The 144,179-nt window shown below is 37.5% G+C and overlaps 3 protein-coding genes and 3 pseudogenes across 3 annotated transcripts; 4 read left to right on the forward strand and 2 right to left on the reverse strand.

The window, feature by feature from the left end:
- Positions 1–7,409: 7,409 nt before the first annotated feature.
- LOC102138788 (ankyrin repeat domain-containing protein 33B-like) lies at positions 7,410–11,785 on the reverse strand (annotated as a pseudogene).
- A 1,531-nt stretch (positions 11,786–13,316) lies between these two features.
- On the reverse strand, positions 13,317–19,033 carry LOC102139163 (tripartite motif-containing protein 64C). The gene is made up of 6 exons (XM_015436011.3): positions 18,626–19,033; positions 17,991–18,086; positions 17,059–17,289; positions 16,261–16,283; positions 14,903–15,000; positions 13,317–13,810 (listed from the first exon to the last, which is right to left on the reverse strand). The coding sequence occupies exons 1-6, from the start codon at positions 19,031–19,033 to the stop codon at positions 13,317–13,319; spliced, it is 1,350 nt and encodes a 449-aa protein (XP_015291497.3).
- A 20,786-nt stretch (positions 19,034–39,819) lies between these two features.
- Positions 39,820–42,487, forward strand: LOC107127476 (tripartite motif-containing protein 43-like; annotated as a pseudogene).
- Positions 42,488–49,641: 7,154 nt separating this feature from the next.
- UBTFL1 (upstream binding transcription factor like 1) lies at positions 49,642–51,767 on the forward strand. The gene is made up of 2 exons (XM_005579336.4): positions 49,642–49,648; positions 50,479–51,767. The coding sequence occupies exons 1-2, from the start codon at positions 49,642–49,644 to the stop codon at positions 51,672–51,674; spliced, it is 1,203 nt and encodes a 400-aa protein (XP_005579393.3). The 3' UTR covers positions 51,675–51,767.
- Positions 51,768–67,067: 15,300 nt separating this feature from the next.
- LOC102116544 (tripartite motif-containing protein 49D) lies at positions 67,068–73,657 on the forward strand. The gene is made up of 6 exons (XM_015436044.4): positions 67,068–67,482; positions 67,768–67,863; positions 69,564–69,794; positions 70,501–70,523; positions 71,385–71,482; positions 72,921–73,657. Exons 1-6 carry the CDS (start codon positions 67,072–67,074, stop codon positions 73,415–73,417), a joined length of 1,356 nt encoding a protein of 451 aa, XP_015291530.3. The 5' UTR covers positions 67,068–67,071; the 3' UTR covers positions 73,418–73,657.
- Positions 73,658–97,652: 23,995 nt separating this feature from the next.
- Positions 97,653–104,190, forward strand: LOC123568638 (tripartite motif-containing protein 51-like; annotated as a pseudogene).
- The last annotated feature ends 39,989 nt before the right edge of the window (positions 104,191–144,179 follow it).

Here is a 144,179-nt window from a genome sequence, read left to right on the forward strand (position 1 = left end):
TGGCCTCCCAAAGTGCTGGGATTACAGGCATGAGCCTCTGCTTCTGGCCTTATTTACATTAACATATCTTTACAAATAAGAAAGAAAACAAAGTGCTTTGAGGAATAGTCTGTCTTCGTATTTCTGTTTATAGCTCTGATACTTTAAGTTTTTCTTTTAAATTTATGAATTTTTGACTTTAATAGTCTCAGAAAAATCAAGGTTGTAGTAAACCTCTGATTTATCAAAATTATTTGCACCTATATTGTTTACTCAATTTTCAGTTTCCAAACTGGGAAAATAGGACTCAAAACATTAATAAATTTTGGTTATTAACCACAAGAAAGGATTTTCCCATCTTTCTTTTGCAGCCATTCTTTGCGCAAGGAAGGGTTTGTGAATCTTGTCTGACCTAAATAAAATTTAAAGATTCCTTAAAGAAATAGGCAGAAGCTACTACGATTAGAGTGTATAAAACCACATAGCTGCTGCTGTATTTTCCTTTTGTCATAAGGATCATTGGCATGGATCCACAATAATCTTGGATTTTGCTCTTCGGAATCTGCAGGTTGGTTAAGTCATTAATGCTTTCAAAAAAATTTATTTTTAATAAAAGTCTCCGCGACAATCGTCTTTCAAAAGTTACGGCTTCAAAATAATTTTAAAATAAGTTTCCTTCAATGTCTGAAAAATGACTAAGTGGAGCTGGAGGTGGCTACATAAGTCAACAGCTGCAGTGCAAGGATGAAGGCCCCAGTAGAGCTGGGGTAGCATGGGGACCCGGAAGATGTCTGCACATGCTCCTTGTGCTGCTTCTTGCGTGTGGAACCTTAGAGGTGATGCGTGCGTAGCTGTGGTCGGTCCCTATATATCCTGGTCCCCAGATCCCAAAAGCCCTGTCATCCACTGTTTTATTTAGGTGGAAAAGTGAAATCGATCAGAATTGATTTTTCAAGATTTTTCCAGATTGGCATAGAATAAACTTGGATGGCAGAGTCAATGATGAGATTAGCTGTGGAAATGGGAAACCGTTTTTTTGGAGGACAGTAATAATGATGTGAAATTTTGAAAACAACCAAGTATTCAGTAGCAACTAAACTGTGTCTCCATAACATTATTTTGCAGATGTGTATCTGAAATCTGAAATTTGGGAGAACATTCTACTAGTGTTCTCTAGTGAAAAAACACAGCTGGAAGGAAGAAGGGAAGGAAGATGAAGGAGAGAGAAACAATGAATTTGAGAGAAAATGCTACGTAGACTAAAATAGAATGCTGCAGATACCAAGATAAAGTGGTTAAGGTGTGTGTTATGGAGCAGAAATGGCAGAAAATACCACAGTAAAGAAATTTACAGTTGGATTCTTAGGTCTGTCTTTTACTCTGTCAATGTTGTGGCTTCTAAACACATCAGTGCTCTCCTTTGATCCAGGTGCTAATTAACAGCCAACACTCTGCCCCCTCTCCCCAATTCTTTCATCATTTTTAACCCAATCTATTTCTAATCCAGCTAGTCACTGTAACAAATGTAATCATCCAAGAATTTTAAACATATTTTTGATGAACTAGTGAATATACCTCATTCTCCACAAAAATAGTGTTTGAGAGGAAAATTCGATGGTATTTATAATCATGTAAGTGCATCCACACATGCAGATATATACATATGTAATATATGTGTGTGTGTGTGTGTGTGTATATATATGTACCTGAGTTAATTGCATTAATTAGGGTGGCTACCTGAATTAGGATTACACTGGGCTTTGCTGATGAAAGAATTCGGAATGTTGTTTGGTTACCCTGTAATACCTGTATGAATATATTAACTCTGTAATGTTATTACTGCAGAAACTCCCTTAGATGTAATCAAGGATGATTGCATAGGGATGTATAGTGTTGCACTCTTTCCAATCATGAAAGAGAGAAAAATATATATATTGTAAAGTAGAAATCGTTTAGAAAATTGGAATGCCTTTTACTAAACCCTGTAAAAACAAACACCATCTATATGTATTAATATATCGATACTAACAGATTTTCTTTTACCTCTTATGTGATTATAGTTCCTATTTTTCACTAGTATTTTTATTATGGACATAGTATTTTATTATGGATGGACATAGAAACAAAGATAATTCTCTCTACAGAGGGTATAAAATTAATATATAATTTTATATATAATGTATAAAATATAATGTATAAATATTTATAGATTTATATTTTAAATAATCTATATTTCTATATAATATAAAATATATATATATGTATAATATAGGGACTCAATTAGTTTCTGCTAGTGTGGAGACGAGTCATATCATCAAGAGGGGCCATGATGGTAGGAACAGTCAGAGGAATTCTTGTGTTGTGATGAGTGCATGTAAGTTAAATGAGTCTCTTATCAGTAGAATTGATAGCAGGATAATGGCTAGGGTTACTTCCTGTGAACTTGTTTGGCCTACAACTTGTAATGTGCCAATTTGAATTTGAATGCTCATCCTGATTACAGAATAGAGTTGATGGCTAGGCTTGATATGGTTAGTAAAAATAGGAGGCCTATATTCAAATTAATTAGAGGATCCGGTATAGGGAGGGGAGTTCACAATAGGAGAGAGATAGAAAAGGCCAGGCTTGGAGCAATAATGTAAAGGGTAGTAGTAGATATTGAGGGCCATAGGGGTTCTTTGGTGAAAAGTTTTATTGCATCAGCGAATGGTTGAAGCAGTCCATTAGGGCTTACAATGTTAGGCTCTTTGGCTAGTTGTATGTAGCCTGAGTTTTCGCTCATTGAGTGTAAGGAATGCTATGGTGATTAGAGTGGGAATAATAAGTAGGAGAAGATTAATTATGCGCATATTGTTAAGAAGAGGAGTTGAACTTCTGATTATAAAGTTTTAAGTTTTATGCAATCCCCAGGTTCTGTCATCTTTACAAACCCTGTTCTTGGGTAAGGTATATAATGATTTGTTAAATTGAGATAACGTCATTTATGAGGCAAGGGTACTTTTTGAGTGGGCCCTATTTCTCTTGTCCTTTCATTCTGGGAGAAATCTTAAATAGACAGAAACAGACTTGGATTGCTCTGATCTGAACTCAGATCACCTAGGACTGTAATCGTTGAACAAACGAACTCTTAATAGCAGCAGCTGCATGATTAGGATGTCCTGATCAAACATCAAGGTCATAAACTCTATTGTTGTTATGGAAATCTAGAATAGGATTGCACTGTTATCCCTAGGGTAAATTATTCCATTGATCAAATTACTGGATCAATATATATTGATTCCTTTAGAATAGCACAGTCTTAGTTAGGTCGAGTCATGCTCCGAGGTCACCCCAACCAAAATTTTTAATGCAGGGATACTGGCTAGGGCCTGTAGGCTTTTTGAGTTTTTATTTGCATTAATAAAATTAAGCTCCATAGGGTCTTCTCGTTTTATTTATCTATATCCGCTTCTTCCCAGATAGGTCAATTTCACTGATGAAAAGTAAGAGACAGCTGAACCCTCACGTGGCTATTCATACAAGTCCCAATTTGGGGAACAAGGGATTATGCTACCTTTGCACAGTCAGGATACTGAGGCCATTCCTGCATGAAAGTGCATTAAAAGCTTACCCACATGCATATAAACACGTATTAGAAATCCCTCCATCAACCTACTAATATTAACAGTACAATACAAATTTTATCCAATTAGTATTATAAATCCTTAATATTACATAGTACATATATTCGTTCATTGGCCACAGCAAGTCCCAGTCAAGAAATTTCTCATCAATATGGATATTCCCCACCAAATTTTGGTCTCTTAACCTGCAACCTCTGAGAAATCATCATCCTGCTCACGAGTGCTACCCTCCTCGCTCTGGGCCCATTACACTTGGGGGAGACTATATTGAAACTATACCCGGCATCTGGTTCTTACCTCAGGGCCATAAAATTAAGATCGCCCACACTTCCCCCTTATATAAGACATCTCTATGGACTAATGACTATCACGCTATTAACCAGTCATGGGAGCACTGCCATGCATTTGGTATTTTTAACTTTGGGGGTGCTATCACTCACCATCACAGAAGACCTGGTCCCCTCTAAATAAGCTGTCAATGAACTTGGATTTTATTTCTGCCAAATCAATTGTAGAAGCTGAACTTATATTGAATATTCTGAACTGGCATTCCAATCATGAGGTGCTTAGTAATTCATGCTTGATGGACATAATAATTAATCAATAGGTGCGTACGACCACTCATGTACACTCACTTCCAAGAACTACTTCCGATTAAATTGGCAAACCCTCCATCCCCTCATCTCGGAACTTATCACCAACCCAGGTCAATGTGCCCTTGCCAAACCCCAAAAACAAAAGACTAAATGCAACCCAGTCAGAGCCCAAAAACCACATTTTAACCATGAATATCCCAACAGCTACCTTTCAATTGATGTAATTTTCCTAAAATATTCTTAAGACGCTCCTACTAAATTAAGGTTCCATTTCATATAATAAATATAATAACTAAACTTTCACCCTAATACTAGTATAATACGTTGAACATACCCCTCTGAAAGTGACATCCCACATATTATACCCTAAATCAGTTATACCCTAATTAGAAATATTCTCTCAGTCAAGCCTCTGTCAATTCAACTTTAAAGACTAAATTTTCAGAACTGAAAATTACTATTCTTACTTACTTTTTCCCTTCACATTTTAATCTTACACTTAAGTATTTTTGCAGCTAATGTTGCTTAATTATTAAAATCAGGACACTGAAAATGTCTAGATGGGTCTTCACAACCCCATAAACAAATAGGTTCAGTCCTGGCCTTTCTATTAACTCTTAGTAAGATTACACATGCAAGCATCCCCACCCCAGTGGAAATGCCCTCTAGATCCCCCAGATCAAAAGGAGCAGATACCAAGCACACACAAAGATAACTCAAAACAGTTTGCTCAATCACACCCCCACGGGAAAGAGGAGTGATAAATCTTTAGTAATAAGCAAAAGGTTAACTATGGTCTACTGATGTCGAGGGTTGGTCAATTTCGTGCCAGCCACCGCGGCCATACTCAGCCCTAGCTAACCTAATAGCACTCGGCGTAAAGAGTGTTTAAGGTCCCTAAATAAAGCTAAACTCTAAGTCATTAGAAAAAAAATGAACTCCAGATAAAAGAAAATATACTATGAAAGTGGCTTTAATAGCCTAAAGACACAATAGCTAAGACCCAAACTGGGATTAGATACCCCACTCTTCTTAGCCCTAAGCTCTAATAGTTACATTAACAAAACGATTCCCCAGAATACTACAAGAAATAGCTTAAAACTCGAAGGACTTGGAGGTGCTTTATATCTCTCTAAAGGAACCTGTTTTATAATCAACAAACCCCGATATACCTCACCACCTCTTGCCCCCAGCCTATATACCACCATCTTCAGCAAACCCTAAAAAGGTTATGGAGTAAGCACACGTATTTTCATTAAAATGTTATGTCAAGGTGTAGCTCATGAGGTGACAAAAAATGGGCTACATTTTCTGTATCCAGAAAAACTTACAACAACCTTTAGGAAATTTAAAGGTCCAAGGAGGATTTAGTAGGAAACCAAGAGCAGAGTGCTTAGTTGAATACGGCCATGAAGCATGGACACACTGCTCATCATCATCCTCAAATATTGCTCTAGAAACTATTATCACTAAAAACTCTCTATGCACATATAGAGGAGCTAAGTCAGAACATGGTAAGGATACTGGAAGCTGCACTTGGACAAAACAAAGTGTAGCTTAAATCAAAGCATCCACTTACATCCAGAAGATTTCATCACTACCTGATCACATTGAGCCAACTCAAGCCCCAAACCTCACTAAAGTGCATAGTGTGGGACCTGGGGAAATCGCCAGTTGTTTGCTGTCCTGCCATGGCTGTTCTACACATCCCTGGAGACTATGAGCATGGGTTGTGGTGCAGTAGTGGCTGGGCAGGACCAGAAGTGTCCATTTCTGACTTGGAAGCAGAAGGAACCCAAGGCTTAGGGCAGAAAGGGGGCTCCAGCTCCATACCATTCCCAGTGCCAACTTCCCATGGCAGAAACAGGAAGGAATGTCTGGCAACCCACCAAGGGTCAGACTCCATGTCAGCCCTAGCAGAAGCTGCCTAACCCTGGCTGTTCCAATGACAATTAGACACTCTTGGGAAGGTGGAGCCCTTTGTGGGAGCTCAGGATGGGTGTCCTGGAAGTGCCACTTAAAGACCACTGAGGCCTCTCAAAATCCCTGTGTTAGAGCTGCAGCTCTCCATGTGGGCTGCAGTACAGTCACCTATGGAGCTTTAGGACAAGCCCAGGGCTCAGCTGCCCAGACCAGTGCCTTGAGAACTTTCGCAGCAGGGACAGCTGGCTTGGAGAAGCATGCCTGGGAGATCACGTGGCACTGCCTGGGTGGGTCCTCGGCTGACAGAGGTGAGGGTAGGGCTCATGGGGACTTGATAATGCTGTGAATTATGTGTGTGTGGCAGGAAGGTGCCACAATGCCAAGGCTCCACGTCTTGGAAATTCCATGAGGTCCGCATGAGGATAAACTAAACACCAAGTGCAGTCCTCAAAGGAGTAACAAAAGAAATACCCACACAAGGAACTCTTTGAAACTGAGTCTGGAAGAAGGGCTTGCCTGTTGCACTTCAGGAGAATTTGCTGAAAATAACTTTGCTTCCCATTTCATTCTCTTCGCTTGTTCTAAACATCACCTCCTCCCCATTCCTGTAATTTCATCATTCTGGGCTCCTTACTCTTGTTGCATCTGTTTTTACATTTTATGGATACCTGGATTTGATTTACTTAAGAGCACATATGGCTTAATTTTGTATTTGTGGTAGTCATTTATTACATTTGCCCCCATTTTATCAAATGACAGTTTTTTTCTCGTATTTATTTTTAATATGTTAAAGATTTTGTATCCAGTTTATCTAAAACTCCTTGCTTAAAATGAGTTTAATTCTAGTAATACATACATATTTATCTCTGGATTGTTTTATACTTCGATGTTAAATGTTTTTCTCCAATATGTGACTGCATGGATAAGACTTTTTAAAAGATACAATAAAATCTGATCTCTCTGTCTCACTTGATCATGTGGCTAAACGAGTCAATCCTTCCATCAAATAGAAATATCCGGTATCACTTAATCTGATTAATAAGAACATCCAGTGTGCACATGCACCCAAGATGAGAAGACCAAAAAAAAAGCCAAAAAAGAGAGAATCCCATGATTTCTGTGTAAACTCTTACAGATACTATAAATATTTTTTGCTAGAAAGAGTATTTTAAACAAAAGGTCTTCAGGCAAGTGTATTAAAATTGCCTTGGGTACGAGGGGCCCTATCACTTGCAAAACTTGGCAAATTGGATAAATAGTGATTAAAAATACAAATTACACAGAAAACTCTTTTAATAAATTGTTTTAATTAAATTAAGTAAGTAAGTAATTTGAGATGTAGTTTCATTTTTGTTGCCCATGCCGGAGTGCAATGGCATGATCTTGGCTCACCACGACCTCCGCCTCTGGGGTTCAAGCGATTCTCCTGCATCAGCCCCCGAATAGATGGGATTACAAGCATGTGCCACCAGGCCCTGCTACTTTTGCATTTTTAGTAGAGAAGGGTTTCTCCACGTTGGTCAGGCTGGTCTCAAACTCCCGACCCCAGGTAATCCACCCGCCTCGTGCTCTCAAAGTGCTGAGATTACAGGCGTGAGCCAGAGCGCCCAGCGGAATAAATTGATCTTTTAAAAAAATCTTAATTGAGGTTCTCTAAGGGAGCCTTTTAGGCAACATGCCCGCTAGGTGTACTGATTGGTAGAGGAGCTAGAGTCAGGCGAATCGATGTGGCTCCTCCATCCCCCCTGCTGGGAGTATCCTAGAGAGACAGCCTGGAACCCCGCGAGGCCCCCAGGTCCAGGGAGCAGCCATGGCGTTCAGTCCCTCGGTCCTACCCTGACCTCGAAGCCCGCGCCGGGCACTCGCGGGCCCTCACTTGCTCTTCTTCCAGGGCGGCAGGATCCTCTCCTGCGCCTTGACGTGGCGCTTCTCCTTGGCCTCCTTGTACCTCCACTTGGGGGAGCCGCAGGTGGCCGCTGTCCTTGGTGCTGCCCTTCCGCGCCGGCCGCGGGTACTAGAAGGTGGGCGCGGGCGCCTTGCTGTCGCCGAACCCGGGCACTACCACGCCAGGCCACACGCTCCTCTGTTGCATGCGCTGCAGGATCAGGAAGCTGGCATTCCGCGAGGCGGGCGCGGCGGGGCCCCAGGACCCCGGCAGCACTGCAGGTCGGAGTCCTGCTATCAGGGAGCCCTCCCGCTAGCCCACCGACGCCCGGACGAGCCTCCTACGCTGTCCTTGGCCCTCCCCCTCGCCCGCCTCCTGCACCTGCATCCCCTCTCCCCGAGCCGCCAGGATTTCCTGCACCGCCAGCCGCCTCTTCCCCACGCACGGAGTGCTCTCGGGGCACACGGTCTGGCACGCTATGGCCACCGCAGAGCTGTTAGAGGCTCGTGGTCATCCTGACCATGTGATCCAGGGCGCCCCGGTCCTCCGGACCCCGCACGGAGCGCGGCGTCAGCGCGGACAACTCCAGTACCTGAGCATCTGGAGGCGATTCTTGGAGCCCTAGGGCTTCTGCGCCCTCTCTGGGAGCGGAGGCAGCTCAAGCTGGTACTTTTCCCTGAACCGCTCCCAGTAGGGGCGCTCCAGGAGCCACTGCATGAAGCGGACATGTAAGTGCTCACTCCTGTGGCAGCATCCCATGGCGGGGGCCCTCTCATGAACACCCGCCCCTGCTAGCTAAGGGGTTGGATGCGATCCGTTCGACCCTCCCTGGCCCCTTTCATCAGGGCGGTGAACGCGAACGCGTCTTTCCTTTCCAGGTCAAGACCCGGGACATAAGTTCAACAAGTAGTTGGTGATGATAGTGTGCCCTGATAGGGACCGAACGGCCTCTTTAGTAAAACAGCGCGGGGAAGTCCTGAACAGATGCTCAGCAGCTTTCCTCATTTTCTTTTTAATTCCGTGATGCCTCTGTGTCAGTCTGACAACATCTCTCCTGGGGTCTGTGACTCTGCTGGTCTTCAGTGCCTACTGAGAGGGGTCGCTGACCGTCATCAGACATGAAAACTTCAAAGTCCTCCATCCTCAGTGTGGGGGCCCTGGGCCAGCTGCATCAGCCTCACCAGGAAACCTGTTGATCTGCTCATTCTTGGGCCCCACCCCAGGCCTATTCAAAGAAAGACTCCAGGCGCAGGACCTGGTAGTCTGTTTCCACCACATCTGGGCTAAAACTGAGATGAACCAGCCCAGGTGTTGCTGATGCAGGAAGCGCCAGGCTGAGAGCTGTGCCCATGGGGCCAAGGACAGCCGCTGCCTGTGCAGCTGTGATTAGGGCTGTGTTCCCCTCCCTGTCCTACCAGTTGATGTCAATGTGGGGGCACTCAGCTAAGGCCACCAGGGTATATCCACAAAGCTATGGTAGCAGGCGGCAATACCGCCGATCCAGCCATTGTGGTCAGTCTCCTGCGCTTCCTTGACGTTCAGCCCCCGACGCACCAGCGTCCCCAGCAGCCCCACGCCTCCGGGACGCTCTCCTCGCCCTCGAGGCCGTGCTCCTCCTTCTCCTCTAAAGGGTAGAAAGAGTTGTCCGAGGCGATGCTGCGTGTATTAGGAGGACTCAAGAAGTCCTGGAACTCTTCATAATAAGCGCGGTCCTCCTGGACCTGCGATCCCCGGGGTGGGGACGACGGTGGCGGGATCATGCAGCGCGCCCCGCCGCCCTCCCTCCCAGTCCCAGTCAGAAGCACCCTGCTGGCGAGTGGAGGCGCGGGCAGGGGGCCCGGGGGGCGGCCAAGGGAGTGAGGCGTGGGGCAAGTGCCAAGGTCCCTACTTCTCGTTTCTGCGTCCCCAGAGAAGCCAAAGCTCCCGCGCTCCACCCCGGCAGAAAACTGCCTTCTTTTACATTATTAAGTTTGTTTTCATTTTAATTTTTTTGGACATTGATAAAATCACTTTCTGATTTTTGAATAATTTTCAAATTTACCCTTTTAAAATGTTTTTTACAATTTATTTTAATGTTTTTATTCTTTTGTGAATTATAATTATTGTAATTTATATCTTCAATTATTATGGAAGAATTTTATAAAAGTCTTTTTCACATAATAAAGTCTAATATATGAACTATTATTTATTCTCTCTATCTCAAAAATGAAATTTAATTAAAGTTTTAGAACACTTTATGTTTTGAGACTTTTGTTACTTATGTGACGTTATAACTATTATTCTTCACTCTTCTAGTGAATTTTTAATGTCATTCAAAGGGTATATCTTGATTTACTAATAATTAAACATGTTTCTCAAAACTATTCTTATAAGATATTTAGAATTTCACCTTCCACTGGCATGTTAAGTATGTTCTCCTTCCCTTTTAATGCATATTTTCCCTCCAAGGCCCCGTGTTATACTCCTTATTCACCCTCCTTTCAAGATGTGAGGATTTTTTATTATTTATCTTTTGAGTCAGAGTCTCACTAAGTCTGTCACCCACGCTAGACTGCAGTGGCATGATTTTGGCTCACTGCAATCTTTGCCTCCCGGATTCAAGTGATTCTCCTGCTTCAGCCTCCTGAGTAGCTGGGATTGTAAGTGTGCGCCACCATACCCCACTAATTTTTGTATTTTAAGTAGAGACAAAGTTTTTCCATGTTGGCCAGGCCAGTCTTGAATTCCTGACCTCAAGTGATCTGTCTGCCTAGGCCTCCGAAAATGCTTGGTTTACAAAAACAGCAATTAAATGCTGGAATAATGACTGGGAACTTGTCTAGAGTCTCCAATGATTATTCTCCCTATAATAAGGCAGAAAGCCTTCCTCAGAATTATCTGGACTGACATCACTCATTGTCCAGACCTGTTAACAGACTCCTGCAACCCAGTGCTATGAGTTTCAAATGTGCCCCTCCAATAATGCAGTAGAAGGCCTGAGTTTCCCCATAATAGTATCCTTGAATGCCTGGAGGCTTTTAAGGCACACGAATGTATTGATCCTATGAACTTTATGTTTTGTAAAAATCTCAGACTAGGTGAGGTGTTCGGACAAATTAAGATTCAGGGTGATATCCACCATTGAGACAGAAAATCAGTCTAAAAAATTATAACCTCAAAGTCCAGAATGAGAAAAAAAGCTTTCCTTAGACCCTCCTTATAATTGTCTTTTTATATATAGATGTAACTACTAAAAGACAAGCTCTGCCTGATGTAGCTGGCCTAGATATATACAGATTTATTAATCGTAGAAGAAACAATTATAATTTTCAGGTAAAATGGCTACATAAAATATTTACTTGCTGTTTTTGAGACAAGTTCTCACTCTGTCACCCAGGCCCAGTGCGATGGCACAATGGGAGCTCACCGAAGTCTCAAAATTCTGGATTCAAGCAATCCTCCCAACTCAGCCTCCTGAGTAGCAGGGACAACAGGTGCACACCACCACTCAAGGCTAATTTTCTTTTTATTTGTGGTAGAGATGTTGCCCAGGCTGATCTCAAACTCCTGACCTCAAGTGATTTTTCTGCCTTGGCCTCCCAAAGCCCTGGGATTATAAGTGTGGCCACTATAACCAGCCTTAGATCAATTTTTTTTAATACAGATAGCTTCCCAACTAAAAATATTTTATTAGAATTCTCTTAATTCAGCAAAGCAATGTTATTACTGACCCAGTCTTCACTTATTTTCAGCTTATATGCAAGAACAGTCTCATTATTCTAAGCCTTGTACCTCTTCATCATGATTTTACATAGGAATCTTCCTCTTTCAATGGTTTATATTAAAAAACCCAAGGCAACTGAAATCAATCCCATAAAAATTATGCTACAATTATTTTAAACCATAACATTATAGTATTATCTTTGATATGAATCTGAAAATCGATTTGTTTCTTATCTGTTGATAGATATTCATTAGTATATTCTATCCTATTTTATTACATTGTGGAAAAGTATTTTAATGTTAGAATAATATTTGTACATATTAACTCCTCTACTTATCCATTTATTCATCTTATTTATGGTGTACTGTATTCTAAAAATTGCACTGGATAATGGTAATATCTTAACAAAGAAGACAAATACTGCCTTTGCCCCCTTGGAATTTTTAAACTGGTAGAAATACATATAAGAGTTTTCTGAATATTATAATCTGATATAATATACTCAGAGAGAATGTAATAACAGAGCAATGCAGCACTGAAAAACTTGCACGAGCTGAAATGTGATTAATAACTAGGACGTTGAGAAATAATAAAGTCTGTGAGGTCAACTTAACTTGGTCAGACTTAAAAAGAAAATAAGCACTCGTCTTTATTCTTTGTAAAGATAAGATATCCACCACTTCATTTTTCTACCCCAGCCTGTTCAAATATACAAGTAAGACAAATGGTTTACAGTGTGTACAAACTCTGAAAACATACTCTCAGAAAAATAAATCAGATTAAAAAAATTTATATTGTATGATTTTATTTACCTAAATGCATAAACATAAAAAGTAGATTAAGTGTTGTGAAGGAATGGGGAAGGTGAATGGAGAATAAATGTTAATGGGCACTGGGATTCTTCTGGAAGTGATAAAAGTGCCCGAGCAGTAAAGAGTTCTGATGGCTGCACAAGTGTGATATACTAACCATCTCTGAATTAAATACATTAGAACATGACTTTCACAGTAAGTGAATGAATCTCAACAAACCTTGTACCATAAAAAAAAATAAATAAATAAATAAAAAATAAAAAGAATCATTATCTATATTCTAGTGAAGATTCCAGGCCGGGCGCGGTGGCTCAAGCCTGTAATCCCAGTACTTTGGGAGGCCGAGACGGGCGGATCACGAGGTCAGGAGATCGAGACCATCCTGGCTAACACAATGAAACCCCGTCTCTACTAAAAATACAAAAAAATTAGCCGGGCGAGGTGGCGGGTGCCTGTAGTCCCAGCTACTCGGGAGGCTGAGGCAGGAGAATGGCGTAAACCCGGGAGGCGGAGCTTGCAGTGAGCCGAGATAGCGCCACTGCACTCCAGCCTGGGCGACAGAGCGAGACTCCGTCTCAAAAAAAAAAAAAAAAAAAAAGATTCCACAATAATTTATTAATTAAAATAACTTAATTAACAAATATACACATTCAAGGTGGTTATCCCATGTATAACCATAAAGTAATTACATTCCATGAAGTTACAAGGAGCTCACAGGCTCTCACATATTGGGTCTCAGAACACTATTTGTCTCATATATGGGAGGTCACAATAAATCATCATGAAACCAAATTTTCATTTACAACCAAAGCAAAAGAAAGGCCTCAGAGGGGAAGAGAAGGAAGAAGGAGGAAAATCATAGATAAGAGAACTTTTAGAAACATCAAAAAAACTCACAGATCCATTTTCATAATCCAGAAACACCCCAACCCGACCCAGAGGCCTTTGCACATGCTGAATTAAAGGTGGAGAGATGGTGGAGAGACTATAGTGATTGTTCCTCTTTGAGGAAATTAACAAAAATGTTTCATCAGAATCAATAACAATATTGGTATCGGCTGTCCTGGAATCTCTACAGACTCCCAGAATCCAGGTGGAGGAGTGGGTCACATCCACTTCCCAGTAATGCCTGCCAGAAGTGAAGGCTTGCGCTCCCCACACAGCAAAGCTCTCCACTCCCTGGGGATCCATGGGCGCACTGCGAAGGTCATCTCCAAATATCACACGTCTCACATCCTCAGAAAGGCTTATATAGCAAGGAGTCATTTCCGTGCTCAGAGCATTATCCACTGACAAGGAAAAAATACTATATTAGTGAGAGCTATGAGGGACAGAGGCTCTGTGGCCCAATTATTCACTTCATTTGCCCTTCTTCCAAGAAAATACAGAAAAAAGGAAGCCAAGAGAGTTCAGTGCCATGCATCCATGAAGATGAAATGTCATTACAACTCTACAGCACATACAATTATATATTGTTCCTTAAATAATAGAGAAAAAAGTGACCATATCCCTGGGCAAAGTAATGATTTAATGTCTACCTCTGCACAGTTTGTTTCAGGACATATCAACAATTTTTTTCTTTAATAGAAAAACTTTCTCATATTATTTGTCTTTAAGATCATCAATAGGTAGACATCACCTTGCTGTGATGTATTTATTGGAATGTAAGTTATGCCTGTTACAGTCTCAAACATCAAAACTTTGGTAGAAATTAACACATGTAAAGTTTATAAGTTTCTGAAAGCATACTCTGGCTTTAAACTATCTGTTTAGCCCCCGATTCAATCTGCTGTGGGTTCCTGCCCTCTGCTACCTAGACCTGCTCTCTAGAATGAGCCTAACATGGTTAGGCCGTGTTCACAGATCCCTCAGCTTTCAGTTGTTACGAGATGTATCTGATGGCATTAGAATTATCCTGATTATGGACATTTTAGTCATTTTCTTTGTTGATCAAAAAGTTCTGAATTTATAAATAGTAAAGTTTACTTGTAAAATGAATGTAAATGCACATAGAATAGAACCAATTAAAAACCATTATGCCAAATCTAAGCCTTCAAAATTGAATTAAATTGAATACACACAAAATACTGATGCCACCATGAGAATTAGTGTCTTCATAACTACATGACATGAATATTCTTTGTCCTCTTATTCTGAAGATAAAGTATGTATCTTGCTTCACATTTTCATCAAACTCTAACTCAGGAAATTGAGTTTTGATCATTGTAGTATTACTATGCAGGTAGAGAAGATGCACATGTTTTGGAAAACTATGTATTACCTACATGTCAAAAATAATAAAACTTAATGGGAAAAGCCTCGACCAATGGACCAAATAAAGAAATGATTTGAGGCTGGACTGCCAAGCAGCTGGCTCTTACCTCTGAAGTTGTTGAGCATGTCTAGGACTCCAGTTATGCGCCATGAAGTGAGCTCTGGGTTCACTGGCTGGGGCTTTTGCATCTCTGCCAAATCAGCCCTGCAAAAAAATGGTCTCAGTTATATTTCCAGGTCCAAAGCTAATCACACAGTCATACAAAGATATCATATTTTCATATAAGATGTTTCCTCAGAATTCTGTCAGTTTTGGTTAACTGCATGTGCATTTTATTCCACACTCTATGGGCCATACAAATGTTACTTTTTCTGAATTTTATTGTATAAAAACCCAATTTCGCCAGATATGCTGTTTTCAGATATTACACAACTTCTAAACTCATTAAAAGTCATTACCTCCCTCTGCCCATCACACCTCCTGAGGGAATTAAGAAATCCTGGAGGCCGGGCGCGGTGGCTCAAGCCTGTAATCCCAGCACTTTGGGAGGCCGAGGCGGGCGGATCACAAGGTCAGGAGATCGAGACCACAGTGAAACCCCGTCTCTACTAAAAATACAAAAAATTAGCCGGGCGCGGTGGCGGGCGCCTGTAGTCCCAGCTACTCAGGAGGCTGAGGCAGGAGAATGGCGGGAACCCGGGAGGCGGAGCTTGCAGTGAGCCGAGATCGCGCCACTGCACTCCAGCCTGGGCAACAGCGTGAGACTCAGTCTCAAAAAAAAAAAAAAAAAAAAAAAAAAAAAAAGAAATCCTGGAAATATTTCAGAGAGCAGAAAACTCAGACAAAAGCATTTGGGACCACAGCCTGCAGTTGTCACTAATGTTAGTCAGTGTCTAACAGAGAATGTTCACTGACAAAAAAGGCTTTAATCTTTTGAGCAAAACAAAGGAGTCTAATTCCAGCCTGAGAACCCTGCTGCTGAGGGTCCTGAGGCAACCATTTTCCTGAGGTCTTTCCTAGAAATGGATGTATTGTGATGGAGCAGGTCCTGGTCATTGATGCTTTTAGGAACAAAACCTTCCTCCTCAGCCCACCCAGAGGGAATCTCTCTCCTCCCTCTGTCTTTTTTTTTTTTTCAAACCTTCCACCCCTCTAGAGTAGAATCCAACACTATGATTCCTCAGAGAAATTTTGTATTAAGATCTGTGGGGTAGGGCTGGACAGGATGGATGGACTGGAAAGAACAAACTTCAGAATGGCAAATTGTTTTTACGTATATATGAATTCATACAAATTTTCAGATGAAAACTTTCCAGACCAAAGAGAAGAAGACCTCAGGCCCTCTTTTGAAACAAAAATGGAAATAGCCACTCAGAATGATATTAGTACCTCAAAATGTGTACACCCCGTTCATTCACAAGAGAATGAACTTTTCAGAAATAGCATTTTTTAGTGTAAACTCACCTTGCCGATACATTTCTCACATCCTGCAAAAAATAAAAGATAACGTTAATTGTGAGAGATTTTTCCTTCTGTATCTTTTCTCATACTCTTGTTTCTTTCTGTTTTAGTGTTTTTAAAATGTGTATCTTTCTATTCCCCTCTAGGGAATCATTCAAGGCTACGTTAATAACAGAACCTCAACTAAATAATGAATAGCTTCATCAGTGGGCATGAAGAAGAAAGGAGCTCAGCAAGAGATGGTGGAGCAAAGCAAAGATGTCTAGGTTTCCAGTGTCATTAATTTCCTACTCTTATTTCCAAGGAAAGGTCTGACCACTCATGACAACTATTAAAACAAAACAGAACCATTTGAGAAACAGAGTACACGGAGATTGATGAGCAACTTTCATAAACCTCGCCCCAGAAAGGGGAAAACCCTCAATGTCTTCAGCAAATCACTGTTGTGTGGGACATCAGAGAGTGAGGAGGAACTAGGGCATATAAATGGAGTATTACTAGCCTTCCCCTAGCCTCAAGTTCTAATGATTTTAGATTATCTCTATGTGTGGATAGTACTCTAAATTAGATTGAAGAGAATTTTGTTATATGTGATCTGCTAAAATGATAAAAATTTCCCAAAGATTGGTATACCGAAGTATGCAGTAATAAGTGACTGGACAAATGTAATGTAATGGTGGGAGTCAGACAGCATGTGTCACTTAGCTTAGAGCAGTGACATATGCAGGTGACATGTGCATGTCCTGGCAGCAATGTCCAGCAAGGGTTTCCTGTCTCTGAAGATGGACCCTCCCTCCTCACCTGGAGCAGCTCCACGGCAGGCATGTGGCACGTCTCCCACAGCACTCTGTACATGTCTTTCATCCTTTCTAAATGTTGGGTCATTCTCACTTGACTGTCTTGTAGTTGTTGGAAAAGCTCTTCTGCTTCTCTTTCCAGTGCCTGCAGATGCAGCTGCTCTTCCTCATGGAGAAGTAGATGCATCTTTTGATATTGAATAGTGATTATCACCTTCCTTAATGAGACATAGTCCTGCAGAGATGTTTGGTTAAAAGAATTACATGTTCTCATTCTCAATAGAAAAGTTCAAATAATTATATGCTGGGTGTAATCAAGCAATTTTTAAACTTTCTGCCTTGCTCTTGCAAAGAGTCTTGAATATTTGGTGTTTTTTTTCTGTCCATCTTTTTCAATATTCTTATTCTCTCTCCCCTTTTAAATCAAAACCTATATAAAGACTTCTGGTTTCTGTCACTGTGATGCTTCTTTACAGTTCTTACTGAGTCCATTATTTCCTCTATTATTCTCTCTTTTAGGATTTTTCCATGTCTAATTCACCTAAATGTTAAAGAACATTTAGCCATACATCATATTATGTGTGTTTTCTTTTACTTTTACTATATTTTTACTCTATATAGTATTCTATTTCTTTCCTCTTCCTCACACCCAGTCTTAGTGAAATGTTGTCTCATCTGCAGTGTCTGAAAAATTGTATACCAACCTTCAAATTTGAACTAGAATACATAACATGCCATTTATCCAATATACTAGAATTCATTTGGCTAGCTTGTGTGGGCTTCTCTATTTGCGATTCCTATTATATCAATTGAAATCACTATATTTTCTTGGGATGAAATCACTATCTTTTAACTGGTAGTTTGAATTTAGCTAAAAAGTGTAAACCAACATTGTGTTTATTTGAGTAAAAATAAAGGAAATATTTTCATTCTTACCGCTAACGAACGAAATTTGCTAGTTTCCTGGTTTAGATTATTTTGTGTCTCTTGATTGATCTTCCACAAATAGTTCATTTTCTTTATAAGTTTCTCCTGAAAAAGAAGCAAGAAGCTTAGCAATAATGAAGACAGTATACTAGATTTCATCCCCTTATCAATTAAATAAAAAGTCTGTAATTGAAAGAAACATAAATTCAAGTTAGAGTGGAGTGGTCAGATTTTACCATGTTAAACAAATTTGGTCCTAATAATTTGGATGTGAGAAATGATAGAAATATAATAGAGAGTTTTAAGGGACCCTTTGGATAATATCATCAATTTTCGGAGGAACCGGCTTTTATATAAAATGACTTTGAAAAGTGTTCTTGGTGCTGGTCACCTGTTCCACAGCTCCATTCTACACGTTCGAACAATGTTTCTAAGGAAACCTCCTTTAGTGAAGTCTCAATGCAGCTATGATTAGAGTGCCAAATTAGTCAGCAACATTGAAAGGACACATTTATGTGTTATGATTGACATGGAATAATCACCACCTCCACCAACTGCATTCTCATCACCATCATTGTCATAGGCCCTCATCATTCTTATTTGGGATTATATACATATCAAACTGCCTTAGAGGCATCACATACCCTGCATTCCTCAGCAGCCCATCCCATTGGACTGTGGCTGTGAGCCATGTGCTCTGGTGACTCAGTGCAGGGCCCACAGAGCAATCTCTTGTCAGCCTCACAGAAGAGCTCCTTAGTTTCCTTATGGAGCACACAGATATTGTGTGAGTTGTTGATGTTCTGAGGTCTGGTCTGTCTGGCTAGGGAAGCCAGCTTTTTGAGTGCCGCATTGGTGTTGAAGTCGGACTTCGCTGAGATTTTTCTGCACACAGGGCAGCGCATTGGTGCTCTGCCTTCTTCCCAGCAGAGGCAGAGGCAGGGCTTGCAAAAGCTGTGCCCACAGTCAATGGTGACCGGGTCTATGAAGTAGTTCATGCAAATGGAGCAAATGAGCTCATTCTGGAAGGCTTGCACGCTGTCTGAATCCATATCTCTGAAAATGAAGAAAAAGGTGAGAATTTCTTTTTCTTATTTTTATTTGCCTTGATGCAAAGGAAAAAAGGGCCAGTGGACAATTTTCCTTGTCTACTTGAGGTCTGTCCAATATGTCTAATAAGTTAGCTCCAGTACAAACTGAGACATAGTAAATGCAAACGTGCTGGATTTATAAAGTTTCCCCTCAATAGCCATTGAAGATTGGGTCCAGGACTCCCTGAGATACCAAGATCCTAAGATGTTCCAGGCTCTTATTAGTAAATGGTGTGGGATTTGCATGTAACCTAAACCTATCCTCCTGAATACTTTATGTCTAGATTACTTTGAATGCCTAATACAATGTAAATGCTGTATCAATACTTGTAATGCCATACTGTTTAGGAACAGAAAGAAGATTATTAAAAATATGTACATGTTTGGCAGGGTGCGGTTGCTCACGCCTGTAATCCCAGCGCTTCGGAAGGCTGAGGTGGGAAGATCACGAGGTCAGGAGACCGAGACCATCCTGGCTAACATGGTGAAACCCAGTTTCTATTAAAAATACAAAAAATTAGCCGGGCGTGGTGGCACGTGCCTGTAGTCCCAGCTATTCAGGAGGCTGAGGCAGGAGAATCGCCTGAACCCAGGAGGTGGAGGTTGTAGTGAGCCGAGATGATGCCACTGCACTCCAGCATGGGTAATAGAGTGAGACTCTGTCTCACAAAAAAAAAAAAAAAAAAAAAAAAAAGAAAAGGACATGTTCAGTACAGCTGCTTTTTTCTTCCTGTAAATATTTTTTTCTGAGTTTAGTTGAATCCACGGGTATGAAACTTATGGATATGAACAACCAACTGTGATTCAAATGAGAAAATTAGACGAGAGTCCTCATGGTATTTTTGTTAAACAGGCCGTGCTCTCAATCATTCCCAGTTACTTAGCAAGCTTAAAGCCTGGGCAGAGGGTAAAAGCTGAGATGATTTCTCAGTCACTTATATAAGCTGATTCTTAATTCTTAATCTCGTTCTTAAGCACATTCTTAATCTCGTTCTGTCTCTATCATTCTCTCTCAATGATTCCATGATGATAATATATGAAAGACACTTAGTATCTATGTTATTATTCCATACTCCCTGCCTCCAAACTCACCTATGAAGTTTGCTCACACAATTTTGAAGTAGGTTTTATCTAAGATTGATTAATCAGAGTGGACTATCAACTCCTAAAATTATCAGTCATTAAATTTATCCTTTTAATTTTAATATCAAAACTCTTCCTTTCACTACATTAATTGTAAATAATATCTATTATTTTTAATTTAGAAAATTTTTTTCCCATAGTCAATTCAGATGATTAGAGATAACACTTTCACATTCTGAAATAGTGAATATTTAAAATATAATAATTTATAAGAATTAATCAACAATTAATTATCTTCTAAAATAACAATAAAAGTGAAGTTACGTATTAGGTTTTCCACTCTACACTATGAAATCCAGAAATGCAGTTAATGGAAGCATGGCCACCAATTCACCATTCCTCTTAGTAAATTGGGAGTTTCTGCCACTTGGAAGCCCTTGTCAGAGGGTTACATCTGCTTGCTTTCTCTTTCTTTCTTTACCTTTTTGTTGTTGTTGTTGTTGTTGAGACGCAGTCTCACTCTGTCACCCGGGCTGGAGTGCAGTGGCACTTACTGCAAACTCCACCTCCCAGGTTCAAGCAATTCTCCGGCCACAGCCTCCCGAGTAGCTGGTATTACAGACACCTGCCACCACGCTAGGATAATTTTTTTATGTTTTAAGTAAAAACGTGGTTTCACCATGTTTGCCAGGCTGGTTTCTAACTCTAGACCTCAAGCGATCTGCCTGCCTTGGCCTCTCAAAGTGCTAGGCTGCAAACATGAGCCATCTAAACATGGCCAATTAAAACTATTTTCAACAGCTTTCAAATCTAGTCTGCAAACTGCAAATTTTGAAGAGACAGCAAATAAGACCTTTGCAACAAGAATTTTCAAAGTAATTCAACTTTTTTTAACATTGACTTTGGTGTACATTATAACCATTACTACATGCCCACATTCTAGTGAACATTTTATCTATTTTATGGGTTCTATCATTGCATGAAACTATGGAAATATATCTTTTCACACTTAAAATTATATAACAATACAGAAAATAGTCACATAAGACGAATCAAATAGCAAGGGAACACAAACCATATGTTACAAATTGAAGATACTTTATATTGATTTTCTGTAAAATCACGAAGACAGTTACTTGTTTGCTTAGAAAAGACCCAAGTGTGCTGTCAGGTAAATTTAAAGTATTTTTAAGAGAAAAAGTGAGCATGCTGGGTTAACTGCAAATTTTATACTCACAAGGCTACTATGAATGCTCTCAGTCTAGAAGTTCTGTAGATATCCAGATTACAAGTAACCTCTGGTGCTCCAAAGCCCAGCAGCCACAAATCTGGTGGGTCCTCACTGAAGGAGAGAGAAGTCTCTGGACAAGCATCCTTTTAAAGGGTATGGGCCCATGAAAGACCACACCTACTTCCTGAGGTTGATTAGATCGCACAGAAAGGGGTAAATTGGCTGATTAGGTTTATAAAGTATGGAAAACCACACTTGGGGGCTCAAAGCTCAACAGACAAGTTTGGAATGAGATGTAAGAAAGCTGACTTAACACAGGTTATTGAAAGAAATATTTTAAGTATAAGAATTATTTCATTAAATATCACATGCTAATTTTTGTTTTTGTTTTTGTTTTTGTTTTTGAGACGGTATCTCACTTTGTCGTCCAGGCTGCAGTGCAATGGCTTGGTCTTGGCTCACTGCAACCTCTGCCTCTCGAGTTCAAGCAATTCTCCTGCCTCAGCCTCCCGAGTAGCTTGGATTACAGGCACCCACCACTAAGCCTAGCTAATTTTTGTGCTTTTAGTAGAGACGGAGTTTCACCATGATGCTCAGATTGATCTTGAACTCCTGACCTCAGGTGATCTGCCCACCTTGGCCTCCCAAAGTGCTGGGATTACAAGCGTGAGCCACTGCACCGGGCCACATGCTAATTTTAAAATTTTCTCACTCTGTTTTAAAATAATAATTGCTCAAGTGCCCAGCAGTTATGTAACTGAATATGTTCAAAGATAAAACATTAACTGGGATTACCAACACATCTGTACTGTGTAACTCTCTTGTTTAAAAAAGTACAAGGAACTCAATTGTGTTTCACATAATTGTATATATGATGGTTGATCGAATTAGTTGTAGCAACCTGTTTTTCTTATATTTACTATTTTGACTATTTCCTAATGATTGTTTTGACTATTTCCTAATGGATTTACTGCAGATTTTATACTCACAAGGCTACTATGAATGGTCTCAGTCTAGAAGCTCTGTAGATATCCAGACTACAAGTAACTCCTGGTGCTCCAAAGCCCAGCAGCCACAAATCCGATGGGTCCTCCCTGAAGGAGAGAGAAATCTCTGGACAAGTGTCCTTTTAAACTGTATGGGACCATGAAAGGCCACACGCACTTCCTGAGATTGATTAGATTGCACAGAAAGGGGTAAATTGACTGATTAGGTTTATAAAGTATTAAAAACCACACTTGGGTGCCCAAAGCTCAACAGACAAGTCTAGAATGAGATGCAAGAAAGTTGACTTAACACAGGTTATTGAAAGAAATATTTTAACTATAACAATTATTTCATTAAATATTATCACATGCTAATTATGATTTTTTTTGTTTTTTGTTTTTTGTTTTGTTTTGTTTTGTTTGTTTTTTTTTGTTGTTGTTGAGACGGAGTCTCGCTCTGTCGCCCAGGCTGGAGTGGAATGACTCGGTCTTGGCTCACTGCAACCTCTGCCTCTCGAGTTCAAGTGATTCTCCTGCCTCAGCCTCCCAAGTAGCTGGGATTACAGGCACCCACCACTACGTCCACCTAATTTTTGTATTTTTAGTAGAGACAGAGGGTTTCACCATGTTGCTCAGGCTGATCTTGAACTCCTGACCTCAGGTGATCTGCCCACCTCTGCCTCACAAAGTGCTGGGATTACAAGCGTGAGTCACTGTACCAGGCCACATGCTAACTTTAAAATTTTGTTTCTCACTCTTTTTTAAAGTTATAATTGCTTAAGTGCCTAACCATTATTTATCTGAATATGTTCAAAGATAAAACATTAACTGGAGTTACCAACACATCTGTACTGTGTAACCCTCTTGTTTAAAAAAGTACAGCAAGGAATTCAATTGTGTTTCACATAATTGTATATATGATGGTTGATAGAATTAGTTGTATCAGCCTGTTTTTCTTATTTTTACTATTTTATAACTATTTCATAATGATTGTGTTATATGAAAATAAAATTTGTTTTTTTATTCATCCACCTTTTTCAATAATTTTAAAACTGATACTTTACATATATATGTACATAACTATCTATATCAATGTTATGTATTCATATTTTTAAAATTATATAATAATTATTTACACAATAATAATAATTATTATTTCTTTTTTTTGAGACGCAGTCTCCTTCTGTCACCCAGGCTGGAGTGCAATGGCATGATCTTGGCTCACTGCAACCTCTGTCTCCCAGGTCCAAGTGATTCTCCTGCCTCACCCTCCCGAGTAGCTGGGGTTATAGGTATCTGCCACCATGGCCGGCTAATTTGGGTATTTTTAGTCGAGATAAGGTTTCACCAAGTTGGCCAGGCTGGTCTCCAACTCCTGACCTCAGGTGATCCGCCCATCTCAGCCTCCCAAATTGCTGGTATTACAGGCATGAGCCATGGCACCTGGCTGCTATTTTCACAACAATTATGTGCATAATTATGTTTAATAGTGCATGAAAGTTATTTTTAACACAGTTGCCATACTAATAGATTTTGTTGTCGTTCACCATGATTTAATAAATCACCAATGTTTACACATAGTTGTATTCATAAATTATCTAATGTTTGGGGATTTTGTTCATTTCTATAAACTTAAAATTAACAAAACCTTGCTAGAAGTTGAAAAAGTAAAAATCTATATAAAAGTCACCATTTATATATTAATAGACATTTCAAAAATTATAAAATTTATAAAAGTCAGCATATCCTAGGAAAAGATGAAGTGGCTGTTTTTTTAATCGGTCCATGGCATTGCAAATTAGTGGGTTTTTTGAAGTGTCATTTGATCAGCATTATGCTTCAAAAAAATATCCAACAAAGTTAAGAAAAGGTAATCATAGATACTTATATGCAGACTTTCCCAGAAATGCTGTTCTTTGAAAACTGCTTCAAACAATTCTTAAAACGTTGCATATTATCTACCTAACTGTAGAGAAGAAAGACTTTCTAGTATTCTCACTTCTCAGGAAAAATTCATTTCTATATTTTGTAGACTGCCCTGTATTAGACAGAAATAAATAATAAGCAACTTATGAGATGTATATAAAAGAATTTTAAAAAGTTGAAAATTATAGGGTTAGTAGCTGAAAAAGTTATTATCTATTTTACTACAACCGCGTTACCATGCAGGATAGGTAAGAGAGACAAAGTAGTATTTCCTTACCTAACTAAAAAATACTCTCAATCAAGTGAAAATGTCAAACATTTATTGATTACCAACTCTGCGCTAAAAACTGTTCTAAGTGCTTCACATGTTCTAGCTTACTTAATTCCTACAACCACCCATGGAATAAATAATATTTAATACTGATTTAAAGATTAAGAAATGTAAGAATAGGAAACTTTAATAATTTGCCCATACGCATACTGTAATGAAGGAGGAGAACTAGGGTTTGAAACCAGGGAGTCTGTCTCTGAAAACTGTTTTCCTTTCAGTGACGTTAAATATGATGTCAAAGTATGTTCCTAAGCCACCAAATTACATACAATATATTGGGGGATGCTTCTTGCATGCTGGCAGAATTGATTGAAAGTTGACAAAGCTTTCAAGTATTGTGCAGGTTTTGGTCCATTTTTTTGAATACTAATATGCACACTGTCTTACATCTACTATACTGTCCAACTCTCTATCAATGACATGACAAAAATCCTGTGAGCATGCTCAGCTAAACCCCATAACAAAGGCATTGTGGAAATCCCAGTGGGCGGTGCAGCTCTTCTTTTCAAAGCACAGAATGTCTCAGAGGGTCTCATTTACTCACAAAATGAGTGTCTACTATGGACTCTCCTTACTGGTAGAGATTGGAGCCAAAATAGTAACAAATCTGCATGTTCTGCACATGTATCCTGAACATTAAAGTAAAATTTATAAAAACAGTGTGAAAAAAAAAAAAAAGCAAGACTAAGTCTTTAAGGAGCTCATGGTTTAGTAGTAGATACAAAGGAAGGGACAGTGATCCTAAAAGTCTTCCTAAAAGAAACGACACATGAGCTAAAACCCAAAGGATGAAGGTAGCCTTGTCTTTTCTGATAGTAAAGTCTATGTGACAGCAGTTGTCATGAGAAAAGATTTCGGGACCTGGCATAGTGGCTCATGCCTGTAATCCCAGCACTTTGGGAGGCCTAGATGGCTTGACTGGTCAAGCTGAGAAGTTCAAGACAAGCCTAGGCAACATGGTGAAACTCCATCTCCACAAAAAATAGAAAAATTACACAGGCATGATGGTGTACACCTGTAATCTCAACTGCTTGGGAGTCTTAGGCTGGATGATTGTCTGAGCCCAGGAGGCAGAGTTTGCATTGAGCTGGGATTGTACCACTGACTCTAGCCTGGGGGACAGAGTGAGATCCTGTCTTACACACTCAAAAAAACATTAGTTCTGTTCTCTTGCTGGGTTGATGTCCTTCTATTACATCTAGGCCAGAATGCTTTCTGAAATGCAAATGTGCCTATATTCCTACCTGCTTAACCTTATTATGGGATTTTGACAAACTACAACAAAGTAGTTACACTCCTCTCGATGTCTTCCAAAACGTACTTGATGTATTTGATGCTCAATGTATGAATTTTTCTTCCCACAAATGCCTTGGATTCTAGTAAGGGTGAGTTCTTTGTATTTCTTTAGCTTGCCGCAATCATCCATACTTCTGTTATTTTGTATAACATGATTACCTTGTCAGTGGAAATATAAATAAATAAAATTACTTTGAATCGCTCTGGCATTGCCCAGTAGAACTGAAGATCCACAAATTTTATAACCCAGATATTCCACCTATCAGAAGATACTGTCAGGAATGAGAATCTATTGAGTGTTTGCATTAGGAGCTATGTTCACAAAAATCAAAATATGAAAATCATTCCAAATATACAACAGCAGAAAATGAATAAATATATTTTGTGATGCACCATTTATCCAACGTTGGGTTATCCACTACAAACTCACTCTTGATTGTTTACATAAATAGATCTGGATCCTTTAAATACTTTTCCTTTGCCACATGTTATGATGTCAATCTTTGTGAGTAGAAAGCTTTGGAGAGAAATTCCAAAAAAGCGCTTCCAATCTGCTTTGGAAATGACACCTCCAGTGTCTGGCCCGGAGGGCATACAGGGATACACCAATGCCCAGATTGTGTAGTTCAGGCTGCTGCTGTAGCACCCACTTCCTGAAGTTCACTGGGGCCCATGAGAACTCAGCAGCCACGAGCTTCTCCTGATACTGCCCTTTTCCATATTTGCAGTGGAGCCCGTCTGGCATGACATTTCTTCATAAACAGCTTCACCAGTGGCCCAGAAGGCAAGTCTCTGGGGAACTCTGAAGTGTGTATTTAAAGCAAGTTTTTCAAGCACAACAGTACCACGACGTCTAAACATTCAGTGAGGTCAAGGGGTGAGGGGACTCTCCAATGGCTACTCCAACTTCCCCCTGGAAACAATGGCAATTCCTTATATGTGCTCATCACGTATTATTTAGACTTCTTCTTACCTTCTTCTAGACAATATTTCCTTGCCCAAATGCTGTTATAATTAATCATTCTTTATATTAACTTTCCCTATTCACATTATTATATGTTTTCTCTTTCTTGATGGACCATGAATCTTACTTTCATTTACATAAATGCTATCCATCTATCTACTTACCTATCTATCTGAACACTTGAGGATCAGTGGAAAAAAAAATCCAGTACCATAAAACTATACAGTGTATGATTTTATTTAAAAAATTCCAAAACTACCTAAAGCCAAACCTTAAAATATGTAAATAATATAGCCATGTGTGATAAAATTACAAAGAATAACAGAAGAAATAAAGATAAAAATAAAATTCAAGAAAGTGATCAAGCACAACTGTCATAGTGCATGGGGAACCCAAAGATATTGGAAATGTTATTTTCTTACTATGGCTAGTAGGTTCACAAGTTCACTTCATTACTATTTTTCTCTATACTTGTGTGTTATAGTCTTTTATATAAATAAAATATTTTAATAAAAAATAAAGATTTCTTATGCTATAGAGGTATTACATTTACTAAAAGTGTAATTCAATCACTGTCCCAAGGAGTGTGTTGAGATAGTGATCCTCTCAGTCTTGGGAGGCCAGGCAAGGCGTGAGACCTCTGAAAACTTAACTTTTTATTTTTAATCAATAAAAAGAAAATAAAAGAAAAAATATATACACAGACAAATATATGTACACTCACCTAACTGTATATAATATCCATCTTTATTTCTAATATACTAATTTTAAAATTCATCAATTTACCCATCATGATTCTTTCTGAGTGACATACCACACAAATTCATTATCGCTTCTCTAAGGAATCCTCTTAGGCTACTTGTTTCAAAGCCTCTGAAGCTGCCTGCACTGTGAAGGCTGCAACAGAAATCTTTCTCTTCACTTCTCCCCTAGCCTTGCAAGGGTCCACTTTCCTTTCAGTATCAAACAGAGCATTAGAAATGCCTGGAAATGACTCCCCTGAATACTTGCTGTGGCTGGTTGGAGCATAGATGACATGCTTGTTGATAAAATAGTATGCTGTTTACTAGTTACCCAAATGATATGGAAGAGAAGCACAAGAGCACTCTACAATTCTAACACTGAATATTTCTAATTTAACAATTTGAATCAGTCACTTGTCAACTGAACTCCCACATTCGATCAACTCTAAAGACTAGTTTGGCCGGGCGCGGTGGCTCAAGCCTGCTACCCCAGCATTTTGGTAGGCCAGGGTTTGTGGATCACGAGGTTAGGAATTCGAGACTAGCCTGGAAAGCATGGGGAAACACGGTCTCTACTAAAAATACAAAAATTAGCCGGGCATGGTGGCACGTGCCTTTTGTCCCAGGTACTCAGGAGACTGAGGCAGGAGAACTTCTTGAACCCAGCAAGCAGAGGTCACAGTGAGCCGAGATCATGCCACACCACTGCAATCCAGGCTGGGCTACAAAGCGAGGCTCCATCTATTAATAAATAAATAAATAAATAAGACTAGTTTATGAAATGTGTATTAATTAATAATATTTGACTTCAAACAAATAACTTAAAGTGGTAAGTGGTTCAATGCTACAACAGTAACAACGATAAAGTAATCACAGCAATCATGCTTGGTGATAAAGTATTTACTTACAAGTTTTCTAATTCTTCAAATTAAACTACACAGAGTTGATATTAGTATTTTCCAGAGGAGGAAACTGAGGTCTGAGAAATCAAGTTACTAAATGATTTGCCTTAAGGCACATTACAAGTAAGTGCTGATTTTTTTAATATATCATAATAAATTATAGCACAATTGAGATCATTAAAGTCTTGTTTGTGATTAGCCAACCTATTGTGTTTTTTTGTCCTTTTTAAAAAAGCTACACTACCATGTTAGAATACTTAACATAAAGCATGAGGAAACATCAAAAACAATTTTGTAATGTTTCATATGACCACGACAGACGAATGTTTTATAGAATGGGCAAAGACAGTTCATGTCATAGACCTAGAAAGGAAGGACAAACTCTGAAGAGACAAATAAGGCCAGGATTGGTAGCTCATGGTGATAATCCCATAAATTTGAGAGGCTTAAGTGGGAGAATTGCTTGAGGCCAAGAGTTTGAGACCATCCTGGGCCACATAGGGACACCCTGTCTCGACAAGTAAAAGTACAAATATTAGCTGGCCATTGTGGCACATGACTGTAGTCCTAGCGATTTTGGACACTGAGGTGGAAAGACTGATTAAGCCCAGGAGTTTGAGGCTGCAGTGAGCTAAGATTGCACACTGAACTCCAGCTTGGGAGACAGTGTGAGAACCTGCCTCTTAAGAACGACAACAAAATAAGCTGGGGCAATGGGTAAGTTAAAAATATGCTGCCATTGACCAACCAATCAAACTGTTTAAAGCATGCTCTTTCTCCCAAGCCAGACACTTTGATAATCCCTGGACAGAAAGACGGAGCCACTTCTGGTTGTCCAATGACTTAACCCCTTCTGCAATACATATAAGATCAACCTGGGGATGGTCAATGTTTGGCAAAAAAAAAATTACAATAGTCAAGATTTAGGAAGAAAAAACCTCTAAATATCAAAAATATGAAAAGGACAAATAAATATGTGTTTATTATATACCTTACATATAGAGAGATTTACTGGGTTTTATGTATGCATAAACAAAAATATATTTAAAATAGGAAACAGGCTAGAATTATATACACAAGAATATAATCATGATTTTATATTTTTCTGATGGAATTAGGAAGATATTTATTTTCTGCTGTGTCTTTCTTGATCTTTACAGTTTCTAAAATAAACATTATTTTAAAATAAGAAACAAAAAGATACTGAAAATAAAGACATGCAAAAATTATATTACATTGTATGAGAAAATATTATATTGATCATTTACTACATATATTTTGAAATTTTCTATTGACTTACAAGAAATCAACTATGATATATTTCCACAGTATAAAAAAAAAAGAAAAAGTGATATTATAATAGGGAGTCATTTTTTCTTTTCCTACCTATAGACACTTCTATCTGGTAACCCTGAGGATCAATAAATGCTCATTACAGAAACCTTGGTTGATTATTCATAATTTTCAATAGTATTGGAATGAGAAATAAAATGAATATAGTTATAACTTCATGAAAATGTATTTCTACACACAAAGTAAAAAATTCAGAACAAAACTGAACTTAGTCATCTCTGGGAATTGGTTCCAGGACACTGATAGACATCAAAATTTGTGCATACTTAAGTGCTGAAGAAAAGACACATATATATGAAAAGTAGGCCCTCCTCTTCTGTGGAATTAACAAGCTGAATGTGAACAAACCACTAAACAAATCAAATTGATTTATCAGAATAATAATCCAGATTTTAGTATAAATTATTTAATATTTCATCTGTTCAAGTGATTTTCTAAGTAAGTACAGCATTCTCAGAGTCTGAAAAGACTTTCTGGATTGCCTTGCTCTGCCTCAGTGAGGAAAGGTAGCTGTGTATGTGGGATCTGAAGCCACATCTGACCTCCCTTGGGTTAACTGGTCGTAATATAACTCTCACCACATGCGTAATGCCCTTTGACATCCTGGTCTTCATATTGTTAAGACAGTGAAGTAGGCAATAATATAAAACAAAATATTTGTGAAATACATGGCTAAAAGTCCAAATGGGATGTAACAGTTTTGTTTTATTTAGTTTTGTTTTCTAGAAAAACTTTCATAATTTTCTTACTTTACATTTTTCATTAGTTCTTTATTAGCCACATCTGAGGTTCTCAGATTCAAGCTCATGTAATGAGCGTCATTCTGTGAAAAAAGCTCTAACATATCAAAGGCAAAGGAAAAATAATCATTGAAGTTTGTTCCATAGAAATAAATTTACTCACTTAAAAGCCTTTTTTCTGGATTTATGTCCTTCCTACTTGGTGATATTTTTAACAAAATCATTTTCTGTATACAAAACTAATATTTAAAAAGATAAATTTGAAAAAAATAATTTGGCAAAATAAAGTTTACCATCTTTAAAAATAAAAAGCTGGCCCTCCATATACGTGGGGATCTTTCCTTCAATACTGTATTTTATTTTGTTTTCTTAAGACATGGAATTTCACTCTTTTGCCAGGCTGGAGTGCAGTGGCTTGATCATACCTCACCACAGCCTCAAACTCCTGGGCTCAAGAAGCAATTCTCCTTTCTCAGTTTCCTAAGTACTTGGGATTACAGTGAACAATACTGTATTTTCTACCCATCTTTGCTTGTTGATGTGAAATCTGCAGATAGAAAGGGCTGACCTTTTTTTTTTTTTTAAATTGTGCTTAAGTAGACCTGTGCAATTCAATTCAGTGTTCTTCAAGTATGAAATGCATATTTTAAATTCCTATAATATGCAAATTAAGAACAATAAAATACATAGCTACCATATTTTTAAATCTTATAAAATACGATTCTGTTAAGGCTTATGAAAGCACATAAACAGCTGCATGTGCCAATGGGAAAAATGTTTACATTGATAACAACTCACTGATAAACCCTGGTATACAAATATAGGCAAGACTTTCTTCACCTTAGGTCTCCTAGTAATCTACTCACAGAAGTAATATCAACATTAAAATAAGATAATCTACTAAAGTTTAGTAAGATGCCTGGCAAATTATAAATATTTGCCAAGTGATAACTAACAATATTCTTATTTTTAAAGCTAAACCTATTAGGAAAACAAAACATGGTGTTTATTTCAGTCTTTCTACAATATCTGATTGCCTGCTATGTATCAGACACTCCTGGCTTTAACAGAACTTACATTCCAAAAGGAGTGATGGGGCTGCTATTGCAATAAGAATGATTTAATCTAATTGAAAGTGTATCAACAAGCTCTGGGTAGAAGAACAATGAGTCACTGAATTCAATATACTAATTCTGTCACACTGTACTTAACTAATGAGAACCATCATTACATTAAGAAAGCAATATTATATTCATTAATTTATCTCTTATTTTTTATCATTTTGCTTTACTCACAGCATTTAGAAATGGCTGATCACCTCCTATGAGCCAATTACTGTTTTGAATGTTTACACAATACATGATTTTTAATCTTCAGAGCAATTCTACAAGTTGGGTAGGGTAGTAGCCTCATTTCATCGATGAAATAATAAAGGATCAGGAGTTAAATAATTTTCCTGAACTCACATTAGACAGTTTTAGAATGAAATCAGAAGTCTATATTGTTTTTTCAACTGCACCCTGTTGACAAAGGAAAAATAGGAATAACTACAACCCCCATAATTTGGATTTCAGCTCTATTCAACATTCATAAATTTAGCATCATGAACTCAGATTTTGTAATAGTATATGGTAAATGAAACACAGACTGTTAGTAGCTCCTGTAAACAGATGAGACAATCAAACCAAGCACAATTCCAATAAAATGCTATGGGTTTCTGAATCAAATTTAGAAGTCATTGCTACAAATACAAAAACTGATGTGGCTAAACACATGTAAATGCACGCGCGCGTCCGCGCGCACACACACACACACACACACATTCTCTTTCTCTGTATCCTGTGTTAACACCCTGTGTCCTTTGATACAGGGGAGAGAAATCATACAAGAAAAGCAGGATGAAGACATGTCTCTTCCTTAGATTTCAAAGTTTTGGTTGAGAAATTCAACATTCAGCTTAATTTACTTAGTGAGAAACTACTATTACTATGTGCAATGCACTGCTCAGGTGTTTCAGGAATTGCAAACATCATGTAGAGACATAGACTGAATCTTTACTATCATTTGGAGACAATGAAACAAATATAGATATACTCCAGGAAGAAAAATCTGTGCGTCCTTAACAAACCATAATTCAAATGATGAGGCATTTTTGTCAGGGAGAGAAAACATCATTTTTCTTTTAAAGATAGAAAATCAGCTTCATGGAATCTGTTTAAATTTTCATTCTCATTGTTGACTTTTTACCCACATTAAAAAAACTGGAAAGAATTGTTAACAATAAGGAACAATTCTCCCAATATTCCTCTGAAGATAATGCAATGCTTATACTAACTGATTAACTCCCTTTAAGTTTTACCTATATTTGTTGAATAAAATTAATCAAATTATATTTACAACTTTATATTCTTTCTGCTTACTTCATATTTTGTTTAAAATGTCTTCTTATATTGTGTCTGTAATAACTTTTTTTTTTTTTTTTTGACGGAAACTTGCTATGTCGTCCAGGCTGGCCACCTCCCGGGCTCAAACGATTCTCCTGCCTCAGTCTCCTGAGTAGCTGGGATTACAAGTGCCTGCCACAGCGCCTGGCTAGTTGTTTTCATTTGTTTTTTGTTTTTTTTTTTTCTGGTTGTTGTTGTTTAGTAGAGATGGAATTTCACCATGTTATCCGGGCCGGTTTCAAACTCCTGACCTCAGGAGTTTTGCCTCACTCACCCAAAGGGCTGGAATTACAGGCATGAGTCACCACACCAGGCCTCTAATCACCAATTCTAATGATTATAAAATGTTCAAGTTGGTGAATATCGACTTCTTTAGTAATTTCTCTTCTCTTAGGCAAGAGGTTATTTTGAAATACTTGCTATTACCATTTTAGAACTCAAGTCTTTTTCAAAGCAATCTTTCTTTTCCAAGTTTGAGACTTTTTCTTAAGAAATAATACAAGAAATGAAAATACTATGACAAAATATAAAACTTTGTAACAGTTCTTGGACACTTTAACAATATATAGCTATTACTTTCAAAAATATTAATGTAATTCACAATATTATCAGAAGTCCATGGAGAGTATATGCTTCAGTGTACCAGATAGAACAATGAGCACAACCGAGATGTAAATTGCTACGCTACTGTGAGCAGCAGAACAACAGCAAAAGGGTTCCATCTAATCATTTCAACAAGGGAGCAAACTTTTCATTAGGATTTCTTGCTAATATGAAAATATTCAGCTAAAAATATTTGTTTCCTGGGGAATGATATAAAGTATCAATAAGCATGATAAAATACACTATCACTATGAAATATAATAATTGCTGCATGAGATGAACACAGAGTTTCACAGAAAGATAAAGTATTTGAATGTTCACAAGGAGATTCTCAGATTTTTTGAATGATATTTAATAAACTTAGAGTTGAGCCTTGAACACTGTGGTGGTTGGGGTGACGAAAACCCACGTAGTCAGAAATCAGCATATAACGTTTGACTTCCTCAAAACTTAGTTATCAATAGCCTATTGTTGACTAGAAGCAGTGATGATAATATTCACAGTTGATTAATGCATATTATATATGTTATATGTATACTGTATTTTTACAATAAAGTTAGCTAAAGGAAAGAAAATATTATTAAGAAAATTAAAAGAAAAATATATTTAATATTCATTAATGGAATACTAAATATAATTAGTGGAAGTGGATCATATTAGGGTTTTCATCCTCTTCATCTTCATGTTGAGTAATCAGAGAAGGAGGAGAAAGAGCAGGGGTTAGTGTTGCTGTCTCAGGAGTGGCAGAAGTGGAAGAAACTCCAATTGTAAGTGACTCACATAGTTGCAACCAGTGTTATTCAAGGGTCAATAGTATATATAGGTCAAAAGCTTTAAAACTGTATTCTCCAATTTTCTAAGTAAATTAAACTACATTACATTAAAAAATTTAATAGGAAATTTCTGGGAATGCGCGGGTGCTGGAAACTATATACTAGATAAACCATTGTACTATCGGATTTCCACATAGTGCACATATGTGATTAACATATATATCATGAGAGAGGCAGTGCCTAGAGATGTAGCAGAAAAGGTAACATAGGGTAGTTCAAGATGGGGCCTAGATGCATGGCTGAAGAATCTGTATTGATCATTTACTGATTTAAACATAAAATGAATATTGTGAAGAGAAGAGATGAAATGAAATTACATACCCATTCCGAAAGAAGTAAAGATTTCCTGATGGAAAAGTAAAAACAAATAATGTTAAAGACACACTAAGAAAGAAATTGGCTCTGTGTGAAAGAGAGAGAGATCATCAGCTTAATTATTTATATTATAAGTCATCTTGATACTTTAAAGGTGATATCCTTAAGGATATAACTTACAATACTTTTTTCTTCAAAATATAAAGTGCCTACTGTGTCTTAATAAGCATTCTAAGCCAAAACGGAAATGAAAAAAAGAGACAGATTTTCTTGCACCTAAAGAGCTAATGAGGTTGCAGGTTGAGAAACACAAATCAAAAAGTCAAAATATAACATTGAAAAAGTGAAGCTGGCACATTGGCTCTGGCCTGTAATACTAGCATTTCAGGATTCTGAAGCAGGAGGATCACTTATGCTTAGCAGTTCAAAACCAGCCAAAGCAACAAAGTGAGAGCCCATCTCTAAGAAAAGATAAACAAAATTAGCTGGGTGTTGTGGTAAGTTACTGTAGTCTCAGATACTGGCTTAAGTGAGAAGGTTGCTTGAAAATGGGAAGTCAAGGCTGCAGTGAACTGGTATTACACCACACTTAAGCCTGGATGACAGAGCAAGACCCTGTCTCAAAAAAAAAAAAAAAAAAAATTGATAGAGTGATGCATTGTGATAAGTTCTTTAGAGAAAAATATAGCAGGAAAGGAAAATAAAGAAAGTATCATAGACACAATTGATTTTTGTTTTGTTTTTGTTTTTGAGACAGAGTCTCGCTTTGTCACCCAGGCTGGAGTGCAGTGGCCTGATCTTGGCTCACTGTAAGCTCTGCCTCCCAGGCTTATGTCATTCTCCTGCCTCAGCCTCCCCAGTAGCTGGGACTACAGGCACCCACCACCACACCCAGCTAATTTTTTTGTATTGTAGAGTCGGAGTTTCACCATGTTAGCCAGGATGGTCTCGATCTCCTGACCTCGTGATCTGCCCTCCTCAGCCTCCCAAAGTGCTGGGATTACAAGCATAAGCCATAGTGCCTGGCCCAAAACTGAATTTTTAAGATCATGGTCAGAAAAGACATAGTATAGAATATATTTGGGCAGATACCTAAAAGAGGCTAGAAACTAAAGCATGTGGCTGTTTCATGTATTTCAGCTTTTTCCTAGCTTTTTAGGAAGAGATAACTAAATTAAAAATATCTAAATCTAAATTGATTATTTCTCCATACCATATTTACCCCCATTGTCTATTACGAAAATTCTGATATAAAGGAGAAGGAATAGAGAAAATTGAGCCAGACCTCAAGGTTGAGAACAACTTATTTGTGATCAGTAAAGTCTCATAATATGTACGGTAATTTTAGCATAGTAGGTGAGTGTTATTCCGTGTGAAATGAATCAAAATCTTACTCAGAATACTGAAAGAAAATATGACAAGTGTATATGAAGACCAGAGACAAGTGCTCTGCTGCCTTTGGCATAGAGCACAAGCAACACTTTTAAGCTTCATTACTTGTTTCTCAATATAAGAGGAGGGGAAAAGTTCTGCCTATTGACCTCGACAGCATCCTCCTGCAGCTAATCATCCTTCATTCCCCTTGTCCCTGAATTCCCTTGACCCGCCCCTCCTTCATTTGATTGGCTCTGTGTACTTAGGTTAGAATCAGAAGATCTGGGGGAACTGTGGCTTCTAAACATGTACGCTAGACTCTACCCATATCCAGCTCTGTGACCCTACAAACCTGCTCAACTGAATTTTCCTCCCATAGAGACACTCTTCCCGCTGAGTTTCTTTCCTCTGCTCCTAGAGCCAAATGGCATCTCCTGTCCTATTCCTGGATGGCTTAACCCAGGAAACCTCCTGGATCCCAGAGGAGTCAGACAAAGGAACGGTGGCCTTGAGGGTGCTGAGATTCTCACAGATATAAAGGGGATATCCTGAAATCTAGGGTTTATTCCTTCCCTTTTCTCTCCCTTACAGCTTCTGCTGCTCCTGGGAGCTCTGCTCTATCACTCACCCAGCTCAGACTGTTGCTGGGCCTGATAGTCTTTGCATAGCCAAGGTGATTCTCGAAGAACTCTTGTCTGCACGAGGTCTGAGCTGCTTCTCCAGAATCTGCAGCATGGTTTTCCATGACTGCATGAAGATCTGGAGCCACTGGTAACTAGGCAGAGAATGTTCTCATGTGTTCAACATGGCATGTCACTCCTCTCCATGAGCAGTGGAATAAATGCATTCAGATGAAGACCTGCCATCATTACTTTGTCAACTAGAAATACATTTCAATTTACCTTAGAGCAACATGTCCTACACTACCTGGGCCCAGGGAGGTCCCTGAGATGGAGCTTTCTAGACTTTCTCTCCATTACCCCTTGAGTTGGGATGAGCAGTGCCAGGTAATATAGGAGGGAATCCTACATCCTGTGGTTGCTGAGAGGCCCTTGGAAGGCTTCATCTGGAGCATGAGGAGCAGGAAAAATGTCCCTTCTGGAGTGGAGGCCAACAGTGTTTTTAGATTAAATTCTTACATTACAATAAAAGTGAATCGCCTGGGCACGGTGGTTCATGCCTGTAATCCCAGCGGTTAACTAAACACTCTTCTAAAATTGCAAAAAAATTAGCCAGGCATGGCAGTGGACACCTGTAAAATCCCAGCTACTTGGGAGGCTGAGGCAGGAGAATTGCTTGAACTTGGGAGGCAGAGGTTGCAGTGAGCTGAGATTACTTCACTACACTCCAGCCTGGGCACTAGAACAAGATTCCATCCAAACAAAACAAAACAAAAACAAAAACAAACAAACAAACAAACAAAAAAAACTTCTGTTTTGAAAATACTTAATCATCTATGTTAACACACCCCTATGTCCCCTGAAATGCAATCAATTGGAAGAAAGAGTGTGGTCTTCAAAGATTTATAGAAGGACCCTTCAGGAACCAAGCTCATTCTTCTCCAGAACCCACAGAGTGGCTTTGCAACTGGCCTTGGAGATTTCCAAAAGCTAACAACACTGCACTGTGAGACTCTCATCCCTAAGCGGAATCCATCATATTCGACAGCAAGCTTTGGTGAGAACACAGATATATTTCTGAGGTAAGTACACAATTTCAGAGTAGGAGCTACTATTAGGTTACAAATCCAAACACACACAATTTGGGGAATTTAATTTATCTCCAAACTTAGATTTTTTTTTTTACATGAAATTATCTCATTTTCTGAGTTTTAAAAACAGCACCATTTCTTTTTTAAAATTATTCTAAACATAATCCATAGGTTTACAAGCTCCATTTACTTAACCTATTTACAAATTAACATTTTTGTCATCTGTCTTGCTACATGTTCCTCAAATTAAGATTATGATTAATTTTTTACTTAATGTATTTCTTAGTTGTTTGTATAGATTGTAAGCATTTTGCAATAGTTTCCAAATATCTAGTAATTTTTAAATCTCTGTAGATTCTATAAATGGCTTACGGGTACTGTAATTTATGTGTATGAATGTGTTACATTCTACTGTAGTAGTGGTAATGTGCCTATGTTACAATGTATGGCTATATATAGGTAGAGTGAAGTGAATGATTTGGGCAAACATTTTTTCCTAAAAAATGGTAAAAGTCTCTTCACAAACCTCCGTTCATCTGTCAAAGAAAGCAAGAAATGAGTATTCCTGCAGAAAAGTCTCACTGGCAATCATGCAGAAATATCAGAAATAGAGGGCTCATATATTTATGAAGTGTAGAAACCAGGATTTAGGTTTTTTCATGTCTCTGTTTCTTTGTTTGTTTTAGACAGGGTCACCAAGACTGGAGTGCAGTGGTGGAAATAAGACTCACTACTGCCTCTACTTCCTACTTCAAGCAATCCTTCAGCCTCATCTCCCAAAGTAGCTGGGACTACAGGCATGGGCCATCATGTTCGGCTATCATACATACATTTGTATTTATAGAGATAGGCTGACCTAGACATTTTGTCATGTTGCCAGTCTAGAACTCCTGAGCTCAAAAAACCTGCCTGATTTGGCCTCCCCAAATACTGGGATTATAGGCTTGAGCCACCTTATCTGGCCTAGGTTTTCTTTCTTCTTTCTTTTCTCTTCTATTTTTTTTTTCAAAACATACATTTAAAACTCTGACTTACTGTCTAGTGCCTATTAGTATTGTATAATACTTACTATTTTTCTGACTGTGTGAAAGAGTAATAATAATGCTTCCAAAGAACTTAAAAAATATTTGTATCCTTTGTGTACTCTTCTATAGTTTATCAATCTTTTTGTAATTTTAATTACCTGTCTTTTAAGGAGGTTGATATGTTAACCAGTATTTCCTCAAATTCTCAGACAGTCCGAGAATAGTAAACATTCCAGAATGTTTTTGTTGATTGAATTAGCATAGCAGCCTAGAAAAACAATGATTGTTTGTTTTAACTTGGAGAAGTGCCTTTACCTCAATTTGTCTGTTTTACCTTGAAGAGCAAAGGCTAGCTTTTTCTGATTTTGGTCTAAGTATGAATTCTGCTCTAACATTTTCAAGCAGGGTCCTTCTGGAAAAGTCATGATGGATGGTTATTACAGTTAAATAAAAAAGTGAGAGTAGAAGAGCTTAGTTAGCTTGCCTTCTCTAAATCAATCACAGGCAATTAAGAGTGTTATTGATTTTCAGACCATTTCAAGACTCAACCCTTGAGTTTACAGGTTGATGAAACCTTTGAAGCCCAAGCAGTTTGGTGGACACTAACACCTCAGAAAATCTGACATTTGTCTAAGCAGGAAAGTAGAGTTTGGAAAGTTGGCCGTGTGTTGATTGGAGAACAGTCATGTTTGTCTACAGAAGTCGATATCTCTTAGTGCCTTGGTTTTCTATTTTTCCTAATTCTGTCATTGCAAATTAAAACCTATTCTTCTCTAGAAAAAAAAAAAAAGGATATTATTCAATCACAACCTGATTCAAACTTTGCTTGCATCTTTGTCTCTCCAGGGTAGAAGATTAAATTCTTGTGGTTTTCTTTCCTTAGGAAAATGGACTCAGACTTCCCACATGCCTTCCAGAAGGAACTCACCTGTGTCATCTGTTCGAACTACCTGGTAGACCCTGTCACCATCTGCTATGGGCACAGCTTCTGTAGGCCCTGTCTCTGCCTTTCCTGGGAAGAAGTTCGAAGTCCTACCAACTGCCCTGCATGCCGCGAACCATCACAGAACAAGGACTTCAAAACCAATATTCTTCTGAATAATTTAGTGACCATTGTGAGAAAAGCCAGTCTCTGGCAATTCCTGAGCTCTAGAAACAAAAATGTGGGACCCACAGGGAAACAAAGAAGATGTTCTGTGACGTGGAAAAGAGTCTGCTCTGTTTGCTGTGCTCCAACTCTCAGGAGCACGGGGCTCACAAACACTATCCCATTGAAGGGGTAGCTGAGGAACACCGGGTAAGAGATGGCTCTGCGATCACCTGAAAGCTGGAGGCTGCCAGAGGTAAAGAGATTAGAAGGACGATGAGAATCATAGTGGTGATTACTCCATTCTTTACTGAGTGCCAGGTGCTGTTCTAGGTACCAGTGATGAAATTTTGAATAAAATATGCAATTCTACCTTCCTTCATAGAGCTTGCACCCAAACAGAGGGTGAATAAGTAAATGTCATTATTATTGACTCTACAGTTCAATGCTAAAGGCATTGAAAAGCTACCAAAACTACTACAAGTGCAAAGAAACGTATTTTGGAAATCTATTTAATATTACTGGACAAGAGAGTATGGGAATAGCACACTACAAAATCAGGAGGCTAGCATAGTGGGTTCTGAAGCAGGAAGTTTCACTGAACATTAGCCGGGTTACAGGAAATCTTCACTCTTCAGTTCCCTAAACTGTTCTACATTCTGAAACCTCAGAATTGAAAAATATCAATTGAGGATGAGCAGTGAAATTTTTTTTGCTTCTCTAATGTATTTATATATTATATCCCTTGCCTGTGTATGCCACTCAGAGTGTGGAATCCATAGTATTTGACTTTCTGTTGTTCAACCTCATAATTCTTTTGCAGGAGAAGCTCTTAAAGTAAATGAGGATTTTATGGAAAAGGATTCAAAAAAAAATCAGAGAAATCTAAATGAGGAGAGAAGAACAGCCTTCCTCTGGAGGGTAAGTATGAGACCGTGAGTCTTCACAACCAGCTTGAGACAGGCATGCTGACAACATTTATATTAGCAACTTGAGTTGAAATTCTCACATGCCAGATTTTGTCATGTGTTTATTCATAGGCTGGAAAACAACCAGACTCTTCAATATAACGCTTGTTCGGGTTTTCTGGAAATGTTTTTCAGATAAGAAAAAAATAATTATAAATTCTGAAGGGCCAGTATGTGCTTAAAATTAAGAAGTATTTCAGGCAGTTTTCTGAATAAGATGAATTATGTAATATTAATTACATAGTATATAATTGAAAAATAAATGTATTTAATGGTGAATATGATGTTGTCCAGGGGGAAGAAATCAGGTGGGAACAGTCATTTAAGAAATGTGCCTGTGCTGGTGAAGTCTGATAGCAAAGGACCCAGATGATGCCAGTTCAAGTAGGAGAAAATGTAACATGATGAAAAGCTGAGGAGAAGGGATAAAAAATGACTGGGGGACTGAGAGAATAACTATGTCAATATTGAGAGGAGAGACACAATGGAATGGAGATTCATGTTCTTAGAATGGCAGGGCAATACAGAGCCTATGGCTTTTGACAGAAGAAAGATAGGAGACAGAAAAGAGGTAGTCAGTTTGAGAGATGGGGGTTAAATTTTTTACTAAGATCCTTTTTGTGTGATGGCTTCTGATCCTGATTATAACATACTAACGACATTTCTACTAAGAGTGATTGTCTAGGCTGTGAAGTACAAAGATTTGAAACAACAAACTAATTGAGTAACAAAGATTATATATATTATTGATGACAATTTAACAATCATAAATTTTACTTGTTTTCTAATGGTATTTAAGATTTGGGAGGACATATATTTAAACATTTAAATCTAAAGTGCTATTTTACAGGTGTTCGGGAATTGATGAATTACATAAATTTTGAAGGAAGGTCTTGTTTAACCCATCATACTCTTAGTAAATGATGGAAAATAAAAGAAGGAATGAGGAGGATGAATTTGTGGGTTCTGTGCGGTGGAAGTAGGCCTGGGTATGTAACCTACAAAATCCATGTCCCCACAGGGCAATGAGGTTCTACGGGCACAGATGATCGGGAATGAGTATAGGAAGCTGCATCCAGTTCTCCATAAAGAAGAAAAACAACATTTAGAGAGATGAAGAAGGAGTACCAAGAGATTTTTCAACAACTCCAGAGAAGTTGGATCAATATGGATCAAAACAGTAAACACTTGAAAGAAATGTATCAGGAACTAATGGAAATGTGTCATAAACCAGATGTGGAGCTGCTCTACATAAGAACTGAGGGTGACCCTTGAGGCAATTTATGTTAGCTGGCCTTTATATCTTTGCTTTCCATCAGGTACCAAAGACATTATTTCTTCATCTCCTGCATTGATGATGGAGTCATTCCCATGGATTACAGAGATAAACTATAACTCCTAACCTAATCATGGAAAGAGAGCTTTATGGAATTGTGCAATTAGATTTCCATAGAAACATTTTCTACCACAAGTTTTCTCCTCTAGCACATTTCATTCAAACCCTGGAAGAAAAAAATTCATTTGAAAATTCAATTTTTGTCTCCATTGGATAATACATAGAAATTAGGGAAAAACTAACATTTCCTTCTTCCCCCTTTTGGGAAGGCCTACGTTTGAAATGCTCCTGATTTGAGCCACATTATCCTATGGGGACTAGGCCTGAAAAAGACCACTTTGTAGACAGCTGCAGCAGTGCGCAGTCACTACTCACACCTTTCTCTCTCACTCAAATTCAGGGTCCTGAATTTATCAGAAATAGATTCTGTCAACAGGTCTTACTGGTATAATTGTTAGAGATGAGAATACATTTAAAAAGGGTTGCAGTGATAGTATGTGATAATTCTAAAGTTTTCAAAACCTTAAGACTACATGGGCAGAATAACAACTTTTTTGTTTGTTTGTTTATTTGGTCCTCAACAGTGAAATACTAGCTAATACTGGATGTCTAATTTGCAAGAAGAAGACCAACATACAAAGAAAGAGCCTTTTGACTAAGCATAAGGGGTTATGACAGAAATAAAAAACGTTTCTAGAAATGATGAGACAGAAGCTAACCACCAAAATTACTCATGTGGGGAATATTGCCATAATAACCAACGAATGCATCTTTTACATGCTGGGAAGAGTTTTCTTAGGACTTCTTAATATTCTTAGGACTAGCACCAGAAAAAAGCAAAAACATCTGGATAAGACTGAATAAAAATTCCTTTCCGGTCCAGACACAGAGCCTTATTATGCCTTTAATCCCAGCCTTTCGGAGGCTGATGCAGGAGGAAGGCTTGAATCCAGGAGTCCAAGATGAGCCTGGACAACACTGAGATACCCTATTTCTATAAAAGTAAATTTTTAAAAACTTAGCCAGGCAGGGTGGCACACCTCTGTGGTTCCAGCTACTTAGGAGGTTGAGGCAGGAGGATCACTTGAGCTTAGGAGTTTGATGCTACAGTGAACCATAATTGTTCCACTGCATTCCATTCTGGGCAACAGAGCTAGAACTTTTCTCAAAACCAACCAACAAATAAAAAAAAGGTATTTTATTTCAGCATATTTTATTTGTATGCATTTGCATGTGCACATATTTATGTGTGAGTGTTGATGTATTTTAGCGTAGAAGACAAGTTTTAAGTCATTAGATGGATGACAGTTTAAGCTTACATCCCCAAACTGTAGCATGTGTTAGAATTATCCAAAGGGCTTGCTTTATAGCTATTTCTAAACCCCATCCTATAAAGCTAATTGTAACTACAGACATCTAAATAATTATTTATGTTAGGTATATAAGAGATACTTATCTGAGAGCATATTCTTATAGAATCAAAGACTTCCTTTTCAATAGAAGCTTATTCTCATTAACAAATGGCCATAAAATGTTTTTTCAAAAGATGATACTTTTAAAAATAATATCAGAGGCTGGGCGTGGTGGCTCAAGCCTGTAATCCCAGCACTTTGGGAGGCCGAGCCGGGCAGATCATGAGGTCAGGAGATCGAGACCATCGTGGCTAACACAGTGAAACCCCCATCTCTACTAAAAAATACAAAAAACTAGCCAGGTGAGGTGGCGGGCGCGGGTAGTCCCAGCTACTCGGGAGGCTGAGGCAGGAGAATGGCGTGAACCCGGGAGGCAGAGCTTGCAGCGAGCTGAGATCCGGTCACTACACTCCAGCTTGGGCGACAGAGCGAAACTCCATCTCAAAATAAATAAATAAATAAATAAATAAATAAATATAATATAATATCAGCAAGATTTACCATTAAAATCTCCAAGCGATTTAGTCCTTCTGACATTTTTCTGTACATGTTTTTGTCTATATCCACTTTGTTTATACTTTTTAAAAATATTTTCCAAAATAAATCGTATTTATTTATTGTATTTTAAAGCTCAAAATGTATTTAAACATTTTATTAATTTAGGCTTTTTCAAATAATATCTTGTTATTTGATGTGTTCAGTTAATTACTAGTTGGTAACTGTAGATATAAACTTTTTAAATGGCAGAAGTCTACTTTATAAATTATGAAGCCTAAGATTGTCAAACCCTAATTTGATCAATGCACAATTTATATTATATTGTATGTTACAAATATGTGCAATTTTTACATATTTATTAAAAAATAAAAATTTAAAAATTATTTTTCAAATAAGTTGTCATTTAAATAAAGGTTTTATTGGATTAGTTTGAATTTAGTAAAAATGCTTTAAATAAAATCACCTGAATGTTTTTTCTGCACAGTACCGATTTCATTTCCCTACATTTAAAATTAAATCAGCCATAGGTGCCAGACATTGAGGCTCTACTTCTCTTTTTCTAAAACCATCCATCATCATCATTAGCATTTTGATCTTCAAATCTAAAAGGTGGTAGAAATTGATCGGCACTGAAGGGATTTATGTTGATGAGCAAGGTGAGATGGTAGCAGAACCTAGATTTCAGTGAAGGAAGGGCAGAAGTTATCAAAGAATGGAATGATGTATATTCAAATATCATATAAAAATACTACCAGATGTGGGAGCAGAAATGAAAGTAGATTTGGGGCCCCAGAAAATCAAACATGATTTTGCCACGTGGGTTTTGTTTAACAATCAATGACAAAAGCCAGGCATGGTGGCTCTCACAGGTAATCCCAGCGCTTTCGGAGGCCGAGGCAGGCGGATCACTAGATGTCAGGAGTTTGAGACCAGCCTTCACTAGATGTCAGGAGTTTGAGACCAGCCTGGCCAACATGGTGAAACCGTGTCTCTACTAAAAATACAAAATCAGCCAGGCATGGTGGCACATGCCTGTAATCTCAACAACTCGGGACTCTGAGACAGGAGAATCATTTGAAACTGGGAGACAGAGGTTGCGTTGAGCCAAGATCAAGCCATTGCACTCCAGCCTGGACGACAGAGGGTGACTCCATCTCAAAAAAAAAAAAAAATCAATCAACCAATAACAAGATAAACCAGCACTAACCAGAACTAGAGGGTGTTTGTAGAGGATTATTTATAGAGATTAGACATTGAGTTGATTTAATCAGTGGTGAAAAGGTAAATCCTTTCATTGATACTCTGTACCGCAGAAAGCTAATCAGGGAGGGGATTTAAGGATCCTATAATACATTGGCCTCCAAAAAGCAAGGCCTATTATTTATAGAGGCATTTGGAATTTGCTAGACTGTGGACATCTCAAAGAATAGCATCTGTTATCCAGAAAGCCCAGAGGACAGGGAACTCCTGAATCAAACGCATGAATTTTCCTGCAAGCACTTTTCAGACCAGTTATAGAATATTCAGGTGAGTATCTCCTTTAATTTTGGTTCTTTGTTTATACAAATTGTGAACTTCTGGAGGGACAGTCCTAGATATTATACAGTTTTATCTATAGCATGATATCTAGAATTTAATTGGAAACCTTTATTGTAAAATATGAAAAGTTCTATGCTGTCTGTAACTTCAGGGTGCATGCAGCGTTGGTCATCTGCAAAGTTTTCAAAGTGCTCAAAGGCACTTTTTTATTTTCCTAATATTCCATTGAAGTTTTTATTTATGTAATAGTATTTTTAATTTACAAAATCTATTTTCTTGTTTGAATGTTCTTTTCAAAGCCTCTTGTTATTTTTTGATATATATAATGAATATATATAGTCTGATATATTTATATTCTATTTTATGGAATATTACATGTATGACTTTGTGAAGGTTATAAATTTTTATTTTTTTCATTTTTTATTTTTTATGTCACAAAAATTTTAAAAAATTAAGAATTCATATAGCTTCACAAAGTCACAGGAGTCCATACATTATGTTTAAGATCAAAACTTACCCTCAAATGGTTCAAGGATAAAAGGATGTCTTAAACTTCTAAGTATTTCGTAAGTGATGATGACAAAAAGTAAAAAGTAAACAAATAAAAGATGTATTCTAACACAGAAAAGGGGGCAATCACATACAATCGACACGGTTAATTTTTTTGAGACAGGATCTCAGTGTTGCCTAGTCTGAAGTGCCCTGATGCAATCAAGGCTCACTGAAGTCTTGACTTCCTGTGCTCAAGCCGTCCTCTCACCTCAGCCTCCAGAGTAGCTGGGACTACGGGCACTACAAGTGTGGGCCTGGTTAAATTTTTGTTTTTCTAGAGATGGGGTCTCCCTATGTTGCCCAGGCTGGTCTTAAACTCCGCACCTCAAGCAATTTTCCTGCTTCAGCCGCCCAAAGTGTTGAAATTACAGGCGTGAGCCACTGTGCCTGGCCCTATATAAATTCTTAGTTTTCCCAGTTTCTTTCTTTCTGCCTTTTTTTAAGAGATGGGGGTTTCTCACTTGTTGCCCAGGCTTATCTTGAACTCCTGAGTTCAAGTGATCCTCCCAGCTTAGACTCCTAAAGTGCTGGGATTACAGGAATGAGCCTCCACGCCTGGTCACAGTTTCATCACGGAAGTAATGGAACAGCAAGCATAAAATGACCTCATAGAGCTTTAAGGAGAAAAATACGATATTAATAATAAGTGTAACACATTTGCATATTAGTTTCCCGGAACTGCTGTTGTAGGGGTGGCCTGCCCCTCCACACCTGTGAGTCTATCTTGTCAGGTGCGATGAGAGACTGAGAAAAGAAATAAGACACAGAGACAAAGTATAGAGAAACAGTGGGTCCAGGAGACCGGCACTCAGCATACCAGTGACCTGCACTGGCACCGGTCTCTGAGTTCCCTCCAGTTTTACTGATTATTATTTTCATTATCTCAGCAAGAGGAATGCGGTAGGAGAGCAGGGTGATAATAGGGAGAAGGTCAGGAAGAAAACATGTGAGCCAAGGAATCTGTGTCACAATTAAGTTCAAGGGGAGGTACCATGCCTCGATGTACACGTAGGCCAGATTTATGTTTCTCTCCACTCAAACATCTCAGTGAGTAAAGAATAACAAAGCAACATTGCTGCCAACATGTCTCGCCTCCCGCCATGGGGCAGTTATTCTCCTATCTCAGAACTGAACAAATGTACAATCGGGTTTTATACCAAGGCGCTCCGTTCCCAGGGGCAGGCAGGAGACAGTGGCCTTCCTCCATCTCAACTGCAAGAGGCTTTCCTCTTTTACTAATTCACTTCAGCACAGACCCTTTACGGGTGTCGGGCTGGGGTACGGTCAGGTCTTTCTGATCCCAAGAGGCCATATTTCAGACTATCACATGGGGAGAAACCTTGGACAATACCCGGCTTTCCAAGGCAGAGGTCCCTGCGGCTTTTCGCAGTGCATTGTGCCCTGGTGAGGACTAGAGAATGGCGATGACTTTTACCAAGCATACTGCTCGTAAACATTTTGTTAAGAAGGCACATCCTGCACAGCCCTAGATCCCTTCAACCTTGATTCCATGCAACACATGTTTCTGTAAGCACAAGGTTGGGGCAAAGTGGCTGGGGCAAAGTTACAAATTAACAACATCTCAGCAAAGCAATTGTTTAAGGTACAGATCAAAATGGAATTTCTTATGTCTTTCTTTTCTACGTAGACACAGTAATAGTCTGATCTCCCTTTCTTTTCCCTACAGCTATAATAAACTATCAGAGATAAAACAATAATTTGCTCTTTCACATGCTGAAAGACTAAAATTTAAAATCAACATGTTGACAGAGTTGGTTCCCACTGGGGATTCTGAGGGGAAATCCAGCCACTCCCTGTCTGCTAGCTTCTGGTGGCTGATGGGAACCTTTAGCTTTCATTGGCTTGTGGCAGCCTAGTTCCCCTGAGCTCTGTCTCTGCCTCTGTCTCCACATGTCTGTCTAGGTGTCTAAGACATTCCTTTTATTTCTTCTATAGTGATACCAGTCATTGGACTTAGGCCCCACCCTAAATCCTAAATCCAGACTAATCTCATTGGGAGATTATCGAGGTAATTACATCTGCAAAGATCCTATTTTCCAAAGGTCATATTCACAGGTTTCAGGGGTTAGGACTTAGACATATATTTTGGGGGGGCCACTCTTTAACTTGCACTTTTAAAAAAATGCCTGGCTCATAAAAGAGCCACAATAAAACAAAAACACAACTGTATTTTTATTTTCACTGCTGTAGACGCATCATCCTAACCTTTACAATTGGGAAGACAGCACTTCTTTTCCGAAATTCAGATTCTGAATATTCCACATCTCTTTTCTAATGTCAATTCTATGTGACTTACCCTTTTTCTGAGTTAGAATACATCTTATATTTATTTATCTATTGATTTTTTATACTCATCACTTACAATATGTGTGGAAATTTGACATCTTTTAATCCCTGAACCAATTCAGAGTATGTTTTGATGTTAAACACAAAGTATGAAATCAAATATTTTTCAAGTTTTTTTTACTTTCCTTTGTAAATGTTACTTTTCTCTTAATTACTCTCCTGTTATATTATTAAGTTTTTTTTAGGAGATTGATGAAATGACTTTTTTTTCTGATTTTTTAGATTAAAAATTCAATAACTTTCAAGTTTACCCTCTTAAGTTTTTCACAGTTTAATTTTTTTTGTAAATTTTAATTTTTATTTATATTTTCATTTATTATGGAACAATTTTCCAAAAGTCTTTTTCACATAATAAATTTGATATATGAGTTATTATTTATTTTATCTTCTACCTCAACTATGGACTTGAATTACTATCCAATATTTTAAAACATTTTAATCTATGTATTGAGGCATTTGTGTTTTGAGGCATGTGACATTATAACTAACATTCTTCATACTTCTAGTGAATTCTTAATGTCATTCAAAGGCTACATCCTTCTATACACTACTGAGAATTAAAAATAGTTCTCAAAAATATTCTCACATACACAGAAACTCATTCTCAGAATTTCAACCTCCACTGGCATCTTAACTCTGTTCTCTTTCCCTTCTAATGCGTATTTTCCCCCGAAGGTCCCATGTTCCACTCTTTATGCACCCTCTATTTAAGATCTGGTTTAATTTCGTGTTGTATGTAGTTGTACACAATTTTACTTAAGTGAGGCTTAGTCTTAGAATAGAAGATTATCCTAAAAAGACTAGTGAAAGAGATATGAGAATTTGGAGAATTTGTTGGGAAATCATGTCCCAGAGGAATTATATGTTCCAGAGGAATTAACTTTTTAGGTTGAAAAATAAAAAAGCAGTAGTCATCAACTCTGCCATGTTTTCAAGCTCTATAATGGAAAATGCCAGGTATTTTGGAGGCACTTTCTGAAGGAAGCTGAATTTTCACTGAGGCTTAAAGATGATGAGCAGTTAACAAAACAAAATTGAAATGTTTTATAATTTTCATTAAATCCTTGATATTTAAAAGGAGAAGCAGTATGGTTCACAAGAAACCATGCATTCCCATGCATGGATCCTGAAGAATCTATAATTCAGTCTCATCACAGGTTCACATTCCCTCATAAAATGGTAACAGCTGGACGCATGTCTGGAGGAGCTCTTGGGCTTGTCCTATTGTATCTTCAACTTCTCGTCTGTACCTTTAGCTATGGATATTTGGGCTGTGCTTAGAAAATGGCCATACTCAGGGCACTGTAGAATGAACAGTCTTTCCCGTTTAGGCATTTCTCCTTCCACTTTAACTTTTGATCTGTCTTCAGGGCATTTCTGTTATATTAAGCTTCTTAAGTGAGTGGTCTGGTGTTTGTCTTATGCAACTCAATTTAAGAGTGGTTCACCTGAGATCTGGCAGAAAGCAGGCTGGGGTGGGGTGTGGAGATATTGAATATTGTGCATGTAGCATACGAAAGGCAAATACGGACTTTAATTCAGAAATGGGCAATGTTTTATTTATATTGTTAAGAGTAAATTAATTACACAAGGGACATATGACAAATAGGGTGTAATTTCTTTCATTAATCCCAATGAAGCAGAGTAACTTTCCTTTCTTTCTCCTCAGAAATACAAAATCACACATACTGCAGGACTTCCAGAAAGAAATAATCCACTGACTCTTAAAAGTAAAGAACTCTGTGTTCTTGCTCTGGTGTCTACATAACCGTGATCTTAGAAGTAAGCCAAAGACATCAAAATGGCTTTGCCTAGAAGCCAAGGCCATTGGTCAAACAAAGACATCTTGAGGTTACTGGAATGCATCGAGAATAATCTCCCATCTGATGGCAACGGCACGTTCAGCTCAATTCAGTCACACATGGACTGGGGAAAAGTAGCTTTTAAAAACTTTTCTGGTGAAATGTGCAGGCTCAAATGGTTAGAGATTTCTTGCAGCTTGAGAAAATTTGGCACTTTGAAAGAATTAGTCCTGGAAGCTAAGAAATGTGTTAAAAATACAAACAAAAGTCGAAAAGTCAGGAACCATCCAGACTTTCCAAAGAGGCCCCTCACTGCTTATATCCGCTTCTTCAAGGAGAATTGGCCCCGGTACTCCCAAATGTACCCTGGGATGAGAAGCCAGGAACTGACCAAAATCCTGTCAAAGAAGTACAAGGAACTCCCAGAGCAGATGAAACAGAAATATATTCAGGATTTCCAGAAGGAAAAGCAAGAATTTGAGGAAAAACTTGCTCGATTTAGGGAAGAACACCCTGATTTAGTCCAGAAGGCCAAGAAATCTGATGTCTCCAAGAGGATTCAAACCAAAGTGCAAAAGAAGGTTCAGAAAAATATGGAAGAAGTGAGGTCTCTTCCAAAAACGGATCAATTTCTCAAGAAGGTAAAATTTCATGGAGAACCTCAGAAACCCCCCATGAATGGATACCACAAATTTCACCAAGATTCCTGGTCAAGTAAGGAGCTGCAACATTTGTCCCTGAGGGAGCGCATGGTAGAGATTGGCAGACGCTGGCAGCGCGTCCCGCAGAGCCAGAAGGATCATTACAAGAGCCAGGCTGAGGAGCTGCAGAAGCAATACAAGGTGAAATTGGATCTCTGGCTTAAGACTTTGTCACCTGAAAATTATGCTGCATACAAAGAATCGACCTATGCTAAGGGTAAGAATATGGCCATGACAGGAGGCCCGGACCCCAGGTTGAGACAAACAGATCCTCAGTCCTCATCAGCAAAGGGTCTGCAAGAAGGGTTTGGGGAGGGGCAGGGCCTCCAGGCTGCAGGAACAGATTCATCACAGACTACTTGGGTAAACTGTCATGTCTCCTTGGAACCAGAAGAGAACAGGAAGAAAGATGGAGAAGAGGAAGAAAGCAGTGACTCTTCAGACTGCAGCAGTGGAGAAGAAATGGAAGTTGATGTCTGAGGGCAGTGGCTCTAGTGCAGCTTCCTCAGATGACTTCTAACTGGGACTCCACCTGACTCGGACTCCACCTGACTCAGACTCCAGGGTCAGGCAGAGTTTCGCAACAAAAGCCCATTCATGCCATCCATGTCAAAGAAAAGGGACTCTCCTTCTGCCTCTTTTTACTTCTTTTTTTTTTTCTTTTCTTCCTTCCCCACTCTCCTCCCCTATACAAAGTAGGACAGGTTGGAAAGAAGCAACTTGGTGCAGCATTGTCTTGCACCAGGATTACAAACCTGGGAGGGACTCTTTGGGGAGAATAAATATAAGTTTGAGCCAATACTACCCTTATCCTTAAAAAACAGACAAATATCATCCCTTTCCCAAAGAATTTTTGCAATTAAATCTTCTGGAATGAAGCAATGGTTATGTGTAGGGTACACATCGTATTAGAATGAATATTTCTGAAGCAAGAAGCTTTGCTTTACTCATTTTTGTCCTGCTAAAGGTAGTAAGAAGGCACCCATGAGCCTGGGACCCTGACCTTCCCTGTGGAAATGTTTTTCAGGACTCCTGCACTTAATCTAGGGTTGGGGATACTTGATGAAAGGTGGGGTGAGTGTCTTAAGAAAATTGTTATACTCTTGATATCTGTCTCCTCCACTCTTGAAGGAAGGAGTTGGCCATTCCCATGCCTGGGAGTAGGCAGCAATATTTCTATATGTATGTCTGACTCTTAGCTTTCATTGAGACTTTTCTTTTTCATTTCCAAAAGAAATATGAAAACACAAAATAAAAACTTACCTATTTCATCTGAATGGGCTCCTCCACAGAATCCCTGATGACGCTGGGTGCAGCTTCTCTAAGTGCTCTCTGCATTTTTTCTTGAAGCTCCAAATATTTCCTGCTGCTTCAGGTGCAAGTGAATCTCCCCTGCAGCACTCAGGATTGATGGAAAGATGCACAGAAAGACATATAGAGATAAATACACTATTCTGTTTCACTATCTGCTCTATGAATTCATGCAACAATAAAACATTGTTTAAATTTTTTTTCATTTACTAATATGTTTGAAAACCAACCTAAGGTTAGTGCCTTCTCAGTATACCTTTATTCTCTTAAACATTTCTGTCTATTTTCATATTTTGTTCTCGTGAATATTAGCATCACAGTAGTCGTATACTTTTTATATGAAAACCATTGACTATCGAGTGTTTATTTTGTCCCTAGATAGCTTAGTAAATTTTTATTTATAAGTCTTTTCTAGGTAAATAAGTTTCAGAGAATAATGAAAATGTTTACCATTTTATACCTCTAATTTCTGAATGTATTGAATTAAAATATCCAGGATAATGTTAAGCAATGATAATAATATGTTCTTGGCTTGCTTCTGACTTTCAGCCTAATGGTTACGGAATTTAAAATCATGAAAATTACACCAATGTGTACATTTGAAATAAATTATAATAAAAATAAGAAAATTGCTATTTACTGTTATTATTTTGTTAACTTTATAATGTATATCAATTTATGACAAATTTATTTTATCATATATTTATGTAATTTTTCGTACTGTATTAGTCATCGTCCTCCAGAGAAACAGTAGCACCAACACAGAGAAATAGAGTAACAAGAGATATAGAATAATACAGAGACGTGAAAACCAAACACCGCATGTTCTCACTCATAGGTGGGAACTGAACAATGAGATCACCTGGACTCGGGAAGGGGAACATCACACACCGGGGCCTATCATGGGGAGGGGGGAGGGGGGAGGGAGTGCATTGGGAGTTATACCTGATGTAAATGACCAGTTGATGGGTGCTGACGAGTTGATGGGTGCAGCACAGCAACATGGCACAAGTATACATATGTAACAAAGCTGCACGTTATGCACATGTACCCTAGAACTTAAAGTATAATAAAAAAAAAAATAAAATCAAATAAAATAAAAATAAAAATTAAAAAAAAAAAATACAGAGACGAGACAGAGAGAGACAGATACGGTGGCTCGCCGCCCAGGCTGCAGTGCAGTGGTGTGATCTGGGCTCACTGCAATATCCGCCTCCCAGATTCAAGTGATTCTTCTGCCTTAGCCTCCTAAGTAGCTGGAATTACAGGCACCTGTCACCACACCCGATTAATTTTTGTATTTTTAGTAAAGACAGGGCTTCACCATGTTGTCCAGGCTGGTCTCGAACTCCTGACCTCAAGTGATCCTCCCACCCAGAAAACCTTATTTTATTATGAAGAATTGGTTCACAAAATTGTGGAGGCAAAAAATACTATGATCTGTAATCTACAAGCTGGTCACTTAGGAAAGACAGAGGTGTAATTCAATCTGAGTCTAAAGGCCTGAGGACCAGGGAAACCAATGGTATAAACCTCAGTTCCATGGTAGGAGAAGATAAGATGAGATGTGCTAGCTTAAGCAGTGAGGCAGGAACAAAAGGGTCAAACTCCTTTCTCATCAGCTCTTTGTTCTATTCAGGAGCTAATGGGGAGGGAAACCTACTTTACAGAGACCAATTCAAGCTGACACATAAAATTTACCATCACGCTTTCATTTTCTTACAGATTCTGGGGATTTAGGCATTTTTACCATTTTTACATGAATTCTAGATAGCTGATGGGTACAATTTATTTAGAAAATGTTTGCATATTATGTCCCTTGTTTCGCTTCTTAACATCAAGTTCGCAAAAATAACTTTAAAGATCTGATTCTTTTCACTTCCAATTCAGAAGATACTGTAAGTCACATTTGTCACTAAGTGGTAGTAAGACCTGTAGCTCAGGCTAGATGGTGAGATGTACAAATGCAGTTGGGGCTTTGCTTGTGATTTTAAACACAGTGTTTTTAAATTTATTCAACACCTACTCTTTTGTATATATATAAATTTTCACCTTAAAATTCTGAAAAGATAGAGAGGTGCAGTATGCTTTCAGACCATTTCCAAACCTCTAAGAAAAACAGTGAAAAACTAGAATAACAAAATTAAAATTCATGAACAGTATCTACAACAACACTGAGTGACAATGTACCCTAAAAAATCCCAAATATAAAAAATCACAGACAAATCAGGTGCAGCAGCAATATCCATGAGGAATCAGAATCCTTTCAGGATGACGCAGAGAGGGTGAACAGAACATATGTAGATTTGAGAACTCCCCAAGTCAGCAACAAGGGTTCACTAGAAGCTGTGCAAGGTAATTAAAACAGAGCTGCAGAAACTGAGCAGGGTGGGAGTTTGCACACATCAATAAGCAAGAGTCGAGGATAAGATAAAGAAAGCCTGGGACCATATGGTTTCCATAGCTCTTAAAATAACCAGCCCAAATTCTCTTCCAGGATCAAACTCCATACTGAGAAGAATATACTGGGAGTAAACTACATATTAAACAAGGCTGACACAATAGGATCAAAAAAATGGGAAGGCCCCAGTAATAAGTGGAGACAGAAGCAGAACCAGGACAGAGCAAAAACTCAAGGGATTTTTATTGAATACCTTATGAAATCAAAAGGAGAGCTCTAGAATCAGGATGCTCGGAAAGCTATGTTGACTGATCTTTACCTCATAAAAGTTCAAGTTCCATTCCATACAAATAGTGTCAATAGGGCATGCTTTCATTATTATTGTTCTTTGTTTCTTATCTAAGGAGAGTGCAGAGGGAAGAAAATGCCTTTCCAAAAATAGTGTACCTTGATATGACTGTTCATGAAGTAACATCTAGCATTCTTAAAAGAACCCTAGTGCAAGGGCTACCGTGAGCTTATACTCTGTAGCTGCAACCTTGAGAGAAGTGCCTCTGGGCAGTCCTCTCTGTTTCCTGCCCAGCAGAATCCCAGCCCCACCTCACCGGATCCACCTCCATCACTGTGCCTGGCCACCTCAAGCTGTTCCTGAAGGTCAATTTCTGGAGTGTGTCCTGATCCTCTCCTCCTCCAAGCATCCCTCTTGGTCCTTGCGGGATCCCTCCAGGACCCTACCTAGAAGCCTTTTCGCCTGTCCTTGCTCCATCACACCTCGTCCAGGAATGTATTATAAGCCTGGTGTGGTGGCTCACACCTGCAATCCCAGCACTTTGGGTGCCCCAGGCAGATGGATCACTTGAGGTATGAAGTTCGAGACCAGCCTAGCCAACAAGGTGAAACCCCCTCTCTACTAAAATTACAAAAATTAGCAGAGTGTGGTGACTCATGCCTGTACTCCCAGCTACTTCGGAGGCTGAGGCATGCGAATAGCTTGAACCTGGGAGGCAAAATTGGAAGTGAGTGAGATAGCAGCACTGCACTCCAGCCTGAGCAACAGTGATGACCAGTGAGAAAAACAAATGATAGGTAGAGACAGTGGTACATATCTATCTACATATCTATGTATCTACTTATTTAGCTATATATAATATATATGTATATTATACATATACATGAATATATATATTATATATTGTTTAATTTGTAGTTTACTGCCAGTGTCATATATAATACATTATATATGTATTGCATATATGAGAGAGAGATCTCAAATTTATCGAATCCCTAATAACAAGTAGCTACCACCCCCATCTTCCACAATGGCTAATCATTTTACTGTGTGATTTACTCTCAGATGTGGTACTGCGGACCACAATGTGTCTCCAGCAAATTATCAGCAAATTCAGGTGCAAGTTTTTGGCTTTAGAAAATGTTTCAATTAAGTCAGCTACACTTGGGAAATGACGTTAGGAATATGCACCCAAAGGGTTGATCTTAACTATTCATTATTACTAGTGGGAAAATTCTGGAGATTAAGGGATGTTTGGGGTGGCTGTCTTGCTCTGACAGAAGTAGGAATGGGGGATAGGTTTCTCCCCTATTCCTCTTGTGTTAATAATGGCGGGAGATTTTGGTTACTGGGAATAGTACCTACATGACCTGGATAAAGCACGAGCACTAAATGTCTTGGGAGGGTAAAGAGAGGGGCTGCAGGGACTGCAGGGAGGAGGAACTAAGGCTTTTTCAGAGAGTGTGCAGAGAGAAAGCAGTCGGCTTCTCTGTCCATCATGCACAGCTCCAGGATTAAGGAAAACTCTGCTTTCCCCCTGCACATTCTCTTTGTATCTGTAAGAGAAAGTGGATGGGTTATATTAGTGATCTGAAATGATTATTTTCCAGAAGGACAATTGAACCACTACCGAGATATATAAAGGCAACTGGGGTTTTCCGAGGCCACCCAACACAGCCTCCATGGGGGGCAATGAAACGGGACCCAGTTGTCCCCAGTTCTGGAGCTTTCGGGTTAGTCAGGAAAGTCCCAAGGAGGCAGGGAAGGGGTTGGGTTAAATAAAACACCTTCTGTAATCCGTGTACTAATGGGCCAGGCTAGGAAAGAAAAACTGGTAAACATGAGTTGATAGAAGAAAAATAGGAGAGACGGTTTTATTTTATTTTATTTTTAAAAATAATTTTTTGAAACCAAGTTCATATGTGTTTTATGGAAGAAAGGACTAGAAATAATAGGAATAAAAAAATGTGTGTTTAGCAAAGAAAGTTCATGGTCAGATAAAGAATGTAGTTCAAAGGATGTTGGTGGTGAGATGAAGAACATGGTTTGTGTAAACAGTTGGGAATGAAAGATTTCATGGAGTTGAAGAAAGATGGAAAGTTTCACCAATGAGTACAGAGAACATACTCATGTGGTCAGGAAATATGCTTTGTTATGGACAAAGGAGATAGCACAAAAATCAAGTGAAGATATTGGGTCAATGTAGCTATTTAGTTTTATTTCGAAACAATAGGAGTAAATAAGGTAGGTTTTAAAATTGAGAGAAAATAACAAAGATAAAGTGAGAAAAAGAAAATGAGAGGAAATTAATATTGGAAGGCGATTGTTGAATAATGTCTCTAAGGATAGCATGGAAGTCAGTTTATACATGTAGTGCAAAGCCTTAGAAAAGAAGAAGCAAGTTGCACTAATGGGGTGAGATCTGGTTAGCAGGTAGTTTTTGAACTGCTAAAAGTAAACATTTTGAAAACGTCTTATCTTATTCTATGAAATAATATCCACTATTGTTTTTTAGAATAAAGAATCAGTGTGCGGGTAAAATATTTGACAATAAAGAAACTAAACAGATTTAGTAATGAGGTTTTTGTGTATTGTAAGATAATTATCAAATCACAAATTACCATTTTTAAATAAAATGTAGATACTTGAGGGCAAATAGTTGAAGGCCAGATTTTGACTTCTGGTGCAAATACATATATACATATATACATAGAAAAGAAGGAAAGAAAAGGAAGAAAGAAAAGAGAAACAAGTCCCTAATTTTGGTTCATTCATTGCAACAAATTGCTAAATATCTTAAGATAAAACAATAAATAAAAAGACATGAATAAAAGTATACTATGTGTCCCAATGATTTCATTATTACTTCAGGGTTATGTGAATCTATGGAAGAAGATGATCCATGCTGAGTATTGGAGAGTTTGTCATTTACTTTATGAGGAAGAGGAATGCCACTTGGAGAGACTGGAATAGGAAAGAAAAGATAAGTAAAGACAGTAAAGACAGAATGAAATGAAAGGGGAAAGCCGTAGGAGGAATGTATAAGAAACTGAAGGAAATGTGCCATAAACCAGACCTGGAGCTGCTCCAGATTAGGACTGAGAAAAACAGAGTCCACTGGGAAAAATGACCTCATCCTCTTTGCCTTCTGTGATGTGTTTGGAATGATGCTTTCGTGATGCTGGAAAGTGAATTGCTTGTCTAGCAATAAAAGAGACAGTCAGTTTTTCTTGATCCAGGAGCAAAAAGACAAACGAAAAAAAAACAGTAGAAAACATCCCAGAAAAAAATTTCCTTTCAAAATTCATTCAATTGCTGAAAAACTGCAGTAAAAAAAAGTTTATTTGAAGCTTTTTGAATTTGTATTTAAATATATTTAGATATTTAGAAATTTGGGAATCCATGCAACATATTTCCTCAATGGCCATTTCCTATATACCAATTGCTATAACCTTTGGGCTCACCCATCCTTAGGAATCTAATAAATTAAGCCTTCACTGTGAATTTTGTGATGAATGCTAAGACTTTCTCTCTTCTTTCTTACCTAATTTTAGAAACGTGTTAGAAAGGTAAATTTCTTCCTATATTCAAATTTTGAGAACTGTAACAGTTATCAGTCTAATACTGAAGTGGGAACATGATTTATGATGAAAATGTACCCTCCTTCATAGTACATGTAGTCTTCTCCTTCTTAAAAGGCAGAAAGGTTTTGTTTGTTTGTTAGGCAGGGCTATTAGTTTCAAGGAACTATAGAGAAATCACACAGAGAAAATTACCATTTCCAATTTTAATTTTCAAAGTGTATAACGAAATTGGCATAATGGCCCCAAATTATGCCAGGACTTATGGCAGAAAGGTAAGTATTTCTGACAGTGTATGGTGAAAGTAAGGTGTAAAGAAGCAAAAGAAAAGATCCTCAAGGATCTGGGGCTTTTGTATGTAGCAGATGGTGGATTCCAACTACAAATGGAAATGCTATCGGATGCATTTAGGGAAGCTGGGTCTTAGGAAGCAGGATGCCTGCCTAAGCTAAGCTTGTCAAGCCCTAGCTTGTGGTTGTTGACACTGAGCATCACAGTGGTGTATAACATTACACAAAAATACTTTCTATAATCATCAATGATATTAAAAACATTAGAGGAATATTTATAACAACAATCATAAAGTAAACTGGCAACTAATTTCACTGGATTTATCCCTTTCTCAAGAGATCCTTTGACAAAGAATTCTCACAAAGAAGTCTTTAAAAAGCATATGTGGATTTTCTTTTACTTTATTACACCTATGCATGCTTCAGTGAAAAATCCATAAATCTGACATAAAGTGATTTTTTAAAATAGGAGTTATTATTTACATTATTTGTCTGAGAATAAGAGCAAGCTGCTTCTGTTACTATCTTCAAATTATTAAAAATTCCACAAATTTAAATGTTCTAGGGAATGTAACTGAGCTTAGCAATAATTTCTGTTCTTTATATATTCCCAGAAACTTTGTAATTTTCCCCATTTTTCTGGTTCAGGATTTGATTGTTACGAATAATGGAGTAACCCTTGAACATCAGTAAACTTCTCTAGTGTGCCTGCTGTCCTGACCCATATTTCCAGTGGTAACCCGGCATACGTAGACACTATGTAAAGCCCACGTTCATTAGAAGTTTATAACACTAAGTTTTCATGTGACTGTTTTCTTAATCCTGCAGTTCATATTTCCTGGGATAATAAAATAACCACTTGCTACATTCCCCTTGTTTGAAGATCTGAGACAGTTACTCTTTGGTTCTGATGATCTCAACATTGCTCCAAGTCCCACAAAATCTAAGTGTTTTCTTGATGGCGAGGCCAGGCATTCACTTTTGGAAGATATCACTGACAGGTGGATGTTGGGCAGTGTTGGAACTGGGCCGTTGGATTTTGCAAAGATTCTTGGACAATGAGAAATGACATGCTGGTTAACTCCAAGAAAATTTTTCTACTTTTTTGTGTCAAGAAGACTGCTGGTATCATCTCAAGACCTCTTCCCCAGTCTTTCCTCAGGATACAGAAAGGCCTCTAGGCCAGATGCAGGTGTTTCTAGATTATGAATGTAACAATGATTTGTTAATGTGGCCAACAGTTTTCTCATTTGTAGCCTCTGAGGTTCTTTCCCTTACCCTCTTACACCTTTGCTTTGCCTTGCACTAACAGAATCAGGGATAGGTCGGTAACTTGACTAAAGGCATCAGAAACACCAACTTCTGAGAATGCTAACCTACTGACTACTCAATTTTCTTTATCTGTTTCTATGAAACTTTGCACCATCTTTAAAAGTGTGGAGGTATACATTTGTTTTGATTTTCATTAAACTACTCTCTCTTAGAATCCTGCACATGTCTTTTCTTTTAAGCTGTATTTTTTTTTTCCCCTTGATTTCCAAGCCAGCCCAGGCAAGTGAATACCTGAGTGGGTTTATCCAAACTCATGGGCTAATGCAAGAGCACAGGTTTCTTCCCCTTGAACTGGAATTTTATTTTCTCTGTTCCACCTATGGCATCCTACAGACAGTTACCTGGGAAGATGTCATTACCAGAATAGAAAGTAAGACTCACTTTTTGCTTCAGAAAAATACGGAATAGTGAGAAACCTCATTACATTTTAATAAAATTTTCAATTTATTTAGGTCTTTGAAATTTTTAAAATACATGTGCAGTAAACTATCCTTATTATCAGAAATACCTATATTTTGATCATGTTAATTTTGTATGAAGCCTTTCCTTAAGTAGCGACTGGAAATTGGTTCCAGGATCCCCCATAGATACCAAAATCCCTGGATGCTAATAATCCTCAGATGTCCTTACATAAGATGGCGAATTATTTGCAAGTAGACTAAGCACATCCTCCAATGTACTTTAATTATCTCTAGATTACTTAAAATACTGAATGCAATGTAAATGCTGTGTAAGTAGTTGTTACATTGTATTATTTAGGGAATAATGACAAGCAAAAAAGTCTGCACATGTGCAGTGAAAATGTAATCATTCAATTTTTAAAACATTCCTGAAATGTTTTAATGCATGATGAGTTGAATCCATGGGTGCAGAACCCTATCATATGGAGGTCCAACTGTATATCAAATATCATATTTCATAGTGTATTTTCTAGTACTTAATTTAATTACTCTCAACATGGAACACAACAAACATATTAAAAGTTCCTGATATAAGTTTTTTGAATTTATATAAAACAATCCAGTTATGCCTCCTTTAATGAGGATTGCTGAGAACAAAGTCTAAAAAAGGCTGACTCCATCTGTAAGGAGAAACCCTGATACAAAAGTTTAATGACAGACGGGTTGCATAATGGGATATTTCAATGATAGGAGTAATGCAAACACACAATTCTGTAGTCGTTTATATTTTAATAGCATTATACTGTTTTAACCATCCTCATCTCGTATATAATCTCATTGTATATTAGAATATTACTATTAGAGCAATAAGGAAGGATGGATAAATACAGTCAGCTTTCTGTTTTTGTTTTGTTTTGTTTTGTTTTGTTTTTGAGACAGGCTCTCACTCTGTCGCCCAGGTTGGAGTGCAGTGGTAAGATCACAGCACACTGCAGCCTGGAACTCCCCAGATCAAACAATCCTCCAACCTCAGCAATCCACATAGCTGTACTATGGGTCCACTACGTTTCTGGACAGCAGAGAGTGGATCAGAAGTAAAATAAGGTGCCAAGTCTGAACTCAAAGAAGAGCAGAGAATCATGACAGTAACATACAGCAGTGTCCATATGGCTGCAAGACTCACATGCAGAGCGCCAGATGATAGAAGCAGGCAAGACAGGCTTCCAGAGCAAAACCCAGGCCTTGGTTCACTTTCCAAGGTACAGTTCAGGGGAGTCAGACGCATTCCTTAACCTTGACTTGCTAAGACTTTGACCAGGGACAGTCTCCATGCTGTGCACAGCGGGTCTCTGAAACTGAGCGTAACAGTTGGCTTACATCTTCAGTAATTCAAGTCTGCAAGGTGAATATGATTGTGCTTCGGGGGGAAAGCAGAGAGGCCACTTTCTGTACTTACAATGGAGTTCACTTCAGTGCTATAAACATCACCGCAGTCCCGCCTGTAGTAAAGTCCAGACTAGCAATCTGCCTTTGGGTTGAGCTGTTCTACAAGATACCTACCTTGTTAAGATCTGTCGGCCGGGCGGGTTAAGCATCCAGATCTCCTGTGTGGCAGCCGGCTGGGAAAGCCACCCTAAGGTCCTTCCCTCCGACGCCCGCGGCAGCGACTATGGTGGTGACTATGGTGGCAGCGGCCGCGATCCAAAGGGGCCCCTCCAGGTATCTCGCAGGGCAGAGGAGAGCGCGGTGTCTCGCAGGCCAGGGCGCAGTCCGGGTAGGTCAGGCGGGCGCTGGGTCCTGGTTTTTCTGGCACCTTGACGCAGGAGCCAGGCATCCGGGCTCAGGGTAGGGGAGCTGGGGCTCGCCCCGGCGGCAGCGCTCCTCCAGGCTGAGGCCTGTGGTCCTGTAACCGGGCGGGTTCAGGGCTGCCAGGAGCAAGAGGAGGGATCCCTATTCAACAAATGGTCCTGGGATAATTGGCAAGTCACAAGTAGGAGAATGAAACTGGACTTTGTGGCATAGGCAAACCTTATTATTACTCAATGAAACACTCACCTAGGACCTACTGGGAAGGTATTTTGCAGATGTAACCAAAGGTCCTACTCCTGTAACTAGCAAGTGTACCCAGGTAAGCCTGACTTCATCAGTGAAAGTCCTTTAAAGAAAGACACAGGCATTCCTTGAACAACACTTACAAATGAGACTCTAATCTTCCAATTGCTCCCCATTGACTTTGGACCAAAGCTTTGAATCATGACCATTGAGATCCAGCCAGCTGAGGATTTTTCTTCCTGACTGACTTTAACCGGGATCTCTTGCTCAGGCAGCCCATCAACTGTGGAAACCAATTCCTCGCACTTGATATATATGTGAACCTCCCTAGCTGTACATATATCTTATGGGTTCTGCTTTGATTTCTGAACCTTGACAGATTTTTTGAACCTTGGCAGACATAGGGCTGATAGATTTGTCTTCACTGTTCTGACACTCTTGACTCTAAGTCTTTGGGGGGCTATTGGCAAAGAATTCCTCTGTCAGAAAATATTTGAGCAGCCGCTTCTGAAGTCTCTTTTCTTTTTTTAATTGTCACATGACAACAAAAGTATTTGTTATAGAAAAAAAGATACTGTCCATCCCTATCATTTGGATTTTGTATTTGTGAATTAGCATACATTCTAAAACTTGTTTATAATCCCCAAATTAATTATTATATTGCATTTCTAGTATTCGTAGAACATCATGCACTATGTGGAGAAAAGCACTAAAATAATAACTCATTTCACCCATGAGATTGACGAAGTTTTGTAAATTCAATAAGAGACCTCAAATTAGTGTGGCTATTTGGTTAATCAGTGATCTCTCTTAGAGTGGTAGAAAACAAAACAAAAAAAAGTTGTATCTTCCTGTTGGACTTCTCTGGGAATATCCTATAAACGTACTAAAGCAGCATTTAAGGCTGGACATGGTGGTTTATGCCTGTGCTCCCAAGCACTTTGGAAGTCTAAGACCAGAGGATCACTTCAAGACAGGAGTTGGAGAACAGCCTGGGCTACAGAATCATACCCTGACTCTATGAAAAGTTTTAAAAAACATTATCCAGATGGGATAGTGTGAACCTGTAGTCCTAGCTACTTGGGAGGTTGAAGCAGGAGGATCCCTTGAGCCTTGGAATTCAAGGCTGCAGTGAGCTATGATTGTACCACCGAGTGTCTCCACAAGGAGATAGTTTCTCTAGAATAAATAAATGTGCCCTTAAAGGAATGCCTGTATCTTGGATGAAACTCAATAAACAGTATAAAATGCATATTAATTTCTAGTCTATGTCTAATCTGATAGGATTTATGTTACATATGATTCATTTCAGTCGTGGTTTTTTAGAATGAAGAAGTGATGATAATTTCATCAGCGGTGCAAAGGTGTGTTCTAAATACTGCATAAACCTAATCATCTTATTTTCAACCTTTCTCAATACTCCACCCACTTAAAGAGGTGGGTGTGGTCTTCGCAGATTCTTATAAAAGGACCTAGAATAGACAAGCTCAGTTTTCTCCAAAGGAGAAGGACCGCACTTAGAGGGAGCTGTATTTTGGTGACCTCTGAAATTCAGTACTGCATTGAATGAGCTCCTGACCTTGAGGAGTACTTAACAGAATTGTTTCTTGAAGAATCATTGTGGGAACCATTAAAAGAACCCAGCAGTAAGTGAAACTTATATTGATAAAATTATATCTTCTTTCCTTTGCAAAATAATAGAATGTTAAAAATATCTCATTATCTTAAATCTACACAATGATACCATTTCTAATTCGTACTCTTACTATAGATTTTATGAATTATGAGGATACTAATTGTTGTTATTTTGTGTTTTCTATCATTCTTCAATATAGTTTTGAAAAAATTTAAATATCTAGTGTTTGCTGCAACAGATATGTATGCATAATAAATATATGGAGTTGATATTAATACATATAAGTACACATAGATATGTGTAAATATATGTGTAATGAGTGAATTAATATTGTAAAATTGAATTCAGAAGATGTTAATCAATGTTAATTCATTCATTCAGCTTTTAGACATGGCTTTAAATTACTAAGGTAGTGATGAGAGATGCAAAATAGTGAAACTGAAAAAAATGAAAAAGCTCCCCAAAACATCCTAGTTTAGAAATCAAAACACAATTTTTTGACCAAATGTATAAGATAAAATTGGATACGTGACGGTGATTGTGATCTCACTTGAGTCTTAATCTTATTAAACTATGAAAACTTCCTTAAAATGACTTAGATGACCTCTGGAGAATATTTGCAATTCTAAGATTTTTCATTTCTTTCACTAAAATTCAGCATGTGTTATCAAATAAAGGAGAATAAAGGACTCAAAATTGCCAAACAAAGACTATAGTTTATATATTAGTCAGGGCTCTCCAGACAAACAGAATCATAGGATGTATATGTATATATGTAGAGATACATTCATGAGCCATTTCAGTCAACCACAAACAACACATGGTGGTCACATAAGATTATAATACCAGTATGTTTACTGTACCTTTTCTGTATTTAAATATGTTTACATACTAAATAATTACCATTGTGTTACAATTGCCTACAGTGTACAGTACAGAACATGCTGTACAGTTTTTTAACCTAGGAGCAATAGGCTGTACTGTACACCATAGGTGTGTAAGAGGCTATACCATCTAGGTTTGTATAAGTATATTCTATCATGTCAAAACAATAAAACCACCTGGCTGGGAGTGGTGGCTCACACCTGTAATCCCAGCACTTTGGGAGGCTGTGGCAGGCACATTACTTGAGGTCAGGAGTTCAAGTCCAGCCTGCCAACATGGCGAAATCTTGTCTCTACTTAAAAAAAAAGAAAAAAGAAAAAATTATCCATGTGTAGTGGTGTGTTCCTGTAATCTCAGGTACTCGGGAGGTTAAGGCAGGAGATTCGCTTTGCCCTGAGAGGTGGAGGTTGCAGTGAGCCGAGATTGCACCACTGCACTCCAGCCTGGGTGACAGAGGAAGACTCCATCTCAAAAACTAAATAAATAATACTTCCTTACACATTTCGCAGAACATATATCTGTCCTCAAGCTACACATGATTCTACATGAGAGGGAATTCATCAGGAAAATTTGTTTGCTTGATTATGGAGTCAGAGCAGTTGCAATATAGCTGGTATCCTGAGGATACCAGTAACCTGACTGAGCTCAAAGCTGAAAGCCTCAGAACCAGCTTCAGGAGAAAGAAAGAGAAAATTGCCTTTTCTCTGGCTTTTTCCTTTTATCTGAGCTACCAGCTGATTGAATGGGGCCCTTTCACATTGAGAGATGATGGTCCCACTCAGCTCACCAACTCACATGTCTCTCTCCTCTGGAAACACCTTCACAGACTCCCCCAGAAACAATGCTGCACCAGTTCCCTAGGTATTGGTTAATCCAGTCAGACTGATACCTAGAATTCACCATCACACCATAGAAATATAACTACACCTCTTTGAGTTTAACAAAAATCCTATTATATGATAGTTCAGAGTCTGGGTATCCCTAGGAGAAGTTAATTTAATCCACGAGAAAATAAAAAGGCCCAGTATCTTTAATTATTTTTTCTCTTCTATTAAACTTAAATTAGTTTAATTGCTGGTTTTTAAAATTTGTTTATTTTGTTGATTGGTTGTTTTTTATTTTGTTTTGGTTTTGGTTTTTATTTTACTTTAGTGTTATATTATTTTAAGTCCTGAGATAAATGTGAAGGACTTACAGGTTTGTTACATAGGTAAACATGTGCCGTGGTGGTTTGCTGCCCCACTGTTGTGTCTCTCTCTAAAAATATGTCATAGAACCCTCTGGTCATCTTCTCGTATTTCTTTGGCCAGGGTGATTTTTCCCACTCTCTCATACTTATTCAGCAGTTACGTGAAAGAAGAATAGGAACAACTACAGTTTATTCTAGGCCACTTAGAATCAAATCCAATTTCCAGATCCACATTCAGAAAATGGGAAATTGAATAGGTTAGTATTATGTTACAGACAGCAACTAGGAGCAGAAGGGACTGTGAGTCATCTAGTCAGTAACATCTCCTATAAAGCCGGGAGACTCTCTTTGTGTGAGATTTTTATTTTTGTTACAGAAGGAAGAGTTCACTGTGCTTTAATGAACCGTGTCAAGAGAAGAAACTATAGCTGTCACATATCTCCACATGTTCAGAAACTTTTCATCAACCCAGACCCCAAAATGACATGTTGCTCTTTCTTCCTCAGAAACATGAATTCTGAAATCTTGCAGGCCTTCCAGAGGGAACTCACTTGTCCCATCTGCATGAACTACTTCATAGACCCAATCACCATAGACTGTGGGCACAGCTTTTGCAGGCCCTGTTTCTACCTCAACTGGCAAGACATCCCAATTCTTACTCAGTGCTTTGAATGCATAAAGACAACACAGCACAGAAACTTCAAAACTAACATTCGTTTGAAGAAGATGGCTTCCCTTGCCAGAAAAGCCAGTCTCAGGCAATTCCTGAGCTCTGAGGAGCAAATGTGTGGCATTCACAGGGAGACAAAGAAGATGTTCTGTGAAGTGGACAAGAGCCTGCTCTGTTTGCTGTGCTCCAGCTCTCAGGAGCACCGAGACCACAAACACTGTCCCATTGAGTGGGCTGCTGAGGAACACCGGGTAAGTGATGCCTCTGAACATCTACTTCTATAAAGGACACATGAAATTCTTGTGGGTCTACTTTCTTGCAGATTGGATAAAGCCAACTCTGAGTCCCTTTAAGCAGCTCTCTTTTGGGCTTTCTTAGCTTGAAACCTCTGGGATTTGACAAACAAGAAGGGAAACAGAAGAAATGCCATTTACTAGGGACTTATTTGTCTCTCATTCTGGGCCCCCTCCCTATGAAACGGTCTGCATGTTACTTTATTGTCTTCACTGGCGCTTCAATTCATGGCTCTTTTGCAGGAGAACCTTTTAAAGAAAATGGAGTCTTTATGGGAAAAAGCTTGTGAAAATCACAGAAACCTGAACATGGAAACCACCAGAACCAGATACTGGAAGGTTAGTCCTGTACTACTCTCCCTTCTCCAGGAGCTTATGGTGGGCAAATGGGTGACTCTCAAAATAGGAACTTGATATCAAACCATAATGTTTCTGTGAGTCAATAAAAAAAAAAAAGAAAACATTGAGAAAAAGTGGCCTCATTTCTTTTGTAGAATAGTATGACTGTTAGATAGGATTTCTAACAAAACCATTGATGTCACCCAAAGCACGCTGGTTTGTTTTCATACAAACCTGTAGCTGTACACCAACAGATACAAGAAACCGGGCCATCTCACAGCATTCTATATGTGCTGGTTGGATAAATGCTGGGCACAAGATTTATTTGGCAGCCATGGAAAGCTCAAGTGAACCTTCTGAACCTGGGTCAGCATTAATCTGAAGGCTGGTGGACAAGTAGTATTTGGAACTGTATGGAAAATTTGAGGCAGAAAAAGTGACAGGAGAAATCTAGGGGAACCATGACATTAGGAATCTCAACTAATTAATATTGAATAATACATAACATATGAGAAAAGTGTTGAGAAATGTGGATTTGTGTCTTGAGGGAGACATATAAACCTGCCAGAAATATGGGATCTAGTCTCTAAATATAAGGAGAACTCTGAGGACTTCAGAAAAATATTAAAAATGATTTTCTCTTTGTGGATATATACTTTCAGGGTATGATAGCTAATATTAGTTTGCTGAAAAGTATTTCATAAGAACCTAGTCTATGTTGAATATTAAATTAGAAAGTTTACTAGTATAGGAGAAAGAAAGCATCTTCGTCCTCACAAATCGTACAATCCAAACAAGAGAGACAAATGGTCAATATGCAAAAATGTGCAAAACATTATATGTTCGAGTGTGGTAGGTTCTTTGTTGGAGAATAATCAAGCAGAGAAGTAGAAAAGAACAATAGAGACTGGAAACTGGAGATGAGTGTCTGAGTTTTAAATAGGGTGGTCAGAAAAAAGCCTCACTGAAAAATTCAAATTGAAACAAAATTTTAAAGAGGAGGGGGAACACGAATGTGTATATGGATATATATGTGGACCATGAGTGTGTATATATGTAAATGTATATGTGTTTGTGTTTGTGTAAAATTCTAGTTGGAGAGAACAGCATATGCAGTAATTTGGAGTTTGTGTATATTCGGAGGCCTGAGGAACCACAAAGAAGTCTATGTTTCAGATTGGGATGAGTTAGAAAAAAAATGGAAGGAAATGAATTCAGAGAGACAAAGATGGCCAAATCATAAATGCAACCTTATTGGGATAGGTTTTGCTGGGTGAAATGCATTTAGCTGGACATGGTAGTCTAGGGTCATTTCACATAGAATGAGTTTAAGCAACTCGTTGTGAATGTCAGAAATAGAAATAATTATTTTCTTTTTAGTAACTACAGCTCTATACTCCAACTCACAAGCATGAATTGTTCTTATTTTTCCATAAATATGGGTTGGAATAGAGAAATCCAAGTGGTTTTTTTTTGTTGTTGTTTTTAATTTCCAACTATCTTAGAAAACACATTATCTTGAATAAATTTAATGTAATTGATCAGATACAAGAAGGGAAAGAAACAAAATTTGTGGATTCTAAGAACTGGCAAGACTGAGGTTTAAACTATTGGATGTTTGAGAGACAAAAGGAATCAGTGAGATTTAATAGTAGATGGATAAATACATATCTCTTTTGACTAACCCATTATCACTGCAGGATTATGTGAATTTAAGGCTAGAAGCAATTAGAGCTGAGTATCAGAAGATGCCTGCACTTCACCATGAAGAAGAAAAACATAATTTGGAGATGCTGAAAAAGAAGGGGAAAGATATTTTTCATCAACTTCATTTAAGTAAAGCCAAAATGGCTCATAGGAGGGAGATTTTAAGAGGAATGTATGCAGAGCTGAAGAAAATGTGCCATAAACCAGATGTGGAGCTACTTCAGGTACAAGCTTACAACGTGGTTCAGGTTTTTGAATATTCACATGTATAGGTATTTTCCTCATGGCTGAAATCCATCTCCCTACCTTTATTTCCATGATGTGTTTCCAAAAACACATTTGCATAACTAATGCTACTTTACTGGGAGAATATAGCCCCGCCAAGGGATTCTACCAGGCCAAAGGTCCCTCCTACTTTATCCACCAGCCACAAAACTCTGTGGAATGGTCAAGGTAACAGCCCAAAAAAATATTCCCCATCTAAGTCAGTAATATACTTTGGGTTGCTAAACATGTATAAAATAGTGAGTGATTCATTTACATTTAGGTTAATTTGAGGATATGCAAGATCAGAAGTTATGGGAATCTAGGATCTCACTAATATTATTTTTGGGTCCACTCATTTGGGTAATAGGTTCTGGGAAAGATGACTGAGTAGGTTATGCGAGGGTACTACAGAGCATAGACCCTCTGGACTTCTTCCCCCTTCACCTCTTTAGAGAATGTCTTCAAGACTCAGACTTTCCCAGGACATTAATTAATGACAATACGCTAACTGGGTTTTTCATTACAGAAGAAATAGAAAACGCTTTGCAGAAGAGAAGATGGTAGGGAAATAATATCTTCAGAAACTGACACCAAATTTCACACTGAACTTAGTGAAAGATGCATCTTGTGAAATGCACTAATTCTTTGTATTTTTTTTTACAGGGTTTTGGAGACATATTACACAGGTGAGTATGTACCTAGATTTTAGCATATGTTCTTTCAGTTTCCACAAATATTAAAGCAGGCTCTACCAAAGTCATGGCATAAATGATTAAGATATTGATACTACTTTTTTTTTGCATCTACTTTCATTCCCACACCAGAAAAGACAAGACCACTAAATAAATACATAAATAGATAGTGAAATAAAATTTTAAAAATGTTTATTCCTGATTTTGTTTTATTTCTTAAAAGCCTGCATAGGTGAAAGATAAAGTTTTGTTTTGTGGATAGTGAGAAAGTCGCCAGAGGAAACAGTAGAGAAGTGGGGGGAAGTATTTTGGCAGTGAAAAAGTGTTGGTGATTTGTTGTTTATACATATATACATATCAGTTAACAGTTCTGAAAAATAGATTGAAAAAACTGCAGAGTGTTAGAACTGTATAAGTCCCTAGGGAAGCTTGTTTCTAAAAAGCAGATCTCGCTGCCTAGAACAAATTTCACATCCTTTATCCTGAAAAGGAAACAGCAGATGCTGCAGTCTCCCCAGAACCCCACTATTTCAGACAAAGATCTTAGGAGAGTCTGCCAAGAAGTGGAACTCAGAATTTCATTTCTAAATATTCTCAAGGCCATAAGGCTAAGGAACCTTACATATTTGGGGCAAAAAAAAGAAAGATCAGACTGAATTCTGACTCAGACTCCCCCACCATGCTTTAAAATTCAGAAACTATAAATAGTAATTAATTTCAAATAGGAAGTAATAATTTTTGAATTGTTAAATTTGTGGATTCAAAGGATTCTCATGAAATGTCTTTCAAATACAAATAGTGATTTTTATTTATTTTATGGTTGTAGATGTTGTAACTGCTGTTTTTTCCTTGCAGGAGTGAGTCCGTGCTGCTGCACATGCCCCAGCCTCTGAATCTAGAGCTCAGTGCAGGGCCCATCACTGGACTGAGGGACAGGCTCAACCAGTTCCGAGGTAAGTCTCCACCCACAGGCAGCACTCCCACTATCTAAATATTATTATTGTTAGAATCACATAGGTAATATTTCACCCTTTATCAAATGTTTTACTTCTTTATAGCCATAAGTGAACAATATAATCATGCTATCCTTTTGTATCTGTATCTGTATTTATAGCAGACTTACAGCATTAAGTTTGAAAGATTGTGAAAAACAAATACATTATCGCCTCATATGTACTGAGTTACATAATGGGAAAAAGAAGTAGTGTAGCAAATCTTAAAAAGAAGCAAATGAAACAATGCTCAGAATGAAAGTGAGTTATTTAATGTTAAATACAAAATTTTACATTTCTTGAGTGTATTCATTTGAACAGCTAAGAACTATTCTTTTGGGGAATATAGTTTACTGGAGATTCTTGGGTTTTTTTTATTTTTTTAAATGGCTATATATTATGTATTGCAAAAAAATTAGTTAATGGGTAAAAATAAAAAGAAGAAATCATTTTGTGAAAACAAGTAAAATTACAAACAAAAAGAAGTTCAGTTTAATTGCAATATGATAAGCGACATGTTAAGTCTAAAATCCAGCTTCAGCCCCGAGCTAGCATTGAGGACCACAGAGAGACTGATTTTAACTGTTCAAATGAATACACTCAAAGATTTTGCAGAAATCTGCTTTAAATTGTCACTTATGACATGTACTTATAGATTTTTATCCAGTTAGCTAGAGCACTTCTTGCGTAACTGAAAGTCTTCACATTCTTTCCCAAATGATAGCACTAGTTTTCAAGAATAAGAAACGCTTCTAAGTAATGATCTTCACAACAGCATAGCATTTAGGGTACATAATGTGTAAATTGGCCGGGCGCGGTGGCTCAAGCCTGTAATCCCAGCACTTTGGGAGGCCGAGACGGGCGAATCACGAGGTCAGGAGATCGAGACCATCCTGGTTAATATGGTGAAACCCCGTCTCTACTGAAAAGTACAAAAAACTAGCCGGGCGAGGTGGCGGGCGCCTGTAGTCCCAGCTACTTGGGAGGCTGAGGCAGGAGAATGGCGTGAACCCGGGAGGCGGAGCTTGCAGTGAGCTGAGATCTGGCCACTGCACTCCGGCCTGGGCGACAGAGCGAGACTCCGTCTCAAAAAAAAATAAAAACAAAAAAACATAATGTGTAAATTTTGCTTTGAAAATTGGATTGAAAGAAGTTGGTTTTACATTTCTCTCTCAATACGTAAGTTTTCAAAACATTTTTAATATCTGTGGTTAGCATTTTGTCTTGTAGATAATATTAATCATCTCTATACTTTATTAAAAGTTACAAGCAAAATTGTCCTTGTGACTTTACATTTCCTGGTAAAGTAACTTCTTGATAGAACAATTTTTCCTTATTTACACATGTCTACACATGTTTTCTTTCTTTCTATTTATTTATTTATTTATTTATTTTGCAGTGGATATTACTCTGCATCATGATGAAGCCAACAGTCATATCTTTCAATATGGAGATTTGAGAATTATTTGTATTGGATGTGACCATCAAAATGCACCCCATACCACTGCAACACCTACAAGTTTTCTTGCATGGGGTACTCAGACTTTCACCTCCGGCAAATACTACTGGGAGGTCTATGTGGGGGACTCTTGGAACTGGGCTTTTGGTGTCTGTAATAAGTTTTGGAAAGAGAATAATCAGAATGACAATATATATGGAGAGGAGGGACTCTTTAGTCTTGCATGTGTTAAGAATGACATTCAGTTCAGTCTCTTTACCACCTCCCCACTTACACTGCAATACGTCCCAAGACCTACCAGTCACGTAGGATTATTCCTGGATTGTGAAGCTGGAACTGTGAGCTTTGTTGATGTTAATCAAAGCTCCCTTATATACACCATCCCTAATTGCTCCTTCTCACCTCTCAGGCCTATCTTTTGCTGTATTCACCTCTGACCAGTGACAAATCAGAAATGTGTTCATTTGCTGTGGGAACCGCTTTATCCCAGGAAGCCCTCTTCATTGTGCCTTATCAAACAGGACAAATAAGTTCTGTTTTATGTCTTCAATTGCCTTCTAATGTTATTAAAATTCATTTATTGTGTCACTATTAAATATGGTAAAAATACTAAAAGTATATGTATTGGTACTTTATTAAATAATTTTTGAAAAATCATTATTAATGATCATGGCATCAAATATATTCTCTGTTTTTTTTTCTTTATTTCTGAGTGTCACTGAGTGAAACAATAGATGACAGACATGTCTTAATGAAGTTAAAATCAATGGAAGAGAGGCAGGATCTTTTGCTTTGTGGAAAAAACTTGGAGTGAAGTCTCAATGATAACTAGGAAATGTTTTTCTTTCTCTTTATCTAACTATATCACACTTATCCATCATGTTTAATTGTACTGATCTATCCTTTGAGTTAATATTATTTGACCTTCTATGCTGGGCTTTATTTTCAATTCTCACTACATATATAAATAATCCTGCATTATTAGTGTGCTCTTCTACGTTGAAATACACAAGGTGATCAGACTAATGCTGGATTAATTGAGTATTTTTTAAAAAGTTACTAAATATTGACTCCTACCTCAAACCATACACAGTCATTTCCAAATAGATTTGAGTCCTGAAGGTAAGGGGATCATGATACAATATTCTCATAAGGATTTCTTAACCAGTATAAAAATTAATAATTAAAAAAATTAGTTGGTTTGTGTTAATAATGATGACTTCTGTGTTTCAAAACACATGAAACAAGAAATAAAATGCGAACCAATAGTGGAGAAAGATATTCACCTGAACATATATAAAATAACATACAATACATGTACATGATGAATACTTAAAGTGTAATAAATAAAAGACAATGAACTCGATATAAGATTGGGTACAATATCTGAACAGACACTTTACAGAACTGGATACATAAATAACTGACCAAATATAAAAATGTGCTCACTTTCATTAGTCTTATAAAAGTAAGAATTAATCCGCCAGTTGTACCACAGTCCCCCATAAAAATTACCAAAATTTAAAGACACATAATATTGTGAGCTGTCACAGATACAGAATAAATGAAATTTATTCATGGCTGGGGAGATATAAATGGAAATTATATTTGGGAAAACTGACTATTCACATTCCTCACGCATAGGCTAGATATTCGAATTCTAAAATATAGTCAACTGATTGCCTACATATACTTTAAGATATACACAATATTGTTCAATGCATCAGTTTTTATAGTAGCTCCAAATTAGGTACAAAATATTCTTCAACACTAGAATGGCTAAATTGTGGTGTGTTTATACAAAATAATCATATAAGACAGAGAGTAAACTCCCTGAATGCAACAAAACTGATGTGTCTCAGAAACAAGTTAATAAACATTTGTCAATTTAAACAATAAAATTGAAGTTAAGAAAGGACTATTCCATGTAAATATAAGCAACTGTAGGCTCTTTATGGATTCTAATTACATGAACATTGTGGAATTATAACTTTTAAGACCCAAAATGTCCGATAATGCATATGGTAGTTGAGTAAACAAGGGAGCCCAGGCATGGCGGCACACACCTCTAATCCCAGCATTCGGGGAGACCAAGGTGTGAGAATGGCTTGTGGCCAGGAGTTCCAGACCAGTGTATGTAACATAGTGAGACTTCATCTCTACTAAACATTCCTTTAAAAATCAGCCTGGCATGATGGCACATGCTATAGACCCAGCTACTCAGGGGGCTGATGGATGCAGCGGGATGGCTCGAGCCCAGAAGATCCAGGCTGCAGTGAGCCATGGTGGTGCCCCTGCAGTCCAGCCTGTGACAGAATGACACCCTGTCTCAATAATAAAAAGTCTAATAACTTGATATAACATAAACCAATATATTATAAATGCTCTAATTACTGATATTTCAAACATTAATGTTATTTAAAATAACTGAGAAAGCTGGGGGTAGTTCATGTTTGCTTAGACAAGACAAAAGTGCCCTGGGAAGTAAGTTAAAAGTATTTTTATTAGAGTAAATGAGGATAAAGTGTTTTATTACAAATGTGATATGCACCAGAATCTGCTGTGAATAGTCTCATGTCTGGAGGATTTTTGGATATCCAAGTAAGCAGTAATTCTTGGGTGCCTGAAGCCTAACAGCTGCATATTCAGTGTGTATTCTCTGGAGATGTCTTCTCTGGACAAGTCTGATTTTTAAATGATTAGACTCACTTAAGACCACAACCACTTCATGAGGTTAGCTACGTTCTGGAGAAAGAAGTGGAAATGGAAGATTAGGTTACACAGAAGGGTGTAACATTGGCTGATTGGATTTATAAAGTATAGACAATCATGCCTGGGGGCTTACAGCCCAACAGAATCTAGATGACTCTGGGGTGAGATGTAAGAAACTTGACCTGACATATGTTGTTCAGAGATATTACAACTGAAACAAGTATTTCATTAAGTAATGTTTTATTCCACAAACAATTCCCTCACAATTTTAAAAGTATGCTTTATTGCTCCATTTTTAAACTCTGAAATTTCAGATCTATATTTCCATTCTAGATTTTTCATTCAATCTTCAAAAAATGTTTACTGATGACAATGGACGAGGAATTGGAAATAAATTACAGTAAACAATAATAAACAAATTCAGTCCTACTAGAATATCCAGACTAGTGAATAAGATGTACCATAATGGAAGAATCACACAAGTACATACAGAATTAGAATTAGAACTATAAGCTCAACAAAAGAGCAATAAATGCTGTGAGGGTCTGTAATGGGAGGGAGGTGCTAAATGCTGGATCACACAGGGCTTTCATGAAAATATGTCAGAACTGAGATCTGAGGGATAGGAATACATTAACTTGGCAAAGGGAGCTAGAGAAAAACTTTCTCTGCAGTGACAGCAGCAGATGCGAAAGCTTCCTGGGTGGAGGAAGCCCAGTGTAGTTGAGTTCAGGGCCACTGAAGCTAGAGTAACAAGAATGACAGCGGTCTGATTGGAGATGAGGCTGCAGAGGCAGGTACAGGCTTCAGAACATGGAAAGGATGAGTTCTTTAGAAACTATGGGAAGCCAGTGAAGTCTCACTCTCCTTTTAAAATATATCATTGCTAAATAATTCTCCAGCCATTATTTATCTGAATATGTACAACTATAAAATATTAAATTAAATAGGCAACACATCTTTGGAATTCTCTCATACAAAAATGCACCTAGGCACTTAGTTGTGTTTCAAATAATTTTATATACAACCATTGGTGAACTTACTTGCACAAAATTGTTTTCTTCCATTCACTATTTTATTACTATTTTTAATGGTTGATATATACAAAAATAAAATGTTTTTTGAACTATTATACCATTATGAAAACATTTACATTAGATACTTTACATCAGTATATACGTATGAACACAAGACTACCCATTCCAAACCATAGGAAAAAAGCCCTTTAAAGGTTGATTAAAAAGTCTTCCATTTCCGCTATGACACCACAAATCTGACCAATAGAAGTATGCATGTATCTTTCTACCATGTGCTAATTCTAGAACACTTGCCAGATGTGAATTCATCCAAGCATATGAATTTAGTCTGTTACAAACCTCATATAAACATAAATATAAAAATTGATGTTAAAAAATATCTTTTATTAGCCAAAGTGTATTCTAACAGCACAAATAGCAGGTAATTGTGAAACAATATACAGATGGACCAAATCCTATTTTCAGAAGAACAGTAATGATCATTGGATCTAGAGATTCTCATGAAAGATCAGTTTGCACCAACCAGATTACAAAGACCTATAGTTCATTTATCTCATATCACAAGGCCTGAGACACATGAGGGATCTTATAAAGCCAGGAAATAAACAGTAACCCATCCATCTAGATGGCTACATGGATTTTGCATATGTCAGGCTGGTGTCAGTCTCCCTTCAGATTTTGGTATCTCAAAATTCTGAGTGGTGCAGAGTAAGTTTCCTACTAACAAACAGTGATGAAGTCCAGATTCACATCACTGTGGTTGGTGGAATACAGTTGGTGAGTCTTTTCACCAAAGTTGCTGTAAGTGCTACTTGAACATCTAGAAATAGGTATGGACACTGGCTTAGGGAAAACAGCCCAAATCAGGCTCACCAGGTCATGTGCTTTTTGGCTAATATGAGCAAATTTTTGTTAGCAGATTTAGAAAAGACAGACCCTAAAGTCAGTTTTTCACCTGACATTGTCAACACACTGGACAGCAAGAATCTGAATGCAGCAGCCATAAGATCCTTTAGAATTGAATTCCAAATGTACGTTTGAAAGTACATTGTAACGTAGCTATCTTCAGAACATAGTGTGTTTCCTAACATGCCTGGGATGCAGATACTGCTAACTATCTTACTAGGGATAAAATCATCTAGTTTTAAAATCAACCAGTTTTCAAGTGTTACTCTTTAAGTGGTGCTCAAGAAACCCAAAGGGAAGGAGGTGAAGTTGGGAAGTAGCTGGGCAGGGAAGATCCTGCTGACTTGGTGGAAAATGGTGATTCCTTTATGTTTTCCATGTTCTCAGAGAATTGAAAAGAAGCTCATTACATTTTAAATCTTGAAAGAGTTTCATGTGGTAGGTGATGAGTAATACATAAGCTTGTGACTTCTTGTGAATATGAGTCTACTGCGGAATAGAAGTCCACTACATTCTGAGTGAGCTCAGATAGCCCCCTTGGAATAGTGAAAAGCTTTCAAGGGCTTTTTAGACAGGTATTTATTCTCTGTTTCTACTGGAATGTATCATCTCTCTTGCACAAATGTCATCCTCGACAGAATGATAACAATTTTATCTGTGCCTTTCAGGTATGAATACAGGTGATGAGTCTGATAACGGAGTACTAATTCCTCTGTAGTGTTGTGGTCTGACCCTTGCACTCTACTCTACAGTCTAAAAAATGCTTTCAGAGCCCGAACGACACATATACATTTTAAAATCAACTTCCGAATGTTCACACACATGCAAAAAACTCAAGCAAAACAAAACAAACAAAAACACCCTATTTGCTCATTTGTTGAAATGGTATTTAATTATAAGTCTGTGTGGAGGTAATTGTCATCTTACCACATTGCCTTCAAATCCACAAACATGGCATATCTCTTCATTTACTTATATTTTAAACATTTCTTTCAATAGTGTTTTATGGTTTTTATACACAGAGTTGTGCATTTCTCATTAGCTTTATTTCTAAGTATTTGGTCCTTTGTATAATATTTAAATACATTTTTCATTTTATTCTCACTTTTAATTGTTGTCTAAGAAGCATGAAAGACTAAATCTCTTTCTCGTTTCACTAGTACGTCTAGCAGTTTATAGATTTCAGGGAATTTTTAACTGCACATCATGTTATGCTTATAATGCAATTATCATAGCTTTATTTCTATCCAACCCTCACATTATTTATTTCTTTTTCTTGTCTGGTTGCATTGAAGAGGATATCCTGCAAGGTGTTGAAAACAAGCAGTGATAGCAGAATTCACCTTTGATTTCCATTCTTGGGTAGAAGCTTTCAAATTATCCATTAAATAATGTGTTGCTTCTAAGATTTTATATTCTTATTAGATTATGAAAGTTTCCATCTATTTTAGTTTTTAAATAATATCTTTAAAATCATAAATGATCATTTAATTAAGTCAAATGTTAATCATAAATGACCATTTAATTAAATCAAATGTTTCCCTTCTCTATCTACAGGAACAATAACATGTATTTTGTCCTGTTCCTGTGGTGATTCACATTTATTCCACATTCTGATGTTAAATTACTCTATTGTCCTAGAATAAGCTCCACTTGCACATGATGTATTATGCCCTTGTCTCTCACAAAATTTGATTAGTTAATAACTTTTTTAAATTTTTGTCCCTACGTTTATGTTAGAGTCTGTACTGTAATTTTCATTTCTTGTAATACATGTGTATCAGGATTGGGTATTAAAGCTATAAGCTTGGGCTGGGCAAAGTGTCATCCCAGCACTTCGGGAGGCCAAGACAGGAGGATCACTTAAGCCTAGAAGTTTGAGGCTGCAGTGAGCTATGATTCTGCCACTGCACTTCAGCCTGGACAACAGAGAGAAAAGCTGTCTACAAAAAGAAAAAGAAAAAAAAAAAGTCATGAATTGGGAAGTAAAACTTTTCTTTCTATTCTCTAGAAGGATTTGTCTAAGTGTGTTATTTTGTTTTTAAGTGTTTTCAAGATTTCACTGAAAGATATCATTGGAGTTCTCTTTGTGAGATTTTTTGTGTTTGTTTTTTAAATAATAGGGTGAACTTTTAGAATCCAAATCATATATTTCAGTTTTCAATGTTTTCTTTTGTTAGTTTTTATCAGATGGCTTTTCAAGAATTTTCTCATTTCACTGAAATTGTCAAATGTGTAGGTATAAAGTTGTCCTTAAAATCTTCTCATTGACTATTTAATACCTGGATGACCTGTGTGTCTGCCTGTTTACTCTTGATTTGAACTCCCTTTTTCTGTCTTTTAAACAAGTCTTGCTTGAAATTTATCAATTTAATTTACCTATTTAAAGAGCCTGCTTTTGACTTTATTTATTTTATCTATTTTATGATTTTTAACTAATTTTCTGCAATTCTTTTCTTCTCCAATTTTTTTTAGTTTTTTTTTTCATGAATTTCTTAGCATTTGTCTGGTTGTTTGGGATAGACCTTTCTTTGTTAATAACACATGCATTTAATGATATACATTTCCTTCTTACCATTATTTTAATTATATTTCAAATATTTTATTGTTAGGTATCTTGAATATTATTCAATTAAACATATTTTCATCATTGGTTTTCTTTAGTTCATGCATTTGCAAGGGAACTATAAAAGAAAGGATGGGAATACATTTTTCTGGTGATATTATAAAACAAGTAGAAACAACTGAAATTAATTTTAATGAAATAAAATACTTTAACCCAATATATCCAAAATGTTTACAACATAATGAACATTGCAAATATTAATGAGATGTTTTATATTATTCTTATTCTTATTATTTTTGACACAGGGTCTCACTCTGTTGCCCAAGCTGGAGGATGGCAACGGGATCATGACTAAATGCAGCCTTAACCTCATGTGTTCCAACAATCCTCCCACCTCAGCTTCCCTAGTAGTTGGAACTAAAGGCGCACGCCACCATGCTTGGCTAATTTTTTCTTTTTTTCTTTTATGGAGGAGGTCTCACCATGCTGTTAAGTCTGCTGTCAAACACCTGGACTAAAGCAATTTTCCTGCATTTGCCTCCCAAAGTGCTGGGATTACAGGCCTGAGCCACTGCACCCTGCCTTTCTTCTTTTCATACTAAATTCTTGATATCCAGTTTGCATTTTACACTTATAGTCCAATTGAGAATAACATTTCAAATGTTCAGTATCTACCTGTGGCTTTCCTATTAGATATGTGGAATTAGACAAACCACCGATCTATCTAGGAGACACCTTTATTTTCTAATCCTTAGCTTACAGAGCAATTTTCATACATTGTAGGAAGAAAGTCCTAAGCCTACTTAGGTTTCAGAAGAAAGGGGAGATTGGAACTCACTTTCTCTAATTTCAAGGGTTTAGAGAACTGTAAATTAGAGTCAAATAGAAAAGACCTCATGGGTATAATTTTAGAAGGAAAGTTCTCGAAGTGAGCCAGGCTGGATGCTTTATAATTTAGAACTCACTGGTGGTTGTACGTTGGCATTCTAATGGTCACCCCTGAGGGTTTTGTTTTTTTAATAATGTGGAAGACTAAATTTTGTTACTTACACTTTGTGTAGAATTTCCAAAGTCTAGACACTTTTCTTAAAACATCTACACTCTTTTTATTTTTTATTTTTTTAATTTTCTAAATTTAAACTATGCATGTATACACTCTTAACATAAGATTAGTTTATTGCTGTTTCAAAGGCAAAACCTTATCTTTTTGATTGGCTTTACATAATTGCATAATTGCCTAATCTATTAAATAAAAAACTTCTACAAATACATGCCAATGATATATAACTACATCAGTTATCTGAGGTCATTATTTGATGTTAATTTTTTTTTTTTTTTTTTTTGTGAGACAGAGTCTCACTGTGTTGCCCAGGCTGAGGTGCAATGGTGTGATCTTGGCACACTACAACCTCCACCTCCCGGGTTCAAGCCATTCTCAAGCCTCAGACCCACAGAGTATCTGGGACTACAGGTGCATACCACCATATCTGAATAATTTTTGTATTTTTTTTTTTTTGAGATGGAGTTTTGCTCCTATTGCCCAGGCTATAGTGCAATGGAGCCATCTCAGCTCACCACAACCTCCACCTACCTGGTTCAAGCGATTCTCCTGCCTCAGGCTTCCTAGTAGCTGGGATTACAGGCATGCACCATCACACCTGGCTAATTTTGTATTTTTAGTAGAGACGGGGTTTCTCCATGTTGGTCAGCCTGGTCTCTGACTCCTGACCTCAGGTGAGCTGCCAGCCTTGGCCTCCCAAAGTGCTGGGATTACAGGTGTCAGCCGCCGTGCCTGACCTAATTTTTGTATTTTTAGTAGAGACAGGGTCTTACCATGTTGGCCAGGGTGGTCTTGAACTCCCAACCTGAGGTGATCCACCCACCTTGGCCTCCCAAAACGCTGAGATTATGGGCATGAACCACCACCGAGGCCAGCCAATGTTACCTTTTTAAGTCTACATGAAGTGACTTCATAAATCCCTTTTAATGATTCATCATTAAAAACCTGAAATATATTAATTACAATGTTGTTTTCTACTTTCGTCTACAATAGTATATTTTGCATGATTTTTAAAAAGTTAAAGACTTTTTTAAAAAAAAGGCAGTAGCCAATGAAGCTTCTCTCTTCTATAAACATTGAGTTCAGTCAAAAAAAAATGTTTTTCAGAATGGATTGTTTTTAGGCACTTGGTTTATACATGTTTTGTTTTAAATAATTGCTTTTTTTCTGCTTGTAAACTTTTCAAAGTTAAAAATATTTTATAAAATGGAACGGAAGAGTTCCCTGATTCCCCTTGCAGGATATGCGACAGGGGTGTGGCTGGCCTCTTTGGTTGCCTGGCAGCTGTAACGCCAGGCAGGAACATGCAGATGGGCAAGTGCTTTTGGCTGTTCGCCCCCTAGCAGTTTCCAGTGGTGGGTGCCTGCCAACCCCTGTGTTACAAAGCTGTTTCCACTTTGCTGTCTGCAGACGACTTTGGGTGTTAATTAGTTCAATGGACCCTCTGTCTTAACTGAAGGGCGGAGAGCCCGTGTGACAGGTTTCTGTATCCAGAGCTTTTACCCACTGTCTCAAAAGAATTGGGATCACATGCAGGCTTGAAGAATGAATGAAAGATTTTTTTTATATATATATAGGGCTGCGTTATTTGCTTTCAATGCATTATTATTGTTATTGTTATTATTGAGATGGAGTCTTACCTCTTGCACCAGGCTGGAGTGCAATGACACAATCTCAGCTCACAGCAATCTCTGCCTCCCAGGGTCAAGCGCTTTTTTTTTTAAATTATATTTTAAGTTCTAGCGTACATGTGGATAACGTGCAGGTTTGTTACATATGTATACCTGTGCCATGTTGGCGTGCTGCACCCATCAACTCGTCAGCACCCATCAACTCATCATTTACATCAGGTATAACTCCCAATGCAATCCCTCCCCCCTCCCCCCTCCCGGTGATAGGCCCCGGTGTGTGATGTTCCCCTTCCCGAGTCCAAGTGATCTCATTGTTCAGTTCCCACCTATGAGTGAGAACATCCGGTGTTTGGTTTTCTGTTCTTGCGATAGTTTGCACTATTCACAATAGCAAAGACTTGGAATCAACCCAAATGTCCATCAGCGACAGACTGGATTAAGAAAATGTGGCACATATACACCATGGAATACTATGCAGCCATAAAAAAGGATGAGTTTGTGTCCTTTGTAGGGACATGGATGCAGCTGGAATGAAAGATTTTATTGAGTGGTGGCGGTGGCTCTCGGCAAGGTGGATGGAAAGTCAGAAGGTGGAGGGGTGAGGGATATCACCTTCCCCTGGAGTTCAGGCACCTAGTGGCGGCAATCTCCTCTGACCGCCCCTGCTGAGCTCCCCTTGGCGTCCAGAAGTACCTCCTCTTCTCACTTTCTCTGTCACTTCATTCCACGGTCTGATTTGCTGGTCTGCCGATCTGCTGGTCTGGACATTCAGCTGCTTGTGTGTGCGCCCGCTAAGATCTCAGGTTTATATGGTCAAAGGATAGGGGGCGTGGCCGGACAGAGTGGTCTTGGAAAGTGCAACCGTTGGGCACAAAAGCAGGGGTGCCTGTTCTCACTTGGGCACAGCCTCGAGAGTGGAGCCCTCGGCAGGAACCTGGCACTTCTCTACCCAGCACTTTCCTGTCCCCTTCTTGTGGACAATGGATATTTAACTTGTATTACATGGTTTTATAATGCATTTATTTTAAAATATGATTGAAGTCTGCTGAGAAAATTATGAAAATATCTGTTTAAGCTAAATCCTATTATTCTGTATATCAAAAGGGGATGCACAGGATTTATGTCCCCACCACATCCAAGTAGAATATGACAGGTGTAAGGAGGAAATACTTGAATATGTAGTATTCATAATCCTTAATTTATTATAAACAACTGTTTCACATTTGCTAATTTCTACTGTCACTAGATGTTTCCTATATTCCTATACTCAATGAGTAACCTGTGGATCCTGGTGCTAAATCCAAGATTTTGTAATTGTAAATGTATTTATTTACATTTATATCTTTTGTACTGTTCTGTAAACTTCACACTGCAGCATTGCCGTATATTCATAAGTTTTCAAAAATTCCCCCCACTCCTCTTTCTCCTCTCTTCTTCTTTCTTCTTTTTGGTAGAAGCACAAGTCACATAGCTTTGTTGACTAATGTTTGGGGTGCTGAGAGCAGAAAGTAGAGCCACAGGAAGAAGGATGGAGAAAAAAGCTGAGGGCTCTCAATGCAGGTCACCTGCCAAAACACTGAGAAATACAATGTATTAAAATCATGAAGTTCTAACATTTAAGTCTCTAATCCAGCTTGAATTAATTTTCATATAAGGAGTAAGGAAAGGATCCAGTTTCAGCTTTCTGCTTATGGCTAGCCAATTTTCCCAGCACCATTTATTAAATAGGGAATCCTTTCCCCATTTCTTGTTTCTCTCAGGTTTGTCAAAGATCAGATGGCTGTAGATGTGTGGTATGCAGCCATAAAAAAGGATGAATTTGTGTCCTTTGTAGAGACATGGATGCAGCTGGAAACCATCATTCTTAGCAAACTATCACAAGAACAGAAAACCAAACACCGCATGTTCTCACTCATAGGTGGGAACTGAACAATGAGATCACTTGGACTCGGGAAGGGGAACATCACACACCAGGGCCTATCATGGGGAGGGGGAATGGGGGAGGGATTGCATTGGGAGTTATACCTGATGTAAATGACGAGTTGATGGGTGCTGACGAGTTGATGGGTGCAGCACACCAACATGGCACAAGTATACATATGTAACAAACCTGCACGTTATCCACATGTACCCTAGAACTTAAAGTATAATAATTAATTAATTAATTAATTAATTTAATTAAATCATGAAGTTACATGAGTCAATCGTTGTGAAACAAAGAAACAGGAAACAACGTTCTTTCTCTGCTGCATATGTATTATATGAATCACAGAGAGACATACTTGAGGCTAGAGTTTATATTTGTGTGCTGTTGTCCAGTAAAGATTTTAGTATTACTTACTAGTACTAGAATGCTGGGTCAGAGGCAAACTTATCTGTAAGGATTTTAATGCGTTTTCCCAATAATATTCTCCATGAAATTTACACAAACATATCAAATGGTATTTGAAGGTACCTATTTCACATTGTCAGAATATTCAATAATATCACTTATTAATCCTGTCCAATTTTATATTTTAATAATGATAGCTCACTTATCACAATAGCTTGTCATTGAAACTTGGGAATTACCTATTTTCAAATGTGAAGGATGGTACATCACATATGATTATGGAGATATTGATCTTATATTCTAAACATTAGATACACATTACATTACGAATTGCTTTGTAAATATATAATTGTGTGTCTATGGCATGTACAATTACTTTTCTCAAAATTTCCTATCAGGGGTGTCAAGAAGTGCATCTGTGTATGAGTGCAGAAGACAAAATGCAGAGCAGTGCTCCCTCTTGTCAGCTCTCAGAGCACCCTGCACACTTATGCACAATGGCACTTTCCTATTCATGTGTTTAATAACTGTAAGCTTCTCATGACAGATGTATTGTATTGTTTACCTTTATACCTCTACCAAAAAATATAGTTCCTGTCATTCTGTACATGATTCTAAAAAATGTGCTTATTCTGACATTTCTTAAGATAGTTGATTTTATGAGAAACAAAAATTTAGTTCTCCAACTTCATCTCTTCCACATACACATATTCTCTTTTCCTCAACTTCTTAATATAGTTACATCATAATTTATCATAAGCTTATATGCTTACATTACATATTATTTTTAAAGAGGAAAATCATAACATTTTTGTTTTCACTTTCTATGGAGTTTATCCACTTGAGTAATGTGACTTTCTTTAAACCTCTCATGAACTCATCTCCAAACTCATTGAGATGAAAACTTTTTCTCTAGATATACAAACATATCCATTAATTCTTCTATATTATGAAGAGATTGTTTTGCATCATTCAGGTTTAGAGTGGATTACAGCTTGCCACCATTGCTACAATTTGGGGAATCCGTTAACTTGTTGATTACCTTAATCTTGCTGAAATTATATCAGTTTTACCTTTTTTGAAATATTTTGAACTATTTGTGTCCAGTTTAGTTTCTTGTTTGACTGATAAAATCTATATTTCATCAATTTTGTTTATCTAATAGGTTTCTACAGTTTTCATTTCTGCTTTACTTTTAAGACTATAAGATCCTTTTTAATCTTTGAATGGTCATTTTTAGAGTTTCATGTAACCTTAGTTTTTTCCACTACCTCAACTTTTGCATTTTTTTTTTTTTTTTTTTTGAGACGGAGTCTCGCTCTGTCACCCAGGCTGGAGTGCAGTGGCGCGATCTCGGCTCACTGCAAGCTCCGCTTCCCAGGTTTACGCCATTCTCCTACCTCAGCCTCCCGAGTAGCTGGGACTACAGGCGCCAGCCACCTCGCCCGGCTAGTTTTTCGTATTTTTTAGTAGAGACGGGGTTTCACCGTGTTAGCCAGGATGGTCTCGATCTCTTGACCTCGTGATCCGCCCATCTCGGCCTCCCAAAGTGCTGGAACTTTTGCATCTTACATATACTCTCTTAGTTTCCCCATAAGCTGTATATAGTCAAATAATAAATGCAGCCTGTTGTGAGCCTCACCTCTCCACACCTCCTCCAACTCCTGAGTTTAACCCCTTTCTCCAGTAAATCGAGACAATCTATTCTTAAAACTTGACTGCAGATTTTATTTTTGGATATGTCTACAAAACAATAAAGATATTCCCTAACAAGGCAAACTGAATTCTTTCTGATGTATATATCAAATGATAGATCTCATTTACATAAGTATATCTTTAAAAAGAAAAAAGAAAACAAAGTGCTTTGAGGAATAGTCTGTGTATAGATCTGATACTTTACTGTTTTCTTTTAAGTTTATGGATTTTTGACTTTAATAGTCTCAGAAAAAAATCAAGGTTGGAGTAAACCACTGATTTATCAAAATTATTTTCATCTATATTGTTTTATTTAATCTTTAGTTTACAATCTGGGAAAATAGACCTCAAAACATCAACAAATCTCAGTTATTAACCACCAAAAAGAATTCTCCCTCTTTCCTTTGTGTGTCTCCCATCTTTCCTTTGTTCTTTGCACAAGGAAGAGTTTGTGAGTCTGGTCTGACATAAATAAAATTTAAAGATTCCTTTAAGAAATAAGCTAGAGCTACTCTGAATAGAGTACATAAAACCACCTAGCTTCAATTCCATTTCCCTTTTGTCGTGAAGATCATTGACATGGGTCCACAATAATATTAACTTTAGCTCTTCGGAATGTGCAGGTTGGTTAAGTCATTAATGCTTTCAACGAAGTTTACTTTTAATATAGGTCTCCGTGACAATCGTCTTTCAAAAGTTATTTCCCAAAAACAATTTTAAAGTAAGTTTCCCTCGATGTCTGAAAAACGACTAAGTGGAGCTGGAGGAGGCTGCGAAAATTGGCTCCAAATAAGACAACAGTTGCAGTGCAATAATGAAGGCCCGGAAATGCTCTGGGGTAGCCTGGGGACTCAGAAGATGTCTGCGCGTGCGCCTTGCGCGGCTTTTTGAGTGTGGATCCTCACAGGTGATTTGTGCTTAGCTGTCGTTGGTCCCTCAGTATCCTGGTCCCCAGATCCCAAAAGCCCTGTCATCCACAGTTCTAACAACGCATGCCTTCGTTTTCATTTTTGTGAGAAAAGGGAAACTATCAGAATTGACTTTTCCAGATTAGCATAGAAGAAACTGGGATGACAGAGTCAGTGATGAGATTAGATGTGGAAATAGGAAACCGTTTTTTGGAAGAGAGTAGTTAGGCTGTGAACTTGTGAACACAACTAAGTGTTCAGTAGCAACTAAAATGTGTCTCCATAACATTATTTCAAAGATGTGTATCTGATATCTGAAATTTGGGAGAACATTGTACTAATGTTTTCTACCAAAAAAAATACAGCTGGAAAGAGGAAGGGAGGGAAGGTGAAGGAGGCAGAGATGGAATGAATTTGAGAGAAAGTGCTATTTAGACTAAGATAAAATACTACAGATTCCAAGACAAAGTGGTTAAGGTGAGTGTCAGGGAGCACAAATGGCAGAAAATACCATAATAAACAGATTTACAATGGAATTGTTGGGTCTGACTTTTATTCTGTCAGTGTTGTGGCCTCTAAACACATCAGTGCTCTCCTTTGATCCATGTGCTAATTAACAACCAACACTCTCCCCCCCTCCCAGATTCTTTCGTCATTTAAAACCCAATCTAAATCTAACCCAGGTAGTCACTATAACAAATGCAATCATCTAAGAATTTCAAAGACATTTTTTGATGAATTTGTGAATATAGCTTATTCGCAACAACAACAAAAATTATTTGAGCCTGGGCGCAGTGGCTCACTCCTGTAATCCCAGCACTTTGGGAGGCCGAGCCAGGCGGATCACGTGGTCAGGAGATTGAGACCATCCTGGCTAGCAAGGTAAAATCCCGTCTCTACTAAAAATCAAAAAAAAAAAAAAAAATTAGCCGGGCATGGTGGCAGGCGCCTGTAGTCCCAGCTACTCAGGAGGCTGAGGCAGGAGAATGGCGTGAACCCAGGAGGTGGAGTTTGCAGTGAGTCGAGATAGTGCCACTGCACTCCAGTCTGGGCGACAGAGCAAGACTCCGTCTTAAAAAAAAAAAAAAAAAATTATTTGAGAGGACAGTTCCGTGGTACTTTTAACCATTTAAGTGCAAGCGCATACACAGACACAAACATATACCTATATATATATAATATATATATTTATGTATCTGAGTTGATTGCATTAATTAGAGTGGCTACCTGGATTAGGATTACACTGGGCTTTGCTGATGAAAGAATTCAGCAATGTTTTTCAGTTATCCTGTAAATACATATATGAATATATTAACCCTGTAATTTTATTATTGCAGAAACTCCCTTAGATATACTCAAGGATTATTGTATAGGGATGTATGTTGCTGCACTTTTTCCAATCATAAAAGAGAGAAAAATAAATATTTGGTAATATGGAAATAGTTTAGAAAACTAGAACACATTTACTAAACATTATAAAAACAAACACCATCTAGATATATTAATATGTTGATACTAACAGATTTTCTTTTATCTCTTACATAATTAGAATTACTATTATTTGCTAGTATTTTCATTATCATTTTATTTTATTATATTTATTTTTGAGATGGAGTCTTGCTGTGTTTCCCAGGCTGGAGTGGAATTGCAAGATCTCGGCTCATTGACCCCTCTGCCTCCTAGGTTCAAGTGATTCTCTTGCCTCAGCCTCCCAAGTAGCTGGGATTATAGTCACACACCACCATGCCAAGCTAATTTTTGTATTTTTATTAGAAACAGGGTTTCACCATGTTGGCCAGGCTGGTCTTGAACTCCTGACCTCAAATGATCTGCCCTCCTCAGTCTCCCGAAATACTGGGATTACAGGTGTGATCCACTGCACCAAGCCTATTTTTATTATGGACATAGAAATAAAATTCTCTCTACAGAGGGTATAAAATTAATATTAAAAATATATTGGTCAAGTAAGTAATCTCTGTGTCCTTACTACCAATTTATTTAATTTAAAATGAAGTATATTGTTGAACTGAACAGTATATGAAATCCTGAAATAAATAGCATATGTATTCTTACTCTAGGCAGAATTGTCTAACAGATTAATCAGAATAAATGAAATTGACTTATGTCATGCTTAGACATTTTAAGGGCATGTAGGCTAATTTATTCTTTTTCATTATAAAAAATAGTAAATTTAAAGTTTCATTAAACAAGACCCCATGGTTTTCCAGATAATATATGTGTATGTGTTCCCAACGTGTCACCAATATATATCATTTAATAACCCTTCAACTCAACAAGATAAATACAATTTCTCTACTTAAAAATGGTTCCAAGCCAGGGATGGTGGGTCACACCTGTAATCCCAACAATTTGGGAAGCCTGTTGTTGAGATTACAGGTGTGACCCACCATGCCTGGCCTGGAAGGCAGGGGAGGCAGGGGGATCCCTTGAGCCCAGGAGTTGGAGACTAGCAAGGACAACATGGCCAAACTCCATCTCTGTTAAGAAAAAGATCTTTAAATCTACTTTTAAAAGATTTAAAAATTGGTTCACAAAATAAAAAGGCATTCAGTGAAGGAAAAATTAAACAAAATATAAAGAGGATAACCTTTGAAGAGAAATAAAAGAAACAGGTAAGCAAGGAAAAAGAAGGGCTTAAATATATTACTAAACAAGAGCAACTAAAGAAAACACAGTTGCACAGTTTTGTGAAAAGTTAAAACAGTAACAATTTGGTTACTAATAATGGGCTTTATACAATTTACCCAGTGGTTTTCAAGGTGTCATTTTTCATAAAAATTGTGTGGACTGAAAGGCTCTGTGTTTTAGAGATGGGCTAATAGAAACCCAAGAATGAACCATAGATTCCTACATGAAGCAGTAACCTTATCTTTTTATATTTATTTCCTTATACATTTGCATATCCTATTTGTCTTCCAGAGTCCTTAGCCTTAGAGATTGAGCTCCATGGATGACACCATCAATCTCCCTTCCCTTCTGGTTTATAGTTGTGTTTAGTTATGGGGGAATCACAGGAGACTGGCAGGAAGAAGGATGATGAAGTCAGAGTCCTTATTTTCTAGACTCCTCCCTTTCCTGGTAACTTGGAATCCTTAAAAGGTCATAACTTAAAAGACAATGGCAGTGTACCTTAAAAGAAGGTCAAAATTCCTATTAAAAGGTCTACTTCATATGACTCCCTTCTAGTTCTCAGTAACCTCTAACTCTACTCAATCCTTTGGGTGTAGAGTAGGTAGAAGCATAAGGGTTGCTAGTCTTACTTTCTGCTCTATTCCTTAAGGTTTTTAAACCCAACACTTAACTAGTTCATAATCTGGATTCCAATGGAGGGAAAAGGCTAAGATCATGAGCCCCTTTAGAATACCTATGGCTACATTGGCAGGGGCTAGGAAAGAAGATAGGAAATCTACTTCACATTACTCATTTCACTATTCTGTGCTATGAAACATAAATGTTAAATTGAAAACAAACATTCAATTTTGGCAATAGATAGTGTAAGAAAGGGATACTAAGCCAGATATGGAAGAGTAAAGGACATGAATCTTCTGCCTACTGAATTCAGAGATTAACATAAAATAAAATATTCTGTTAACTCTGCTATGAAAATGTTTTGAGGCTGGAAATGGTGGCTCACAGGTTTAATCCCATTGCCTACAGGAGGATGTTTTGAGTCCAGGAGCTGGAGACCAGCCTGACCAGCAAAGGAAGACCATGTCTCTGCAAAAAAATTAAAAAACAAACCTGGAATGGTAGTGCCTGCCTGTAGTGCTTGCTACTCAAGAGGCAGAGATGGAGGATGGTTTGACTCCATGAAGTTGAGGCTGTTGTGAGCTAGGAAACACCCACTGCACTATAGCCTGGGTGACAGAGCCAGACACCATTTCTAAGAGAAGAAATAAGAAAAGAAAAAAAAAAATGAAAAAAGTGTTTAAAATCTAGCATTCATGGTACTGCTTGTAATTACTGCCTTCATTATTTTCTTATGGAATGCAATCTCTTTGATTCTAATTTTTATAGGCTACTATCATGTTGCAATGTTCAGCAACTGAATGTTTCATTCATGAGCGAAATTAACCTCAAAACGTAGGCTGAACATCAGCTGGGCACACAAGCACCGAAGGAATCCTACATGTTTCTGTGGTTCTTGATAAGGCAATACATTGAAATATTTGAGGATTTATGGAGTTGGTGATATGGAATTGATTCCTGACTCCCTCCCATATAGGAAATAGGACCAAAGAGAGATTGCTTACCCTTTATGTGCTCATATATAAACTTGGGACAATTACATACATATTCCACATTTTCTGTGGGGATTATGGAAGATGTGGGTATGGAGATAGCAAGGTATGTGGTACATCACAGCCCATGTATCACATTGTTCCCTTCCATTTTCTAATGTATTTATCTTTGAACAAATAAACAAGGGATTTGAAGAGAAAATGACTGGGGTTTGCAGAAGAATATCTAATAAATGTGCTTTTAAAAAGACATAAAATTTAAAATATTTAAAAATAGTCTTGAACATTCAGAAGCCAGAAAGGAAAATATAATTTATAATTAAATTAATACACTTTTATTAGCATGGATATAATTGTGCAGATGTCTCTCCATGTGAGCAAAAAAATAAAATAGCAATTAAAATTTCGATGAATTATAACTGCTGTGTTTTAAATAATATTTATCTTAGAATTGAATTTTCATTAAAAAATTAACATATTCAAAATGAAATAAACTTAGTTTCCTATGCATATTAAGGAAGCAGAAATAGATCCCCAACTTCTGTACAAACATTTTTTAAGGCGTTATGGAACCCAGTTGAGGGAGAGAGTCTATTATCCATTTTCAGAAATAGAATTGTTATTCAAGAGGAATCTTTGTTGTCTAGGAAGATTTCAAGTGCTAGAATGGAAATAGACTCTCAGGTACAAAAAATATAGACTTTTCATTGAAAAGGGAAGCAGTGGGAAATGACAAAATGTTCAAAATCGGTTAGGGAGCAAATCTTTATCCACATTGTGTATTGTTCTTGGCCATACACACATCTCTAATGCCCATACCCATCTCTAATCCCTCTTCCGGCTGGGTTAGGACTTTTCAAACCTAAAAAATACCAACTTTAAGGGGACTTACATTCTCATATTTGTTTCATGGTTTGAGACTCATGTAGGAAAATAAGCTATGTCATTAATAATGCCACAGTAGAGAGAAGTAGGTCTAGAATTGCGAGCTCCCCATTTCCAATGCTCTAGACATCACCTGCCTGAAGTTGACTGTTGGGATTAGTGAATAATGTGGCGCAAAAAGTGGTTGAAATGGAATTAGAAACTGCCCCTTTTCTTTTTTCTCCTTGCCCCAATTCTTTCCTGATACACATAGTCATCAGACCCTGTGATGGAATACCAGAGCCCCACCAGGGAGCCCCTGAATCTCAGCAGAGAATGTCCAGAGGGTCCAGTTCATGACAGAAGGGTTTCACTGGCTTCTCACTCTTGAGTGCAGGAAAGGACAAAGGAGTTCTACTTTTCCGTTTCTTAAATTTATGGCATATAACCTCCTGATGATTTTTCAATGTGTCAAATTGGCTAGGCTTAACTACAGAAAAGGAAATGAGGGCAGCAGCCATTTTGTAGCATGCACACACCTCCTTCTTAATGAGATGCTAACCTAGGCCCTGCTGGAAAGGTATTTTTCAGATGTAAGTAAAGGTTCTAACTATGAAACTAGGAAGTTTACTCAGATAAGTCTGACTTTACCAGTGAAAGTCCTTTGAAGAAAGACTTAGACATTCCTTGAACAAGACTAAACAGTGAAAATGTCTCTATTTTTCCAGTTGCTCCCTATTGACTGTTCCATGACCACTGGGATCCAGGCAGAAGAATTTTTTTTTTTTTTTTTTTTTTATTGACTATAACAGGGATCTTACACTTCCTTTGGAAACATCCACAATTGAGTAAGCCAATTCCTTGTACTAAATCCATATATGAATCTCCTCAAGTGTACATATATCTAATGAGTTCTGCTTTTGTCTTTGAACCTTGACTGATATAGGGCTGATAGACTTTTTTTTCACTGTTCTGACAGTTGTGACCATAAATCTTATGTTGTTGTTGTATTTCCTTCCTTCCTTCCTTCCTTCCTTCCTTCCTTCCTTCCTTCTTTCTTTCTTTCTTTTTTCCAGACAGAGTCTCACTCTGTCACCCAGGCTGGAGTGCAGTGACGTGATCTCGGCTCACTGCAACCTCCGCCTTCAGATTTCAAGCAATTCTCCTGCATCAGCCTCCAGAGTAGGAGGTTTATCAAAGGATAACTTGAAGCCAGGAGCTAGAGCCTAGACTGGGCAACATAGCCATACCCTGTCTATAAGAAAAAATTTAAAAAAAATTAGCTAGGTGTGATGGCATAAGCCTCTAGTCCTTATTACTTCGGAAGCTAAAATGGGAGGATTACTTGAGCCCTGGAATTCAAGGCTGCGGTGAGCTATGATTGTGTCACTGCACTCCAGAAGGAGAATTTCTCTAGAATAAATAAATAAATGTGCACTTAGATGAATGTGTGTGTCTTGGAAGAAACTCAATAAACAGTATTAAGTGAATCTTAGTTCATTTCTATTATATGTTTACCCTGATAAAATTGATGTTAGATATGCATCATTCAGGCAGTGGTTTTTATAATGATAGTGTGAGGCTAATTTAATCAGTGGTGCAAAAGTGTGTGCTAAATATTGGATAAACATAATTGTCTCTGTCTCCACCTTTCTTGATACCCTAAATACCCCTAAAGAGGTGGGTGTGGTCTTCAACCATTCGTATAAAAGGGTGTAGGGCCAGGCATGGTGGCTCACGCCTGTAACCCAGCACTTTGAGAGGCCAAGGTGGGCAGATCACAAGGTCAGGAGTTTGAAACCAGCCTGGCCAATATGGTGAAGCCCTGTCTCTACTAAAGATTACAAAAAAAAAAAAAAAAAAAAAAATTAGCAGAGCGTGGTGGTGCACACCTGTAATCCCAGCTACTCGGGAGGCTGAGGCAGGAGAATGGCTTGAACCCAGGAAGTGGAAGTTGCAGTGAGCCCAGATTGAGCCATTGCCCTCCAGCCTGGGTGACAAGGTGAGACTCCTGTTTCACAGGGTGAAACACCGCGTGTTCTCACTCATAGGTGGGAATTGAACAATGAGAATACTTGGATACAGTGTGGGGAACACCACACACCAGGATCTGTCATGGGTCGGGGGAGGGAAGAGGGATAGCATTAGGAGATATACCTAATGTAAATGACGAGTTAACGGGTGCAGCACACCAACATGGCACATGTATACATATGTAACATAAAAAAAAAAAAAAAGGATATAGAAGGGACAAGCCCATTTTTCTCCAGAGGATAAGGATAGCACTTAGAGTTAACTGCATTCAGCTGACCTCCAACAGCTAGTACTCAGTGAATGAGCTCCTGATCTTGAGGAGTACCTAACAGAATTTTTTTTTGAAGAATCACTGTGGAAAACATTCATAGAACCCTGAGGTGAGTGCAAATTATATGAAGAAAATAATTTCATTCTTCCTTTACAAAATAATAAATTAGAGTGTTAAAAAATGCCTAATTAACTTAAACCTATTTAATGCTATTATTTGTAACTCACATTGCTATATATTTTATAACATGAGGTTATTGTTGTTATTTAGTGTATTCCGTAATTGTTCAATACATTTTTGAAGAATTTTAAATATCTAGTGTTTGTTGCAATAGATTTGTATGCATCATGAATATATCGAATTCACATTATAAAGCATTTATATGTAGGCAAGTATATATATGTATGTGAGTGTGTGTGAGTGTGTATTACATGTATTAATATTGGTACATTGAATTAATTAAAAAGAGATAATTACTGAATACTGTAAACATTGTGCTTTCATAACCTTAAGCTTTTAGACTTGATTTTAAATTACTAAGGCAATGATGAGATTAAAATGGTGATACTAAAGGAAATAAGAAGGCTCTCCAAAATATCCTAGCTTAGAAATCAAAACACAATTGTTGAACAGATAAATGTACAAGGCATAATTTTATACGTGATATTGGTTAACATTTAATTGTGGCTTAAATCAGATTAAACTATGAAAAATTCCTGAAAATAACTCTGATGACCTCTGAAAAATATTTAGGACTCTAAGATTTTCACTTTTTACACTTAAATTCAGGGGTGTTTTTAAGTAAAAAAGAGTAAGGTAAAGGACTTCAAACTACCAGAGCAAAGATTACAGTTTGTATTAGCCAGGGTTCTCCAGAGAGACGGAATCATAGGATGTATATGTAACTGTATATATATACACACACAAGTAGAAAATACTTACCATTGTGTGAATACTATGCAGCCATAAAAAAGAATGAGCTCATGTCCTTTGTAGGGACATGGATGAAGCTGGAAACCATCATTCTAAGCAAACTATCACAAGGACAGAAAACCAAACACCCCATATTCTCACTCATAGGTGGGAATTGCACAATGAGAATACTTGGACACAGTGTGGGGAACACCACACACCAGGATCTGTCATGGGTTGGGGGAGGGAAGAGGGATAGCATTAGGAGATATACCTAATGTAAATGACGACTTAACGGGTGCAGCACACCAACATGGCACATGTATACATATGTAACAAACCTGCACGTTGTGCACATGTACCCTAGAATTTAAAGTATAATAAACAAACAAATAAATAAATAAATAAAAGAAAATACTTACCATTGTGTTACAATTGCCTATCGTATACCGTACGGCACATGCTGCACAGGTTTTTAGACTAGGAACAATAGGCTATACTGTATACTATAGGTGTGTAGTAGGCTATACCATCCACGTTTGTGTAAGTGTAATTTACGATGTTCAAACAATTAACAAAACTGCCAAATGCATTTCTCTGATCATATATCTGTCCCCACTCTACACATGACTTTACAAGGGGGGAAGTCTACTAGGGGAATTGGTTCCCTTGATTATGGAGTCTGAGAAATTGAATATAGGCTGTCATTAAACTAGTGTCCTGGGGATACCAATATTCTGGCTGAGTTAGAATAAGCCTCAGGAGAGAGAGAAAAGTGTCTTCTCTCTGCCCTTTTTCTTCTATCTGAGCTACCAGCTGAGTGGATGGTATCCACCCACATTGAGGGCTGCTGTTCCCCACTCAGCTCGCCAACTCCTATGCCTCTCTGGAAACACCTTCACAGACTCACCCAGAAATCATGCTTCACCAAATCTCCATGTACTAGTTAATCCAGTCAAGTTGACACATAAAATTAACCATAATACCATAGAAATATAATTATGCATATTTCAGGTTTAAAAAACTGACCAAATGTCAGTTCAGCATTTGAGTAGCCCAAGGAAGAGGTTAATTTAATCCATTTAAAAAAACCCATATATTTTATTACTTATTTTCTCTCCTAGTGAACCTAGATTGGTTTACTGCTGTCTTTTTGTTTATTTGGTCCGTTGGTTTGTTTTGGGGTTGTTTTTGCTTTAAAGAGCTGGGCTTCTGGGTTCCTCTCTCTAGTAATACTTCCTAGAGCCCTCTGACAATCTTCTCATATTTTGTTAGTCAGTGTAGGTTTTCCTACTCCTCTCCCATAGTCATTCAGTAGTTAATTGAAAGAGGAATAGGGACAACCATGATTTATTCCAGACCACTTAAGACTAAAACCCAAGTATCATATCCACATCCAGGGAATAGGTAATTGAATAGATTTGCATTATGTTATGGGTAGAAACTTGGAGTAGAAGGGGTTGTGAGTTATCTCATCAGTAATGTCTGCTGTGAAGCCTGAAGACTCTCCTTGTATATGAATTTTTCATTTTTGTTACAGAGGAAAGTTTGTTCCGCTTTAATGCGCACTGTTGAGAAGAAAATATAGCTATCACATATCACCACATGTTCACAGATTTTCACCAACACAGACCCCGAAATGATGCTGCTCTTTCTTTTTCATGAACATGAATTCTGGAATCTTGCAAGTCTTCCAGAGGGAACTCACTTGCCCCATCTGCATGAACTACTTCATAGACCCAGTCACCATAGACTGTGGGCACACCTTTTGCAGGCCCTGTTTCTACCTCAACTGGCAAGACATCGCACTTCTTGCTCAGTGCTCTGAATGCAGAAAGATAACACAGCAGAAAAACCTCAAAACTGACATTCATGTGAAGAAGATGGCTTCCCTTGCCAAAAAAGCCAGTCTCTGGCAATTCCTGAGCTCTGAGGAGCAAATGTGTGGGACTCACAGGGAGATAAAGAAGATGTTCTGTGATGTGGTCAAGAGCCTGCTCTGTTTGCTGTGCTCCAGCTCTCAGGAGCACCGGGATCACAGACACTGTCCCATTGAGTGGGCTGCTGAGGAACACTGAGTAAGTGATGTCTCTGAAGATCTGCTTCTATACAGGACACATAAAATTCTTGTAAGTCTATTTCCTTGGAGATTGGACGATGCCATCTCTGTGTCCCTTTAAGCATCTCTGTTATGAGCTTCCTTAGCTTTAAACTTCAGATTTGACAAACATGAAGATAAACAAAGCAAATGCCATTTTCTATGGGCTGATTTGTCTCATTCTGGGCCCCTTTGTATATCAAGTGTGAATCATACTTTGTCTTCACTGGTGCTCCAAGTCATGGCTCTTTTGCAGGAGAAGCTTCTAAAGGAAATGCAGTCTTTATGGGAAAAAGCTTGTGAAAATCACAGAAACCTGAATGTGGAAACCACGAGAACCAGATGCTGGAAGGTTAGTCCTGTACTACTTTACCTTCTCCAAGAACTTATGGTGAACATGGGTGACTCTTAAAATAGGAACTTGATCTCGAACCATAATGTTTCTGGAATTCAATAAAAAAGGAAAAAAACAGTTGAGAAAAAGTAACCTAATTTTTTATGTAGGATAGTGCAAGTCTTTCATAGGATTTCTAACCAAACCACAGACGTAACCCAAGCATGCGCATCTGTTTCCATACAAACCTACAGCAATACACCAAAAAATATTGGTTGGTGGCCATTTCACAGTGATCCTCATGGGCTGCCTGGATAAATCTTGGGCACAAGAGTTATTGAGCAGTCATGGAAATTTCAAGTGAAACTTCTGAGGCTGGGTCAGCATGAATTTGAATCCTGGTGGGCAAGCGTATTTGGAAATGTGAGTTAAATTTCAGGCAAAAGGAGGAAAAGTGCAGATTTAGAGAAAGCATGAAATTAAGTATCTCAACTCGTTAGTATTGAATAATGCATATTCAGTATGTGAGAAATGTAGGTTTGTGTCTTGATGAAGACATAAATATGCGAGAAATATGGGAACTAGTATTTAATATCAGGAGAACTTTATGGACTTGAGAAGAATTCTAGAAATGATTTTCTCTTTGTGGATGTTTACTTTGAGGGTATGATATCTAATAATCATTCATTCATTCATTCTAATATTAATTCATTGAAAAATATTTTATGAGTACCTAGTGTATGTCAAATATCAACTTAGGAAATTAAACAGTAAAGAAGAAAGAAAACATACAAATCTTACAATGGAAATAAGAGAAGCAAATGGTCACCATTCAGATATGTGAAATACATGATGTGTTAGAGTGTAGTAGTGTCTTTGGAGAATAATCAAGCAGGAAAGTAGAAAAGGAGAACAGAGAACAGGGACTGGGGATGAGGGTTTGAGTTTTAAATAGGGTGGTCAGAAAAAAGGCTAGTGGAAAAATTCATACTGTATGTATGATGTATACGTACATCCTCCTGTTTGCCTTCCTCTTCTATATATACACAGAGAGAGAGAGAGAGATACACATATATATTCCTCATATATATCCCTATATACACATATACTTGTATACACATGTATACGAGGTGTGTGTGTGTGTGTGTGTGTATATATATATATATCTGTCAGTATATATATGAGAAATACACATATATGTGAAAATAATTCTAGGTGGAGAAAACAGCATGTACAATAGTATTTCACTTGTGTTTATTTTGGGGGGTTGAGGAACCACAAAGAAGCCCATGTTGCAGATTAGGGTGAGTGTGGAAGAGAATGAATGAAACCTTATTAGAATACGTTATGCTGGGTGAAATGCACTGAGCTGACAATGCTAATCTGAGGTCATTTCATCATTTCTCATACAACGTTTTATATAATTTGCCCCAGTTCTCAGAAGTAGAAATAATGGTTTTCTGTCCGGTTAATATAGCTCTATAGTTTAATTCTTAAGCAAAAACTTTGTTTTATTTCTAAAAAGGTGGTTTGGAAGAGAGAAATTCATTTTCACATAACTACCTTAGAAAACTTTTTATCATTTTATCTTTAATCAAGTAAATGTAACTGGGCAAAAACAACTATGTTGATATTAAAGTGGAACAAAATGAGAGGAATAAAATTTTGTAGAATCTGAGAATTGGCAAGACTGAGAATTAAAATATTGGATGTTCAGATTACTAAGAGGAATCAGTGAAATTCAAGAGAAGATAAATAAATAGGTTTCTATTTTGACTAACTAGTTGTCACTGCAGGATTATGTGAGTTTAAGGATAGAAGAAATCAGAACTGAATTTCAGAAGATGCCTGCATTTCTCCATGACGAAGAGCAACATCAGTTGGAGAGGCTGCAAAAGGAGGGCGAAGACATTTTTCAGCAACTCAATGACAGCAAAGCCAGAATTAAACAAAGGAGGAGGAAATTTTAACAGGAATGTATGCGGATCTGAAGCAAATTTGCCATAAAGCAGATGTGGAGCTACTCCAGGTACGGACTGACCATGGGGTATCAGGATGTGAAACATTCACACGCATGGGTGTTTTTCTTCTCTCTCCCCCTTTACTTCCATGATTTGTTTCCAAAATCACATTTCCATAATCAATGCTAGTTTGCTGAGAGGTTATAGACTCTCCTAGTGATTCTACCGGACAAAAGGTCCCTCCTACTTTATTTTTTTAACTCTATTTTTTTAATTTATTTATTCATTCATTTATTTATTTTGTTATACTCTAAGTTCCAGGGTACATGTGCACAATGTGCAGGTTTGTTACTTATGTATACCTCCTCCTTTAACCACCAGCAACAAACCTTTGTGGAATGGTCAAGGTAACAGCCCCCAAAATATTTCCCATCAAAAGTCAATGATATATTTAGGATTTTTGAAAGTATGTAAAATAAGAAGTGATTCATTGACATTTAGGTTAATTTGGAGACACGGCATGATGGAGAAGTTGGGGAATCTAGGTTCGCCTTAGTATTATTTTGGGGTCCACTCATTTTGGTAACAGGGCTTAGGGAAGATGACTGAGTAGCTTCTTGAGGGTTACAGCAGAACATAGACTCTGTGGGCCTCCCCTCCTTTCACTTGTAGAGAGAATGTCTTCAAGACTTAGATTATATGAGAACATTAATTCATGACATATGATAGACTGGGATTTTCATTAGAAAAGAAATAGAAAATGCTTTCCAGGAGGGAAAATTATAGGAAAATAATATCTTCAGAAACTGCCTCCAAATCTCACACTGAACTTAGTGGAAGATGCATCTTGTGGAAAGCACTAAGCCTTTCTATTTTTTTTACAAGCTTTTGGAGACATATTACACAGGTGAGTGTGTACCAAGATTTTAGCAGATGCTCTTTCAGTTTCCACAAATATCAAGCAGGAACTTTGATACTGAAGGTATAATTGATTCAGATATTGATACTACCTTGTCCTGGTTGTACTTTCTCCATCTCCCACCCCATGTGGTCATCTATTTTGTTGCCATACTCAGTGATTTTATTAGACAGTTCAATGAAAGTTCTGCAAAACAAAAAAGGAAAGAAAACAAAAAATAAACATATGAAAGAAGAACAAAGAAAGTGATCATCTCTATTCTTAATTTCCTTTTTATTGCTCAAATGCCTTCATGCCTGAATATTTGAAACAGAAAATGTTGCATTTGCTACATGGTGACCAAGTGAACAAGGGGAAGCCAGAGAGAAAAGGGTAAAGTATTTTAGCAGTGAAAAATGTTGATGATTTCTTGTTTATATTTAATACATGATTCTGAAAAATAGATGAAACAAACTATTCAGAATGTTAGAACTGTGTAGGCCTCCAGAAAAACTCAGCTGTGAAAGGCAGCTCTCCCTGCCTGGAGCAAGTTTCAACACCCTGACCTTGAAAAGGAAGCAACAGATGCAGTGGTCTTCAAATAACGCCACTTTCCCAGACAGTGATTTCAGGGCAGCCTAGTGTGGTCTGGAATCAGAATTTCATTTTTGAATATTCTCCCAGCCTTAAGACTAATGATCCTTACTAATTTGGAGCAATAAGAAGAAAGATCAGATTGAATCCTCACTCAGATAGACTTTTCCATCCTGCTTGAAAATCAGGAATTGTGAATAAGAATAAACTTGAGAAAGAAAATGATAATTTTGGAATTAGCAAATGTGTAGGTTAAAGGAACCCACACATTAATGTCTTTTAAATAAAAGTAGTGATTTTTATGTACTTTTTGGCTGTAGATGTGGTAACTGCATCTTTCTCCTTGCAGGTATGAGTCCCTGCTGCTGCAAGTGCTCCAGCCTGTGAATCCAGAGCTCAGTGCAGGGCCCATCACTGGACTGCTGGACAGGCTCAATGGATTCAGAGGTGAGTGTCAGCCCATTGGTGGAATTCCCTCAATGTATTATTGCTTGTTACAGTCGTATGGGTAGTAGTTTACCCTTCATCAAATTTTTATTTCTTTTCAGAAGTAAGTGAACAATATGACTATGGAACCCTTTTATATCTGTTTCTATTTATAGTCCAATTTATAACATGAAGAGAAAAACAGTGAAAAACAAATATGTTCTGGGCTCACATGTATTGAGTTATATATTGGGTAAAATGAATGACATAAGAAATGAAAAATTGAATAAATGGAACAATGTTCAAATAGAAGCTTAATTATCCAATGTTACATAAAAATTTTACATTACTGTATTTTATTTGAATTGTTAAAAAACATATCTTTTAAGGAATAGAGTTCACTGGAGTTTGTTGGAGTATTTGTATTTTCTTACAATATATATATTATTCATATAATGTAAAACTTTGACTTACTGTGCAAAAAAAGAAGAAATTATTTTGTAAATAGGAAGTAAAAATAGAAACAATAATTTCAGTTTAGTTACAACATGAAGAGCTATGTGTAAAATCTAAAAATTGGTTTCAATCCACAGCTAGCAGGGAAGACCACAAAGTGACTGGTAAAAGGTTTTTCAAAAATCTGCCTTAAGTTACCATTTATAATGTGGACATATGGACTTTTACACAGTTATTTAGAACAGTGCTTGAGTAAGTGAAAATTCTCACATTGTTGCCAAAATTATATCAGTAGTATTTAAGAACAAGAAATATGAACTTGATAACTAAAGGGCATTCAGGGCATATAATATTTCACTTTCACTCTGTAAATTGGATTAAAAGAGGTTGATCTTACATTTGACTCTCAATTTTTGAGTTTTCAATACATTTTCACTATCTGCTTTTAGGGTTTTGTTTTTCCTCAGAGAATACTAATCATTCTTATAATTTATTAGCTGTTACAATCAAAATTGTCCTCATTCTTGTAACTTCAGATTTCTTGCTAAAGTAAATTCTTGGTAGAACAACTTTTCCCTCAAGAATTCTAATTTCTATTATTTACATGTGTCTATACTTTTATGTTTTACTTTTTGCAGTGGATATTACTCTGCATCATGAAAAAACCAATAGTCGTATCTTCCTGTATGGAGATTTGAGAAGCATGAATGTTGGATGTGACCCTCAAAATGATCCTCATATCACTGCAACACCTGGATGTTTTCTTGTGTGAGGTGCTCAGACTTTCACATCTGGCAAATATTACTGGGAGGTTCATGTGGCGGACTCTTGGAATTGGGCTTTTGGAGTCTGTAACAATTACTGAAAAGAAAAGAGTCAGAATGACAAGACAGATTAAGAGGAGGGACTCTTTCTTCTTGGATGTGTTAAGGAGGACGTTCACTGCAGTCTCTTTACTACCTCCCCACTAATGGTGCTTTATGTCCCAAGACCTACCAGACAAGTAGGAGTATTCCTGGATTGTGAAGGTAGAACCATGAGCTTTGTTGATGTTGGTCAAAGTTCCCTTATATACACCATCCCTAATTGCTCCTTCTCACCTCCTCTCAGGCCCGTCTTTTGCTGTAGTCACTTCCGACCAGAGACAAGTCAGAAATGTGTCTATATGCTGTGGGAACCTGTTTATGCCAGAAAGTTCCCTTTTTTGCACCTCATCAAACAGGACTAATAAGTCATATTTAATGTCTTCAGTTGCATTCTAATGTCATCATAACTCATTTATACTGTTTCTATTAAATATGGTGAAAACACTAACACCATGTGTATTGGTTCTTTATTTAATCATTTTCAGAAAATCATTACCCCTGGTTCATCCCACATCTGATTTCTCAAAAATACTTATCTAATGTGTTCCCATCAGCTCCAAGCCACAGTGTCTGAGGTGTGAACTCCTGATTTGGTCCTAAGTATTTGCCTGCATAGCTGGGACTGCTCTTCCTCTCAGTTTTGCTCTATGTCCATGATTCTCTGCTGTGATATGACTTGTGGGTGTCAGTTTGAGTGCAGACTTTCATGCTTGACCTGGGTGGCACTTTGTGGCATGTGTGATGGTAGATCCTCATCAGAACACAGATTCAGAGTTAGTTCCTCAGAATGAAGATCTCAGTGGAAAGAGCTGTGCCTAAACTTGCCTTATAAAATTTGAGAATCAGTCAATTTATCTGCAGAGAAAGAAATATGACTATAATTTCACATGGAATTGTCTTCATTGAGTAAAGTTCCTTGCCACATTTTAGTTTAGAAGTTGTACACATGAGTAGATGACTATGAAGTAATGGCAACAGTAACAACTAGTTGATAGTATTTCTACATACAGGAAGTAGTATTTTGCCTTTGTGGCAAGAGAGGAGGGGCATTTGCGCAGAGAAGGGCCAAGCACCCACTGACGAGGGATGGGCACCACGATTGGAAATGGTTATGTGGAAATACAAAATAGCAATAGATAATGACCACTTATAATTTATTTACCAACCCCCCAATTTAGTGTGGTATACTTTGTAAGCAAGATCTTGTTTTGTGATTCTTACTGTTGAAATCAAAGAAAGGAAATGATTTTGTATCTGAATTTATGAGAACTAGAGTAGTTGCAGCTAACTTGAGTTTGTGAAAATATCCAGAACCTGAACTGATTCTGTTGAAGCAGGAGGGCATATTAGAGAGGTCACTAAATTCTGCATGAAATCTGGATGGGTGGTTTTGAGCCAAATTTTGTATTTCTTAAGAAGCAGAGTGGCCTCAATTAGCATCAGAGTATCTGAAGAAACAATTACATATCTGGTGTGTTTTTTGTCCTGTGTGAGATACTGTGGAGTGAAGTGGAGCGAGGAACAGAGAAAGAGCACAGCCATCAGCTACCATGATAAGTAGCAGCCTTGATACCAGTGTTCTGTCTGCAGGGCACAGGACTGGTCCTCAACAATGAAATGCTGGCTAACATTAAGTCTGCAATTTGCAAGGAGAGCACCTACATACAAATAAAGAGCCTTTTTACTAAGGATAAGAGGTAATGACAGAAAGAAAATACTTTTCTAGGGAGATTAAGACAGTTCACCGCTAAAATTACTCAAGCAGGAAATAGTGCCGTAATAACCAGCTAATGCTTCTTGTTCCTGTTGGGAAGAGTGTCATTTTCCTAGCACTAGCACCAGAGAAAACCAGAAATATCTGGAGGAGACTGAATAAAAAGTTCTGGGCAACATAGAGAGACCCTATCTCAAAAAAAAAAAAAAAACGATACACAAACAAACAAAAAAACCTGTGCATGCTACTGTGTGGTTCCAGCTACCTGGGGAGGCGGCAGGTGGTTTGGGGAGTTGGAGAGGCTGAGGATCACATGAGACCATGAATTTGAGACTGCAGTGAGCTGTGATCATTCCACTGCATTCCATCCAGGGCAACACAGTAAGACCTTGTCTCAAAAATAAAAGGTCTTTCCCCACATATTGTACTATCAACATTGGACATCATCATTTTTTAATATTTGCCAATTTAAGAATTTAATAATAGTTTTCTTATTGCTTTCTAGAGAAAATGAATACCTCTTCATTAATGTAATGAAAATTCTTAATTTTCAGTAATAGAAAATGTTCTGTAGTTCCTCTTGGAAGTCTAAATCCTAAATTCCATGTCTGAACCAGGAACTTTCCAGTGTTTTCTCCCTGGTTTATTTTTACCAGAGCAGACACGCTGACATTACTCCATGCTCAAGTCTTAAAATCATCTCTTTAAACTTCATGAAATTAATGAGGGGAGAATAGAGAGGGAGAAATGTAAATAAACTAAGCTTGCAGAAGTTTGAGCATTAATCGTTAGGTCAGGTTGCTCTCTGAACTGCCTTCTCATAACCATTTAGTGCCTATTGTCCTAGAATCATGTAGACCCTATATTATAGTTCCCTTTTATTGTTCTGTCCTGCACACTGGTGAAACTACAGACTTTGCTTGTCTGAAGGACCCCATAAGTAATTGACTCACCAAAGAATGCAGTCGCCATATCCTGAGAAGTTTATCCCCCTTTCCCCAAATAATCAACCACCCCAATTTTCCAGCTCCTCACCTTCCAAAATCTCCTCAAAAATCCTAGCCCAGAGTGAAGAATTTGAGGGTCTCCTCCAATCTCCTCACTCAGCACCCTGTAATCGTTAAACATGTTCTCTGTTGTACCTCTGTTGTCTCAGTGTGATTGGTATGTTACCGTACAGCAGCCTGTTACTATACAACCTGTGGGTCCTGTAATAGTGGGACAATTCTAAACTCCAGCCCAGCTTTCTATGTCATGATGAAGGTATATAATATTGTTCAAAGAAGGAAGATAAAATATATTTATTGACAGTATTTTAGCTAGAGTTACACATTTTAAACATTTGGACATTTGTACGTGGGCCTCAATTTATTTTCTTGCTCTGGCTTTACAAGTATGAGAATATGTCTGTGAAAAGATTCTTGCTGAAAGTTTAACAGTCCAAAGGACAAGCTCTGTGGAAGGAGTACTGGTCACTACATGAAACCATTTTTTGACACCCAAATTTATCCAGGTTATTGACTGTTCCCAGGTAAAAATCTTTGATTATTACTTATGTCCTCCTTTTAATACTTAGTTTATACATAGTTTATAAATTGTATTACACCAAAAAGGGTAAAATAGTGAAAATGATAAAGAATATTTTTAAAATAATAACTCACTTCCCAACTCTACCAAAAGTGCTTATTTGTGGGTAGAAGATATGAACAAGAAATGTGATCCAATTGATGGCAACAGGTTTCTTCAGAAAGTGTGAACCTATATGAAGATGTTAGCAAAGGATCCCATAAAACAATGACACTAAGTTATTCACTGCAAGCAATGACAGTAACACAGATTGGAGAATACAGAAGGTCAACAGTAGCCTAAAGCTACATGTCAATGCCTACATCATTCACCTCATTTCATCTCATCATATAGGTAATGTATCAACTCACATCATTATTAGCTGGATGTTCTATAGTCACTTAAATTCAACATGCTCTATCTCATTATTTACTGTGTATCTCTAACCCTGAGGCACAAGGTCATCTTCCCAGGATTTAAGTCACAGTACAGGGAATCACCTTAAATAATCCCCTCTTTTGTCTACCAGAAAAATAAGCCTCTAAGTTATGTTTTTCCTGCTTCACAAATATTTCATGAATGTGTTTTTTCCACTATTGCTTTATTTTGTTTTTCTTAATTCTTGTCTGGATTTCTACAATAGGTGCCTAAATAGCTTTCTGCCTTCAGAATAGCCTCTTTCCAACAAGCCATCTAAATTCACATTCCTCAGTACCATGGTGAGACCACTGGGTCACATCCCTTTGATCCAATTTTACCCAATTTCTGGCAGTTTCTCCAATGCACTCCGCATCCTGTCCTCTCTCATCAATTGCCTGTGTGAGTGTCTGCCAGGAAATCTCTCCCCTCCTGGACAATATAGGTGTCCTTTAAAATACAACCCTTGCACTGTCTGCCCTGGGGCCATGACTGAACTAGCAGCACTTCCTCGGTTCTTCCCTAGTCCCTGTGAGTTAACTACTCATTTTCTGTGCTAGTTATGAAAAAGTTAACTTAAAACATTGCCATGATACTTAAAGTGGACCTTCATTGTTGTTGATGAGTGACAAAGAAGGGTCTGAGTATTTTAGCAAAGAAGTAGGTAAGGAACAAATTATGAGAACATCCAGCAATATGGAAAAAGAGGCAGGTGGAGATTCATAACTCGGGAGCACCCTAGAGCTTTTCTGAGGTATTTGCATACACTGGAATGATGATGGGGGATTTGTCTAGAGTCTGCAATGATTATCCTCCTTATAACAAAGCAGAAAATCTTCCTCAGAATTATCAGTGCTGACATCACTCCTTGTGCAGACCTGTTAAAGGACTCCTGCAACCCAGTTCTGTGAGTCTCAAATGTGCTCCTCCAATAATGCAGTAGAAGACCTGAGATCCCACAGAACAGTATCCTTGAATCTCTGGAGACTTTTAAGGCTCAAGAATATACAGATCCTATGAACTTCATGTTTTCTAAAATCTCAGATTACGTGAAGTGTTTGAACAAATTGAGTTCCAGAGTGATATCCACCACTGAGACAAAAAATCAGTCTCTAGAATTATAATCTCAAAGTCCAGAATGACAAAAAAAAAAAAAAAAATGTTTTTCTTAGAGCCTCCTTGTAATTGTCTTTTATTTTTCTGTAGATATAACTACTAGAGAACAAGCTCTGCCTGACGCCTCTGGCATAGACATATGTCAATTTATTAATTGTAGAAGAAAGAAGTATACTTTTCAGATAAAATGGCTACACAAAACTACCATTTACATGTCTCCTAAATCCAGTACAGAAATGAAGTGCTAGTCAAGAATGTGTCTGAGTTCTGTTAGATTATTTCCTTTCCAGGTTATTCTCCTTGTTAATTTTTACTTTTTGTATTATAGAAGAATCAAAATTGAGTACAAAAAAATATGGCCAGGCTATTGATAAATCACTTGTTTTATGGAAAAGAACCCAAGAAGTTCGAGATTTCTGAATTAATGATTGGGAAGGTTCTTAGTGGTCCCACTTTGATTTTATTTCAATTATAAGTAAGTGTTAAGTGATATTCTAATATAAATTCCAAAAGGTGAAGAGAGTAAATGTATTAAGTATCTCCAGGTGCATCACTAGAATAAGATTATCTTGGTGAAATGGCTAAGAAATCATGCTAAATAGATATAGAAACTCTTCCATCTTCCAAAATCAGAGGCAAACACTAAATGATCACAAAGCAGCTACTTCTTTCTGTCTGCACAAGTAAATCCGAGCTAAATTAGAAAAACAACAGCAATAAAATCTGTCTTGAAATCTGGGAACAAATATGATAATTAAATTCAGGATGCACTGACTGTTACTTAGAGTTTTAGCATCAACAGAAAAGCTCAGGAACAGTAGGTGAAAATGAAAAAGGAGTGCTGGGTTGGAGCCCCAAAGGGAACAACTGTATCATTTCAGATTACTTGGAAAGAAGCAGCTGGTCAGAAGAAGCTGGTGATCAGCTTTCTCTCTGCTAACTCCTAATGTGCTGCATGAAATATGTGGAGGGAGAAGAGAGACAGTTTATTATAGGATCTATGTGGCATGGAGTGAAAGAACAAGAGAACATTTCTGATAAGTGTTTTCAAACTTTGGAGAATCAGTTCTATCTAAATCATCCATTTAAGGTGCTGAAAGACAAGTAAGATGTTTCTTGCCACATGACCTTCAGCTAATCAGGCTTGAGAAAGGAAAACACTGGACACCTTGACAGTGGTGAAAAGTAAGGTCTACTCACTCTTGAATACTAAGACCTGGTGCTAACCTTAAGCAACACCATATATTTTGTTGAGGTTCTGCTTTGCTTCATTGAACACAATCTCTTGGGTTATCTCTGCTGTGCCAGTCATTTAATTTTTCCTTCTGAACCAAATGATAAAAATAAATCAGTTTTTGTGTGTATCCAGCATTCCTGAATATATCTGTCAACTAAGTGTGCCTGCCATCCACCTAAGCTTGAACCAATAGGATGGGAACAAAAGCACTGTGAGAAACACTATGTCCCTTCCTTAAAGCCAAATACCCTCATCCCTCCTATTTTTCTTCCAGCTTTCCTGCTAGATGCGACACAGCAACAAATTGCAGTTTTTCCACACAGAGAGATAAAATTCAGTTGTTGACGATCTCAGTCTTCCCCTTTACCAACTCTTATACTGGTACAAACAGGTGAGAGGAATGCACCCACTGAATCATTTCAAATTTGAGGTCTTTGTTAGAGCAGATAATCCTGTGTCCTAACTAGTTCCATGAGAAGTTTGCACTTAAATTGACTCTGAGAAATAAGACTTCAGGTTTATGGAATGATCACATTATAGATGATATGACTCTCTCTTTTTCTGTCTCACAGAGGAGACATAGCTATTGCATTCTATTATAGAATTTTCCGTTCTGTATCATCTGGATTATTCTTTCAAATGTAAATTAATTTTGTTCTTTCTGCTGCATAAGGGGGTTTATATCACTTTATGCCTACAAGTAATTAAATTCATATTTCAATTTAAATCCTGACAGTCTCCATTATTCTAAGTCCTGTTTCTGTTTCTCTCATCGTTTATTATAGGGATCTTTATCTTCCACTAGTTTATATTTAAAAACCTAAGAAAATTGAAATCAATCTTATTTTTAAAAGTGCCATAATTATTTCATTATTTCATTTTATTTATATACTTATTTATTTATTTTTGAGGCAGAGCCTTACTCTGTGGAACAGACTGGAGTGTAGTAGCATGATCTCTGGTCACTGCAAACTCCACCTCCCGTATTATCCACCTTGTCAATTTTTACTTTTTATACTATAGAAGAATCAAAATTCTTGAATACAAAAACTCCTCCTGCCTCAGCCTTCAAAGTGGCTGGGATTACAGGTACCTGCCAACTTTCCTCTACCACCATTTTTATAAGTTGTGCCAGCCAGGACCTCCAGCACAGTATTGAATGGAAGCAGTCCCAGTGAATGTCCTTGTTCTTATACTGGCTTTAAAAAGAACGCTTTGAAGAATCCCCTATTTATGATAGCACTGGTTATTTTTCATTTTAGCATATACTTTTACTGATTAAGTAAAAATTTCTTTTTTATAGTTTGTTACTGTTTTTTTGTTTTGTTTTGTTTTGTTTTCACTTTTTGAGAGATAGAGTCTTACTATGTAGACCAGGCTGGTCTTGAACTCCTGACCTTAAGAAATTTTCCCACCTCAGCCTCCCAAAATACTTGGAATACTTGGATTATAGGCATGGTCACTGCACGAGGCCACTAAACTTTTTTCTTCTTTTTCTTTGAGATGGAGTCTTGCTCTGTTGCTGGCTTGAGTGCAGTGGCTCGATCTTGGCTCACTGCAACCTCTGCCTCCCGGGCTCAAGCAATTCTCCTGCCTCAGCCTCCCAAATACCTGGGATTACAGGCACCCACCACCATGCCTAGCTAATTTTTGTATTTTTAGTAGAGACGGGGTTTCACCATGTTGGCCAGGCTGGTCTCAAACTACCGACCTCAGGTGATTCGCCCTCCTCAGCCTCCCAAAGTGCTGGGATTACAGGCATGAGCATCTGCGCCTTATTGTGACATTATGTTGTATTATTTTAGACTTGCTTTAGGGTCTAGAAAATGATCAACATATATTTCAAAATAACATTTTTCTTATTGACTGAACTTAAGTTTAATCTTATTAACTGAGTAGTTCAAATCCATGATGTCTTCCCTGGATTTGTGTGTGTTTGTGCTTGACTTCTCTATAATTGAGATGTATATTCACTGCCTAATACAATGGTAGATTTGCCAGTATCTTTGTTTTTCTATCAACTTTTGCTTTTAATTTTGAGGCTATTTGCCAGATTCTACGTGTTTAGAATTGATGTATCTTATTGAATTGAACGTTTTTTATATTATATGGTGTCCCTCTATAACAAACTAGACTTCTCCACTTAATATCTGGGAGCAAGCTGGAAATTTTACTTTCTCTCACTTAGTATTTTATTTTATTTTATTTTATTTTATTTTATTTTGAGATGGAGTCTAGCTTCGTCACCCAGGGTGGAGTACAGTGGCATGATTTCGGATCACTGCAACCTCTGCCTTCCAGGTTCAAATGGTTCTCCTGCCTCAGCCTCCCAAGGAGCTGAGACTACAGATGCCTGTCACCACACCTGGCTAATTTTTTTATTTTTAGTAGAGATGTAATTTCGCCATATTGGCCAGGCTGGTCTCGAACTCCTGAACTTAAGGGATCTGTCCGCCTCAGCCTCCCAAAGTGCCGGAGTTACAGGCCTGAACCTCCGTGCCTGGCTTTATATTGTTTTATTTTCAAACTTTTCTTATCATAATGCACAGCTGTCTCCTCTAAACAATAGGCTGTGACTGGGACCAGTGGTTCAAGCCTGTAATCCCAGCACTTTGGGTGGCCTAAAGCAGGAGGATGACATGAAACCAGGAGTTCAGGACTGGCGTAAGCAATAAAGTGAGAGTCTGTCTCTGTAAAAAATAAAAACAGAAAAAGAAAATCAGCCAGGCATGTTGGAGGGCACCTGTAGTCCCAGCTACTCAGGAGGTGGAGGCAAGATTGCTTGAACCCATGAACAGAGGTTGTACTAATCTACAATAGCATCACTGTGCCCCAGCCTGGCTGCCAGAGTGAGATCCCGCCTCTTAACAAAAAATAGATTGCCATTTATTCTTTATTGATCCAGTGTGAAAATATGTATTCTTAAGTGGCACATTTAATATGTTTTTGTTAATTTTCAATTGTTGACATATTTGGAATCTTTTTCCATCTGATGACTATTTTATCCCCCAATCAAGACAAGCAAAATTTCATGTCTATTTCCCTTTCGCCAAAGACCAATTATACTTTTATTGTCAAAATGTAAATTTTACTTTATAAAAGTATAGGTCTAATATATAAATGTAATTATAAAGTTATATTTTATAAATCTATATATTTATAAATTTTCATTACATTTATACATTTATATATACATTCATTTTCTTTGCTTTGATCTTTATCTTTTTTCCATCAACAAAGTTTATCAAGGCATTTGTTCATTCTTGAGTCCCATATTTTGTGTGTTGCTTGATTTCAATTGTTCTTACATGAATGCTTCCTTAAAAAGTGTTGTGAAATATGTCTTTTTGTGGCAAATTCTTGAACCTAGTAATGCTTGAGAAAATAGTAAGTATGCTCTCACATTTGAATGATAATTTGGAGCATGCAGAATTCTAGGCTTAAAGTTATTTCCTTTTAATAAATCTCCATTTTCATCTTGCACCCCATGATACTGTAGCAAAGTTTGATGTTAATCTAATTGTTAATCTTTTCAGCCAATATCCACTGTTTCTCTGGACATTTGTATACACTTCTTGTTGTCTTTGGTGTTCCTTAATTTCAGCACAATATTTGTAGAAAAGTAGTTACAGTATTTCCTCTTTCTTATTTTTTCTCCCCAGGGATTCCTTTTACCTATATTGGCACTTTTACTATTATCCTCCATATCTTTTTCATTTATTCATACATTTTTAAAGATATAAGTATATTCAGTCTGCAGTTTTCCTGAAGGAATTCCTAACTCTGATTTTTCAATATATTATTTTCTTCTTTGACTGCATCCACTTTACAAGGTGTCACACATATAAAATTTTTAATTTTAACCATTTTTTATATCTAAACTATCTATTTTTTGTATACCCTTATTCTTTAATACTTCTAACATCTATTCTTATCTCCTTTGTGTATTCTGTTTCATTCACATTCTGGTTCCTCTGGTTCTAATATTGCTGCTTCTGATGGTGTCCATGATCCACTTAGCTGCTTTCTTTTTAAAGAAGTTGACATCCTTACATACTTTTTGGGTCTGTGGACTCCCATTCACAGTGGCATCTAATACTCTATCAGTAGTAGTATTAGGAAAGAAACTAAGGCCTAACTGTATGCTGTTTTGAACATAACAGATTAAAGAGAACATTGACATTAACTGGGGGCTCCAGCACATTCATCACAGTAACTAATCCTTTCTACTTTTACATAAATTCCTGGAGTCTATGTATCGCTGGACCCAGTGAAAAATAATCCTCTATTCTTAAACCACTTCCTTTAAGACTTTTCATGCTAAGCAGACAGTGGTCTAGCTGATCTCTAGTGAAGACTTTAGACGGCCTTTTCTGGAGCTCAAATCTGTATAAGTGCAAAGGATGAAGATTCACGGAATATGGTGCATGAATTTCTGATTCTAACAGCTGAGGTCAAACCTGTCAAAGAGCACTTCCAACAAGATAATATTGAATGGTATATCCTGGGGAGCCAAGGATTAAAGAAAAGTCTGAAGATGAGAAAGCAATATCTACTATTGTTGTAATGATGGTACAAACTCCAATTTACCAAACTATCAATGGAAAGTATATTGCCATTACTCAGTGAGAAGATTTGGAACTAACTCTAGTAATACTAATGGTGTCCAGGAACTGCAGAAAAGGTAACCAGGACCAGAGGATCTACTACATTGCTGGTGACTTACACAGTACGCAGTGCACAAACTAGGAGCCAATGATAGGCAGAGAATGCTAGCATCCAGTAACCAGGTAATGATATCAGCTGTCTCTGGAAATGTGCCATCATACCAGATTGGCATCCACTGTCAGCATTGTGCCTGGAGCTATTAGAGCATCTTCTCTGGCTCCAGCTGTTTAGCTTTTCAAAGAAGCAATGGAGAAAAGAGAAAGAGACTGTCCCAAAGACGAACGGTGAAGCATCACGAGAATATTACAAAAAGCGAAAGGAATATGGGAACATTTTTATAAGAGAGACTGCAGAACTTGGAAAAGCAAACAACTCCTTCATGGAGGAGGTAAATGCACTTAAGGGGTTAGTTATTGCCACAGGAAAAAAAAATAGATTACATCGGTCCTTCATTGAATCTGAAATTTTTATACATGCACCCCACATTGAGTTCAGGCCAAAAGTTAATTTGATTCTTTTCGTAAGGCAGCATGGAACCAAGCACAAATCCTCAAAAGCATTTTTCTAGTGACTTCCCAGAACGTAGAGCTAAAAACGGTATTCCTACTGGCGGTAGGTATGAGATTAAATGCAGAATATTCCTATTCATGAACAGAGTCACAGGAACTAAAATTATTCTTGAGAGGGGATAATTATTGAAATATTCAGATGAATGAAATTCTGGAGTTATTTCAGGTAGGTTTTCTACTTAATAAAGCACAATATGTAGAAAATAAAATTTATTTTGTATTCTGATTGTGGCCACTCCTTTTCTTACCAAGAGAAATGAGAAACAGTGTAATCTATTTTTTTCTATGGCAATAACCGATGACTGCCAGATTGACAATGTTACATTAATTTACTGTTAAATGCATTGTTTTCCTTGTTTAAATAAAATTAAAGATGATGAGATAAAGATTTAATTTAGGGAGCTGGTTATGTTCATTTTGTTTTACAACCTGTACATGGATATGTAGTCCTCAAATATTCTGAATTAACAACAGCTCTTCTATAGAGCAGTTTTACCTTTATAATGCAGTAATGAATTAAGTTTTTAGTAAAATTAAATAATTCATGTTAATATTAAACAAACAACTTTAGTCCTGAAATTTGGAAGCTTTATGTTTATTCTTATCCTGCTTTTTTTGTTTTTTGTTTTTTTGGTTTTTTTTGGTTTTGAGACAGAGTCTCACTCTGTCGCTCAGGCTGGAGTGTAATGACATGATCGCAGCTCACTGCAATCTCCGCCTCCCGGGTTCAAGCAAGTCCCCTGCCTCAGCCTCCTGAGTAGCTGGGATTACAGGCACACGCCACCATGCCCGACTGTGTTTTTAGAAGAGATGGGATTTCACCATGTTGGTCAGGCTGATCTCAAACTCCTGACCTTGTGATCTGCCTGCCTCAGCCTCCTAAAATGCTGGGATTACAGGCATGAGTCACCGTGCCCGGCCTTATTCCGCATTTTTTAAAAAGCACTGGTGAAGGTGTAAATGCATAAATCACATGATTTATTTGATAAACTATGAATTTATTACTCTTGGAATAAGGCATTTGAGAAAGCATGAGAAATTAGACAAGATAGAAAAACTTCTGGCCGGGCGCGGTGGCTCAAGCCTGTAATCCCAGCACTTTGGGAGGCCGAGACGGGTGGATCACGAGGTCAGGAGATCGAGACTATCCTGGCTAACACGGTGAAATCCCGTCTCTACTAAAAAATACAAAAAACTAGCCGGGCGAGATGGCGGGCGCCTGTAGTCCCAGCTACTCGGGAGGCTGAGGCAGGAGAATGGCGTGAACCCGGGAGGCGGAGCTTGCAGTGAGCTAAGATCCGGCCACTGCACTCCAGCCTGGGCGACAGAGCGAGACTCCGTCTCAAAAAAAAAAAAAAAAAGAAAAAGAAAAACTTCTGTTGTCGTATTAGAGATCTAGGGCATTATCTGGTGGGTTAATTGCTACAATCACATTGAGAGCTTATTTTAAAAATATAGATCACTGGCCCCTCCCACAGAAACTGAAAAGTAATCTATAGTCTGTTCATAAGAGTAAAAATTAAAGAACATGGTGGGGGAGAACAGCAGTCCCCTCTCATCTGTGGTTTTGCTTTCCATGTTTTCAGGAGCCATGTGCAACCATGGCCCAGAACCATTAAATGGATTAATTTCAGAAATAAACAATTCCTAAGCTTTCAATGGTACACTGTTCTGAGTAGTCTGATGAAGTCCCATATTGTCCTGTTCCATTCTGTTCCATTTCTTTGTCCAGGGTCTCCATGCTGTGTACACTACCTGCCTGTTAGTCCTCAGTTAGCCACATCTGTTATTAGAGTGACTGTTGCAGCATAGCAGTTCTTGTGTTCAGGTAACCCTTATTTTACTTAATAATGGCTCCAAGTGCAAGAGAAGTGATGTTGGCAATTAGAATATGTCAAAGACATACTATAAAGTGCTTCTTCTTAGTGAATAGATGAACGTTCTCGACTTAAGGAAAGAAAATAATTGTGTGCTGAGGTTGCTAAGATCTGTAAGAAATCTAATCATAAAATTGTGAAGGACAAATAAATTCATGCTAGCTTTTCTGTTGTACCTCAAACTGCCAAAGTTGTAGCCACAGCATGTGAGATAAATGCTTAGTTAAGGTGGGAATGGTATTAGATTGACAAGTGGAAGACATGAACAGAAGCATGTTCCAATTGACAACAACTGAGTTTAACACTTGTCTATGCTTGGTTTCAAGCATCCATTGGGAGTCTTGGAATATATCCCCTGCATATAAGGGAGCACTACTATATAGTAAAACTAAGCCAGGCAGTGATCTAAGCATTTTATGTAGAATTTATGACATACCTACAATATAAACAACAATAGGTTGATTTCTCTTTGGGATACAAGTTAATTATTCATGTATTTATTTGGAGAGAGAGTCTGGCTCTGTCACTCAGGCTGGAGTGCAATGGCACAATCATAGCTCACTGCAACCTCAAACTTCTGGGCTCAAGAGATCCTCCCACCTCAGCCTCCTTAGTAGGTAGGACTACAGGTGTGCACCACTATGCCCAACTAAGATTTGTTTTGTTTTTTTTTTTTTTTGGAGACAAAGTCTGGCTGTATTTCCCACACTGGTCTAGAGTTCATGATCTCAAGGACTCCTCCCATCTCAACCTCCTAAAGTACTGAGATTATAGCTGTGAACCACTGCACATGGCTGATGCAAGTTAACTTAATAATAACTAGTTAGTGGTTCCTATCTACCGGAACATTATGTGATCATTCACAAAAAATCAAGCAGTTGTTGAGTTCCAATTTAAAATAAAGAGATCTACTGAGAGGAAGAGATTTTGAATGAATTTATTTGCATGGAAAGTTCCATGATATTAACTTCATTGACAGGGTTATTTCTCCTGGAGAAAAGCAGCAGGAGAATCTCAGAAGATAACTGGCCGAAGATTCCGCCCTGTGCACCCAAACCTCATCTCACCTCCAACCACCTCCTTGGCCCCAGACCTCCATCTGCTCAGCCAGGCAACCAAGATTGGGTTCCCTTGTCTGCAAAGTCTAGGGGTTGGAGGGAGCAACAGAGATCCTGGGCCGCAGCTTTGGATTGTTTGGTTTTTTATAGTCCTAATTACTTACAGCATACTGATTTTTATTCCATAGTTAATAAGCACAAAAGCACATATAGCATATGCATAAATTAGGAAGACAAACAAATGAATAAACACCTGCATCTTTGCCATGCTTAAGAAATGCAATACCACCCTGAACTCTAAAACATAATGTGTGACCCTCCTCACTTCTCACTTTCTCTTGGCTCTCAGAACAACTGGCTAAGATTTTTCATTTTGCATGCTTAACATTATAGTGTGTTTGTAAATTTCACTAATACATTTTACATTTTTGAAGGTTTAGAAATTTATAGAAATATTTTATCACAGTATTTGTGATTTTCCTTTTACTTTGACAATTCATTTCTGAGATGTGTTTGTTACATGGAGCTCGAGTTTTTACATTTTCATTGAGTTTTGTGTTCTTATATAAGAACACACTTCAATTTTTTTATCCATTCCACCATTGAGGGACTTGAGATTGATTCCAGGGACTTTCAGTTATCATTACTTTCGTGATTTTAAATAGTATTATGACCACTTTTGTACCTGACACACACAGACTTGCTCCAGTAGAAACTATTCATTGAGGAGTGGAATTGTACATGACTTCAGCTTTACTAAAGATTGTTTTCCCAGGATTGCACCAACTTCAGCTTCTACAGTTTGGAATATTTGGGGTTACTCCACATTCTTATCAAAGCTTAATCTGTAATTTAAATGCTCATCTTATGAGATTCTCATCTTATTTCTCTAAAAAATGAGATTGAGAATATTTTCATGTTTACTTATTTCTTTTTCCTATAAAGTAATTATTTCAGAATTTTTCTGAGGGAGGAGCTGTATATATTTTTCTTATAGATTGGAGGCATTGCTTATGTATTTGGGATATTTATTCCTGGCTAGTTTTATGTGTTATAGTATTTTTTTCTCCCTGTATTTCTTTCTTTTGATATCAGAAAACACTGCATTCTTGGTAGTTAAATTGCTCATTAGTTTTCTTATTTAATTTTTGCTTTGCTTCATTAGAAAATGTTTCTAACAGTGTGTGTAAAAGATATCCTATATACACTTCTCTTAAAATGATGAATTTGCTTTTTGCATTTAATGCATCTGAAATTAATTTTTCTGAAAACAACAGCACATTTATTGAGAAGTCTATTCTATTTAAAGCAAGTTGTAATATCTGCCTGATCAGTCAAAAATCAGGCATCTGTATATCAGGTGAGTCTTAGACTTTCTCTTTTGTTTCCATGGTATTTGTGTCCGTCCCTATATCAATGTCCCATTTCTCGACTGTTAGTGTCACATGATCATAATGTCTGCTATTATTATCTCTGAATACCTTTTTGATATTTTGGCTCATAAAAGAGCACTGTTCTAATATTACTAACACTTATGCCTAGTACAAATTTATAGCCAGGCATGGTGGCTGATGCCTCATAGTCACAGAACTTTGGGAAGCCAATGTCAGAAGATTGCTTGACACCAGCAGTTTGAGACCAGTCTGGAAAACATAGCAAGACTTCATCTCGACAAAGTATCAGAATAATTAGCTGGGCACGGTGGTTTTCACAAGTAGTCCTAGCTGCTCAGGAGGGCAAGGCAGGAGAATCACTTGAGCCCAGATGTTCGAGGTTACAGTGAGCTATGATTGCACCACTGCATTCCAACCTGCGCAACACAGCAAGACCTTGTTTCTTAAAAAATATACATATATACAAATATATTTAAATATATATATATTCATTATGTGTGTGTGTGCATATACATATATACATGAAAGTTTTTTTTTTTTTTTTAAAGGAGATGGAGTTTCACTATGTCGCCCAAGCTGGCCTCAGACCCCCAGGCTCAAACGATCTTCCTTCCTCAGCCTATAACTAGCTGGGAATACAGGCACATGCCACCATGCCTGACATGTATGCAGAAGTTTGTATATGTAAATATCTAGCACATATTTATATGCAATATTTTAGAATCTGCTCAAATTATATCCAAAAATGACATATCTGTAACTCAGACTATAATATCTTTTCTGAGTAATCTTCAAGAAGGCAAATTAAACTCATAACTTTTTACCTACCTAATTTTGGATTACTGTTTTTAACTTGTTTGTTTCCCGTATTTTCCAAAATAAAGGGAGCTTTTTTCTCTATTTCAGTAATTGTTGATTCAAGAAATATGACTGTGTATCTTCCATGAAAATAATTATCCATCTTCTTATTTTCAGAATCCTCAGCGTTCTCCTTATGATATTAATCTCCACTATTATATCTTTTTCATTAAGAAGTATTTAATTAACCCTATTGATTCAAATTGTCTCTAGCCACAGTTTGGTTCTTAGGTGTAAGAAATTTGCTGAGCCTCTGCAGCTGTATATTAGGCGCATTCACCTAATTTATCAGAGTCACTTGGAATGATTGATAAAACAGATTAATGTGGCCTTAGAATTTAAATTTCTAACAAGGTCGAGGTGATGCTGCTGCTGCTGGAACAGGAACCAAACTTTGAGAAGAACCATTAGCCTAAAACATTTCCTTATTTCATATTATCCTCCATATTCCCTATTGCATAAGTCTTTTTTGATGGTTTTACCATATATTTTATTGACTATTCTCAATTATTTACCAGAAATGATCAGAAACATTTATTTAATTGGTTAAAATGGTGGAGAGGAATATTTTATACTGACGTTTGCATTGTAGGTAATCACGGCTGCGTGTGGTGGGATATTAAGATGGAATCGTAAACCCCTATATTCTAGTAATTTCAGCAGGTCACAAATAGATGAACAATCACAAAATATATAAACAATAACCACAAATGCTCGTTTTAATTAAAAGATATTGAGCCAACAAAATTTTGCATTTCATACTATTTTCATATTTAATAATAAAATGAGGTGATATTGAAGTAGAAAAAAATTAAAACCATATCCAGCTCCCAGTAGTGGTTCCCAGAGGTGAAGTCCTGCCTGGGCTCTCCAAGCAGCAAAATAGTCAGATCTTCCAGAATTCAAAGATCCATCTACCTGGTCAGGTCTAGACACCAAACTTCTCACATCATTAAACAGCCTGATACTGTCCTTATTTCATTACTAAAGGAGATTTTAACTGTGGGAGGAAAAGAATATTCTAGTCAAAATCAATTTATAAATTCCTATGAGATAAGACAGCCTACAGAGATTCTCCCTAGAAGACTGGTCAAGCTTAGAAGGGAATTTCTGACTGGAAAAATATTAAATGCAAAGGCTTCCAGGATATCTGCAGAAGTAAATGCTTAAACACAATGATGACAATTTCTAAAAGCTCAGAGATGATAAAGGGGAAGGTGGGTCATGCTTACTTCTAGTTAGTTACTTTTTATGACAACTGAAAAACTAGAAACCCTTGCTCTGCGGCCAATTCCATAGGAATGAAAATAGTCTTCACTGCCCCTTCTCTTTTGGGGCGGGCAGCAAGACTGAGAGCCATTCTTAAACCTAAATAAAACGTTACCATTTTGTCAGGGATATTATAATCTGCTTTAAGCCAGCAAAGTCATACTTAAGATAAAGAGGAAATCTGAATATGCCTTCTCAGAAGGGATTTTCTTCCAAGCATTATCTGGCTTTTATGTCTGATTCAAGCATAGCCTTCTTTTTCCTATTGGAATAATCATGGTCTATCATGGGGTTTTATATAAAGCCTCATCAAAACCCAAAATGCTTTAATATTGTTCACAAGTGTTTTACCTAGTTATAGAAAATTACTCATGTGTTTTTTAATCAATTAAAAAACACATTATTACAAGTTGAATTACTAGGAAACTTTAACTGAATTGTATTTAAAAATAAAACACAGATAACCCTAAACCAATAACTAACTGCCCTTAATCTGAAATTGGACTGTCCTCAGTTAATACTCAGAATTTTAACAGGAGATGATACATGGCTTTACCAGTATGGTCCTGAAGACAAAGAACAAGCAATGCAATGGCTAGACAGAGGTGGAAGTGGGCCTGTGAAAGCAAGAGCAAAGGCATGACTGTGGTGTTTTAAGATGCTCAACGCATTTTGCTTGTTTTCTGGAGGGCCACAGAAGGATAAATACTGCTTAGTATTAGAGCATTGTGAGAAATTTGGCCAAAACGTTAGCAGAAAATGCCCAGGAAGGCTGCTTGTCCTCCACCACAAGAATGTTCCTGCCCATTCCTTTCATTAAACAAGAACAATTTTGCTAAAGTTTCTATGGAAAAAATCATTAAACATCCACCTTACTATCCTGATTTGGCTCCTTTTGACTTCTTTTTGTTTTCTAATCTTAAAAAATTTTTAAAGGGTACCATTTTTCTTACATTAATAATATAAAAAAGACATTATTGACATGGTTAAATTTCTAGGATCTGCAGTTCTTCAGGGATGAACTAGACAGCTGTTATTGCTTATAAAAGTGACTTGAATTTGATGAAGGTTATGTTAAGAAATAGAGGTTACATTTTTATTTTTACCTTTTAATTCCATTTTTCCATGAACTTTTTGAAGTCCCCTTGCAGATGTCTATTTCAGTTTATCTTCTCCTAAATGAAAGATCATTACAGAGGGAAAACTGTCCATAGAAAGCCATTATTGAAGACACTGTATGGTGGTTCCACCAATAAGCTAACACTTACCTTCAGAGGTGGTTGAGCCTGTCTATCAGTCCAGCCATGGGCCCCTCACTGAAATCTGTACTCACCCGCTGGAGCATGTGCAGCTGCACAGACTCACTCTTGCAAGAAGGAGGATTTAGTTGACCTTTTGGGTGTCTGAGTCTTCATTAAACTGCTTAAGAAACGGCAGATTTAAACTGAAAATCCTTCATCAAAATCCTCTTCTGATATTCTAGTGTACCTCCACAATCTGGAATGGGGTTGTGGCTTTCTTCGAGAATCTTTCTTCTCATTCTCTTTCATTCCCCTGCCTCTCAGAGGTACTTGCCTCTCTAACCTACCATCTGCAACAAAGTAATTTATTTATTTCTGTATATTTATGATTCTGCATCCTAAAAATATAGGCAACTATGTATAATCATATAGAACTTTCTGCATTGAGCTCTTCCACACATAACCCCCTGAGCTGCATGAGGCAAATAAAGCACTAACTTCTGATAAAAGGGCATAGGAAAACATCCAGCAAAACACAAAAAGACACATAAAAGATGTAGTATCTTGGCCAGGTGCAGTGGCTCGTGCCTGTAATCCCAGCACTTTGGGAGATCAAGGCAGGCAGATCACCTGAGGTTGAAAGTTCGAAACCAGCCTGACCGACCTGGAGAAAATACAAAATTAGCCAGGCATGGTGGTGCATGCCTGTAATCCGCTACTCTGGAGGCTGAGGCAGGAGAATCGCTTGAACCCAGGAGGCAGAGGTTGCAATAAGCTGAGATTGTGCCATTGCACTCCAGCCTAAAGGTATTTCTCAGGTATTTCTTTATAGCAATGCAAGAACATACTCATACAGCTAGGCAGAGGCCATCAGGACCAGCAACAGTCTGAGCTGGGTGAGAGATAAAGCTAAACTTTGAGCTGCAGCAGGAGCTGCCAGGGAGACAGAAAGGAAGGAAGGAGCCCTACATTCCAGGATGTCTCCTTTAAATCTTTAAGAAGCTCAGCCACCATCTCTTTACCTGACTCCTCTGGGAAGGAGTTTCCCTAGGTTAAGCCATACAGCAATAGGGCAGGAAGTGCCATTTGGATCTAGGAGCAGAGGGCAGAGACTCAGCAGGAAGAGTGTCTCCATGAAAAGGAGACAGAGTAGAGCAGGTGCATAGGTTCACAGGGTCAGCTATGGATAGAGTCAGGTGTACACTTTCAGAAGCCACAATTCCCAAAAGTCTCCTGACTACAACATCAGTGCACAGAGCCAGTCAAATGGAGGAGGAGTGGGTCCAGGCAATTCAGGCAGAAGGAAAGTAACAGATGAGTGGTTGCAGGAGGACACTGTTTCTGTCGAGGTCACTAGACAGAACATTGTCTCCACCTCTTAGCTTCGGAAGCAAGCAATGGAGGGTAAAAGTGTTGCCTGGGTTCTGGGGGCAAAGGCAGTAGATAACTTCTCTGTCATGTCCTCCAGAAGGGCCCGGTTCAGCCTCACAGGCCGAGAAGTCTGTTTGGTTCCCAAGTACTAGAGATGCTGCTATAAGGGACCCCCGAATTTCCTGCCTGAACCAGAGGCTGCCCAGGCTTTTCTTCCTGTTTTATATTTCCCCAGGAAGAACCTTGCCTGTACAATTACAAGGTTCTACGATTCTAAATTCCAACCTAGCCTTCCACATCATTTTGAAGGTGTAATATTATTTGTCAAAGTGCGATGATACAAGATATGTGTGGACATAAAATTAAATTGTTGACAAGGAAAAAAACTAAAATAAAAAAAAGAGAGAAAAAATATATGTATGTACAGTGGTCAGCTAGAAATATGCCTTTTAAATATTTGGCATGTGGTATGTGGGCCTCAATGTGTACTATTGCACTAGCTTCACAAACATTAAAGGATGTCTTTTAAAAGAAAAACCTCTTGCTAAAAGGTTAAGAGTCAAAATAACCTGAGTGGAACAGGTACCAGTCATTAAGTGAAACCTTCCATCTTCCCAGAACAATACCTCTTCCCAAGCCAGCTTCTTTGAAAATCACTTTTCTCTCTTTTACTATTTAGTTTATAAATTGCATAGTAATAATACAGAAACCACAATAGTAGAGAAAAAAATAAAGAATATTTTTAAATGAAAACTCACATCCTAACTCTACAAAAAACATGAAAATTAAACCTGAATGCCTCCCTTTCCTGATATATTTTTCACCTAAATATTCAGTTCTTGGATTGCATTGCTTTTGGATTGAGTGGAAATTACTGCCTGGTCTCAAAATCTTCCATAATATATGTGTGTGTGTACGTGTGTGTTTGTGTGTGTGTATGGTGAATGTATTTCTTCTTGTTCAGTGTAAATTTTTTTCAATATGTATGTATATTTAGGCAGATTATGCTAGTAATTTTCTACAAATGTGCTTTTTAAAAAATAATCTTTAATTCAAAAAAAATAATTAGTCTTACCCAGTGGCCCACAATTGTTAAAAACACTACTAATGGAGCTGGGTATGGTGACATACACCTGTCATCCCAGCTACTCGGGAGACTGAGGCAAGGGTATTGCTTGAATCTGGGAATGTGAAACCATCCTGAGCAATATAGTGAGACCCCCATCTCAAAAACTGATCAATCATTAAAAAATAAAGTAAAACACGACTAATAGCTTTTTAAAAAATATTTCTTAATCAATTTTCCTAGCACCTTCCTTTCCTCAGTGAAGTATAGAAATATGTGGTCAGGCACTGTGGCTCACACCTGTAATCCCGATAATTTGGGAAGCCAAGGCATGAGGATCAGTTGAGTATAGGAGTTCAACACCAGCCAGGGCAACATAATGAGACTCGATCCCTAAAAAAAATTTTTTTCTTTAATTACCAGGGCATGATGGTGCATGCCTATAGCCCAGCTACTTGGAAGGCTGAGGTAGGAGAACTACTTGGGCCCAGGAGGTCAAGGCTGCAGTGAGCCATGGACACACCACTGTACTCCATACCTGAGACACAGAGTGAGACACAGTACCAAAAAAAAAAAAAAAAAAAAAAAGTGTTTGTTTTAGAAAAAAACATTTGATGAGGTTTGGGCTTAAAAATATATTATTCTAAAATGTTCGAAACATTCCCTAGTAATGATAAAATTAAAGTGACAAAGACAAACTTTGTTCCTGTGCAGTTCCATCTCTCACCTTCCCGTAATGTCTGTCCCATCCAGCTTCCAAAGGAAATTATTTACAAAATAATGTCTGTATACTGGGTCTATAGTTCTGTTGCCTATGAGGAGAGCATTTAAGATCTGAGCCATCTTCAAGTCTTATACTTTGTGTATGGCTGTCATGTTTATGCAGGTTAAGTAAGTTTGTATGCCCTTTCTCTTATTAATCTGTGTATGGTCAGTTCATCTTCAGAGGGTGAAAGGGGAAGATTTTCATTTCACTCCTACTGTGACAGTCAACTACCTTTTTACTGATTCAACTTTTTAGTATATATCAATACTTTTACATACATTTACTTTTAAACAAAATTTTGCATCATTACACTTAAAATTCTACTTACCTTTTAAAAAGAAAATTAAAAATAAATTTAAAAATTATAAAATTTTAAATAATAAAAATAAAATAAATGATTTATATAAAAATTAATCTGTGAAAAACACTATCAAGAGAATAAAAAGACAAGTCACAGACTGGAAGTAAATATTTACAAAAGCTATATCTGCTGAAGATATATTTGTTATCCAAAATGTACAAAGAACTCTCAGGACTCAATAATAAGAAAATAAATAGTCCAACACAAATGTAGAGATCTGAACAGACATTTCACCATAAAAGACAGATGGATGATAAATAAGCACATTGAAAGATGTTCAACATCATTCATCATTAGGGAAAGGCAAATTAAAACCACAATGAGATACTGCTACATGCCTATTAGAATAGCTAAAATTTAAAAGACTGGCCATAGTAAACATTGGTGAGAACTCAAAGGAACTGGAATGCTCATACATTGTTGCTGGAAATATTAAGCAGTATAGCCACTGTGTCAGTTTCTTTAAAAGTTAAACGTATCACACCACCTCTTCATTCAAATTCTGCTTATTTACCCAAGACAAATGAAAGTGTATGTCCAAACGGTTGGACAAACATTCATAGCAGCTTTATTTGAAATAGCAAAAACAACTGGAAGCAAGCCAAATGTCCATCAAGATGTGAATAGATACACTAACTGTAGAATATCCATACAATAAAACTATTTTTAAAAAATTATGGGGCAAAAACAAAAAAACAAAGATAGAATCTAACCTCTTGGTAAATACATTCACTATTAGGGTTTTTATAACAGAGAAGTCATTCTTTATTAATACTCTTGACTATGAAAAACATCAAAAATCTGCAAAATATAAATAAACAAGCAAACAAAGGACACACAACTTTGTTTTTTTTTTTTTTTTTTTTGAGACTGAGTCTTGCTCTGTCATGCACGCTGGAGTGCAGTGGCACGATCTTGGCTCACTGCAAGCTTCCGCCTCCCAGGTTCACGCCATTCTCCTGCCTCAGACTCCCGAGTAGCTGGGACTACAGGCGCCGGCCTCCACGCCCGGCTAATTTTTTGTATTTTTAGTAGAGACGGGGTTTCACCATGTTAGCCAGGATGGCCAGATGGTCTCGATCTCCTGACCTCGTGATCTGCCCGCTTCGGCCTCTCAAAGTGCTGGGATTACAGGCGTGAGCCACCGCGCCTAGCCCCAGGACACACAGCTTTAAAAGCTCTCCTTGGTCTCACCCAGTGCCAACCACCTAAAACCTCTCATTTTCCCCCAGTCATTTCTTCTGCCTCCAGGATAGAGGCACAGACTCTCGGCCTTGGGTCACGCACTGAGGACCATGCTGGGCTACCGTGGTCAGCAATGGACTCAGGTTCTCACCAGGAGCCCCAAGATAGGCTCCTTAAAAGAAATGTTACCCATCAGGTTGCACTTCCTGATTCTTGTCTCTGCTGGAAGGAGGAAATCAAGCCAGGAACATTGTCAGGAGAGAGATGAAAATGGGGCTCAGGTTTCTGTCTCTTGTGATGTCAGACAAGCCTTTCAGCTCCTTCTCCTCAGCCCTCATGGAATTGTTTGGTGTGCACGCATCGAGATTCTGAACTGGGTCCCCACTCTCTCTGCCCTTCTCTGGTGCCAGATCCTGAACTCTCCAATCTAATTTTTCCCCCAATTTGCCCTTGCATTTATTTATCTGGATTACTGTCTGCCTGTCCCAAAGAATGAAAGCTTTATCACAGCAGGGACTTTGTTTAAAAAATAATAATAACGGTTATATTTTTAGGATCCATGACACTGTCCAGCATATTGGTGATATCTGATAAAAAATGTTTGTTGAATGAATGAACAAATATATTATTCACAATGTCACATTATCCTGAACTGACTAGAAAATTAAGTATCTGATGTCAGTATTGATGACATTATGAAGTAAATATAATTCTGATACAGCGCTGGTGAAAATCTAATAAGAGATGCTCATTTTAAAAAACATTTTCTTGTAGATTTGAAAATGTTTAATCTCCATGAACTAGTTGTATATCTGCAAGTTGTGTATCTTTGGGTTAGGCAGAATAATTGGCCCCCACCAAAGACAGCTACATCCCAGTCTTCAGATACGGTGAACATGCTAACTTACATGCTAAAAGGGACTTTGCAGATGTGATTACCATTAACGGCATTGAAATGGGGAAATTACCTTGAATTATCTTGGTGAGTCCAATTTAATCTCATAATTCCATGAGAGCAGAGAATATTTTCTGGATGCAGAGATTCAGACAGATGGCAGTATGAGAAAGATGTGGCCTGCTATTACTGGCTTTTAAAACAGTGGAAGGGGGCCACAATCCAAGGAAAGCCAGTGACCTTTAGAAGCTGGGAATGACCCGAAGTTTACAACCAGAAAGAAGACCGAGGATCTCAATCCTACAACCACAAGGAACTGAATTCTGCCAACAACCCAGATTCTCTCTTAGAGCCTTCAGAAAGAAATGCAGCCTGCCAACATCTTGATGTTAGTTCAGTGAAAGCCATACCAGACTTCCAACCAAAACAACTCCAAGATAATAAGTTTGTGTGTGTTTTTTAAAACAGACTCAAATCTTAAAACAATGTGTTCTTTTAAGCCAATAAGTTTGTGGTAAATTGCTATACCAGGAATAGAAAACTGATACAACCCTAGAGAAAGTCTTGTACATGTGCCCTATAAACACACAGCAGAATTTTTTAATTTTTTATTGAGATTTTATATATATATATTTAATTTACCATCTGTACATTTTTAGAGGACAGTTTAGTGGTGATAAATACATTTAAATTTGCTTCTCTTCGTCTCGTCTTCCCACTCCCCTTGCTGGCCTCTAGCAACCACCAATTTACTTTCTATCTTCATGAGATCCACTTTTTTACCACCCACATGTGAGTGACAACATGCGATACTTGCTTTTCTGTGCTTGGCTCATTCCACGTAACATAATGGGCTATGTTGATTACATTAAGCGAAATGGCCAGCGCCACCTATGTTGCTACAAATGACAGAATTTCATTCTTCTTTTTATCTAAGTAGTATTCCATTATGTATATATATGACTTTTAAAATATATTCATTTGTTGATGAGCACTTATATTGACTCCATATTTTGGCCATTATGAATAGTGCTGCAATAAACGTGGGCATGTAGAGATGTCTTTTATATATTGATTTCCTTTATTTTGGACATATATCCAGTAGTGAAATAGCTGGACCACATGGTAGTTCTATTTTTACATCTTTGAGGAACCTCTATACTGTTCTCCATAGTGGCTTTATTAACGTAGATTCCCACCAATGGTGTACTAGTGTTCCCCGTTCTCCACATCCTTGCCAGCATCTGTTATTGCCTGTCTTTTTGATATAAGTCATTTCAACCAAGGTGAGATGATACTGCATTGTGGTTTTGATTTGCATTTCTCTGATGATTAGTGATATTGAACATTTTTTCATCTTCCTATTGGCCATTTGTAGGTCTTCTTTTGAGAAATATCTGTTCAGATCTTTTGCCCATTTTTTAAAATTGTATTTATTTATATATTTTTAACTATTATTTTTTTAGAAGCAAGATCTTGCTCTGTCATCCAGGCTAAAGGACAGTGGCATAATCATAGCTCACTGTAACCTTAAACTCCTGGGATTAAGAAATCCTCCTGCCTCAGCCTCTTCAGTAGCCCATTTTTCAATCAGATTTTTTGTTTGTTTATTACTGAGTTGTTTGAGCTCCTTATATATTCTAGTTGTTAATCCTTTATCAGACAGATAGTTTGAAAATATTTTTTCCCATTCTGTGGTTGGCTCTTAACTTTCATTGTTTCCTTTGCTTGAGGCCTTTTAGCTTGATATAATCCCATTATCTATTTTTGCTTTTGTTGCCTGTGCTTCTGAGGTCTTACACAAAAAAATCTTTGCCCAGACCAATGTCCTGGAGCATTTCTCCTATGCTTTCTTTTAGTAACTTCATAGTTTCAGGTCTTAGATTCAAGTCTTTAATCCATCTTTATTTGATTTGATTTTTGTGTATGGTAAGAGGGGTTTAATTTTATCCATCTGCATATATTCAGTTTTCCCAGGATCATTTATTGAAAAGACTGTTCTTGACCAGTGTATGTTCTTGATGCCTTTGTCAGATATAAGTTGTAAATGTGTAGATTTATGTCTGTGATCTCTATTCTGTTCCATTGTCCTATTCGTCTGTTTTTATGCCAGTAGAAATACATTTGCAATAATTAGTACAGAAAAGCTGAAACAATGAAATGACAAAAGCGAATTATACTGATATAATTCATGATGCTCACTAAATGCAATAGCATACAGCTAGGAAAAACAATGTAGTGCACATAGTATTAAAATAAAACACAACTCAATATGCACAGTGCTCACAGTGGCCATCATTAGAGTGTTGAAGAAGGGGACGTAGTCAGCTAAAGTTGCACAGGTGACTTCAAAAGTAATCATAAGTACTTATGTATCAATAGAAAAGGTTAAAAAGCAATGCGCACATATTTCAAATGTTTTTTGCTCCAAATTATATAAACATTGCATAGTTATTGCCCTGGGCCTGGCAAGGTAGCTCACACCTCTAATCCTAGCACTTTAGGAGGCTGAGGCAGGAGGATAGCTTCAGCCAGAGAGGTCAAGGCTGAAGGGTGCCGTAATCTCACTACTGCACTCCAGCCTAGTGACAGAGCAAGACGCTGTCTCAAGATAAAAATAAAAATAAAAATAAGTTAATAAATAAATAAATAAATGTATGTTTATATATTAACTGATTTCATTAACTATATATATATAGTTGTTGTCTTGGTCTATAGTCAGTCTTACAGTGCTTAAGACATTGATACTGAGAACAGTTCTCCTAGGTATATGCTATGTCTCTGGGGTGACATGATGCTCTCATCTGGCCTCTGTGAGCTTAATTCTCTCTTACATTTACCCCACTCTTCAACAACAACTTGGGGAGGTTTCCCTAAATGTTCCTAGGTGAACCCAAACCTATGACCCTCAACACTTTTCTAGGTAAAGCAAGCTCCTGACATTATCTGTGGATATCCTCTCATTAGAAGAAGAGGAAAGAGACCATCTCAAAATAATTCATTTAATATAGCTTTTCAGCATTAAATTTATTTTGATAAAGAGATACAAAGTAAAACAATTTCTTAAAAACTATAAACTTTCAAGCATTCTCACACTAAATCTAGCCCTGCTCACATGCCAGGGAAATATAAAGGTGATCTGTTTCTCAACCTGACCAGGATGCTACAGTAATTAAAAATAAATTCAATCCCTGGATCCCTACCAAAGGGTGATTTCATATGGCTCAAAGTGTATCTAGTCATCACATTCTGGAAAAATTATTTGTCTGGAAATAGACAAATTATCCAAAATATAATTGAAATAATAGCCTCTGGAAAGGGCCAAATATGACTCTTAATGATAAAACAGCTAAATCTAGGTCTGATGCTTATTCTGTGTGGACAACAATAGCAGAGCTGTTGGCTGATTTGTGGGAAGCAAACACTGTTTTTGCAGAATCGTACATGATTTCAGTAGAAGGGCAAGGACATTTCAGTTGGGAACAGATTGCTTCATGGTAATGTGATCACTGTGTACCCAATAATGGCTCTTTCCTCCTAGCGTCGATGCAGATGTTATTGTCTCCTTAACTATTTTCATTTCTGTTTCTGACTATATAAAAAGTGTATTCTTTATATATCTGAAGTAAATTCATACTAGTGGTGTAACATCTCCAGCCGTTTAAGTGTAAAAAGAGAAAATGTATGATGTGTTTACTCACTGTTTTATACTCTGCAATGCATGAAGAGAAGATCCTTTTATTCATTGTCTATACTTTTATTTTAAACTTTGTGAAACATTTTATCTTATATCCAGCATAGAATTGAGTTTCGCTTGTGATTTAATCTGACAATACTTTTTTCCTCTAATAAGAGAGTCAAGCCCACTTACTTTTATTGATAAATTGTGTTTGGTTATATTTTGATTACAGCATGTTATCCTGTGATCTATATGCACGTATCTGTCTTTTGCTGTCTTGATTGTTTTTATTGCTTTTGTTTTGATGTTGTGATATTCGGAAGAGTTAAATTTTTATTCTGATGGCTACCTTATGTGATTTCATAGAATCATCTCTTTCTTTAGACAGTAGCTAATGTCTCTAAACTATGAACAATAGTATTAACTGTATTCTCTTTCTTGTCCTCCCTATGTGATCTTTCATCAGCCAATTTGATATAATAATATTAACTTTGTTTCCCCTGGTGCCATTAAGTATGCCTACATTTCTATAAACAATATCCTTTGACCCCAAGCATTACAGATGAGCAGTCAGTAAAATCATTTGGCAGAATATCTTCATTTTCCTTTCCTTCCATTTTTCTTAGTTGTATCATTTCTATATTACCAGAGCACCTACAGTTGAATTTCTTTCTGTCAGCTTTCGCCAGTGTTTGTTTTTGTCTTTTATTTGAAGTTAAATATATTCGTTGCTCACTACAACACTGGGGGAAGGAAGGTTTTTGTTGTAGTTGTTGTGCTTGTACAGTTGCTTATTTAAAAACATTGGCAAAAACAAACAAAAACTGTATGTAGATGGAATGGAGATAAGACAGCAAATGAGAGCGAATGATGATAAGTGTGCTTATTCTAGACTGGGAGGGGTGCTACACTGAGTAGTGTCTCCAAGGCTGCAGGAAAGGATGGTTGATTGTGAGCAGGTGGAGTTTCCACTGGAGGAGAGAAGTCCTGCCCTCAACAACCTGTGCAGAATCAGGAACTGGTAATGGTTCAAATCAACTTACAGACCTGGAGGTAGAAATTTAAGAAAACTCGTTTAGCACCTAGTTTCCTAGAAAATATTAGCTACTCTTTGCTGAGCATCTGTCAGTCTGCCTGTAGCATGGCAGATCTGAGTACAGGGGAGACTGGATTAGTAACAATGGGTCAGAAGATAATATAATATTCAACCAAAATTCCTGCTTTACATACACAGCACCTGGTATTTCCAGAACTAGAAGGTAAAGAATTATTTGTGCTTGAACTTGCAGAAAACTGCCTTTTCCCTTCTTCTCTTGTATCTCAACCTGAAGCTTCTCTTTTCTTGAGCCTCAGTGAACTTCCCAACTCAATTTATAATTGACTTTCTGCAGTTTCTCCTTAGGACAGGGCTTTGTTTTGGGGATGGTTAACTTGTAGGGTTCATAGGATACAGACCACTCACAGCACCTGCTTTTTGTCATCCTTACTCTCAGCTGTGAGTTGAGGCCCAGGAAGCCTTCTGCCAGCCTCAGCTGCTGTTCTCAGATTAATCTGCTGAGTTCTTGTTGCCTAGTAGGAATCTCTGAATTTAGGAACATAGATGTTAGCACTTGTATTTCTAGGTTTTCCAGTTCCCAGGGCCATTAAAGATTTTTTTCCTTTCCTTTCCTTTCCTTCTTCCAAAAAAGTTGGTGATTCCCCTGGATCCCTATGGTTTAACCTCACAAAACGTTCATGATGACACCTTGTTACATTGTTTTGTCATAGTTAATACCTTGTTATCCCAGTTGCTCAGTCAGTTTTTGTGAGAGATTCAGGGATATTAATAAAACTGTGCTGCTGCTACTAACATCTTGCATAAAAGCCCTATTAATTAAAATGTTTATTTTGCATGTGATTTGAACTTATAATTTTTATTCAAAGTTTTTCAAAAAAAATACAGAAAAGACCCTCCTTGTATTTGTAGCTTCGTGCATTGCAACACTTTTTAGTGGAAAAAAAACAAAAAACAAAAAACATGAGAACAACAGAAGTGATTTTAAAAGAATAAACCTACAATCCACTAATTATAAAATGAAATACTATGCAGCTGTTAAGAATGAGGGAATCAATAAGAACAGTGTGGGGTAACTGTAAACTTCTAAGAAATAAAGTATATGCTCATGTAACCATATTATCGTTAAAAAAAAATACAAGCATACTTGTACACACCTTCAAGCAAAATTGGTACATGCATTTAAAGATATTTAAATTAAGTAAATGGTCCAATAATTTAACTTTGTACAATTCTATGTTCTCTGATTATTTTATATGCTAGAAACAGACATTACTGTTTCATTTATTTCATCTGAAATAATTGTAGAGTCACATGAGGTTTAAGTTATAATACAGAGAGGTCACATATGCCTATTTTCTAATTGGATACCTTATTACTATTGAGTTTTGAGAATTCTTTACATAAGCTAGATGTAAGTTCTTTGTCAGATAATGGTGTGCAAATTATTTCTCCCAGTCTGTAATTCATTTTTTCAACCTCTTTACAGGGTCGTTCTAAGTTATATATATATATATAAAAAAAAGTTTATTTATTTTAATGAAGTCCAGTTTTATCACTTTTTCCTTTTGTGGATTTTGTTTTTGATATCAAGCCTAAAAATTCTTTGCCTAGCCCGAGACCTCAAGAGTTTTCTTCTATTTTTAAAAGTTTAATGAATTTATTTATTTATTTATTTATTATTTTGAGATGAGGTTTCACTCAAACTGTAGTGCAGTGGTGCCATCATTGCTCACTACAGCCACAAACTACTGGACTGAAGTGATCCTTCCGCCTCAGCCACTTGAGTAGTAGCTGAGATTACAGGCAAAAGCTACCATACACAACTTAAAGTTTTATAATATTACGTTTTACATTTAAGCCTGTGATTTATGTGAGCTACATTTTATATAAAGTATAAATTTAGGTCAATCTTAATTTTTGTACCTATGAATGTCCAATTGCTCTAGGACCAGTTGTTGAAAAAGGTATCCTTCCTTTAAACTGTTCTTGCATCCTTGTTAAAAGAAATCAGTTGAATATAATGTGGTGTATCACCTTTTAATAAGATAAAAACATTAACACTCACCAGATATCGAAGTTTGGAAATTTTTTTAAAGCCAAACTTCTGATAATAGAATAAAAACACCTTCATATGTCAAATTAGTCAATTTGCACAGGACTAATTCATTTAAATATATTAAAATACAAAATAATTCAAGCCACTAAAGTGATAATCCAAGACTATAAATTTAAAGACTAATTATTAAATCAAATTGCTGTATTCGATGTGTTCAGAAAGATCCTTGTATTATTGAATAGGCAAAAGTTTTAATTTCAGAGGATGAAACTGATATATTACTGCCACCTTGTGGATATTCTCTTATTACAGGCTATTAAGAAAGCAATGAGGGTATGTTATCTATTCTAACAGATAACATTGTCTTTGTTGTTTATTATTATTATTATTATTATTATTACTATTACATTTCAAGTTCTGGGATACATGTACAGAACATGGAGGTTTGTTACATAGGTATACACATGCCATGGTGGTTTGCTGCACCCATCAACCCGTCATCTGCATTAGATATTTCTCCTAATGCTATCACTCCCCCAACCCTCCACCCCCTGACAGGCCCCAGTGTGTGATGTTCCCCTGCCTGTGTTCATGTGTTCTCACTGTTCAACTCAAAAATAAAAATAAAAATAAAAAAAGCATTTTCTGCTTTCCCAATTTCTTAAATACAGTGCAATTTTATGTTTAATTTAATTTAATTTAATTTAATTTTTTGAGACAAGGTCTAGCTCTATTGCCCAGGCTACAGTGGAGTGGCGTGAATATGGTTCAGTGAAACCTCCACCTCCCTGGCTCAAGTGATCCTCCTTCCTCAGCCTCCCAAGTAGCTAGGACCACAGGCATGCGCCACCATGGCCAGCTAATTTCTTTTTTATTTTTTGTAGAGATGAGTTCTCACTTTGTTGTCCACACTGTCTCAAACTCCTGGGCTCAAGGGATCCTCCTGCCATGGCCTCCCACAGTGCTGGGCTTTATAGGTGTGAGCCATGGCACCAACCCTATGCAACTTTAGAGAAGCCTTTTTTTCTTTCATAAAAACAGTTGTAGATATTTTCCTTATGGGATTTATTTGTGGTAATATATATAATATATAATATTATATTATATTATTTAATTTGTTAAATAATTTGTCTCAGATAATAATAATTGATTAATATTAAAACTGCAAATCAAGTATGGTCTTCTTTTTCTATGAAAAATGAAAGTTGATTCTGACATTTATGTAAACATTTAAAATATTCAAAGTATATAAATGTGGAGTCCTATCAAGAGTAATTAGACAAGAGAAAGAAATAAAGGGCATTCAAATTGGAAAGAAGGACATCAAATTGTTCCTGTTTGCAGATGACATGATCTTATATATAGGAAAATCTGAAGACTCTACCAGAAAACTTTTAGAACAAACAAATTCAGTGAAGTTGCAAGACACAAAACTAATACACAAAAATTGGTAGCATTTCTTTATATGAACAACAAACTAGCTGAAAAAGAAATCAAGAAGGCAAACCCATTTACAATAGTTACCAAAAAGAAAACCTAGACATAAATGTAGCCAAGGAGGTAAAATGAAAACTATAAAACACTGATGAAAGAAATTGAAGAGGATACAAACAAATGAAAAGACATTCATGCTCATGGATCAGAAATACTAATGTTGTTAAAGTAACAGTACTACTCAAAAGCAACCTACAGATTCAATGCAATCTCTATCAAAATACCAATGAAAATTCTTCCCAAAATAAAAAAAAAAAATCCAAAGAGATTGTATGGAATCAAAAAAGACCCTGAATAGCCAAAGCAATCCTAAGCAAAAAGAACTAAGCTGGACATATCATACTACCAGACCTCAGAATATACTACAAAGCTGTAGTAACCAAAACATCATGATATTGGCATAAAAACAGACACATAAACCTATGAAATAGAATAAAGAACCCAGAAAACCCACATATCTCAGCCAACTGATTTTTTTATTATACTTCAAGTTCTAGGGTACATGTGCACAACAAAGATGCCAGATGCCAAGAACACTCATTGGGGAAAGTCTCTTCAATAAATAGTGCTGGGAAAACTGGATATCCATCTGCAGAAGAATGAAATTAGACCCCTGCCTCTCACTCTATACAAAAATCAACTCGAAGTGTCTCAAATACCCAAATATAACACCCAAAATGGTAGAGCTACTAGAAGAAAACATAGGGGAGATTCTTCAGGGCATTGGTCTGGGAAAAGATTTTATGAATAAGACATCAAAAGCACAGGCAACAAAAGAAAAAATAAACAAACTGGATCACATTGAGCTAAAAAGCTTCTGCACAGCAAAGGAAATAATAAAGTAAGTGAAAAGACAATGTACAGAAGGGGAGAAAATATAAACTACTCATCTGGCAGGAAATTAATATCAAGAATATACAAGGAATTCAAACAAATCAACAGCAAAGGAACCCAACAATCTAATTAAATATAAGCAAATGCTCTGAACAGACATTTCTCAAAAGAAGACATACAAATCACCAACAAATATATGAAAAAATGTTCAACACCACTAATCAGCAGGAAAATGCTAATCAAAGCCACAATGAGGCATCATCTCACCCCAGTTAGGATGGCTATTATAGAAGAGACTAAAATAACAAATGCTGGCAAAAATGTGAAGAAAAGGGACTTTCTTCTTTTTCTTTTTTTTTTTTTTTTTTTTTTTTTTTTTTGAGTCTCACTCTCCGTCCAGGGTGGAGTGCAGTGGAGGTGTAATCTTGCTCCCTCTGCCTCTAGGTTTCAAATAGTTCTCCTGCCTCTGCCTCCTGAGTAGCTGGGGAAAAAGTAACTCCTATACACTGTTGGTAGGAATGTAAATTAGTGCAGCCACTATGGAGAACAGTATTGAAACCCCTCAAGCAATCCCATTACTGGGAATTTATCCAAAGGAAAGAAAAGCATTATATTGGAGAGACATCTGCATCCCCATGCTTATTGCAACACTATTCATAATAGCCGAGATATGGAATCAACCTAGGTTTCCAACAACAGATGAATGGATTTTAAATGGACTTTTGTACCCTATAAATGTATATAATTATGGTTTGTCAATCAAAAATATTTATATAAATTTTTAAAATATCTGTATGCTAATAGAGATATTACAGTCAGTGCCCATAGAGGAAGAAGGAGGGTGTTGGATGAGTCTATTTTCTTCTGGTCCAAGTCACTCTGCGTGAAGCTTTAAAAAGTCAATTACCTCCTTTCCATTTTTCTAAACAGCTTTGTTGAGGTATAGGTGACATACAATAAACTCCACATATTAAAAACTGCACAATTTGAGTTTTGACATATATAAAGATACGTGTGTAAGACCACCACCATAATCAAGACAATAAACATCAATCACCTAAAAACTTCCTTGTGCCACTTTTTATTTTGTTTAAGACGGGGTCTTGTCATGTTGCCCAGGCTGTTCCTGGGTGCAAGTAATCCTCCTGCCTCAGCCTCCCACAATGCTGGGGATTACAGGCATGAGCTACTGCGCTCAGCCTCCTTATGCCACTTTGTAATCTCACCCTCCCGACTTTCCCTGCTGCTCCTCTCCAAGCAACCACTGATCTGCTTTCTGTCACTATAGATAAGTTTGCACTGTCTAGAATTTTATATAAATGGATCATAGAATATACACTTGTTTTTGCCGGCTTCTTTCACTCAAATTTGTTATGAGATTTGTCCTTGTTATGTGCATACATTTTTATTGCAAAATAGTGTTTGATTGAGTGACTATATCAGTTTGTTTAACCTTTTATAGTACTTGTTAATGGAAATCTTTGTTGTTTCCAGTTTAAGAGTATAATTGTTTGTTTGTGTTTGTTTGTTTGTTTTGAGATGAAGTCTCACTCTGTCGCCCAGGCTGGAGTGCAATGGCATGATCTCAGCTCACTGCAACCTCTGCCTCCTAGGTTCGAGAGATTGTCCTGCCTCAGCCTCCGGAGTAGCTGGGATTACAGGTGTGCACCACCCCGCCGGGCTAATTTTTGTATTTTTAATGGAGACAGGGTTTCATCATGTTGGCCAGGCTGATCTCAAACTCCTGGCCTCAGCTGATCCACCCTCCTCAGCCTCTCAAAGTGCTAGGTGGCATGAGCCACTGAGCCCGGCCGGAGGGTATAATTTTTAAAAAGTTTCTGTGAACACTCATATATAAGCCTTTATATGGACATATGCTTTTGTTTCTCTTGGGTAGTACCTAGGAATGAAATGGCTGGACCATCTGCCTGTTTTCTGACAGCATCCAATTAGAGTAAACCCCTTCTTTCTTAGACATTCACTCGTCTCCCAACCAAAGGGTAAATCCCATAATAGGTTCCTTTTAACATCCTATTACTGAGACAACCATAGGTTGCTCTGGGTATGTATTCTCCTTGTAGCAGGCCAGGCACGGTGACTCATACCAGTAGTTCCAGCACTTTAGGAGACCGAGGTGGGCAGATCACTTAAGGTCAGGAGTTCGAGACCAGCCTGGCCAACATGATGAAACCCCGTCTCTACTAAAAACACAAAAATTATCCCACTGTCGTGGTAGGCACCTGTAATCCCAGCTACTAGGGAGACTGAGGCAAGAGAATTGCTTGAACCTGGGAGAAGGAGGTTGCAGTCAGCTGAGGTTCTGCCATTGCACTCCAGGCTGGGTGACAAAGCGAGACTCCATCTCGAAAAAAAAAAAAAAAAAGAAAACAGAAAAAACAAAGTTGTAGCAAATCTAATTAATTATGCGTGTGTTTCTAGAGGTCTTTGCCTGTAATTAGTGTCTAGAGTTTTTTTCTATTTTACTTAAATCATCTGGTATACTGGCATAAATTTCTTCAAAGTATTTTCTTACTATTCTTTTAGTATCTGTAAAATGTATAACCGTATCACCTTTTTCATTCCTGATATTGATAATTTGTGTCTTCTCTTCATTTCCTTATCAGTTTTACTAATGGTTCATCAAGTTTATTGATCTTCTCAAAGACCAGTAGGTTTTGGGTTTATTGATCTCAATTGTTTTTGTTTTCTGTATCACTGAATTTTGCTAAGATTATTACTTCTGTGATTCTGCATACTTTAGCTTGAATTTCTATTCTTTTTCTAGTTCTTATGATAAAATGTGAAGTTATTGATTTTAGATATTTTTTCTCTTTTCTAATATGTAGGCTTTTAGTGCTAAAAATTTCCCTCTCAAGTACTGCTTTACTTGCATTCCATACATTTTTGTATGTTGTGTTTTCACTTTAAAACACTTCCTAATTTCTCTTTAGATATTGAGTCATAGGCTATTTAAAATATGTTAGTTGGTTTCCAAATAATTGGGAATTTTTCAGATATCTTTCTATTACTGATTTCTAATTTAATTCCATTGTGCTCAGAAAATGTATTTTGTGTAATTTGAACCATTTCAAACTCAGTTAGTTTTATGCCCCAGAATATGAACTATCCTGTTAAATGCTTTCTGTAATGTTGAAAAAAAAAATGCATGATCTGCTGTTGTTGCTTGACAGTATTGCACCATCTTATATGTTTCTATTGATTTTATATCTACTTTTTCTATCAACTGTTGACAGAGAAGTTTAAAAATCCACTATAATTAGAAACGTGTTCAATTCTTCTTGCAGTTCTATCAGTGTCTGCTTTATGTATAATGAAAGTTTGTTAGTAGGTGCATAAATGTTTAGGATTGTTATGTCCTCTCAATGAATTGATCACTTTATGATTCCAAAATGACCTAATTTTATCACTGCTAATATTCTTTGCTCTTAAATGTACTTCCTCTAATGTATTAAAAACTTATTATATATTAATACTCTTGCTTTTTTCACTGGTGTTATCAAGTTACATCTTTTTTTCTATTCTTTTCCTTTTAACCAATTTGTCTTTACAGTTAAAGTTCATTTCTTATATGGCATATATAACTGTGTCATTTGTATCTTGTTCTTCTTAACCTGGCTTTTTATTGGAATGTTTACATCATGTACCTTTAATGTGATTACTGGTATGGTAAAGTTTAATTCTATCGTCTTGCTATTTGTTTTCTTTTTTCTTTCTTTTTGTTTGTTTTTTTAATGTGGTTTTTTGTTTGTTTGTTTTGTTTTGTTTTTTTGTCCTGACCATGGCAAGCACAGTTATTTATTTTCTATTTGTTACAAGTATTATTTTCCTCTTGTTCTTCTTTTGGATTGAGTATTTTATGATTAAATTTTATCTACTTTTTTGCTTGTTAGCTGTATGCTTTGTTATTTTAGTGACTGCTTTAGGGCATATATCTTTAAATTATCAGTTTACCTATGAGTAATATTATACCATTTCATGTGTAGTATAAGCATTTTACAATAATATACATCCATTTCTTATCTACATGTATATTGCAATAATGTATATCTATTTCTTGTCTACATTCAGTACAATAATATACATCCATTTCTTAAATCATATGGGTAAGATATTTGCTGACTTAAGACAGACAGCACAAAAGACTAGAGAAATTCAAAGAATGATAATTGAGGGTAGCTGCCTCTAACAGCAAAAGGTATCCCAAAGAAGGATATAAATAGACTAAAGTCTCTGAATTATCATTCATTAACATTCTAAAACTTTGCGACTGACATCCTCCTTTTCCCTCACACAGATTCTTATTTCTTGCAAGTGAACAGCTGAGGTTGTTATAAACAAATGCCAAATTTGTTTCTGTCACTTGACAAACTGCAAGGTCGGTTGAATCCAGGTTTTGGAGTCTCTTAACTGAAAGTCTGAGCACTGATTTTAAAAGAGCGAGATACCAAACACTGGAATGTGAACATACAGAGGTACTTACAGGATTTAGAGTCCAGCTTTCCAGCCTGTGTGGCCTCTCCTTTCCCTGAGGAAAATGAGCCTCCTAGACTCTCACTCAAAGGAATTTTCCTACTTCTAAAGAAAACATCCATAGTCTTCATAACTCATTGTCTCTCCAAATAGTAACCAGGTTAAAATGGAAGCAAACCCAAAAAGGCTTTTTCCATAGCATATCCTTATAAACAATGCTTACACATTGAAAGAATTACAGATTTTAACAATTTATATTGGCAACTATCTTGCAAATGCATGGATTATAGATTCTGGTGATACATGACAAAAATGAAACTTTTGGATTAGGGTGAATTTACCAATGTAATGTGTTTACCAGGCATTGTATGTTCAAGGTGCTAGCTCAGGTATCTGGAAGTAGTCTTAGTTAATTGATCATCATTGGTCTTTGTATGTACTTCTTGATTCACAAAAATCTAACCTTATAGAACAGTGGAATGCTTTTTGATGACTCATACACAGTAACATTTTCTAATTAAAAAAAACAAAAACAAAAACAGAGTCTCCCTCTGTCCTCCAGGCTGGAGTGCAAAGGCGCAATCTCAGCTCGCTGCAACCTCCACCTCCTGGGTTTAAGCGATTCTCCTGCCTCAGCCTCCTGTGTAGCTGGGATTACAGGTGCCCACCACCACACCCAGGTAATTTTTGTATTTTTAATAGAGATGGGGTTTCGCCATCTTTGCCAGGCTGCTCTTTAACTCCTGACCTCGTGATCTACCCACCTTGGTCTCCCATAGTGCTGAGATTACAGGCATAAGCCACCGCGCTCAGCCTACAGTAGCGTTTTCTAGACAACATTTTGTGAGTTTGAAGTGCTGTCCTGAAGGACACCTTATAAACTGAGCAGCAACTAATACACATGTGGTGCCATTTCTCCCACAACCAGAATATATATCTCAGGAAACCAAGCATGGAGAAAAGGTAGTACTTCTCATGATTACATTTGATGATCCACTTGTAGTCCCCACAAATCTGGACTCTGATGATTTAGAGGTTCCAGCCCCTACAGAGCAAATGTTTCTATCAGGGAAAATAAAAGTTACATAGATATGGCGTTTAAAGCTCCAATCTGGCTATCTTAAGCCTCTCATGCCACTGAACAGAAAACAACACTGTAGGCAGAAAATGAGTTTACTGTTGGCTGGGGTGGAAAATTCTCATGGTAAGAAAGAACTGAGATTCTTGTCATAAGGAGATAAAGAAGAGTTACCATTAAACTGAGATAATAATCTAAATCACCTGCTCAAACCTACATTCAATGCAAAAGGTTCACTGAGATTACTAAACAAGAGGGTACAACAAGAGCTCAGGTCCCTTTGAAATGAAGGTAAATAATTCTGAATAGCTGAGATACTTACTGAAAGCAAAGGGAATATGGGAGAAAAGTGGTAGAAGGAAGTTATAAGTGACTTTATAATGAAATGCTGAAACAAAAACTTTAATCTCATCTGTCTCATTTCTTACTGTACCATGTATATATTCTTACAGTTTATCTTAAATTTCTTTTCTCCCTCCCTATTATATACACATATTTTTTAATTTTATTTTTTTTTTTAATGGAGATGGCATCTCACTATGTTGCCTAGGCTGGACTCAAACTCCTTGGCTCAAGCCTCAGCCCCCAAAGTAGCTGGGACTACGGGTATGAGCCACCATCTTGGCTAAATTTTTAGTTTTAAGAGACAGTGTCTCACTTTGTTGCCCAGGCTGGAGTGCAGTGACATGATCATGGCTCACTGCAGTCTCCAACTCCTGGGCTCATGCAATCCTCCTGCCTCAGCCTCTCAAGTAGCTGGAATTACAGGCACGAGTCACTGAACCCAGCCTCCTGTTGCTTATAGGTGTAAACAGGATGTGAAAGTAGTAGTTAGCTTTTCAGTTTTGTCCATAGGATGAGACAACTGAGATGGAATCATGACAGAAGAATAAGAATGAGCATCAACTAGAAAGCTAGATTTGCAGCTGGATGCAATAACCACAAGACTTTGGATCGATTCGTCCCATCGTGTAAAAGCAACTATAAAAGTAATAGTTATCCTCATTTCTGAAGAAAAGTTTGATTCAACAGCTCTAGAATTGTCCTGAGACTGCACTT

This window comes from Macaca fascicularis, chromosome 14, assembly GCF_037993035.2.
Source record: "Macaca fascicularis isolate 582-1 chromosome 14, T2T-MFA8v1.1".
NCBI lineage: Eukaryota > Metazoa > Chordata > Mammalia > Primates > Cercopithecidae > Macaca > Macaca fascicularis.

What these genes read in the sequence shown, in the direction of transcription:
- LOC102139163 (XM_015436011.3), bottom strand. Translation starts at nt 19,033, where the DNA reads ATGGATTCAGACAGCGTGCAAGCCTTCCAGAATGAGCTCATTTGCTCC. An exon ending in GGGCTGCTGAGGAATGCAGG is followed by an intron (nt 18,087 to 18,625) that starts GTATGTGATGCC and finishes CTTCTTTTTCAG; the next exon opens with GAGAAACTTATAAAGAAAAT. An exon ending in GTGAGAAATGTATCGGCAAG is followed by an intron (nt 15,001 to 16,260) that starts GTGAGTTTACAC and finishes ATTTTTTTGCAG; the next exon opens with GGCTGATTTGGCAGAGATGC.
- LOC102116544 (XM_015436044.4), top strand. Translation starts at nt 67,072, where the DNA reads ATGAATTCTGAAATCTTGCAGGCCTTCCAGAGGGAACTCACTTGTCCC. An exon ending in CCAGAACCAGATACTGGAAG is followed by an intron (nt 67,864 to 69,563) that starts GTTAGTCCTGTA and finishes TTATCACTGCAG; the next exon opens with GATTATGTGAATTTAAGGCT. An exon ending in CAGATGTGGAGCTACTTCAG is followed by an intron (nt 69,795 to 70,500) that starts GTACAAGCTTAC and finishes TTTTTTTTACAG; the next exon opens with GGTTTTGGAGACATATTACA.